Raw genomic sequence first — 116,977 nt, forward strand, 5'->3', positions numbered from 1 at the left:
GTTGCCAGAGGATGGTCTGGAGAGGGGAAATTGAAGTGTGACTGCTAATGAGATTTCTTTTTGAGGGGATGAAATGTGAAATTAGGTAGTGATTATGGTTGCATAACTTTGTAAATCTACTAAAACCACTGAATTGTATGTTTAAATGGAGAACTTATGGCATGTGAATTATATCTTTAAAAATGTATTGGATTTTATCAGTGTTTTTTCCTACATTTATTGAGATTTTTTCTTCAAATTTATTAATGTAGAGAATTATGTATTAGATTTTCTCACTTTTACCACTAAAATTCTTGAAATGAAACCTATAGGAATAACATTGTTTAATTTCCTACTCAAGTATACTAATATATATATATATTTTAATGTGATATTTCTGCATCTGAGTTCATTATGGGACTATGACATGGTTTTCTTTTCTTATGCCATACTCTTCTGGTTTTGATATGGACCTGGTGATAGGTCTTCTAAAATAAAGTAGTTTTCCATTTCTGTTTTCTGCAACATTGTGTTTAGAATGTTAGTAATCTAAAAATGTTCTGTGAACATTTGGTGGAGTTCTTTCATGGAATTCTTTTGGCCTGTAGACTCTTTGGAGGAGGAATCTTTTATTTTACTCTTATCATGTAAGTTTTTTAAAAATGGCTGTTGAGAAATGTGTTCGGAGTTTGTTTTTTTGGCCCGTTTAGAAATTTCATGTTTTCCTAGAAAATTGCCCATTTCATGTGAGGTTTCAGATGTTTTGACTTTTTTTTGTTCATATCTTTTTATAGTTAAAAGCTTCCCAATTGATTCCATTTTATTCTTTATTCCTTTTTATTCCTCTTCTACATAGTTTTTGTTCTTTTATTTCAAATCATAATTGCTAAAGTTTTGTCTTTTGTGTCAGTCTTTTAAATTTAGTCTTACCAATTTTTTTCGTATTTTTCATATTTTCTTTTTTATATTCTGCTTTTAATCTCATCTATTCTTTTATTCCTTGAGGTTTATTTTATTGGCTTGTATCCAGCATCTTAAACTGAAAGCTTCATTTATTTTCATTCTTTCTTATGATCTTACAGGTTTATTTGTGGTTATAAATTTTTCTTTGGTAACTACTTTGGTTGGATCTCACAGGTTGATATGTAGTAGTACTCTGCTTGTCCTTCAATTATAATTACTTTAAAATTTCCATTTCAACTCTCATGTTTATTTTTTAGATTTTCAGTTGAATAAATTTGGGCATTGAGGGGGAGGGTTCTCTTTTAGCTGTTAATTCTTTTCATTGTGCGTGTATGTGCACTCAGCTTGTTTCCTGGTAGACCGAGTAGGAGTACGGGATGTCATCTGCTCTCTGTCTCCATAATTTGGCATTTTCTAGGAATTTCCTGTAGATGGAATCCTACTGTGTGCATTCTCTGGTGGGGGGGCTCCTTTCCCTTAGCCTGTTTTGAACTTCATGCATGTTGTTGCTTGTATCAATATTTTGATCATTGTTATTGCAGAGTATAAGCTCCTTGTGTGGATGTGCCACACATGTTTATAGGTTCACCAGCTGAGGGACATTTGAATTGTTTCCAGTTTTTGGCTGTTATGAACAACTTTGTTAATAATATTCCATATAAGGAATTGTATGGACATTTGTTTTCATTTCTCTTAGGTAGATAATTAGGAATTGAATTGCTGGGTGGTTTAACTTTTTAAGAAACTGCTGAATTCTTTTCCAGAGTGACTGTACCATTTTATACTTCTCCCAATAATTTGAGGGTTCCAGTTTCTTTACATTCTTACCTCTACTTGTGTTGTCCTTTTTGCTTATGGCCATCCTAAGTGTAGCGTGGTATCTCATGTGGTTTTAATATTTATTTCCTTAATGAATAATGATTTTGATTACTTTTTCATGTGCTTATTTGCCATTTATGTATTTCTTTAGGTAAAGTGTCTATCTAAATCTTCAGCCCATTTAAAAAATTGGGTCATTTTCTTACTATTTGCTTGTTAAAAGTTATGGTTAATGGTTTCTTTTGAAGAATTGATTTTAAATTTTAATGAGGTCCTTTTTTTTTTATGAAGTCAGTATTTTCTTTTAGGGATCATGCTTTTGATACATTTTACAAATATTTCCTAATGCAAAGTCACCAGTATTTTTTTATGTCTTCTTCTATATATTTTATGTTTATAACTCTTATGTATAGGTCTTTACTCAGTTTCAGGTTAATTTTCATGTATGGTTGAAGGAAGGGTCTGGGTTCATTTGTTTTTGCATATAGATATCCACTGCTTTCAGTGCCATTTGTTGAAAAGACTATCCCTTTTCTTCAAGGTTACCTTGGTATCTGTGCCGAAAAATTTTGGCGGTTTTTCTTATTTTATAATTGAAACTATTTGCTTTTCATGTAGTTTATGTAATTACATGCTTCAGAATTCCAGAAGCACAGGAGAATATACAATGAAAACCTTTTCTTACACTATTTAGTGTAAGAAAACTATTTAGTTTTCTTCCTCAGAGTCAAAAATAGTTATCAGATTCTTGTGTGCCCTTAGCAGGTATTTTATGCATATATTAAAAATATTAACAAATATGCATATTTCTTTTCCCTACATAGCTCAATTTTTGAAAAAAAAATTTTAAGTAGATTCCACACCAAATGTGGAACCCAAAGGGGGGCTCAAACTCATGACTGTGAGAACAAGACTTGAGCTGAGATCAAGACTTGGACACCTAATCCACTGAGCCACTTAAGCATCCCAAGAATGTTTTAGATCAGTGTTTTTAGTCTGTTTTTTTCATTACTTCCTCCTGAAGATAAAAATTAATTAATTAATTAGGTTTAATTCTTGCCAAGAAATGAAACACTAAGGAATAATATTTTAATTGAATAAGTATAAATTCAATTAATTTCTCCCTAACAAGAGAAAGTAAGCAGTTAAATTTTTTCAGGTAAGGTTGTGCTTGGCAGGGGTAGGAAGAGGCACAAACTATTATGATACCTAAAATTTGTTTTGCTCTTCTAAGAACTAACTTTCATTTCTTAAAGAGTGATAGAATTTCTGTTGAAAGTGCATATATTAGGATAGCTGGCTGGCTCAGTCAGTGAAGCATGATCTTGGGGTTGTGATTTTGAGCCTCATGTTGGGTATAGAGATTACTTAAAAATAAAATCTTCAAAAAAATGAATGCATATTTTAGATGCTTAAAAAGCACAGTTTCTCATTATTGGCTACAAAATTTAATATTTGTTCAAAATGGTGTTTGGGAAAGAAAAGTTCCACAATTAGGGCTTGAGGGGACTGGGGCTGCCACCATTGCAAACTCTAGATTTTTTTTTTTTTCAATTGAAATATACAAAATTAATATTTATTTTTACAATTGAGCTTGTTATTTGTGTTATTTAGCCATCTATATTTTTAGTTTTGTTTACTTAGTCTGTAGTTTCTCTAGTAGACCCAAATTAAACTCCACTACAGTTGTTCTCAGATCTTCCAGATTTTGTTTGTATAATTTGAAGATAGCTGCTAATAACTCCATAGAAATTTGTGGTCATTTCATCTTTCTGGTGAATTGTGTCTTTTAAAAATAAAATACAAACTATCCCTGCTGTATTTAGTGTTATTTTACCTTGAATTCTATTGAATTCTATTTTTTGCTTATATTTTGCTATATTTGCTTTTGTTTTTTGGTAGCATATAGATGGCTGATCTTTTCCTATACCTTTATTTTTTATTTTTCTGAGTTATTTTATTTACATCTAACTTTAAAAATTACTAGTAGCTACTTTAAAAATCTAATATGAAAGCTTTTTTTAATAGGTAAGTTTTAAAGTCAGCAAACTGGCTAGCATGCTTTTTATAATGTGAACAATGTTTTATTTTAAAATTTTTATTTAAATTCAGTTAATTAACATAAAATGTATTACTGATTTCAGAGGTAGAGCTCAGTGATTCATCAGTCTTCTATAATACCCAGTGCTCTTCACATCACATGCCCTCCTTAATGTCCATCACCCAGTTACCCTGCCACTTCCCTCCCCTCTGGCAACCCTCAGTTTGTTTCCAATGATTAAGAGTCTCTTACGGTTTGTCTCCCTCTCTGATTTCATCTTATTTTATATTTTCCCTCTCTTTCCCTATAATCCTCTGTTTTGTTTCTTAAATTCTACTCTAGTGAGATCATATAATTGTCTTTCTCGGGCAGCCCGGGTGGCTCAGCGGATTAGCACCCCCTTCAGCCCAGGGTGTGATCCTGGAGACCTGGGATTGAGTCCCACATCTGGCTCCCTGCATGGAGCCTGCTTCTCCCTCCGCCTGTGTCTTTGCCTCTCTCTTTCCCTGTGTCTCTCATGAATAAATAAATAAAATCTTAAAAAAAAATAATTGTCTTTCTCTGATTGACTTATTTCGCTTATCGTAATATCCTCTAGTTTCATCCACATCATTGCAAATGGCAAGATTTCATTTTTTGATGGCTGAGTAGTATTCCATTGTTTGTGTGTGTGTGTGTGTGTGTGTGTGTGTGTGTACACACCATGTCATCTTTATCCATTCGTCAATGGACATCTGTGTATGTGTGTGTGTGTGTGTGTGTGTGTGTACACACCACATCATATTTATCCATTCGTCAGTGCACATCTGAGCTCCTTCCATCGTAGTTTGGCTATTGTGGATGTTGCTGTTCTAACCATTGGAGTCCAGGTACCCCTTTGGATCATCACTACATTTGCATCTTTCGTGTAAATAGCTGGTAGTGCAATTGCTCATGTATGTTGGCCATTTTGTATGTCTTCTGTGGAGAAATGTCTGTTCATGTCCTCTGCCTGTTTCTTGACTAGATTATTTTTTCTTTGGGTGTTGAGTTTGATAAGTTCTTTACAGATTTTGGATACTAGCCCTTTATCTGATATGTCATTTGCAAATATCTTCTCCCATCCTGTAGGTTCTTTTGGTTTTGTCAGCTGTTTTCTTTGCTGTAGGAAAGCTTTTTATCTTCATGAAGTCCTCATAGTTCCATTTTTGCCTTTGTTTTCCTTGCCTTTGGAGGCGTGTCTTAGCTAGAAGTTGCAAAGGCTGAGGTCAAAGAGGTTGCTTCCTATGTTTTTATCTAGGATATTGATGGATTCCTAGCTCACATTTAGGTCTTTCATCCATTTTGAGGCCATTTTTTTGTATATGGTATGAGGAAATGATCCAGTTTCATTTTTCTGCATGTGGCTGTCCAGTTGTTTCCCAATACCATTTATTGAAGAGACTGTCTTTTTTCCATTGGATACTCTTTATTGCTTTTCAAAGATTAGTTGACCATAGAGTTTAGCGTCCATTTCTGGGTTCCCTATTCTGTCCCATTGATCTATGTGTCTGTTTTTGTGACAGTACCATACTATCTTGATGACTACAGCTTGAAGTCAGGCATTATGATGCCTCCAGCTTTGGTTTTCTTTTTCAACATTCCTTTGGCTCTTTGGAGTCTTGTCTGGTTCCATACAAATTTTAGGTTTGTTTGTTTCAGCTCTGTGAAAAATCCTGATGGTATTTTGGTAGGGATTGCATTGAATGTGTAGATTGTTCTAGGTAGCACAGAATTTTTACAATATTAGTTCTTCCATTTCATGAGGATGGAAAGTTTTTCCATTTATCATATTATCATGCACAGTGTTTTATTTATTTTTATTTCTTATTTTTTTTGTGCACAGTGTTTTAAATATCAATTTAATCAGATGTTATTTCTATGATTTTAGTCCAGTCACCTAATCCCTGTAAGAGCCTCAGTTTATTCATCTGTCAAAGGAAAATAATAATAATTTTCTACCATCTCATGGAATTAATGTGAGTATTCAGTGAAAAATATATGTAGAGCATCTGGCAACATAGAAAGCATTTAAAAAATACTGGCTACTATCACTGTGTCTAAAATAGGTTAAAAAAAATATATATATAGGGCTTTGTCTCTGTGAGTTGTAGAATATCACTGGAGTCTTAACCAAGGAACTGACATTGTAAGATTTGTGTTTTAAGCACAGTTATGGTAGCAGCATGGGAGGTGGATTGGAGGCGTGAAGCAGAGATAAAGAACCCACTTAAACAGTTGTACTATTTTAGGAGAGCTGAGAACCTGCTCTAAGTCAGCAGCTCTTGGAACAGAAAAGAGAAGATGTAAGCAAGAAATACTTGAGTTGTAGACCGACTGCTTATTGCTGGTGAAATAGAAAAAATTTTAGATGTTCAGGAATTACTTAAATTTATTTTACCTCCAGACAACTAAAATTAAACTAAATTTCCTGAAATTGGGAGTTAATGTTTCTCATGGAAAGGGAACAGATTTGGAAGTACTAGACAAAAGATAGAAATAGAACTCTGTGGTGCATCACAATTTCAGAGTTTGTAGTAAAAGAACACAGATATCTAGGAATGATGATTGACCTTTTACCATACAATGAAGTAATAAGCCACCATACAGTGAAGTAATAAGCCACCCTGACATCAAACATATTTTAGGAATATGGTGATTAAAATGATGTAACATTAGTGTAGGTGAAGACAAATAGATCAGTAGAACATAATATAGTCCAAAAATGGGTTCTTGCATGTATGGCAATTTAAAATATGAGGGATCCCTGGGTGGGCCAGCGGTTTGGCGCCTGCCTTTGGCCCAGGGCGCGATCCTGGAGACCCGGGATCGAATCCCACATCAGGCTCCCGGTGCATGGAGCCTGCTTCTCCCTCTGCCTGTGTCTCTGCCTCTTTCTCTCTCTCTCTCTCTCTGTGACTATCATAAATAAATAAAAATTAAAAAAAAATTTAAATTTAAAATATGATAAAGGTGGAATTTTATTTATTTATTCATTTGAGAGAGAGTGTGAGTAAGAGAGCACAAGCAGAGGGAGAGAGACAGAGGGAGAAGCAGGCTCCCCGCTGAGCAGGGAGCCCGATAAGGGACTCAATCCCAGAATCCTGAAATCGTGACCTGAACTAAAGGCAGATGCTTAACCAATTGAGCCACCCAGGCACCCCAAAGGTGGCATTTTAAGTCATGGAAGGAAAAGAAGGACTAACATATTAGGTCCTTGCCTGATACCATTTATAAAAATAAATTCTAGTCTTAAGCATTAAAACAAAGCACAATCATAAATGTAGTAGAAGTTGTATACATATCCTTCAAATCAAGAAAAAAGGGAGTTACAAGCAAATAGAAAAAATAGCCAAAGTATATAAATGGGCAGTTCATGGAAGAGGCAATAGAAATGGCCAATAAACTTGATAACACACTCAGCCTCAGGAAGTGCAAGATAAAATAACAGCTGGTATATCTCACCCATTAGTTAGACAAATAATTTTGTGGTAGCAAATGGTGATGTTGGAAAGTGGATGCCCTCATATGATTTTGGTAACAGTGTAAAATTCCAGAGCAATTTGTTGCTTCTTTTGAAAAATAAAATTGCAGTAATTTCTCCTCCTAGTCCTTTTTTCTTCAGAAGCACAGGGAATTAGGAAGTTATATCAAGGTTGTATATTTAGCATTTCTTCTAATAGCAAAAGTTTGGAAACAACTTAAATGTCCATTTAATTACTTTGTCATTTAGTTGAGTGGCCACCTGTTAAATGGTGGTGCTCTGATTATGTGGCTGGTTGTTGATACGTGACACTCACTTGAATTTGAGAAATAGGATTAGCATAATACATTTTCTACTTGTTTTCTTTGAGGTGTAACCCTGAAAATGGAAAACCTTATTTAAAATAACAATGAAGAGTTTTAATGGGCAATATAAACAACAAAACTGAACTGTGAGATATATTTTTGCTAAAACCTATTTATTGGTATATTCCAGCCTTTATCTAATATGCAGCTATCTCTTACACAATTCTTGTGTGACAACTCATTTAACTTAGAGTAAAAGCCCTTCCAAGGTCTGGCTCTTATTCCTCGTCCTTTTCTTGCAAGTATCTGCTTACAGTTAAGCCCAGGGCTAGCATTAAATTACTCTATCTAATGATCCTTCTGCTCTAAGAGCCCATGTCAGAAGTTAATTTACAATTCCTAAGATTCCCTTTGCCCTAAGGATTTGTGTGTTCTCTCCCTCCAATGAAGAAAAGCAGAGGAATTAAAGCCACTAAAGGCATCTCTACATTTAAAAAAATTTTTATTTATTTGAGAGAATGAGAAAGAGAGAGCAAAAGCAGGGGAGGGGCAGAGGGATAGGGAGAAGCAGGCTCCTGGCTGAGCAGGAAGCCCAATGCAGGGCTCTATTCCAGGACCCTGGGATTATGACCTGAGCCAAAGGCAGACACTTAACCCACTGAGCCACCCAGATGCCCCTCATCTGTGTTCCTGCATGTAGTTAATTTATTTTTATTGGTGAGTAATACTTCATTGTGAGGGTATAGCATATTTTGTTCATCTGTCTTTTTGCCAGTGAATGTTCTTATCTTTTTATGAATGTTCTTTCACTTCTTCTGGTTAAATTCAAAAGAGTGGAAGCGCCAGATTAAAATGTGTATAGGAGTGTGTTTAACTTATAGGAAATGGCCAAACGATTTTTCAAAAGTAGTTGAACCATTTTATATTCTCACTAGTAATATATGAGAGATGTGGCTGCCCAGCATCCTTGTCAGCATTTGTTATTGTATGTCTTTATAATTTTAGCCATTCCTATGGATGTTTAGTGGAATTTCCTTGTGGTTTTTAAATTGTATCCTTGAGACCACTGATACGAGGCATCTTTTAATGTGGTTATTGAATCTTCACCTGCCTTTTTTGAAAGTGTCAGATTCTTTTGCCCATTTTTATTGTTTTCTTCTCTTTATTGTTTTGTATGTGTTCTTATAGATAGTTCCTTGTTGCATAAATGTATTTTATATGTTTTCTCCCAGCTTGTGATTTGCCTTTTCATGTTCTCAACAGTTTGGTGAGTAGCAGTTTTAATTTTGAAGAGGACAGTTTATCATTTTTTTCTCTTTATTTAGTACTTCTTATATTCTGTTTAAGAATTTTTGCTTAAGGGGCACCTGGGTGGCTCAATCATTGAGTGTTTGCCTTTGGCTCAGGTTGTGATCCTGAGGTCCTAGGATGGAGTCCCACATCAGGCTCTCTCCGCAGGGAGCCTGCCTCTCCTCTGCCTGTGTCTCTGCCTCTCTCTTTCTTTCTCTCTCTCATGAATAAATAAATAAAATCTTAAAAAAAAAGAATTTTTGCTCAAGTCACAAAGGTATTTTATACATTTTATTTTAGAGGATATATAATTTTAGGACTTAACATGTAGGTTTGTTTTCCATATTGAGTTAATTATTACATATTGTATGAGTTACTATTTTTTCATACAGATGTCTGATTGATCCAGTATCATTTCTTGCAGATTTTCCTTAATACATTGAATTGCATTTGTATCTTAGTAAAAAGTCATTTGATGGTATATATAGTGGATTTATTTTTAAGATCTCTATTCCTCTCTATTCTATTCCAGCAATCTATATTTTTTCTACCCTTATGCTAGTACCACACTAGCTTTATTTTAAGTTTTTAAAACCACTAAGTCTTTCAACTTTGTACTTCTTTCTCAAGATTACTTTGACTATCTAGGTTCTTTATATTTTCATATGCATATAATATCAGCTTGCTAATTTCTAAAAAAAAATGCCTGATGGGATTTTGATATGGGTTACATTAAATATTTAGATCACTGTGGGGAGATTTGACAGATTTATGATGCTGAGTCTTCCAGTCCAAGACAGCAATGATTTATAGTTTACAATGTAGAAGTTTAAAAATTTTTTTAAGTTTAATATTTTTTATTAAACTTTTTATTAAGTTAATATTAAGAATATTTTGTGATTTCTTTGATGCTATTGTAAATGATACTAATTTTTAGAATTTCATTTTCCAATTGTTTGTTGTCAATATAAAAAAACTTATTTTTATATGCTGACTTTACAATTTAACACATGCTCTACTTCTTGGATTAAGTAGCTTTTTATGGACTTATTTAAATATTCAATGCAATTTGGTCATCTGCAAATAAAGGCAGTTTTACTTTTTTTTTTTTTCAATGTATGTATCTTTTACTTCCTTTTCTTGTCTTATTACATTGGTTAGGACCTCTAGTGTAGTTAGCTAGACATGATGAAAGTGGATATCCTTTCCTTAGTCCCAATCTTAGAAAGTCTTCACTCTTTAATTGTTAAGCACCATATTTTTGCTGTGCTGGTTATTTTATTTTATTTTATTTATTTGAGAGAGAGGACACATGAGTAGGGGAGAGGGGCTGAAGGAGAAGGAGAAGCAAACTCCCTGCTGAGCAGGGAGCTGGATGCTCTCAGGGTCCCAGGACCCTAAGATCATGATCTAAGCTGAAGGCACACACTTATCTGACTGAGCTGTCCAGGTGCCCTTGTGCTGTTTGTTTTTTAAATAGGTGCTCATTATGTAAATTGATAAAGTCCTCTTTTATTGCTAGTTTGCAGAGAATTTTTTAAAATTAACTTATTTTAGAGAGAGAGAGTGAGAGAGCATGAATGAGGGGGAGGAGCAGAGAGAAAGGGAGAAGGAGAATCCTCAAGCACATTCTCCACTGAGCATGGAGCCAGATGTGGGGCTTAATCCCAGGACCCTGAGATCATGACCTGAGCTGAAATCAAGAGATGGCCACTCAACCAACTATACCACCCAAGTGTCCTGAGAGTTTCTCTTTTTTAAATCATGAGTGGGTACTAGATATTGTCAAATCATTTTACTGCATCTGTTGAGATGATCAGATAATGTTCACTTTTATTCTGTGAATATAATGTATTACATTGAGTTTTGAATGTTAAACCAGCTTTGCTAGGCTTCCCATTATTTTATCCTTTGGCTAGAGAGAGTAAGCTTTTTATGGGGATTTTTTTGTGTGCACCTGTTGATGTTTCTGTGTTGTCTTCTTCAACCCCAAGTCTGAGGCATATGATGCAAAAAGAAAACCAGGGAGCATAGCTAGTCGTTCATCTTCTCTCTACCATTCAGAATCTTTCATGATAGTTTTATAAAAAATTTCCTCCAGGGGTTTTTTTAGTTGCACTTAGTGGGAGGAAAAAGCGGGTCAACTCCATTTTCCTGGAAATAGAAGTCTCCTTACTGACTTATTAATTGATTTTATCAATTACTGAGAAAAAGGTACTAAAATATCCTTTGCTTTAGGATTTATTTTGGGGGATGATATATGTAAAATAGATAGCCCAGTGCCTGGCACAGATTAGGTTCTTATTAAGTGATGTGTCCCACAAATATTTCCTGAGCACTTATTACATGGCAGGAAATGTTCTATTCGTTGGACACTCAACAGTGAACAAACATCCTGCACTTGTGGAGCTTATATTTTCATAGAGTGGCAAGATACTAAACAAATAATAGTTAAATGGCAGTTCATTGTATGGATATATTTAAAGTAAATCAAGGGGATAAAAAGTATAATTGGCAGGACAGGGAAAAAGAGTTGTCTTTTGATACTCAGTAGCCAAGGGACTTCTGTGTTAAGGTGTAATAGAACAAAATCCTGCAGATAGGAAGTAGTAAGCTGTATGGATACGTGGGTGAAGAGACCCTTTCTCTCCTATAGTGAAATGATGGATTACTGACCTCCTTCCTAGGGGAAGAATATCCTCAGAATCTTTCACTAGTCAGCTCGAATGGAAGTCCAGGGCAGTACATTACGTTCACAATGAAGAGCTAGAAGATCTCAATCTGGGTCTGTCTCTATCATATATTAGTTATGCAGCTTTTGACAAGCCACAATTCTCTTTGTACCTCGATTTCCAGAAATGTCTGTTTCACATAGTTGTGAGTATCCAGTAACTGACAGATTGTATGTTGAAGCATTTTGCAAATACAAATGTCCTACAAATGTAAGATACTATAGCTATACATTATTACTGACGATGCTGTCCAACTTGGAGTCTAAGGCATTTCAATTGGATTGTAGTGATTATTTAGCTTAATTTTTCATTTTATGGATGAAGAAACTGAGATCCAGAGAGGTTTAGCTGAATTTATAGATATAAATGCAGGGCTATAGATTATCATCTGTATTTCCTTTTTTAAAGATTTGGCGTTAATGTAGAACTGTGGTTTTCAGAGTGTTGTCCTGGACCAGCCACATTAGCATCACCTGGATACCTGTTAGAAATGCAAGTTCTTGAGGCCCAACCTAGATCTACTAAGTTAGAAGCTCAGGAGGTGGGGCCCCCTAATCTTTGTTTTAGCAAGGACTCCGGATAGTTCTGATGCATGCTAAATTTGAGAACCCCTGATGTGGAGGCTCACATAATCCCTAGACTCATGAGGAGAAGGGTTCCAGGCGTCTTGATACCCAGGGTCAGCCCTCAGTGTGGGCAAATGGCTTTTGTAGAAGCATTTTTTACATCTCCTCTTTTCCCTCCCTCAGGCACATCTCAAGAGACTCTTTCTTTAGATGCTTTTCAGTTGATTATCCAGTAATGCTAGAGCTAGAGTGTTAGTGGAAATTAGTGTATTTCCAGTATAATAGGAAGTTAGATAAAGTAAACATCTTTCAGGATGCAAAACATTTCAGTCTCATAGTGGGAGATTTATATATAAAAGAGAAGGGGAGGTAATGTTTCAGAGGAGAGGGATCTTGGGATACTTCTGTTCTTGATAACTGTTTAGTTAGGAATTGAGTAAAAAGACTCATGGTATTTTCAAATATCAATATGTGAATGGTACTGATATTTGCTTTCAGTAACCATGGTGTTGAAGTTCTTAGAAGACGAAGAAGTAAAGAATCTAGCCTTCTTATAGATTCTTAGATTTTATTAGTGTGAGAATGCCTGGCTGGATATCAAAAATACTAGGGCATGGCCATCTCTGCTTAGTTCCTTACTTACAAATATGGAATGCTTTAGGTTTTTTATCTGTAGGTTATCTCAAGGTTGCCCTTTGTGACAGCTCATAGTCTTCTTCACAGTAAGTCTTAGTGTTACTGTCTGGGAGGTGTCAGTGTCAGATGTAAACTGCCTCTTGCTCCCAATTCAGAGTTGTTCCTTGAGACAGTCTCCTGCCGCCTCCCTCCTCCCTACCTGCATCCCATTTGGGTCTTCATATCCAGCATCAGTAGATTACGAACAGTTCCCCAAATCTTAGTAGTCCCTCATTTCAATGAAAGGAAAGACCAAGAGTATGAGAAGCATTTCTGGATTTTCATGTGTGGCTTTGTTGCGAGAGAGATTTATAAGTCTATAAATCATTTAATCTGTGAGGAAGATGAGGAAGAATATTAATCAGAGTTTCTGTAACTCTAGATCCTTTCTGCTTTTAATCAGGGGCCCCAGGATAATCGACCCATACATAATGAAATCCACTCCCAACTCTCTACATAAGCAAGTATTTAAATAGTTAGGAGACAGAATAATAAAGCAATTGCCCTGTGCTTTTGAGGTCAGTAGGTTAACTCTACAGAGTTTAATTAAAATTTGATAATAAATGCCTACCCTAGGCAGGATATTTCATTAATCTTTATCATGGCCTAGGTTAAATATTCCTTATTAATTATTTTTCATCCCTCTTAAATCCTCTTCTCATGAAGCAGGCTTCTCATTACTAATTAGGATTCCCACCCTGGGGAAGGAGATTCCTTGAAGCAGCCACCTTGTTAGGAAGGGATATACACCACTGTAAAAGAATAAATTGGGATCTATGATCTTATTTTTAAAATATCTACACAATGAAATCAAATGGTAAGCTTTAAAAAAAGTTTCAAAGAAAAGACTATTTTCGGCTACCACGGCTGTGGTGTAATCTCAGTCACATTCTTTTTGATATTAGTAAATAAATTTCCTTTCTGATTCCTCCTCCTTTAAGTAGGTATAACAGGTTCCTTGGGCTTGGTAAAGCAGACTTGTATATAGAAATTAGGAATTATCTAAGAAGTTCTGTTCCTTTCCTTGAAGGAATTCAGGGAAAGAGAATTTCCCCCAAAGGAAATAAAACATATAATTACAAGATAACTGGGAGGTTTAAAGGCCATGAAACTGGCTTACTTTTTAGTGGTCTTCCAGTCCTTTCCTTGGACCAGTATTGCAAGCCTGCTTGCAGTCTGCATTCTTGTTCATTGTCATCACTATCACCTCTAATCTGGACTATTTTCATAGCCTCAGCAGTCTCCAGGCTCTGGTCTTTCCTCTTCTGCACCATCCTCCGTGCAACTGACAGAGATGGGTCAACTCTCCTCATGAAATCTCACCAGGCCAATGCATATCCTGATTCCTCAGCACTACACAAGAGGCCCTTCTGTCTCAGGCCTCATCTGAGGACCTCCTTGCTCTTTGAGCCTGTGCTCAAACTACTCTGATACCTTATGCTTGTTTTCTGTTAGAATGACCAATTCCATTTCTCTTTTACCTGATAACTACCTACTCATCTTTTAGGAACTGTTTGAATTGCTGTCTCTCCTGCTGGCTTGAGCTCCTCAAAGGCAGAACGACTGTCATATCCCTGATGCCCACTTAGTATAGACACACACTTGGTTCTCAATAAAATTGGTTGAGTGGATTTGGGGATGCATTAACCACCTTTGTATCCTCTCAGAGAACTGAATTTCCTTTGCCTTCTTTTTCACTGTCCACACTCATTTTTGTCATCATCTGATTGCAAAGTTAGGAGGTTAACAAATGTTGAAGAAATGAGTTAAGTTACTATACCACTGCAGAACGTGTAATTAAGAGAGACATGTATTTTTAGATTGGAAAATTCTCTGCAGATTTTATTGCCTTGATGTTATAATGACATGCTTCATGACAAAGAATTTCACATTTTGCACATTTCTTTGGTCACCTTTCAGCATAATAATGAATTACTCTTCAGTTATGACTTTCGTGTGAACCTCTCGGCTCTTCACCCGCAACTTGTTGACCTGGGACTCAGCAATGTCAGCCCGCTCCTCTGCCTCCTCTAGCTCGTGCTGGATCTTGCGAAACTTGGCAAGGTTGACGTTGGATTGTTCCTCCTGACACAAGAAACGCATTTCAGAGAACATGAATATTTGACATTTTCGGATTCTCACTGCCTTTGTTATGAGAAGCAGCTACTGGATTTACTTCATAAATGAGAAAGCAAAGGTTCTTTTATTTGGTCATGTACTTATTTGGGTGCGAGGCATCTCACACAGTCGCCTCTGTGAACAAGTGGGCTTACAACCCCCCACCCCCACCCCGGTTTTGTCTCTCTCACTTGATTCTCTTCTGGCAAACTTAAGATGCTGGAAGATCAAAGTAGTAGGAATCTGGATCTGTGAGACAAACTTTTAAAAGTAGGCACAGTGGTAGTACTGGGTGAAGAGAAACTTAAGAAGTTTCTGAATTAACAGGACAAGATAGATGATGAGAAAGGAGCCAAATGAAAAATGTTCTGATGGATTTGTTGTGAAGTTCATTTAACAGAGCTTAGACTTCAGAGCCCTCATGCACAGCCCCTGTGAGTGCTAGAGATTCCTGGGAGTAGTGGAGCGTTCCAGATAAGGGAGGGAAGTAGATGGTAACCAAGAAACATTTCTAAACTAACATGGCTGGAAAATTGCTTAAGGAGGTCTCCTAAGGTTCTAGTAATTACTGGTAAACATTTTTCATTCCGAATATTCATTTTCACATCTAATTTTGTACTCTTTTGCCTTAACGAAAGGCTCTTAAATACTATAAACTAAAGACTCCACACAACCTGGGCCTGTTCCTGAACTTTTCTTCCTCATTGTGAAGCTACTCACGGCCTCTTCAGCTTGTCTCTTGTAGGCTTTAACTTTGGTTTGCAATTTGTCCACCAAGTCCTGCAGCCTAAGAACGTTCTTGCGATCTTCCTCAGTCTGAAATGAGAGAGGTAGCAAACAGTGTTGTCACTGAAAATGACTCATCATTTTTATTTTCTTGAGAGTAGTAGGCCTGAGATATATGGAATGGTGGGTCACCTGGTAAGTGAGTTCCTTCACTCTTCTCTCATGTTTACGAAGACCCTTGACAGCCTCAACGTTGCGCTTCTGTTCATTTTCAACCTCATTTTCAAGCTCCCTCACCTGGAAGAGAACAAAAGTGTTTAGCAGGTTGGCTGTAACTAGCTGCATGAGCAGGTGGGGAATTGAATGAAGTGATGGGCACCTACCCTGGCCTCCAGTTTCTGGATCTGTTTCTTCCCGCCCTTCAGGGCCAGCTGCTCAGCCTCATCCAGACGATGCTGCAGGTCCTTCACCGTCTGCTCCAGGTTCTTCTTCATCCGTTCCAGGTGGGCGCTGGTGTCCTGCTCCTTCTTCAGCTCCTCGGCCATCATGGCCGCCTGATCAGCAGTAAAACAAAACCAGTTGAGAAAGGGAAGTGAGCACATCAAGATTCAAGTTTGACGATCACCGTGCTGCCCTCTGCTCACATCGGTGATGGCCTTCTTGGCCTTCTCCTCTGCATTGCGGGCTTCCTGGACGATGTCCTCCATCTCTCCCTGGATCTGGGAAATGTCTGTCTCCAGCTTCTTCTTGGTGTTGATCAGACTGGTGTTCTGGTTAAAATTTATTAAAAAAAGAAAGGGAAGCCCATTAAATTATATTCTGTTTACATTTTCATTTTGACTAGTGTGCTTAGGCAAAAATTCTTGATTCATAAAAATTTCGGGATAAAAACCAAATCAAAAGTGGAGTCTTAAGTTTTTTATCTGTATATCTGTTAATGAATGTTTTCTGAAATTCTTCCAGGTAGAGTTCGATCTTTGATACCAATGGTGTTTGACTATTATCAGTGACTGCTTGTAAGCATGAAGCAGAATCCTGACTCAAGAAAAAATTGAAAGTGCTATACCATGTAGCACCGTGTAGCTCATGGAAAATGGATTACTGATTTTTAGTTGTCCATTCATGTTTGGCTGGCTTTATATTTAAAGGGCATACATAGCATCACTATTGGTACAAAAATGAACCAAACATCTATTATGTTTTGGAAAGTTGATAGTATTTGAAATATTTAATCAATTCAAGGATACTAAGAATGAGTAAGAAAAATGTATTTTAATTTGAATTTAAAATTATTTGTAGTAGTGTGTGATTTTAACATTTCCATGATGGCTATTTCCTTTATTGCAATTTTTAAAAAGTATATCATAATATATGTTTATTATAAAAAGTAGAATATACAAATTAGCAAAATAAGAGGTAAAGAATAAGTATTGTACTCACACTACCCAGAGATAACCATTGATAACACTTTTGTTTATCCTTCTGGATATTTCCTATATATATATATTTTTTAAAAGATTTATTTATTTATTCATTCAGAGAGAGCGAAGAGAGAGGCAGAGACACAGGCAGAGGGAGAAGCAGGCTCCATGCAGGAAGCCCGATGTGGGACTCGATCCTGGGTCTCCAGGATCACACCCCGGGCTGCAGGCGGCGCTAAACCACTGTGCCACCGGGGCTGCCCTCCTATATATTTTTAATAAAAATTACCATCCTTTATATATTATTTTTAAGTTGCTCTTTTCACATTCTATTTTGTGAACTTCTTTGCATGGCAATAGAAATGCATACTATAATGGCTGCTTATTATAAACCTTCTAAGGATATACCACCATTTATTTAGCACATCCATTATAAACAACAAATGCTGAGCACCAGTAACTATGGCCTCTGTGAATTTGGATGAAAAGTTTCTTTTTATATTTCATGTAGTTAGCTTTATGTGCATACAGGATACATACAAATAACTTGGTGGTGTATTCTTTTTCGTCTCTCTTATTTTCTTATCTATTTGCAGCTTAGAGTTGCAAAAGACAAGATGGCCACTAATGTCATATATATGGTTATTATTAGATAGCCTTCTCTGCTTTTTTACAGAAGTTTCTAGAACTCTAAATTTTTTCAAATCAACATGATTATGTGAGCACATAAATATACCTGTGAACTGGCTAGGCCCCTGTATGTCTTAGTAATATACATTTTCCAGAACTTTAGGAAAGGACCCCTACCAAAGTTACTCCTTACTTTACAAGCAAGCTTATCCCCTTAAATTATCTTCAACTTTAGGAAGTACATTTGCTCAACTATTGTCCTGAACCTCACCTGGGTATGCAAGAGTTGCACACGCTCACTAGCATCCAGAAGTTCTTGCTCTGCCACCTTCCTGCTTCTCTCAGTCTGTTCCAGCAATGCCCTTAGCTCTTCAGTCTCAGCCTGCATCAGATTAGCTCTGCGCTCTACCATTGCCAGTTGTTCTTTAAGGTCATCTTGGCCTCTGATGGCATCATCCAAGTGTAGCTGAGTGTCCTACACAGAAAGAGGCAAAGACTGTTACTCATGCTTCAGTTACAAATTTAGAGTCACATACACACTTTGTTCTCAATAACTTAGAGTATGATTAGAGAGGGAAAATCTGTAAGTCTCTTTAATGACAAGTCTTTGTAGCCTAGAGTAGCAGATCTCCTCAAAAGAACAGGGTTGTTCTATTTTAGATATTGAGCCATAAAAGAATAACCATGGCTAAAGCTACAAAATTTCAGATCAAGAAAGCATCCTCAAGATGAGCTACTTTAATGATGTTGTTTTATATGTTAAACAAGTATAAATATATATTTTTAAAATATATGTGTATATATTTATATACATTATACAAGTGAAGTTTATATAAATGAAGTGATTTTGAATTGTCTTCTCTTCAGTCGACAAAGTGAACTTTGTCTAAAGACTTTCCAGATTTCTTTAGGTGTGTTTGTAAAATTTTCAACTGACTACCATATTATTTAGATTTATGTCACATCAATTACACCCAAACTGTATAACACCATACATGTTTATCCCGGCGTACCTTCAGTATTCCTTGCGTGTTTCTAAGATTCCTTATTGCCTCTGCAGCCTGGCGATTGGCATGGTTCAGCTGGATTTCCATTTCATTGAGATCTCCCTCCATCTTCTTCTTGATCCGCAGGGCATCATTCCTGCTCCTGATCTCAGCATCCAGGGTGCTCTGCATTGACTCCACCACTCTGAGATGGTTCCTCTTTAGCTGATCTATCTCTTCATCTTTTTCAGCAATTTTGCGGTCAATCTCAGATTTCACCTGGTTTAACTCAAGCTGGATGCGAAGGATTTTGCCTTCTTCATGCTCAAGAGATCCCTTTATGAAAAGCAAGTTTCAGGTTACTCTTGACTTGTGACCCTCTCAGGAGTAATCTGAGGTGTAATCTGAGACTGGCCCCTATACTTAGAGGGTACAGAAGGACCAAATTAAGAGGCAGGCCACTCCAGCTTGGTAGTGGCAGTTTAATCAGAGCAAAGGGAACTTACATGAGAGGCTTGTCTTGGGTGGCAGGAAGATGATTGGACCCCCGCATCCGCCCACCAAATTCTAAAAGCTTACAAAGGGACCTTAAGTAGATTTAGTCACATATACCACCATATAGGAGTTCTCAACACCACACCACTAGCTCAAGGCTCTGTCTTTAGAGCAACCTCTGGGAGCAGGAGAGGGAAGTGGAACCCACATTCCTGGGATAGTGGGACAGTCCATCAGCAGTCACATCTTTCTGATGGTGTTTTCCTGATTGTTACCTAAAGAGCTGCTTGCTGTTTGTGTTGCACATTATGATGGTTTCTTGAAGAAGGCATTAAAAAAATGTACAAACTTTCATACATCTTAATTTACCCTGTTAGTTCTGCATTCCCAGGGAACAGTACAGTATTTTTCACTGAGTTATCCCCTGCAGCTTTGCAACACGATAACCCTCAGCTGCTATTAATTTTTCAACTTATTTGTAATGCATAAGTGAGTAAATGGAACATGTACCTCTGCTTCTTCCAGGGCAGCCTGTAGTTCACTCTTCTCTTGATCTATTTGTTTCTTTACTTTCTCTAATTCGTGGATATGCTTTCCCCCCTCTGCGATCTGCTCTGTCAGGTCAGAAATCTCCTCTGTGGGTTAATAGTAAAATACCACATTCAATTGAGAGAAATGAAAACTTGTCTCCCTACCATTTTTGAAGTAGAATGGTGACAGAGACTTACGCTGCAAGTTCTTGTTCTCTCGCTTCAGGGTTTCAAGGTGATCCAGGGATTCCTCATAGGCGTTCTTGACCTTGAACAGCTCAGTGCTGAGAGCCCGGGCCTCCTTCTGAGAGGCCTCCAGTTCAGCCTGTGTTTCCTCATACTTCTGTTTCCACTCTGCCAGGACCTGGAAGTACATCAGAACTAAGCCTCTGTAATCAGGAATGAGGCCACTTCCCCCCAGGAAAGCTGGTCATTGTGGGTCACCTTGTCGAAGTTCCTCTGCTTCTTGTCCAAGGCAGCACAGGCCGCATTAGATCTCTCCATGTCAATCATGAGGTCCTCCACCTCACTCTGGAGCCGCTGCTTTGTCTTTTCTAGAGAAGAGCATTTGGAATTCACAGCCTCCACATGTTCCTCAGCTTCCTGCAGACGCTGGGCCAGCTTCTTCCTAAAATGTTGGTCAGTGCAAGTGACCAAGAGCAGGTTTAGAGCTACCACAGTGAACTTTATAAAGCTGCTGACCAGGAAAGCATATTTCCCCCAAGATTCTTTGCTTCTATGTCCATAAATTGTTAAGGTTTTCTAAAATGTCTTCTTAGTACCCATTTTGTCTCTTTAGTTTTCCCTAGTGAATTTTTATCTTCATATCAGGGGTTGTTGAACATATTCATGAGGCCTTTTTCATATGTGTGGTGGTAGTGTGTGCATGCATGTGAGAGTCAGAGAGAGACTGAATGGGCCTATCTGATTATACAGTGGTAGAGACTGCTATCTTCTCTTTACAGACCAGTGCATGTCCACTGAAGAATGGGCCAAGACCACAGCCCTCCCCACGCATGTCAGCTGAGTGAACAATGTGAGGACATGACAGCTGTGAACAAGAGACATATCATCAAAGAATGCTAGGACTAGATAGTGTTCTTAAGTCTTTTTTAACATATTACTGTTCATAAATGAAACTGCAGCCCAGAGTGATGCATGTGAGGTCATAGGATTAATCACTAATTTTTTGGGTCTTGTGCCCCGGCCATTAAATACTGTTCCAGAATTATATTTTCCAAAAGCCCTCCAAACTCTTACTGCTTCCCTCACTAGCTAATACTTCTGTGAAATGCTCCCTCTGCAAATGCCTGCTAGACCCCCTCATTCAGTTTAATTTTAGCAACTACTGAAGATAAATCTAATTTAGAGAAGTTTCCTTCACTGGGAACATAATGATTATTTCCCTTCCATGTGTCATTCCCATGAGTTTTATTCCATAACAAGTGTGTGTTATTAGTAAATCAGTTTATTGATACTGATTGTTAGTTAAATAATGACAGAGTATGATAGTCTTATTCTGAACTTCTAGGTAGGGAAAACTGGTTATTGTTAATTAGAACATTCATAATAATATAGCACTATTTCCATTTTTCCTTATACTGAAAGAAATTCTACTTAATTCTTAAAGGGTGTACTGATAATTTTTTTTTTTCATTTCAGTGGAAAGAAATTTAAGATATTTTTGTAATAGACCAAAATGCAGGGAAAGCTGTGGTCTTGGTCCATTCTTCAGTGGACATGCATGGTCTATAAGGAGAAGATGGTGGATTCCACAACTGTATAATCAGATAAAACTTTACTTTTGTCTTCATGCTTGAAATATTCTTTCTTTTTATTATTTTTCTTTCACTAATTTTAAAATTTTCTTTCTTCCTCTATCATTAGAGCCCGTACTTAGCCTCCTCTAGCTCCTCCGTGCGCTGGATGGCATCTGTCTCATATTTGGTCCTCCACTGGGCGACCTCACTGTTGGCCTTGGACATTGACCTCTGCAGCTCAGCCTTGGCCTCCTGCTCCTCCTCATACTGTTCCCGCAGCAGGTCACAGTCATGGCGGGCTGATTGCAGCGCATGGGCTAAGGCATTCTTGGCCTGGACCAACCAAAAAGTGTGCATTGTACATTTATGTTCTAGTCATTGATACTCTCTAAGGGAAGTTCAAAGGGTGTCATGCTGCAAAGTTAAGTGATTGAAAGTCTTGACTGGAGAATTCTCACCTTAGACTCCTCTTCCAGCTGCCTCTTTAATTCCTCAATCTGTTGTGTAAATGCTTGTTTGCCTCGTGATAGCTGAGACACTAGAGCTTCTTTCTCATCTAGCTGTCGTGAAAATTCACCTGTAAAGACAAAACATGAATAATTTAGTTCTGTTGGCTAGGTGAAGACTAATTTAAAGAATGCTGTAATATTAGAACTCTTACTCCAGTAATGAAAAGAATAACTTAAGAATTTTGATGGGGTTGAGATGGTTATTTCTTGCTTTTTCAAAAATGTGAGCTTTTTTGGATATTTTAGGTCCTTCCTTCCTTCCTTCCTTCCTTTCTTCCTTCCTTCCTTCCTTCCTTCTTTCCTTCCTTCCTTTAGTAATGCTGAGGCAACAAAAATCTCAGTCCAGGGAACTTAATTTTCTTCTAGTTATAGCTTATAATCATTCTTTTTACTGTCTCTCAATGAAAAGAAAAAGGAAATACAAATGAATGATAAATGGACATGTGTGGCTTAAGAAATGATGGCTGTTCAAGTGCATTCACAAATGGAGGCTTGCCTTTGGTTCTCTGGCTCTCTGTGTGCTGGCCGCATGTGCCCACTGACCTGATTCTGTGTGCAAACGAGCCTTCTGGGCTGACAGCTCATTGATAAGGCGTTGTTGTTCCTCTTCCTTTGTTTTCACTTCACTAAGCTGGTCCTCCAGGGTGCGGCATGTTTTTTCAAGGTTTCCCTGTGGTGGGAAGTGAAAAACAGAGAAAGATGATACATTTTTATTTTAAGCCTGGATTTGGGGTAACTGCTTATGAAAAGGAGCTGAGTTGTATTTACTTTTCTATCCACTCCAAAGCTCTGCATGGTACCTTGGATGTAGAGGCACATAATTTGGGCCATAGGAATAAATAAATGGTTGTGAAAAGTAGGTTATTGTCTTTGGAAAACATGAACATCATTTAAATTCTGCATCATGTGGAGTATGATTTTTAGAGAATTTTTTCCCCCCTGAAATTACATTCTTTCATGGTCATAGTGACAAAAGTTAACATGATTTCTGCAAATCAGATAGGAAGATCAAAATGATTCATTTCAATATAGTGATGCCTAATAGGCATAATAGGAATAATTTAAAAATAAAGTAACATTATAGCAACAATGTTGACAATAGCAAACTATGGAAAGAATCCACATGTCCATTGACAGATGAATGAACAAAGAAGATGTGTATTATATATATTATATATATAATACTCAGCCATTAAAAAAATGGAATCTTGCCATTTGCAATGACATGGTTGGAACCGGAGGGTATATGCTAAGTGAAACAGGTCAATCAGAGAAAGACAATTATCATACAATCTCATGGAATTTAAGAAACAAAACAGAGGATCATAGGGAAAGAGAGAAAAAAATGATGAAATCAGAGAGGGAGACAAACCATAAGAGACTCTTAATCATAGGAAGCAAATTGAGGGTTGTGGGAGGGGAGGGGGGAGGGGGATGGGGTAAGTGGGTGATGGACATTAAGGAGGGCACATGATGAAATGAGCACTGGGTGTTATATATAAGGACTGATGATTTGCTGATCTCTATCTCTGAAACTAATAAACTAAAAGTTAATTGCATTTAAATAAAAATGTAAAATGAGATAACATTTAAAGTTTGTACAGTTAGATATATTCATATATAAAGTATCATTTTGAATCTTGCAAATAAAATGGAAAGGGGACAAGTTCATAAAAACCTTGGCTTTGGAGACAGTCTCCATGTTACTGGCAAGGTCATCAATCTCCATCTTCATCTCGCTCTTCTCCTTCTCCAGCTTCTGCTTGACCCTCTGCAGGTTGTCTATCTGCTCCCCGAGCTCGGCCACACTGTCTGCGTGCTTCTTTCTCAGGGTAGCCGCTGTGGCTTCGTGCTGCAGGGTGGCCTCCTCCAGGTCCCTGCGCATCTTCTGGAACTCGGCCTCGCGCTTCTTGTTCATCTCAATCTGGGCAGATGTGGCCCCGCCAGCTTCTTCCAGGCGCTCACTGATCTCCTCCAGTTCCCGGGAGAGGTCAGAGCGCTGCTTCTCTGCTTTGGCCCTGGAGGCGCGCTCTGCCTCGATTTCCTCCTCCAGCTCCTCGATGCGGGCCTGGGAGTGACACATGGACATTAATGCTGACTCACGGCAGCTTTGATTCCTGTAATGCGCAGAAGTGGAGGCTCTTCCTCACCTGTAACTCCTTGATCTTTTTCTGTAGCTGCATTGCTAAAGCCTGCTCATCCTCAATCTTGCTTTGCAGATTGCTCATTTCAAACTCTTTCCTGTTATAGGAGCAACATATAAGCTCTCCATCAATTCTCTTACCAGTTTTCTTTCTCATGAATAGTGGAATGTCTTTATACTGCTGTGTTAAGGATCTGAATACTATATATGTTTTTATAAGTCAATAGTATACCATTTTCATTAAAAAAGTCTAAGGTACCATTTTTTTCCCAGTGTGCCCTGAAGTAATAGTTTAGAGGTCTTTAAAACATATATTTCACTTGAATTGACTCACTTTTTGAGTTTCTCATCGAGTTGCTGCTTATCATTTTCGACATCCATTGTGGATTCTTGGGCCAACTTTAGGTCTCCCTCTAGTTTCCTCTTGGCTCTTTCTAGGTCCATGCGGAGTTTCTTTTCTTGTTCCAGAGATCCTTCAAGCTGAATATATTGTGTATTTTATTTATTTCAGTCCTAAGGCACTGAGCCATATGTTACTAACCATCAAAGGAGAATTTTAAAAGATACACCAAATAGCATGGGAATTTTAATTATTATTTTCAAAGCCACAGTGAAGGGCTTATGAGCATGTCACAACTGTTTATCTTGAGATGAAATACTGTGTTTTTCACACTTACATCATCCACTTGCTGCTCTAGCTTGGTTTTAGCTTTGGTCATGGTGTTGACTTTGTCCTCTTCTGCCTGCAGGTCATCCAGGGTCTGCTGGTGGGCCTCTTGGAGGGCCTTCTTCTCCTTGGTCAGCTTTGCGATGGTTTCATCCAGGCCTGCCATCTCTTCTGTGAGGTTTTTCACCTTAAAAAATTAAAAAAGAAATGATACCTGCTCTAAAGCAGCTTACTAGGGGGGCAGAATCTCTTTGTGGTGGAACAGAATATGTTTCATACCTTGTTCTCTGTGGCATGCTTCTCCTTTTCAACCTTGGCCAGGGTCAGCTCAAGGTCATCAATATCTTTCTTGAGCTCTGAACACTCGTCCTCCAGTTTCCTCTTCTTGGCTGTCAGCTCAGCATTGATCTCCTCCTCATCCTCTGCTCTCTCAGTCACCTCCTTGATCTTGGCCTCCAGCTGGATTTTAGTTTTAATCAGCTGGTCACATCTCTCCTCTGCATCAGCCAAGCCATCTGCTTCCTAATGAGAGAAATGAAATGATATAATTTGAGCTATATCTATAATCACACAGTAATTTATTAAAACATGGATATTTCTGTGACTTAACCAGTTTGATCAAAACAATGCCAACTTTATTTATTTTAATTTTAATTTTTAAAGATTTTATCTATTCATGAGAGACATGGAGAGAGAGGCAGAGGCATAGGCAGAGGGAGAAGCAGGCTCCCTGTGGGGAGTCCAATGTGGGACTCAAATCTCAGGACCCCTGGATCACGACCTAAGTCAAAGGCAGACACTCAACCCCTGAGCCACCCAGGCACCCCCATATGCCAACTTTTAAAAGTCTAATGGACAAAATGTTAGTACTTTTAATGTATTGATTATAATAACAGATTTCCTCCAACTATCCATGTATGGAAGGTCAGATCAGGAAAAACTAGTCTTTTGGGAAAATCTACACCTGTGCTACTTTGGAAACATCACATTAATTCTAGGATTCTGTTTCCTCACATTCAAGGGAGTTAATAATTTAACCTTTCCTTGCCCTGGTAAGAACAACATAGCCTCTATTTATGTACACAAATATCCACTAAGGAAAGAACAGTCTCACCTAAGAGAAGGTTCTGTAAAGAAAGGAAAATGTCCATGGTCATCTTTATGACTTTGCTCATTGGGCAGCCTGGGTGGCTCAGCGGTTTAGTGCCACTTTCAGCCCAAGGCCTGATCCTGGAGACCTGGGATGGAGTTCCACATCAGGCTCCCTGCTTGGAGCCTACTTCTCCCTCTGCCTGTCTCTGCCCACCCCCTCTCTATCTCTATCTCTATCTCTATCTCTATCTCTATCTCTATCTCTATCTCTATCTCTATCTCTCATGAATAAATAAAATCTAAAAAAAAAAAAAAAGAATGACTTTGGTCATTGATGACTGTACTGTGTATGAATGTGCCTATGATCAGATACAGCATAATTGGTGACTTCACATCTATTGCTTCTTTTGGTCTGAGTCTTCGTATTTTTGAATGACAATTGCAGCACTTGAGCTAGTAGAAACCATTGATCAGAAACCTTAAGCTAAAACTTTTTCATATCCACTCCACAGTATATGCGGGTTAAGAAGTGATTGAGCTGTGCAGTGGACACTCACAGATTGAACTTGGAGCTGCAGGTCATTTTTCTCTTGCATCAAAGCTACCATCTTCTCTTCAAGCTCTTTCCTTTTTGCCTCTGACTTAGCCAGCTCTTCCTTGGTCTTCTCAAACTCTTCCTTCATGTTGGCCATCTCCTTTTCTGTCTCTGCACTCTTGAGGAGTGGCTTGATCTTGAAATACAGCTTCATCCAGGGCCAGTGCTTGACATTCATGAAAGCACGGACGTTGTACTGGATGCAGAAAATGGACTCTCTGTAGGAATGATAAAAAATGCAAAAAAGGAATGATTGGATAGTGATTGTCACTCAACAGAAGTAATGACTGTATCATATTCAACTATGAAAATGCAGAGAATGAGGACTTGGATTCAGTCCCTCACCTCCTCTCCATCATCTTCTTGAATTCCACCCTCATCAGATAGCCCCTGCACACGGCTTGGGTGCGTGTGATGAGTTGAGCCAGCTTTTCATCTCGCATCTCCTCTAGAGTTCCCAACAGGCCAGCTTTAAAGAAAACCTTGCCAGAGAACAAGCTAAATATGTTATTTCCACTCATGAGAAAGTCCAAAGGTGATGAAATTATGATAGAGATAGATTTAGGTTGATGGTACCTTGGTATGACCAAATTTGTACTGGGTGTGGTCGATGTCAATAGACCCTAGAAGTTTCTCAGAAGCCTTCTTACTGTCAATGAACTGACCCTCTGGGATAGCACTCGCATTTAGAACCTTGTATCTATCAAAATATAAAGAATGTAAAAGTGTGGTTTTTCTTATTACTAGCTATCATTGAAAATATGTAGAATGAGCTTTGGAGAAAAAAATTTTCATTAAAATAATCAAGCAGTGCTTTAGTTGAACCTTGGGAAAATATGTTTAAAAACTTACGATAATATAAAGCAAGCCTTCACTCTTTTAAGATCACCTTTCAATTAATTGCATTTCAAGGAAGTTAAAAGATGTTTGAATGGTGTGGTGATATTGATCTAGACTAGCACATTGAAAGGGAAAAATAATGAGAAACAAACCTCTGTTTGAAGTCTGCATAAAGAATCCTGCTTGGGAACCCCTTCCTGCAGATGCGGATCCCTTCCAGCACACCGTTACACCGCAGCTGGTGCAGGACAAGTTCATGCTCCATGGCCCCTTAAAAGAAAGAAAGAAAAAAAAAAAGATGTGTTTTCTATTGTAGTAGTCTAATAAGAAGTTACACTGGAGTCTTACTTGGGTATCATGTCTTACCAGGAGTTTTAGTTTCATTGGGAATGAGACAGCGTACAAAGTGGGGATGAGTGCTCCTCAGATTGGTCATCAGCTTATTTAAATTCTCCTGTAAATCATATGAAAAGTTTTGAAGTCCTTTTTTGTTGCATCTACATAAGAGTCCCTGTCAATGATCTGTACTTCATGTGCCCCATTTCATGAATAAAGTAAATATAACTGACTGCAGTGATTGCTTTTAAGAGAGGGTTTGATTTCATGTGAAATTTGCTCAACACTAGATCTTTTAGGTTTGGAGTTTTAAGGGGAACTGATTCATTTATTGTAAGGACTAGAAGCACATTGTGGATTTTTGTTTTGTTAAATTTTTTCCTAACACATTTTTCATTTTACTTTGTATAGCATTGCTTTTTTCAGTTTCACCGTAGATTTCTTTTAAAAAGTTGCTTAAAGTTATGATAATTTTGTTACAGAAATTATCTTCTGGCATTCAAGAATATACTGTACCCTGAAAAGGGCTGACACTGTCTGGAAAGAAGAACCCTTCTTCTTGCCACCTTTTTTTCCACCGCCACTTTCTGAAAAATAAAATAGAAAAATTAAAACTATTTGCAATAGCTTTTTAAGTACTGTCCATAGGTACGAGGACTACCAGAATTCCTCCTGGAATTTAAGTTTGCACTCATTCATTTGTATCATTCCTGTTTTTCTTTCTGTATCTTTCCTCCAACTATAGAATAGGAAAATAGAAGCATTGGCTCACATTATAAGTATTCAGGAAAACAACAACAATAAGAGAACTGTGGATTAAAAGGGCAGAGGTGGGGAAGGGATGGGCCTCCTCTCCTCCAGATCAGCAAAGTGAGTCCCCTGAAGGAAGTGTCCAAGAGATAGAGTAGTAATATCCTCTTCATGCATGCTGGTCCCAGAGAACTGGCAAAGTTGCATACTTGGTACTGGGTGGGTAAGCCTCAACTAACCTGCAGGCAGGTCTTATTTCCTATTTGCTTTTGCTTCTATACTGTCACTTCTCTCTGGTCCTACGGGACTTAGGAGAACAGAACTTCAATTCCTCAAGCACTATTGCCTTGACAAAGGATTTCCTCATCTCCAACTTAGCTGGATCCTTGAAGGAACCAGTACTATTAAAATAGTAGAAATGAGCTATATAATCTTGAGCAAGTCATTTATCCTCTAAGTGTGTCTGCATTGGTGAAATGAAGCCATGAACAAAACGATCCATAGTGTCAGTTTTATCTCTGAAAGCTTATGGTCATGAGACCATACCACACTTATTATAAAGCATCCTTCCTTTCATTAAGTCTATATTGGCCAGTGTTTTTCATGTTTGGTTTTGCTGTAACTATATTGGTCTCTGATAAAGCGTATATTTCTGTTTTGTGACTCTGTGAACATACTAATGATATTAAGAATGACCTGCTTCAGCACTTTGTCCCCCAGCAAAGAGAAGAGCCAGAGTCTTCATTCCAGACTTCTGGTATAGCCCAACCACGGTCTCATTCAGAGGGTCCTTGTTCTTGTCAAGCCAGCCAGCAATGTTGTAGTCCACAGTGCCTGCGTAGTGGACCAGCGAGAAGTGTGCCTCTGCCTTGCCTTTGGCAGGCTTGGGCTTCTGGAAGTTGTTGGACTTGCCCAAGTGCTGTTCATACAGCTTGTTCTTGAAGGAGGTGTCTGTGGCCTTGGGGAACATACACTCTTCTTCCAGGATGGAGAAGATGCCCATAGGCTGAGAGTAGAAAAAAATGGATGATAATAATGAGTTACTCAGAAAAATATGCTCCAATAGTTTATGCATACTTGGTAGAAACCTGAAAATGTTCCAAAAGAAGATTTGGGATGATAAGAAATTAAATAAGCATGATCCTACTTTATTGCCTCTTCTCTGCTACTGAAAGGTGATGAAATAGTCATGTACCAAGGACATATGGGAAGTATGTTTGCTAGAAAGACTCAATTAAAAAAAGAAGAAGCCCATCTGTGCCATTTGGCAAATTTTATGTTCAGAGTATAAAATTAAATTCCAAGACTACCATTTCAAAGCTGAATTCTTTATCCTGTAAATGTATGTATCTAAATGCTTTCTTTCTTCTTGACAATGTAACTTTCTTCACCTTAAATCTAGACATGACAAAAGTATGAAGAGGAGGGCAAGGGAATGGGGTGACTGAGTGACAGGCACTGAAGGGGGCACTTGATGGGATGAGCACTGGGTGTTACACTATATGTTGGCAAATCAAACTCCAATAAAAAATATACAAAAAAAAAAAGTATGAAGAGGAGAGAAATTAAGGATAATGATTAAAAATTACCCATTCCCAGGAGGAGGGTGCATCTCATGTTGTATCATTAGAACTCTTTGTACTCTGAGCAGTGTTCTCTTCTCCACGGTGGAGGTAAGTGATGATAATTTAGTTTTGCTTTGTAAGCAGATTGACTCCTGTTTCAGTGGCAAGTTTGATATAAAAGACTAATAGGAAATCCAATGTTGATGATTTTGCTTCAGTCTTAAATTGTCTCCTTAAACTATTTTGATGTCCCAGGAACTGAGTACTGTGTTGTTTTCATGAATAGCAGAGATATTATGTCACCAAATTAAAATTATTCCTCAAAAAAAAAAAATTATTCCTCAAATTGGGTAGACCTAGTCTGATGTGATACTCTCATCTTTAATATTTTTGTGTTTGCTTTTCCTTTCCCACTGCTTCAGGTAGTGTTGACATATAACTATATACTTTTTTGGTATCTATGAGTTCCCAATACACATTTGAAATTGTTTAATGTTTTCACATATTCAAAACTGATAGACTTATTGCCCTATCTCCTAGACAAAGGAGAATTCAGGGTTCATTTTCCAGGCAAGAACGTAGAGAGGTTTGGTGTTTATTCAGTAGTTGTCAGAGGTGTTAATGCCTGCAGTAAGTGAAGAGCTACCCTTCCAGCCTGGAAGACATCTTGACACATTCTGTCTTGATACCCATGAAGGATGATCCATGCACAACACACCAGCATGGAATCGCCAGGATCAATGATAGTACTCAGAGGCCTAGCTGCAATTTCATTCCTTTCTCCCCTGCATGTGAGATTATGCAGGAACAACAGTGAAGAAGAGTGAAGTTATAAGAGGGAGAAACATGCATCTAGGTGTCTGTGTATATGCCTGTTGCATTGCTGTCATTTTTCTGTGAAAAACTATTCATGAATAGTACATCACTTGCAACACACCAGACAACTGATAAGAGTACACAAGCATGTCATCAAACACCACTGCTTGCTCTTTGAGAATTGGGATTGCAGTTAAGCATAAGGAGGTGGACAGTTTGTTTTTCATATACTGAAGGCTTGAAAAGTCACACAGACCTTCTCAATGAGCTCAATGCAAGCAGCCAGGTCCATCCCGAAGTCGATGAACTCCCACTCGATGCCCTCCTTCTTGTACTCCTCCTGCTCCAGCACGAACATGTGGTGGTTGAAGAACTGTTGTAGCTTCTCATTGGTGAAGTTGATGCACAGCTGCTCCAGGCTGTTGAACTATAGGAGAAGATAAGTATAGGAAATTACAACTTAAGTATTTGTACCTATAGGGGAGCTACTAATACTTTCTTCTGAATTTAAGGGATTTTGGTTTATTAAATTACAAATGTTGTTCACGTTGTTTTCTTAATATATGACATGATTCTAAAGAAGGTGAATTAACTCCTCAAATACTTTACTTTTTGGATGAAATCAATAGGGAAAATACTATTAACTAAGGAGATCTTTAAATATTCTCTTAGAGTAATTTAAGAAAGCATTTCTCTACCTATCTGTTTGGATCCAGGATAAATGTTGAATATTTATTAACTTTTCACAGACCATTCTCTGTGACTTCTAGACTTGAAAGAAATGTTCTCTTTCTTTATACCAATTTACTACTTGTTTTGAATCTCCTTAGAGGCTCTTCTTTTCCACAAATTCCATTTTGTACTTTTTATACAGATAATTTTGAATGCTCTAAGAAAATATCAAATGACTGGGGATTAGCATTTGCTAATTTTCTGTCCGTTCACTACTCACATCAAAGATCTCAAAGCCGGCGATGTCCAGGACCCCGATGAAGTACTGCCTGGGCTGCTTGGTGTCCAGCTGCTGGTTGATGCGGGTGACCATCCACAGGAACATCTTCTCGTAGATGGACTTGGCCAGAGCACCCACAGAGTTGTACACCTTCAAGAACAGTGATGGTTTGGTTTTTTGAGTTGAACACAGTCATGGAGCCTTGGGTTTCCTGTGGCTCAGACAAATCAGGGGGTTCAGTCATGTTTACCTGCTGCACAGTCTGGCCTTTGGTGACATATTCATTGCCAACCTTCACCCTAGGGTAGCAGAGGGCTTTGAGCAGGTCAGCAGAGTTCAGGCTCTGGAGGTAGGCCGCCTTGTCAGCAACTGCAAGAACAAGGCAACAGCGGTGAAACCAAGCACAGCTTACACAGTTTAAGGTGTGAAGGGTAATGACACACACACAAAAAAAGTTTTGCTTGAAGAGGAATATATGCAAATGTGACAAAACCATTTGTCACACTAATTTTAGTCAATTTTTTTTGAGTGGATAATTTAGAATGTAGGGAATTGATGCTCTGTGTGGTATTTAAAATATAGCTAAAGTAGACCACAGATAAAAATAATTTGAGAAATTCGAATCTAGAGGAGTAGTGACAGGAAAATTCTAATCGTTTTTTTTTTTTCTTCCAGTGCATGTGGGTATGGAATTTATTAACTGGAATAGAAAAGGTTTTAATAAGATGGTAAATACTGGCTAACAGTGAGTCAGTGAAAATGGGAATGAGCAGAAGTCACACCTCCACAAACCTCAGTTGTGTAGAACATGCATGTGTTATTTCTGTCATCTAATACTTTTCCCTGCCGTCAGGTCAGGAAAGTGAAAGCTTGGCCCCTGCCCTTGAACTGATGGTGTCGGCTCTGTCAGCTGAATGATGTGAGCAGGGAGTGGTACCTTCCGTGCCATCTGGCTCAGCCTGCTCCTCCCTTTGCTTCTGCTTGAACTTCATGTTCCCGTAATGCATTACAGCCCCCGTGAGCTTGTAGATGGCTGCCTTTTCATCAGGGCTAAAACCCAGGATGTCCACAGCACTCTGTGGAAAGAGTTGAATTTAACTCAGCTCCCAGTTTGCACCACGGCAGACACCTTCAGGACACTGGGGCCTGCCTCCCCACCTTCTCATTATGTCTTGACTAGTACCTTGCTGTTTTCAAAAGGCAATCATATTCTTCAGCACTTTGTTCCACAAAACAGTATCAATAGGTATGCATCAGTTTCTGATTGAGTCATGGGGACAGTGAAGATCTTGTATGACCTGTCCATGCTCACCTGGCCAAGACTCAGAGCCTTGACGTTGGATGCCAAAGCCAACACTCTTCCTGTTTCTCCACACTAACGAGGCCTTGCTCCATAGGTTTCTTATCTCATGGATTTCCTTTGCCTCACAAATCTGTTGCCTCCTTTTCGTCCTGTGATGTCCGAGTCAAATATGGAATCCTAGCCTGTCTCCCTGGATGTTATTATGATGGATGCAGTTGGGAAGAGGATATGAGGAGAAGAGCAGTGGCCCTTGAGTTTTTCCCTGTGTGCATCTCTGATACCAGGTTGCAGCTCAGCTGGCCATGAGATGCCTGGCAGTTCACCTGGTTGTTACTCATACAGGGAAGAGACATTTGTGAAAAGAACTCCTTTATTGGAATATTGTTGTGTCTTTTTTCTCTAGCAGGTTTTGATCACCTTAGTTGGCCATGCTGGGCTTTGCAAAGGCTCATGCACTGGAGACAAGACATCAGACAAGGCAGGGGGAGTTCATTTATATAGTACTCAAGTCTCCTAAGACTCTTTCTCCAGATTATTTTACCTCCAGTTCCAGCTCACTGACTTAAACCATTTAAAACACCTAGAAATTAACAAAGTCTTGGAGCAAGACTATAATGCTTTTTTTTTTTTAAACTTCTGACACTAGAGTTTATTTCTCAACTCCTTAACCCTTTTGGACATAAGAATAATAATGAGGCAAAGCTGGTAAAAGCTGATATTTATGAGATGAAGGCACATAAATAGTTTATAGATTTTTTTGAAAATAATATTTTAAGAGAAGAAGTGTTTTTTTGTAAGCAACTCTCAATCCTATCTTGGGAATTTGGGATACTCCCACTGGTATTAAAGTTAATCAAAGAAGGTTGACTATTAAGAAATGAGAAAGAAAACATGAAATATGTATAAAGTATATGTATAAAGAAAATAAGCCAAAGAGTAATGATCCTTAAAAAAAAGGTGGGGGAGAGAAAGAATCTGTAGTTCCAGAAATGAAAGTAAAGGCTCACAGAGTCCAAAAAGAGAATTTTTGAGGTTAGAGAATTCATTTCTTCAAATGTTGTATAGAGGGGAGAGGGGAATACTGTTAGCCCACAGAGTTACATTTGAAACAAAACTTGTGTTTACATCTGACTATAGAGGAACTGTGGAAATACCATGTTCTATTATTAAAGCTTTCTGATACCTAGGCTGGAGGGCAGGCATTGAAATATCCTATAATTTTATTCCAAGGGTAAGGAAGTCTGGAAGGTAATATTGCCTATATTGCCTTTCCATGGATGGCATTCACTCTGTGGTGAGGAGTGTTGTATAATGCAAGATTAATTTGTTTTTTCTTGTTCTGTACCTATTACTTACATCTGTGGCTATCAACTCTTCCTGATCATCGATGCTGGGCACCGTAATTTCACCTTGACTGACAAAGGCAAAGTCATATGGGTTGGTGGTGATCAGAAGCATTTCTGTACACATGAAGAAGAACAAATGTAGACAGAATTACTTTGGTCATCAAAAACATTTTAGGGGGATTTCTTACAAAAAAAAAAAAGGGCTTTTATTCTCCCTGGTAGAAATAAATCATAGATACTTCTTACCAATAAGCTCTGGTTTCTTGTTGGACATGATTTGGTAAAATATGTGGTAGCTTCTTTCAGCCTTTAGCTGGAAAGTAACTCGAGACTTCTCTAGCAGATCTAGAAAGCCAAGTTGAGCGCACAGAAAAGAAAAGCCACAATGGAAAATTAAGCATACGAAAAGTTCATACAAGATGATAACAAGATTGTCAGTATAGTCCCCCAAAGAAGAATATTGTCGGGCAGCCCCGGTAGCTCAGCGGTTTAGCGCCGCCTTCAGCCCAGACCTGGGATCGAGTTCCATGTTGGGCTCCCTGCATGGAGCCTGTTTCTCCCTCTGCCTGTGTCTCTGTGTCTCTCATGAATAGATAAATAAATAAAATCTTAAAAAAAAAATATTGTCAGTCACTAATCCTCATTAACTTACATGTTTCAATATCTGCAGAAGCCAGTTTGCCTGTTGCACCAAAATGGATCCTGATGAATTTACCCTTAAAAAGGCAAAGAAAGACTTTTTGTACATTTTCAAAGGCAGACAAGTTTTTTTCTTTAGCTACAGACCAAACAGATGGGAAAGATATTGATACCACATATACAGAAGTGTCAGTGCTGATCCTCGCATGATAAGGAAGACCAGGAGACTTACAAAGCGAGAGGAGTTGTCATTCCTTACGGTCTTGGCATTGCCAAAGGCCTCCAGTAGAGGGTTGGCGCTGATGATCTGATCTTCAAGGGTCCCCTTAAGAGAAATGAGTAAGATAGATAAAGAGACCCCACGAAAGATGCAGTCTGCCGAAATGCCTTTCCATTAACTTCCTCCCCTGCTTGGTTCCCCGCTCTCAGGATTCTGTAACTTTTGGGTGAGGCTGGCTGGCTTGCTTCCTTTTTCTTTTTTTTTTTTTTTGCTTCCTTTTTCTTTTTCCCTCTCTCCCTGTCTTTCTTTCCCTCCCTCCCTCCCTTCCTTCCTTCCTTCCTTCCTTCCTTCCTTCCTTCCTTCCTCAAACACATTTCTTTCTTTTTTTAAAGATTATTTGAGAAAGGGAATTTGTGAGCAGGGCTTTTATAAAGTGAATAGAAGGAAGACACATTGGGGGAGGGGGTACTCTAGTGATATGGTCTTAGGCCCATTTTTTCCCCTCCTAATAAATAGTTGTGAGAACTTCTTGTTTTTTATTTTTGTTTGTTTGTTTTGTTTTGTTTTTATGAGAACTTCTATCTATTGTACCTGGCAACACATCTCATTCTCACAGCCCAGCCACCCAAGAGTTATTTTGCAAATTTTGGCATCACCTGGAATTGGTTGCTATGGCTCTGAAGAACCTTGGCCAAATAATTGAAAGCCTAGGATTTCTTCTTCTTCTTCTTCTTCTTCTTCTTCTTCTTCTTCTTCTTCTTCTTCTTCCTTCTTCCTTCTTCCTTCTTCCTTCTTCCTTCTTCCTTCTTCCTTCTTCTTTCTTCCTCTTCTTCTCTTCTTTTCTTCTTCTTCTTCTTCTTCCTTTTTCCCTAGGATTTCTTCTCTTCTGGGATGAATATCGTACCCACCTGCATTTTGCCAGGAGTAGATTCCTCTTTTTTCTTCTCTCCAGTAATGGCAATTGTTGCAAAGTACTGGATGACACGCTTGGTGTTCACAGTCTTCCCTGCACCAGATTCTCCACTGTCAAGTCCGCACAGAGGAAAAAGTGACAATCTAAGTAACCACTACAGTGATCAAAATTCAACAGAAAGAAAGGCATGAAATCTACATACGTAATCAGGATCGACTGGTTCTCACGATCTGTGAATGAGAAATTGGAGATAATATTGAAAAATATACTTAGCACATAAAAGTTTTGTAAACTCAAAATTGTCTTTTAAAGCTCTCTCTCACACACACACGAAAATTGTATCAATAGTTACTTTTATTTTTTCACAATATTCTTTTTTAAATAAGTAGCAAAAGATGTGCTAAATAGTGTGTTGACTCCTGTTAGTGTGATAGAATATGTAATGCACTATTTCACCATACGATCTTTGAGGATAATTTATCAATGTCAGGTGAATACTAGTTCTGTGTTCCATTTACTCACTTGGTTCATAGTTCAAAATCATGTTATGTCAACCCAAAGTTTTGTGTAGTAATTGTGATAACTTGTACTATGAGCTTTCAAAGCTTACTTTTTAAGAGAGATGGTATATTAGCTATAATTAAAATGCTTAGTTCGTATCTAAATTTGGTTAATTTTGATCTGGAATATGCATTAATTAGTTTGGATTTTAGCATAGAAACCTAAGCAGAATTCTCTGTGCTTTTGAAACTAGTCCATTTTATTATTTTTAAAAAACATTTTATTAACTTTAGAGAAAGAGCATGCATGAAGGGGAGATGTGGGAGGATCAGAGGGGGAGGAGTGGGGAGGAGAAAGAATTTCCAGGAGATTCCACACTGAGAGTGGAGTTTGACTCAGGACTCCGTCCCATGACCCTGAGATCACAACCTGAACCAAAACCAAGATGAGCCATCCAGGCACCCCTGGCCCATTTTATTCTAAATATATTTCCCCAATTATATTATACATATTATATTATATTATATTATATTATATTATATTATATTATATACTATAATATACTAATAGTATTAGTATACTATGATTATACTGTTATTACTATTGTGTCTGTGCTGAACATTTTATTCTCCAAGTACTGCCTCTGTGTCATCTTTGTTCTCAGTATATGTACTTTATAGCTTTATAAATGGCTCTATAAATTATAATTATGGACTCACTCACCAGTCAGCATGAACTGATAGGCATTGTCAGAGATGGAGAAGATGTGGGGTGGGGCCTCCTGGCGCTTCTTGCCTCGGTAGGCCGTCACCACCTCGGGGTTGTACACCGGCAGCCACTTGTAGGGGTTGACAGTGACACAGAAGAGGCCCGAGTAGGTCTGTGGGAAATGACAAGGTTGCTGTGTCAGCCGTCACCTCATTAATCTGCCTTGGAAATACTGCTTACTGTGCCAAATGAGAGGGACCTGAGCACTGTGTCAGTTGTCCTAAGACTTGATTGTCTCATTCCCTGGCTGCCTCCTGCCCACACGTGCCCTATACAATATGCTTCCTTTCGTTTGTCCACGAATTCAGCATTAAGTAGATGATTTGTTACATGAACATATTCAGATACTTCAGAATTCACAACACTAGCCAGATGATCAGTCTTAAACTTGTAAACAAATCAGAAAATAAAATCTTTAATTGGTTTTAGCTTAAGTCCATAGTTCACGGTCTTAAGTTAGCGAAAAGTGGAAAGGAAAACGGCAATGCTCACATAGATCATCCAGGCTGCATAACGCTCTTTGAGGTTGTACAGTACAGCGGGCTCATGCAGGTGTGTCATCATAGCCATGTCTTCAATCTTGTCATACTTGGGAGGGTTCATGGAGAAGATTTGATCTTCCTTAACTGTGACAGTCTGTTAAGAAAAGAAGGAGCTGGTGCATATGGTCCAAGCAGAAGAGGACCAGATATGCCTCCCTGTCCCTCCTTATGTTACTTACAGTCCCAGCTTCGGTCTTCACTGTCACCTTTCCCGCTTCCCTGCTCTGCACTGTACTTTTCACATAGGACTCCTTAGCGTCCACCACAAAGACAGAATTCTTGGCATCAAAGGGCCTATTCTGGGCCTCAATCCGCTCCTTTTCAGACTTTCGGAGGTACGGAGCAGCCTCCCCAAAAACAGCCATCTCTGCATCAGAGCTCATGGTTGCAGGTTACTGGTGGCAGCCCAGCACCGATGTAACTAAAGGGTAGAAACAGAGCTGGACAGTGACCCATGGTGAGGGTGAACGTTGTCCTATTGGTGTCACACTCTTGTGTCTCACTGGCCTGGTCTGTTTCCTCAGCCCCTCCTCTAAGGATCATTGCTGCATCCTGTGCAAAGGTGCTGAGGGAATGGATCATGGGTTTGAAAGCCTTATATTGGTAGCTTAATTCTTGTGATGTAATAAGCCTCTGTTCATCCTCTGTGCTGAGAGCCTTTGTAGAGGAATATGGAGGAGTTCCTGTTGTGGTCAGCAGCATTCATGATGCCCCAAGTGTGCTCAGAATCTTTTCTTTTTCTACTTGCTTTGCTTTGTTTTCCTTTTTCTACTCCTCTTCCCCACCTTTTTTTTTTTTCTTTTGACATTGCAGTGATAGAAATGCAAAATAATTGTTTCCAATGACTTAACAACCTGAGCCTATTTTAAAAATTAAAATAGTCAAATTTTTCTCCTGGTCCAAATTATTAAAATCAGATGTATAAATTGGCTCTAAATATTCTTAAAATTGAATAGATGAAAAGGTACATTTGTTCGTTCAGGGGACAGTCCAGATTGAAAACATGTAGTAAGCATGAATAAATGCCTAAGTTAGGAGTAAACTATTTAGGTACAGGTAATAAAGTACAGGTAATAAAGGAAAAGGTAAATGCAACAAAAGTTGAAAATCCAACAAATGATTTGTTCTAAGTCAAAATTAAGTCTCATTCTTAAATTGTGAATGTAGTATTATCAAAACAAAAGATAACTTTAAAAAGTTCTTGGGAACAAACATTTGAATTAAAAACATATCATAGTGTTTATATATTTTTAATTTATAATTTGTTTTTAGCTGGATTTCAGGATATTGGTTGTTTTTAATCTGATTCTTATTATTTCAGATCTCTCTTTCTGCCTCCTTTTTTAAAAAAACACCAATTCTCTAAATATCTCTTTTGAAGTCAATAGCTGGTATAAAATTTCAAACCAAAATGAACTTTAAATTTTTTTCCTACTGACTAATGAATGATGAGAAAATAAGTCCTCTTGCTCTGATGGCAAGGACAGGATGAGTAACCAGTAACAGAAAGGTGACTTTTGTGGAGGGGGACGGGGGCTGGATTGTGGAAAGCAGTGTCTGTGTGAGACAGCACAGTGAGAACAGTGAGAACAGCAGCGTCACCCTTAGGTAGGCTTTTCAGAAGGAGTCTTGGTATTTTGTCATCAGCATTAAACTTCCTCTCGACTGTTAGATATAGAATTTGCCATATATTGTGTCTGTAAAATCAGTCTAGTTCACACCTATGAAAACCTCTTGATGATGAAGTGAAATTTAGACATACATCCAAGGGACAGGTGTTGAATTAGGGTTTTTTCTTCAAAGGAAAAATGCTACCCCTGATACGTTATTTTTTTGTTTCTGTGTTTGTTTTTACACAAGACCATTTTTGCATTAACAACACACTACCATGGACAGATTACTATAATACAGTGCATTCACCAAACAGAAAGGATGCCACCCTTCCCACCTCATGTCTGAGATCCATGGTTTCCCCACCTGTAGGTCACAAGCTCCCAAGGACCCTCAGGATTGTTGCAGGGGTTCCTAAATCCACCAGCATAGGGATAATTGCCTCAAGTTTGAGCAAGGCACATCCTCAAACAAACAGTAAATTTTCTGTTAGGAAGTCTGAATCACTATAGCTTCTTACTAAATATCAACTAGTTAGAAATTTATCAAAATTTATCAAAAAGTGTAGCAGGTTTTCATCATTATATTTTAACATTATACTAAAAATACAGGTCCCAACATACAGAGTTGGGAGGGGGTCTTTGTATGTTTTGATTGTAGGAAGAGTACTTGTAAGCCACTGTCTGAGGTTGTAGATGCAAGAGCTGCAGATACCTTAGCAGTCACCTAGAATGCAGCATCCTCATTTTACTGATAAGAAATCAAGGGCCCAGAGAGGTCATGCAATGTGACAGAAGTGTAAGTGCGACATGAGCCCTGTTCTCCCAAGTCCAGGTTCGGTGCTGATTCCATAGCAGCACACTGTATCTCAAGATCTGTAAAGCAACCTGGCTTCCCTCAGATAGCCAGAGTCTGTGGAAAGCTGGATTGGCACCTGGAAATTTTGACTTCCTGTTCAACATATTGTTGGTTTTACCAAATGGTCTCTACCAGAGATCTTCACTGGTTAAGTTGGACTAGTGGTTCACTAAATATTACATTGTAATTGTTGTATTCTATCTGAAGTGCTAACAACACGTGAAAGAGACAAGTCATTAAATTTTGTGTAAATGGTCTGAAAAGTCAATATTTTATGAGAAGCCATTTTTAAAGAACAGCTGCTCCTTGTATTATCCTGTTCCCATCCCTAGCCCAGGAGATAAGATGGTAGCTCTTTAAAACTTAGCAGTAGGGAGATCCCTTTGTTCTTTAGAGTTTAATAATAAATCACTCTTACCTTTCGTGTTACCAAATGAAGAAGGTGGCAAGCCTGAGGAAGACAACTGTTGAAAAAACAAACAAACAAACAAACAAGAGAACGCAGATTCTTCTTTTTCCCATATAGTTGCAAAATACTAGTAACTATATCATGTACCATGTCATCCTTAGGAATGATGGAAAGAAAAATTAAAATTTGAGAAATAGTAGCCATCTCCCTTGAATGATCATTATCAGCAGAAATGTAAAACTAGCCAAGTATTCATCATTTATACATACCTTGAAGGATTTTGAGGAAGGACAGGATGGAGGCATGTGGGCTCCACTTTTATAGAGACTGTTCTGCAAGCACAGCAGCACCTCAGCTGTCCCAGCTGAAACCTACTTGGCAAAACCTTTTTTGGCAAACTCTTTGCACAATATTCACTGACTGTGTCTGTGAATGGATATAATTAGAAATATTTCTTGTCACCTATAAATAATTTGACAGGATAATCTAGGGTTCTTTATAGGCATTTGATAGGGGATATGGATTCAGGGCTTCTAAGGCTGTTTCACCAGCTTTGCTGTTACATCATTCACCACGGAATTCAAAGCCAGGTTCCCACTTACTCTCCTTCCTGTAAAGTTGGTCTGATGGAATGAGCTGGACCTGAGTTTAGGACTAATTGATGTGTTAGTGCTTAAAGACATTAAGGAGCTGGGATGAATTTTAGATCTGACACCATGATTGGAAGCAGCAAGTGATGGATATTAAGGCAGAAAATTCCTAGTCAGGGCCCAGATTTTATGAATACTGGCAATAGATTCTTCTAAAGTCTGAAAAGCTAAACATGATGGAGAAAGTGAGTTGTCAGGTTAGACAGACACAGTGGTAGTCGACCAGTGAGGGAGTCCTAAGGGATTTAGAACAGATATAAACCCTTCTGTTCCTTTGCTGAAGGACTTGCCATGGATATCTTCAGCTCATTTGTTTTCACTGAGGGAACCCCAGGATGCTGTGTGATGTTCCACGCATGTTTCCTCTTCATAATGCAAGGAGACACAGGCATGCATTCCTAGATTCCTAGTTCATGGACAAATCCTCATGACTAACTGTAGCTCTAATGAGGTGGGTACTACATACTTTTATTTAAGGTGGGAGGAAAGATGTGGTAGCCATAAAACTTGTGGATTGAGAAGAGTGGGGAATCACATATGCCCATGATGCTTGTAAATTGGGTTTTGGTGATTTCATCACATACACAGCTGTTGCTGAATATAATGGGAAATCTGTCTACTCTAAGTGTGTCCCTAAGATCTGACGTGATACTTTTTACTATCATCTGCTAGCTTAATCTACTGATTAATGTGATCACTTCTTGTATGCATCCTATTGACTTAGAATTTTCTCTTTAACACAATAACAAATAGAATCTTTTATACTCTTTTTAATTTCTTTTGATACAATACTGTAGGTAGACATTATTTTTACTTTTTTAAGTCTCTATGGAAATGGCTCTGAGAAGGTTAGTGACTTGTGCAAAATGCTGGGCTCTGAGTCAGAAAGGAAACGTCCTTTGATTTTACTCTATGTTAAGATTTTTACTGCTCATTTATTTTTTACTTCTTTTGGAAATTGATATCTAAATTATAGACACAATAAATACTATCAAACACGTGCACTACTTTTAGAACTGAAAGTTAAAAGAGGGCACTATGGATAAGACCAAGACACGCAGGCTGAGTTACAAAGCTGTAGCTAGTGAGGACCGTACCTAAAACTCAGAGCTTTGACCAGTTGCAGAGCCCGATTGATCATCCAGATCTTGAACAGAACAGCGGTGTTCTGCTGGAGACTGGCATGGACCACTAGGAGTGGGTCAGAGAACCTTGCAGAGCTTGGACAAGGACTGAATCAGAACAGTAGTGCTGATTGAGGGAGAGGCATTTCCTGTAAAACTGCTTCTCTAAGGACTGTCTGAAAAGGAACTGGAGGAAAGCAGTGCCAAACCTTCTTGTATTTGTGTGGTTCTCTTTATGAGTTGGATGCTGTATTTATGTAGTCTGGATAAAAGCCTCTCTCTAGCATTTCCCCCCATTATCCTTGCAGATTTGGAAATGTTACAGGCTTTGGTAATCTTGCACTTCTTTATCTACTAAAAAGATAAATTTAGTGAAAACCCAGTATTTCACCTGGGTGGCTCTGTGGTTGAGCATCTGCCTTCAGCTCAGGGCATGATCCCAGGGTCCTGGGATCGAGTCCCACATCAGGTTCCTTGTAGGGAGCCTGCTTCTCCCTCTGCCTGTGTCTCTGCCTCTCTATGTCTCTCATGAATAAATAAATAAAAATCTTAAAAAAAAACCCCAACAATGTAATATTCCCTTTACCTTATAGGGTTGAATGAATTAAATGAGCCTATACATATAAACTGTAGTAATAAATGCCTTTATAATTAATAGATGTATTATAGATTATTATTGGAGAGTATAATCAACATATGTATAAATATACATATATGTATATATACATAAAATGCTTAGGACAATGTCAACAGGGGCTGCTGAAACACATTTTGTAATTATAGGTAAAGGTCACAAAGGTATACTGACACTCCTGAATATGTGCAGGGTGTCAAAATCATAGTAAAGGCTGCAGAGAGATGGTGGTTAGGAAATGTCAGTGAACAAGATTATTTTTGTTATGTTTAAAAAAATTTTTTTTAAGTAAGCTCTCATGCTCAGCACAGAGCCCACCAGAGGACACAATCTCATGACCCTTAGAGTTGAGATTGAGTTGGACACTTAACCTACTAAGCCACCCAGGCGCCCCTCTTGTTATGTTTTTATTAGATAAACTTTGTTCAGAAAATATAGTTGGAAGCCATTTTGGAGATGTTTGTGTTCTAGCTTATATGGTGTCCAGTGTAGCAATACAACCTCAATAAAACCCCTTGATATGTGGCAAATCAGATTGTTGTCTTTTTAAAAATGTCTCCAGTGGGTCATCACTTTTGAAAAGAAGTTGCATATTCATTTTAAGTCAGTTGTTTATTACAGTCTGCAGAATTCTCATCCCAGTGTGTGGGTATATTCACTCACTCACTTTTCTAGTTTATACATACTTCTTAAATGTCCGCTGTGTGTCAGGCACTGTTGTAGCTCAGGAGTTACTGCCAAAACTGGCCAAGACCATCCTGTGATGGCAATTTCAGTCAGTGGGGATGGACCTACACAAACAAGTCAACATGTGGTGTGCCACATGATACTACATGTTTCAAAGAACAATGAAGCTGAGTAAGGGTGGGGGGGAGATATTGTAGCAAGGTGAGTGATCTTGGAAGACTTCTATAATATGGTGACATTCTTGTAGAAGCTTGAGGGAAGAGAAGAAGCAAGCAATATGAATATCCAGAAGAAGAGTATTTCAGACAGAGGGAACAGAAAGTGTAAAGGTCCCAAGCCTGGAGTACCCCTAAAGTGTTGAAGGAACAGTAAAGAAGCCTGAAACAAGAACAAAATGGACAAGTGGAAGAGGGGCAGGAGATGAGGTGGAGAGGGTCCATTAATGTGGGAGCTTGTAGGACAACGTAGGGACTTTGGTTTTTAATATGAAAGAGATGGAGAGCCAGAGGAGAATTTTAGGAAGGGGAGGAGTGCACTCTGAATGAAGACTTAAAAGAACCAGTCTGGTTCCTGTGTTGAATATAGATTGTAGGGCAGCAGAGAGAGGCCAAGCAGAGGCAGCAGGCCACTGCAACAGTGTAGATGGAACATCATGGTGGCTTGGGCCATGTTCCGGTTAGTCTTCCTGACATAGCATATTGCCCCTGACATAATGGCTTAAAACAACCATCTTATTATACACATGGATTTTGAGGGTCAGGAATATAGAATCTGGAAGGCACACAGTAGTCTCTGTCCTGTAGTACCTGGATCCTCTGAGAACAAAGCTTGGGGTGATTCAAAACAGCTAGGGGTAAGTATTATGTCTCATAATAAATGTCAGAGAATTTTAAAAGGATTTTAAAATTTAAAGGATTGTTGAAAAGGGTAGCTAATAAATGAAGTGGTATCTAGAGGCTGATATGGGGTCAAGGGAAGGTCTGTTAAAAGAAGGGAGAGACTAAGTATATTTGTGTTGATGAGAAGGATTCTGTAGAGTTAAGACAAATTGATGACACAAGAGAAGGAGGGGATTATTGTGGGAGACAAGGCAAGAAGGTGCTGGAGTCCAGAGGCCAAGTGGCAGGTTTGAACTCTAAGGGGAACACTGACACCTCATATATTAGAAGACAGAGAGTGAGGGCAAGATGCAGATTAGTTGATAGATTTGATGGTGGGAAGATGATAGATGATGGTGGGATTGCTTAATTCTGTTTTCTCCATGAAGTATGAGGTGTGAGGTCATTGGCTGAGAGCGAGGGCAGTGAAGGAGTTGTAGTGGGGTATACAGAGAGAAAATGTGAAGTATTCATTTTGGAAAGCAAGAGGCTTGGCCAGAAGTATTGAGTTACAGTCCTATACTTAAAGTGAGACCAGTTTAGCAGATCTGTTTTTCTTCAGCAAGTTTAGTTACTTGGATATAGCCATGGAAAAGCCAAATTTAACCAAAGTGAGAGTTTATCAGACAAGAGAAATGTAGGGACAGGGCCAAAGGAGTTAAACTTTTCAAGTGAGTTAATACAACGTTCGACTATGAAATTTAAGCCTGGACAAGGAAGGAAATGAGAGGACATATCAGAACAATGAAAAAGTGGTAGTCAATGGATTAGAGGTCTTAATCATGTCAAAGAATTACAGGGATGGAATATTTAGAGTAGGTGAGCTGGAAGAAGAGGAGGTATTGGAAAGAGATTGGAATAAATCCCACTTGGCGAGATGTGTCACTATCTTATATGGTTGGATTTGATATGCTAATATCTTGTTGGGGACGTTTGCATCCACGTTCATAAGAGATATTGGTCTGTAGTTTTTCTTTCTTATAATGTCTTAATATTACAGTCACTCTGCTTCATAAAATGAGTAAGAAAATGTTCCCTCTGCTTTTTTCTTGAAGACATTATGGAAAATTCATATTTCTCCTTAAATGTATAGTAGAATTCACCAATAAGAGTATTTGGACCTGATGCTTTCTTTTTTGGAAGCTTATTAATTACTGATTAAATTTATTTAACAGATGTAGGCCAATTCAGATTATTGTCTGTTTATCCTTGCATACTTTGGTCATTTGTTCAGAGATCGAATGGGTTGCTCGAGATCGAGATTTTTGTGAAAGTCAGATCTTGATCATGCTCAGCAACCTCAAACTACTTTCCAGGGGGTGATTTCCTCCACATACAAATAGTACATATAGTGATACTCGTTCATTTAATTGCTATTGATGGAAGGGGGTGGTGGAAACAACTCATAAAAAAAGTTAAAGATGTTTCTTATTCGGGAATCCCTGGGTGGCTCAGCGGTTTAGCTCCTGCCTTTGGCCCAGGGCGTGATTCTAGAGTCCCGGGATCAAGTCCCATGTCGGGCTCCTGGCATGGAGCCTGCTTCTCCCTCTGCCTGTGTCTCTGCCTCTCTCTCTCTCTCTCTCTGTGTGTCTATCATGAATAAATAAATAAATAAATCTTAAAAAAAAAGATGTTTCTTATTCTGTCACATTCTATGGGAAGTACAAGTTAGAGTAACAAGGTAGAGCTTACTGTGGGCAGGAGGCACGTTTGGTATGGCAAGCAGGATAGGCCTCTTTGAACTGAGACTTGAATAATGTGAAATAATGATCTCTGCAGAAATCTGAATGAAGAATATTCTAAGCAGGGAAAATATGGGGATGTGAGTGAGGGAAAAATAGGTCCCTATTTTGAGTGCCTACCAAAAGCCATGTGAATATTCTAAGTATTTGATTTATAGTGCTTCATTTTATCGCCATGCAAAGCTAAAGAGTAGAAAATGTCAGTATTGCTGTATACTGACAAGGAATCGAGCCAGTTTGGTTAAATAAATTGCCCCAGGTCGCATAGCTGGTGTGTGTGATAGAGCTAAGACTCAGTTCAGGCAGGGCCACCTCAGAGGCCATCACCCAGACCCTTGCTGTACAGCCTTTAGTGCCCCTTCCAACTCAGAGATTCTATGTTTATCTGATGATTTTACTGATACCATAAACGCTATGCCAGAAGTAAAAAGCTAACAATAATAAATGACTCCCATCAAATGACCTGCATTTTGTGAAAGCTGCATTTATGAGAATGGCAAGTGGTATTATGGCATCCTGTTGTTGAACATGCCATAATGCTTGCCACCAGAAGCCAGCATATTAAAAACCAGGGTACCATAAGCAAACCACCCCTCTGACACGTAGAACTATGTAAAGTACATGCTGCTAAACATAGAGACATGTAGGGACTTCTATTTTCTGTGCTACAGGAAATAAGTGGAGCCTTAAAAATGTTCTTCAGAAATTCTGTCTTGATAGCATATCCTTAATTTGCCCCTACTCACATGTGGCAGTTTTGTTTACTCATCTCCTGCCCCTTTTAGCTGTCTGTACCTTTCCATTTGAAAAGAGTGAATAGACAAGCATCTGCTAGGTGTTATGATTAACTCAGAGGCATATGGATTTCCTGGTGAAGCAGGTTTAAATGGGAAAAAACTGGCGAGATAGAATTATTCAGCTTTTTCTAGTTAATTCTATTTCATTCTTTAGGGCCTTCCTGATATCTGGGGGTTGGTGTGTAGTTGTTTGGCTCACTCTTATTTTCCCCTCTAGTTGTTATCTGACATTTTACCTCTTAGCTGTGAGAAGTCATATGCTGTCCCCACTACTTGGGCAACATTAATAATTAATAATTGAGAATATAATGTCCCATGGATTGTAGAACTATAACAGTGGGCTAATCACTAAATTAGTGATTAGTGGATTTAGTGGATTTTGTCCACTAAATCAGTGGACAAATTTAATTTTCACTTAAATCTTTAAATTTTTTTTCCCTTATTATTTCCAGTTAGACAATGAGACACACTTTGAGGATCTTTTTCTGGTCAAGTCTTAGGTATGATGCTAAATTCCCTTTATTCCAGAAAAGGAATACCAATAAATTGCTGCCATCCATGTTGACAGCTGATATCTTCAATAGAATTGGAAGTAGAAGTAGGAAGAGAATATATTACATTCCTGAGTGGCAGGATATCAATGAGAGATAACTAGAAAGAAGTAAAAGGCACTTGTGTAGGGAGATGGGAGTAAATATATTAGTATTCCTCTGCTGGTTGTTGGTGGGTATTTTGCATTTCTGTAAAGGTTACTGTGTAAACAGTTGCCTACTGGTTTTAAAGGTGTTGAAAGTAAGAGAAAGGATTTTAAAAACCATTTTTTCCCTTAAATATATGTTGTAGTTGATGACAATTTGGAAGTAAACTGTAAAGAAATAACTATTTTTCTTTAAACAAGTAAAACAGACTAATCTATCTAAAATCTGGATTTTCCTTGAGTACCAGGGGAGGTCAGACAGGATGCATTAACGGAGCAGGAGGCGTAAAGCAGGACAGGATACCTGAACAGAAGAGCTAAGACAAAGTGCAGGAATGAAAAGGGGAGAGGCAGGGGGAAGCATGCAGTAAATGAGAGGAGGAGAGAAGATGTAAGAACTGAGGGGGAAAGATAAGATGGGAAAGAATCATGGAACGGGAGAAGGTATAGGCGATTGCTCTAGAGAGATTCTCCCTCCTACTAGGGAAGGTTGCTTGGAGCCAGTGCCCTTGAAGGATGAGGAGGGTGGACTCACAAAGAGGAGGAAAGAGTATCATGGTCAGAAGCAACAGGAGCAAGGAGACCATGACAGTGATATTAAAATATGAGAAAGGAACATTTAAGTCTACCTGGGTGTCCTAGGACATGTAAGAGTGGATGCTATGACCCCTAAAGAAGGCATTACAGGAAGCCATGTGTAAGGGGAGACTTAAGGAAAGGGTAAACAGTTATCAATTGGGTAAGGGTTGGAGGGCATGAAGGCAGCAAATTCAAAGGTATGAAAACATTCATTCATCAATACTTTCGAATGTAACTATTGAGCATACCCTCTATTCAAGGCCCTGTACCAAGTGGAAGGATATAGGAATGAGCAAATAAGACCCCAATCTGTATATGCTTCATGTAGCTTACATTTTAATGAAGGAGAAAGACATTATTTGCAGTTTTGTAAGTGAGAAGTAAAGAGTACATATAAAAGAGAAATCGGACCTATTCTAGAGGGGTAAAGTCTTTTTCTTAAAGTAGTGAAATTGAAGCTGAGATATAGCGGAAAGAATAGGCCTTAGCAGGTCCAAGTATAGAGATGAGAAATGAGAGTCCTTGAAGCCGTGGCTGCAACAGTGCTAAATCCCTGATATGAGGAGGCTCACTGTTCCTGGAACTGGACAGAGGTCAGTGAGGCCGAGACACACAGAGGGAGAAAGAGAATATTACAAAGTGGAGCTTGCAAGGTGGGCAAGGGCCATGTTCAGGATTTTAATGTTTATGCTGAGAAAGAACAAAAGGGGGGTGATTTTAAGCTGGACAGTGACATGATCAGTTTATTATTCTTAGAACGCTCTCTCTGGCAGCAGTTTAGTTTCTGTCAGAATGGGTTAGACTCAGGATGGAAAAGTAAATGTGTAGGAGTCCAGGCAGTAGGTGATGGCCGTTTGGATGGGGGATATGGTGGAAAAGACAGAAGTTGATGGTTTTGAAGGATATTTAGGAGTAGTAAAGAAAAACAGAATGACTGATTGTATATGGCTGAGTGAGGGTAGATCCATTTCAAGGTTGATTTCCTAGCTATTTAGCTTGAGCAACTCAATGATCCACTGTGATGAGGAACAGTATTGGAATATAAGAGAGGTTTAAGGATTGGAGACTCTGGTCATGAATTAATTTTGACTGTGTTGAGTTTAAAGTTTCTGTTAGTAGAGAAAACAAGCCTGGAGCTCAGAGGAGAGAATTGGAATTGGGATTTAAATTTGGAATTCTCTTTGGTTATGGATGGTAATAGAAATAGACAAGATCCTCTGAGGAGGAAATGTAAACTGAGGGGAGAAGGCGCCCAAGATGGAAATGTGGGCCCCATCACATTGAGCTCACAGAAACATCTGATGGTTGGGCAGAGACAGATGAGCTGATGGAGGAGAAAGAGAGGCTGGAGAGCTGCAGCAATGAGGAACACCAAAGCAGGTCAGAGTTTGAGGAATCAAGGGAAGAAAACACTTTTAATGGGAGAGGAATGGTCAGATGTATAACATGGAGTTGGAAGGTCGAGTTGATTAAAGATTAGGAAGTGTCCATTTGATTTAGCAATGAAGAAATCATTGAGGATCACAGTGAGATCCATTTAGGTGGAATGGAGGGAGCAAAAGCCAGCCTGGAGTGGGTTGAAGAGTAGGTGGGAGGGGAGCAGATGGAGATAGTGTGTATATGCAACACATCTGAGAAATTTTGTTGGAGAAGAAAGTGGAGAAGTGAGAGAGGAGCTCGAGGAAAGAAATAGGGTCAAGAAAGTGTTTTAAGAAAGGATGCAGTAGAGTGGGAGATATTAGGAATAAAGTGGGAGAAAAGGGGTCCACTGTTTAATAATTCTAAGAAGAAGGGAAGGGATGAAATTTAGAACTGGGTTGAGGAGGTGGCCCTGAAATTAAATTGGAGGAGCCACCTCCACATTGGAAGGATGAGTATGGCTTGGCAGTAGGAATGGGAGGCCATTTCCTTCTAATGGCATCTAGTTTTTCTTTTAAGCAGGATTTGAGATCATCTGCTGGAGCCAAAGGTGGGGAATGGAGATTTGAAGGGAGCAGAGAACATTTGAAATAGGAAGAGAGGAAGTGAGCAATTACCCGCATAACTCCAGTGGAGTTTCTGGTTGGGAATTTATAGTGGTACCATCTTCTGGCAGATGTGGAGTAGTGAATTGTTGGATTCATTCAGCTTTAGTTTCTTCCCACTCAAGTGTGACAGGAGATAGAAGATGGCAAAGAAGTTTCGGGTGTTGTGAAGAGAGTGGACAAAAAAGCAGATTATGAATTTTTACTTACTTGGGAGAGAAATCGGGGCTGATGAATATGGAAGAAATAAAAGGTTAGAGTACTGGAGGTCCCATGTGATTAAATAAGAACTGTTAGATTGGGGATATTGCAATATGCAAGCTAGAAGAGCAGAAAGGAGCTGCTTGATTTGATGAGTGTGAAGTTTGGGCATTTTCCTGAGTGAGGCTGTGAACGAGGTGGAGGGGAGAAGGCACTGGAGGGTGGGAGTCAGTATATTGATGGCATCGTCCATGTGGACAGTGAACTCTCCCAAGCATGCAGTAAGAACTGGGTGGACAGAAAAGAGGTGCCAAAATTGTAATGAAGGAAGTCAGTCGAGGACAGCAGCAGGTAAGGGGAATAACAGAATAGGATGAATCGCAAGAAAAGCTTTCTATAAAAGGATAAGCAGCAGTGGGGATGGAGGCAGGATATCATTTCTAGCTCAGGACTCCTCAAGAACTTAAGTTCTGAAAGCCTGCGAGAGTAAAGATCACCTCTTAGAAGAGCTTCCCGGGGAAGCGCTGTGATCAGGAGGGATAGATTTCAATTTAAAGTGCAGGTTGAAATGTCACATTAGAATAATTAGAATTGTCTCCAGGGATCAACACAAAATGAGTGGAGGCACCTAACAACCCAGACGGATCTTTCCCCAGAGCTGAGTCCGGAGGACTGTAGCTGGATAACAACCCACTAGATAGCACACTTTGAGACATGTAGTCTTGTATTCTTTTTAAATAGTTGTACGGTTCCTGTAAGATCTTTGTTACCTTGCTAGTTGACAAGATACTTGTTATTTTACCTGCTCCTTGCCTATTAAAAATGAGGTAAAAGGAAGGCCCAGGCTAGCCTCAGCCATGTTGCTCTGTAATGGTGATACCAATCACAGTCATGATGGTGGTGTTGCTGCAGCTCTGTAGAAAGGCAAAGCATAGCAACCCAGAGATCAAATAATGAGAGCAGGGAACTGATGGGAAAAAATTAATTGGCCTTCCAGTGCTGTCAGAAGCACTCCAAGAAAGCCTTGTAGGAGACACAGAACTTTCCAGAGAGAGCACAGATGCTGCAAATATATTCATTCTTAACTCCCATTTCCCATTCTAATGTGACAGCAAGGGAAGGTGCCCAGGGAAACCACTTAAACATACTGCAGGGAGCAAAACACTAAAAATCTCTCTTATATTTAAAAAGGACTAGAAAATCCACAGAATATATTTCCCTCTCAGGGGATCCTCATCCCAAATTATTAGTTCATGTTGTGATAGTGAAGAGTTGCCTTTTGTGGAGTATTTTTTGAGAGTCCAGTCCAAATGTTTTACATTTTCATTTGTTTTATGTAGGTAATTAGTGTTTTGATTTATTTTTATTCAGTCTTGAGATCAAGAATTTCCTACCATCTTATGAAGGAAATAAATTACTCCATTAACTGATAACTAGCTGATGTTTTACCCCGTGAGATTTATCAGATATTCTATGTTCTGTATGTGTAATGCCCGCTTCAAGACTTCACCTGCTTCCCATAGAGGCAGGTGTGGCTTCGGGCACTTATTAACAGGGATTGGCCTGGCTGCTCCTGTCATGTTTTATTCTTGGTGACTAAATCCTGCTCTATAAGATAAAAGCCAAGATCTTTCTTTCTCTCTTTCTCTTTTCCTCCCTCCCTCCCTTCCTCCCTCCCTCCCTTCCTTCCTCTCTCTCTCTCTCTCTTTCTTTTCTTTTTTTTTTTTTTTTAAATTTTTTTTTAATTTATTTTTTATGATAGTCACAGAGAGACAGAGAGAGTCAGAGACACAGACAGAGGGAGAAGCAGGCTCCATGCACCGGGAGCCTGACGTGGGATTCGATCCCGGGTCTCCAGGATCACGCCCTGGGCCAAAGGCAGGCGCCAAACCACTGCGCCACCCAGGGATCCCCTCTTTCTTTTCTTGATGCAGAAAGAAGATTAATTGACAATGTGGGAGGGAAAAAAGAGACGAGTTATTTGCGGATAAATTTTTTATCTGCAAAATACTGAAGTAGAAAACAGAGTGACAAAGATGTTCACATTTTGTGCATTTCTTTGGTCACTTTTTAGCATTTGGTTGAATCACTCTTCACTTATGATTTTCGTGTGAACCTCCCGGCTCTTCACCCGCAGCTTGTTGACCTGGGATTCGGCAATGTCAGCCCGCTCCTCGGCCTCCTCCAGCTCATGCTGGAGCTTGCGGAATTTGGAGAGGTTGACGTTGGATTGTTCCTCCTGAGAATGAATGGAGATGTGTTTAGGAGGGAAAAAGAGTTCAGAATTTCTAGTTTCTTAGATCAGTGGGTCTCCAGTTTCTTTTACTTAAAAATGCTTCACTCTAGTAAACCTTTTTTTAAAAAAAATGCTCTTGATTTTTTTTGTATTCTTCTCATCCTTCTTGAACTCATGGATAACAAAGGGGTACAGGTAACATTTGCCGACAACATTTCTAAAAGTTCTCCTGTTTAACATGTAAACATCTTAGAGCTACTACTAAATATATCATCTTTCCAGCCTCTTTTTTTAGCCCGGAGTCCAGTGAATGTAACCAAATCTTCTTAAAAAAAAAACAAACCCAAACCTAAAAACCTTCTAAAAAATCTATATCAAGCTAATAGCCTTCCTTGAATATAAATCATTGACCCTTGAGTATAAAATATTGCCACTTAATGCAGTGTAGAAATGGAACAAAACTTGTCTCTGAGAATAGTCCTTCAGTAGTCTTAGATTATGTTCAAACAGATAAGCAGTGAATATGGGACCAGTTGGGGTTTAGTCTTTAGTAATTGTCCTTTTCAAAAAGGCTTATTGACAACTGTCCAAAATATGGCATCAAAATTTAGAAATTAATAAAGCTTAGGATCACTAAATAATAGAGCATGAATAAAACTTCAGATCTTCCTGTTACACATGAGGGAAGTAGGGGCTAGAGACACATTAAGTCTCTCTCTCTCTCTCTCTCTATGTCTTCCTCACTCTTACTCCCTGCCCCAGATCTTAGGGGTCAGCAGAAAAATGAAAACCACTAACCAAGAGAGGAACCACTAATTTGTGATGAGTAGGTATATATATATCCATACTTACATACTTAGAAAATCAGTATTTATTATTTCAAATAAATCATAGGCTGGGGAAATGAGGTGAGGTAGAGTGCCAAGAATCTATTGGTTCAAACATGACCAAGACCATCTGAACTCCCAGCTTAACTGCTTTTAGTTGTCACTTTCACTTATGTAAATTATGGTCTTTCAAACAGTGTTCCCAGAAAAGAATTCTTGTTTCTTTCTTGCCCTGTGACTCTGTTCCTCCCTTAGTTCCCTGTTGTAGTCTTTGTTGCACCATTCATTTAGTCACTCAAACCATGAACTTGATGAATTATCCTTGATCTCCTGTCACCTCCCAAGGCAACCTGTTAGCATATCCTATAGTTTCTCCTTCCAGAATGTATCTTGAATCTCTCCACTCTTCTCTCTCTGCTCCAGTACTGCCCCTAAGGCAAACCATGGGCCCACTGGAAAAGCCTCCTATAATGTCTCCCTGTCCCTGCCTGTGTTAGCAGACAATCCATTCTCCACCAAATAACCAGAATATTCTATTTAAAAAGTATAGACCAGGGCATGACTGAGCAGTTTAGAACCCTCCTGGGGCTTCCCAGTGTCCCCATTGTACTTAGAATGTGATCCAGACTTCTTACCAGAGCCTAGAAGACCCTGTGATCAGCCTTCTCTCTCTCTCTCTCTCTCTCTCTCTCTCTCTCACACACACACACACACACACACACACACACACACACACACATCAGCCACATCTCTACTGCTCTCTCCATTGTTCTTTCTGCTCATTGAACTGGACTCTTGAACACTCAAAAGCATTGGGTTGCTCTTCCCCTTCCCAGGAACAGTTTCCCTGGCTCATCATGTTGTTGGTTGCTTCTCATTCTTCAGAATGTAGTTGACCCTTTTCCTTTGATCCTTCCTCATTGCACCCTCATTTCCTTACCTTTCATCCTTCCAACTAAGCTGGCTTGGCCATACCTAAGACCAGGGGGTTGTGTGGTCACTCCAGGGGCTTCTGAACTCACCGCTTCCTCAGCTTGTCTCTTGTAAGCTTTCACCTTCGCTTGCAGTTTATCCACCAGATCTTGGAGCCTGAGCACGTTCTTGCGGTCTTCCTCAGTCTGAAATAATATTTTGAAGAGTGAGCCCACGAAAGTACAAATGCTATCAACATTTTATTGTACATTAGCTTTTTATCCCACGCAGTGAAAACCTAGATAGGCCATTTTCCTTACCTGGTAAGTTAGTTCTTTCACTCTCCTCTCATGTTTGCGTAGACTCTTGACAGTTTCAACGTTGCGCTTCTGTTCACTTTCAACTTCTCCTTCAAGTTCACGGACCTACAAGAAGGTAAGCATTTTAAAAGTCATTTAATGTGATCTGTTTGCTCAGTGGATTTCTGCTTCTTCCAATGACCTGTAGTGCTTCTTTTACCCTGTTTTATATATAATTTTGATGCACTTGTCTCATTGTCCTTGGGCAACAAGGAACATTTCTCATTTGTCTCTGCATGCCCCACTCATCCAGCAGTACAGGGTACTCAAAATACTGCAATGGGTTGAAATGAGGGGGAAATACACTGATCAGAAGACCCACCCTGGCCTCCAGTTTCTGGATCTGTTTCTTCCCGCCCTTCAGGGCCAGCTGCTCAGCCTCATCCAGACGATGCTGTAGGTCCTTCACCGTCTGCTCCAGGTTCTTCTTCATCCGCTCCAGGTGGGCGCTGGTGTCCTGTTCCTTCTTCAGCTCCTCGGCCATCATGGCCGCCTGATCAGCAATAAAACAAAACCAGTTGAGAAAGGGAAGCAAGCACATCGAGATTCAAGTTTGACCACCACCGTGCTGCCCTCTGCTCACATCGGTGATGGCCTTCTTGGCCTTCTCCTCTGCATTGCGGGCTTCCTGGACGATGTCCTCCATCTCTCCTTGGATCTGGGAAATGTCTGTCTCCAGCTTCTTCTTGGTGTTGATCAGGCTAGTGTTCTGGTTAAAATATCAAATTTAGCAATATTTACTACATGACAACAAAATTAACATACCAGATTTCTAATGAACTCAAAAACTAGTTAAGTTATTAGTGTCCCTCTGTGTTCCATAAATTATCTGAGATGACAGTGTATTTTTAAAAGACAGTCAGGGATGCCTGGATGGCTCAGGGGTTGAGGTCTGCCTTTGGCTCAGGGCATGATCCCAGAGTTCTGGGATCAAGTCCCACATCGGGCTCTCTGCATGGAGCCTGCTTAAGTCAAGTCTGGATGTCAAAGTATAGTATAAGTATTGTTAATACACAAATATTAAATGTTTTAAGTTTTACCATTCATGAAACATTGTGAATATATTTTTAGATAATGCTAAGATATGAGCAGGGATTTCATTTTCATCCTTTTGTGTTTTTCACTATTATGTTATGCTCACCTGAGTGTGGAGGAGCTGGACGCGCTCACTGGCATCCAGGAGCTCCTGTTCTGCGATTTTCCTGCTCCTCTCCGTCTGCTCCAGAGTGGCCCTCAGCTCCTCAATCTCAGCCTGCAGCAGGTTGGCTCTGCGCTCCACCATGGCCAGCTGCTCCTTCAGGTCCTCCTGGCCCCGGAGGGCGTCATCCAGGTGGATCTGGGTGTCCTGGGGAATGAGTCATCATTGAGACACCTCGTTCTCAGGGCTGTGGTCACCCCAGCCACCTTGAGGCCCTCTTTTGAACCCACTTACTTTGAGGATGCCTTGGGTATTTCTGTAGTTCCTCAGGGCCTCTGCAGCCATGCGGTTGGCATGGTTCAGCTGGATTTCCATCTCATTGAGGTCTCCCTCCATCTTCTTCTTGAGCCTGATGGCGTCATTCCTGCTCCTGATCTCGGCATCCAGGGTGCTCTGCATTGACTCCACGACCCTGATGTGGTTTCTCTTCAACTGGTCAATTTCCTCATCCTTTTCTGCGATTTTCCTGTCAATCTCAGACTTGACTTGGTTCAGCTCCAGTTGGATGCGCAGAATCTTTCCCTCTTCATGTTCAAGAGATGCCTTAATGACAGCAAGAGGTGATATTAGTGGGGAATGGAAGTTTATAGTATTCTAGAAATAGGAGTTCTTGCTCTTGTGCTGCCATAACACATCTTTATGCCATTGTTCTGGAGATTTCTACAGTATGTTGTTTATTTTATATATTTTTATGTCCCTGGCTAGATAGTGCCTGTGAGGGTGGGGACCTTAACTTATTCTTTTTATTCATCTTTGGTTTTTCCAGCGTCTAGCACAGTTCCTGACATACAAGTGTGGTAGTTGCACACATGGTCAGTTCTCCATCCTCATACTGAGTACAGAGTCAGAACTACTTTTCTTTTCTCTTAATTCAAGAATTCATCAATTTTTGCATGCAGTGGACTCTAATTCCTCTTGCAATTGTTTTAGAATGCACAATAAAATGCCTACCTCTGCCTCCTCTAAAGCAGCCTGAAGTTCAGTCTTTTCCTGTTCCACTTGTTTCTTTATCTTCTCCAGTTCATGGATGCGTTTCCCTCCTTCTGCAATCTGCTCAGTGAGGTCAGAAATCTCCTCTGTTGGTGAAGAAAAATATAAAAATTTGTTCAGTAGGGGAAAACATTTTTCAAATGCTTTGTTTAAGAAAAGGTGAAGTGTACTCACGTTGCAAGTTCTTATTTTCCCGCTTCAGGGTTTCAAGTTGGTCTAAAGATTCCTCATAAGCATTCTTAATCTTAAACAGCTCTGTGCTAAGGGAACGGGACTCCTTTTGGGAAGCTTCAAGTTCAGCATGAGTTTCTTCATACTTCTGTTTCCATTCTGCCAGGATCTGAGGGGCAAAGAATGGTACAGAAATTTAATAGATAATGCTTGATGGGATGGACACCATCTATTCTGGCACCTGTCAGAGTGGAAATGATCTGAGACTGACAAAAAGTTATGAATGAGAAGAGTAGAAACCACAGGTGTTGTCACCATCCACTGCTGGCCATGGAGCAGGAGTTACTGAGAACAGCCCTTAGGGAGTTTGAATAAGGCACACTGAGGGTAACAGGCTGGCTTTCATTGTGAGCTGAGTACAGAAGCAGAGGCTACTACATGGGTTACCTTGTCGAAGTTCCTCTGCTTTTTGTCCAGGGCGGCACAGGCTGCATTGGTTCTCTCTACGTCAATCATGAGGTCCTCCACCTCATTCTGGAGCCGCTGCTTTGTCTTCTCCAGGGAAGCACATTTGGCATTCACAGCTTCTACATGCTCCTCAGCATCCTGTAGACGCTGGGCCAGCTTCTTTCTAAAAAGTGAAATAAGGACAAGAGAAGTGAACAGCCATTGGCAGAATTGGATGTTTCGAAATAGGTGCCAAAGAGTGATTTCCATAGCCAGACTCCTAATACTACTTTTCCAGGTTGTTTTGTAGGGCCAGGTCTGTATTAACCCATTCCCACTCTTCTACAAACTAAATACTGAAAACAGACCAAATTTTAGCATCACCATACTTCATAGTCTGGTTTCAAGGCCATCTGTGATCAGCCTAAGCCCACATTTTACCCATCACGGTGACTAGTTTATTCTTCCTCTTTAGAATAATAATAATATCTGCCTTGAATTACTGTTGTTTATGTCTTATCTCCACTGAATTTTCATCTCTAGAGGGTAGAGTGTATGTCTTGCTAATCTTTGTTTTCTTGTAGGCTGTCACACAGTGTAAGTGCTCAAACATTGGATGAATTGAATTCAAATTAGTGAATTCAACTTCAAATCAAATATACTTGAGTTTGTCTAATCAAGTCCCATATTTTTTGTGGCTGTTTATTAATCATTTAATAAAAATAAACTTTTCCAAATTGGCATCAACTTTGTTTTGTGAGCTCCACTCAGACTCTCTTCTAAGGCATCTGCCCACCGTGATTCCAACTACATGGTTGTATAGGAGTCACAGGATAAACAACTAGATCTCTCCCAAAATATCCTGTTGAATGAGTAGGTTTCTTCCAGTCCAGATTCTCTGTCTTTATAGTTCTGTCTTGAACTGCTGATAGCACTGAATATTTGGTCCTGTGTGAAACTATGTGTTTCCTTTCTTATTGCAGAATTTATGCTTCTTTTTAGTCTTTAACAATATATGCCTTTGTTTCCCTACAAATAGCCATGTGTTTACATCTCTGAAGGATAAGCTATGTTCTGAAGCCTGATTACTTTTCCCTTACACACCTAATACCTGGGCTGATTTTCCCATTAATGGCTGAGAGGGAAGAGAGGCACAGGAGAGGCACAGGAGAGTACAATTAACCCTTACTCTGTCTACACCTTTGTAGACAGAATGATGTCAAAAGTTCCTCTTTTTAGAAATGGTCCTGTGCAGCCCAGGTGGCTCAGCGGTTTAGCACTGCCTTCGGCCTGGGGTGTGGTCCTGGAGACCCAGGATTGAGTCCCACGTCGGGCTCCCTGCATGGAGCTTGCTTCCCCCTCTGCAGGGAGAAGCCTGTGTCTGTTCCTCTGTGTGTGTGTGTGTGTGTGTCTCTCATGAATAAATAAATAAAATCTTTAAAAAAAAGAAATGGTCCTTCAGCTGCCTCTTGCCTTAGGTGCTTTCTCTTTCTGCCCTCTAGCTTGATTTCTTTAACTGCAGCACCTAGAGTGGTTGCTTGTATTGTATTGGTTTATGTCTGTGCATGTTTTTTCCTTAGTTTTAAAATTTGTTTGGGGGAATAACGGATATTTTCCCATACAGTGCTTATGACAGATGCACTTTGTTTAACAGAGATATTTGAATTTCAGCTAGGACTAGGACATACTTGGCCTCCTCCAGCTCCTCTGTGCGCTGGATGGCGTCCGTCTCATATTTGGTCCTCCACTGGGCCACCTCACTGTTGGCCTTGGACATTGCCCTCTGCAGCTCGGCCTTGCCCTCCTGCTCCTCCTCATACTGTTCCCGCAGCAGGTCACAGTCGTGGCGGGCTGATTGCAGGGCATGAGCCAGAGCACTCTTGGCCTGAAAATATAGAGATCAGAGACTTAATTTGATATCTTTAAAAGAACATTTAGTCCCTATAGGTCATCAGAAGAAAATCTGTAGAAGTAAGCGAAATACAACCTCAAAAATAAGGACAGTGACAAGTAGGGTTTACCTTTATCTCCTCTTCAAGCTGCCTTTTCAGTTCCTCGATCTGCTGTGTGAATGCTTGTTTGCCCCTGGAGAGCTGAGAAACTAATGAGTCCTTTTCATCTAGCTGGCGTGAATATTCACCTGTTAAGACCAAGATAGAGCAAACTCAACCTCACTTTGGAAATCAGAGCTCTGGATTAAAAACTGGAGCAGGGAAAGGGAGTGGAGTTTGAAACACATTGGAGAGTACAGATTACAGGAAGCTACCAACCTCCACTTCAAATCTGATGGGCAGATCTACATAAAAATGAGAAGTATGGAAAGCTTTGAGGCTGATTACATAGTTATGAGTAACACAAAATATTTTGGAGGATATTTAAGATTGTTACAGTAGAAATTGGTCAAGAAGCATATAAAAATGTTAATACTTAACAAGAATCACAGCTTTCTTTTTTCCATACCATTAAATTCTAGAAGGATCTTAGAAAAGAGACTACAAGGAGCAATTCGATTCTTTGAGAATACAGATTTTCTTTTTCCATGAAGTGCATTAACTACCCGTACAACAATAGTAAAAGCCTGACTTTGAACTTTGTCCTAGAAAGAATAATATTTGAATGAATATAAGAGAGTTAAGTGGTTCTCCAACACTTTGATCTGCCTATTACTTTAAAAGCCCAGATGACTCATAAAATAATTTCCATCTTGTTACCGCCTACTTGGGGAGGTAGAACTTTGGTAAAAAATTGAATGGATTGATTAAGGGACAGAGTAAATGCAGAGACTCTCCAATTTGGGTGGTCAAAGCTCCACAAACATCACTTAAGTCTCCTGGGCTGGGTTGTAGTGCTGAATATTTCTCTGCGTGACTGTGCAAGCTAGCAGCAATTGGCCAGACTTCAGGAGGAGAAGTGAAGTAAGCATTCCTGGATAATCATTTCATCACTGACATAGTCTGTCATCTATAAAATGTAGATTACATTACACAGACCGTTGAGGGTAATAAAGTAATAAATATCTTGTGCAGGCATTTTGAAAAGTGCAAAGAAATACTGTGAAGCAACACTTTTAATTTGCTAACTTTGATGGAAAAATCTACTGTAAAATGTGTAAAAACAAAAGAGCCTAGATTTCCTTAATGAAAGTCACAACTAAGAAAAAAAAAAGAAAGTAGTCCATGCCAGCAGTCAGTGATGTATTCATAGTAGTGGTGGCAAGTACCTCCCAGGGGGGCAATAAAATGTGACCTCAATAGGTCAGTGCAGCGTTTTTCAGCAAATTAAGCATCCACAGGAAATTTGTCATTCAAGGTCAACACTGGTAAGTGGCCCACCTGATTCTGTCTGCAGACGTGCTCTTTGAGCTGTCAGGTCATTGATTAGCCGTTGCTGCTCCTCTTCCTTGGTCTTAAGTTCACTCACCTGATCTTCTAGAGTGCGACACATCTTTTCAAGGTTCCCCTACATTAAAAAAGTAGTAGAAGGCATCTCAAGCAAGTATTTGGACCACAGGAATTTTCCATAATCCAAGTATTCCATAGGGGCTGGGACACTTATGTGTTTTGAAAATACACTATCTTTACAAACAAAAACTACAGAGGCCTCAGATTGTGAAGGAAAGAATAACAAATGCCATAGTCTACCCATGCTACCAATATACTGCTTTGTGAATTAAGTCTTCACTCACTTGGCTTATCCTTGATATGAGAATAATGATACTTGCTTCAATTCTTGAGATTTTTTTTTTTGAGAAACAAATTATGTATTTGTGCTTAAGGGGAAAGAAAAACAGAAGCCTCATCAAGGTGAGCAGTTTTTAAAATCCCAAAATGTATAGTTGAGTTGTGTGTGGTTTTTTTGTGTGTGTTTTTGTTTTTGTTTTTGTTTGGAAGAGCTTAACTTTCTGCTGTACTGTTCTGTGTATGTGGCTGTTCTCACAACAAAGAGTGAGCACTTTGCCCATCACACCCGAGGTGCCCCTTGCTCTGGCCTGTCTCCTGCTTGTACTGCTTATAGTCTCCTCCTGCCAGTTACTAAGGAATTGTGAGCAGCTCACTCACACCTGTCTCAGAAATCTCTTTAAGACTTAAACCATGATTATACCTTGGCTTTGGAGACAGTCTCCATGTTACTGGCAAGGTCATCAATCTCCATCTTCATCTCGCTCTTCTCCTTCTCCAGCTTCTGCTTGACCCTCTGCAGGTTGTCTATCTGCTCCCCGAGCTCGGCCACACTGTCCGCGTGCTTCTTTCTCAGGGTAGCCGCTGTGGCTTCGTGCTGCAGGGTGGCCTCCTCCAGGTCCCTGCGCATCTTCTGGAACTCGGCCTCGCGCTTCTTGTTCATCTCAATCTGGGCAGATGTGGCCCCGCCAGCTTCTTCCAGGCGCTCACTGATCTCCTCCAGTTCCCGGGAGAGGTCAGAGCGCTGCTTCTCTGCTTTGGCCCTGGAGGCGCGCTCTGCCTCGATTTCCTCCTCCAGCTCCTCGATGCGGGCCTGGGAGTGACACATGGACATTAATGCTGACTCACGGCAGCTTTGATTCCTGTAATGCGCAGAAGTGGAGGCTCTTCCTCACCTGTAACTCCTTGATCTTTTTCTGTAGCTGCATTGCTAGAGCCTGCTCATCCTCAATTTTGCTTTGCAAATTGCTCATTTCAAACTCTTTCCTGTTAAAAGAGTACTTTATGTCAGTCACAGATATAATAAAAGTAATTTCCCCATGGAAGTTTTGTCCTCACTGCTTACTTTTTGAGTTTCTCATCAAGTTGCTGTTTGTCATTTTCGATATCCATTGTGGATTCTTGAGCCAATTTTAGGTCTCCCTCTAGTTTCCTCTTTGCTCTTTCTAGATCCATTCGGATTTTCTTTTCTTGTTCCAAGGATCCTTCAAGCTGAAAATTAATAAGGCATGAATACAATTCCTAGAACGTTACCATCCTTTACCCCAGGTTGGACTTGTAAACATTTAACTCCTATCTAATCAGCACCTTATATTGATTTTTCTCTGCATTAGACAAATTTGCCCCACGCATTCCATTCTCTTTGCTGCTTACCTAGTCCAAAGAGTCATCATTTAAAATGTGAACCATACCTCATTACCATATGATTACAGTAAACTCCTGGGGAGATGTCATGCCTTCTGAATTTCCCCACTGGAAGCCATGGTGATCATTGCTTCACCACACCATAGCAACATTTCTAAACCATGACTTTTGTCAGTTCCTCCCTTACTGAGACATTTTCAGTGGGTTCTCTATTTGATATTAGATCACATCTAAAGCTGAATTCATCTTCTGCATCCCTTATTCGGAATTCCCTTTCTCCCTGTGACAGGAAACCTTAGGAATATTTACTACTTCTTTGCCCTTGCTGTGCTCCCTGCTTAGAGCACTCTATTTCTTCCCATAGCCATTTGCTTTATGAGCCCAGCCAAGATCCTTTTTGTTTTTGCAGCTTTTCTTGGCAAACACAATAACCTCCCTTTTCCCTAATTCTTTTTACCCATATTATCTGTTACCTACAACTTTCTTTATTGATTTTTTTTTTTTTTTACTCCGTAGGTGTCCATCTTAGACCTTATAACAGGGATGATATCCTACACCACTTACTCATTGAAAGCTCTTGAAAAGTACTCATTACATCAAAAGAATGTAAGCTCAGGCTTACTTAGTTATTAAATTAAAAATTATCTTTTACATGATGTTAGGCTTACATCATCTACTTGTTGTTCAAGCTTGATTTTAGCTTTGGTCAGGGTGTTGACTTTGTCCTCTTCTGCCTGCAGGTCATCCAGGGTCTGCTGGTGGGCCTCTTGGAGGGCCTTCTTCTCCTTGGTCAGCTTTGCGATGGTTTCATCCAGGCCTGCCATCTCTTCTGTGAGGTTTTTCACCTTAAAAAATTAAAAAAGAAATGATACCTGCTCTAAAGCAGCTTACTAGGGGGGGCAGAATCTCTTTGTGGTGGAACAGAATATGTTTCATACCTTGTTCTCTGTGGCATGCTTCTCCTTTTCAACCTTGGCCAGGGTCAGCTCAAGGTCGTCAATATCTTTCTTGAGCTCTGAACACTCATCTTCCAGTTTCCTCTTCTTGGCCGTCAGCTCAGCATTGATCTCCTCCTCATCCTCTGCTCTCTCAGTCACCTCCTTGATCTTGGCCTCCAGCTGGATTTTGGTTTTAATCAGCTGGTCACATCTCTCTTCTGCATCAGCCAAGCTATCTGCTTCCTGAAAAGGGATAATAGATACTTTTAGATTTTAGTTCTCAGGACACTTTAACATTTCACTAATATTTTGAAACCAAACAAGTAAATTATGCTTTAAAGCCTTAGGTTAAGATTTATAAGCTTTTCCTCATCTAACAGATATTTATTGTGCGCTTATTATGGCACTGCAGGTTTTTTTTAAAAGGAATTTAACTCAGGGCTTCTGTTGAAATTATCTTACGGTTCTGTTTGCTAATGATGTAGTTCAGGATATACTGTCCCCAAATATGGCACCTTGGCATATTGTGTACCATAAACTGAAGGACTTTGAGAAAATGGCAGAAACAGGAAGTCCACTCTGACCTCCTCCACTCGCCTTTCTTCCCTGAAACAAGTCATTAAACTCCCATGTGGAAAGTACCCTCCCTGTACTAGGAGGAAAGAAGGAAGACATTCTTATCACCAGAGATGAGAGTTAGGGGCTGAGAAGGCTACATAAACAAACCTTGTTAAACTAACCTTTATCTTTCTTAGTTACTTCTTCAACATTTACTATCCTTAGCTCAAACCCCTTTGTCTTGTCAATTCTTTACAAATCTATTGTTTGTCTAAAAGATATACAAGCTTCCTGCTCTGCTTACTTCTTTGGGACTTCAGTCTCTTGTGAAGGCTCCCTTGTACATGTAAAAATTCAGAAAATATGCATACTTCTTCTGTTAATCAGTTTTTTAATTTTCAAACCCAGTGCCTGGGGGGTTCAACGGTTAGGTGTCTGCCTTCAGCCCAGGGCGTGATTCTGGAGTCCTGGGATCAAGTCCCGCATTGGGCTCCCTGCATGGAGCCTGCTTCTCCCTCTGCCTGTGTCTCTGCCTCTCTCTCTCTCTCTCTCTCTCTCTCTCTCTGTGTGTGTGTCTCTCATGAATAAATAAGTAAAATCTAAAAAAAAACCAAACAAACAAACAAACAAAAAAAACAGAAAAACAGCCAGGGACCTTAAGAGGGCCCAGGAAAACTTTTTCCTCTCATGCATGATGTCATCTATATTTAATGTGTTGGTATATGATATCAGATCAGTCACCTTTCTTTATTTAATATTTATTTCCAAAACCGCTTAGTGTATGAAAAACAAAATGGTTGGCTATCCAGCTGGTTGCTCAGAGGGAGGAATGATACTAGGAAAGTGACTTAAAGGGAAGATGATCCTACAAAGTAGCTAGGAATTACAGGGAACACATGGAAGAAAAAAGGGGAACCAAACATGTTCAAAGGTGGTGTGTAGAAAAGTAGCAAGCACGTTTCTCAGGAGAAGGAACAGGAGTTGGAATAGAAACTCTGCAGGGGCATAGGCCATGTCTCCTGCTTCAGGTTATATCCCTAGTGCTTAGAATGTCCTTATATTGTTATTAAATGTGGATAGTTGAGAGAATGATGCCGAAAAGAAGTCATACTCTTCTCAGAGAGACCAAATTTAGATATACCATACAGTTATCCACTGGTTCTTCAAGGTGTGATGAACCTGTCCTCAATTTGGAAACCCCTGTTGTACATGAACTACAGGGAAAGTCACAATGCCAACCTGGGTATGTACAGATAGTTCATCTGTCTTTAAATTTTCTAGTTGAGTGTCCCAAGCCAATACCCACTGGACCAATATCGATTTGCTTCTGAATTCAGGGGACTGCAAGGTCACTCTCAGGATTTAGGTTATTGGTCTCAGTAGCATACTGAAAGTCTTTTGTCATCTGAGTCACATAAGTGAGTTAGACAGTGGTGGTTAATCGGATATTTCTTTCCCCAATCTTCTGAATGTTTATTGGGATGTCAGAATAAGAATATCAACCCCAACTCATGCTTTGCTTAAAAACTGACACTATCTGTAGAAAGTATTGCCATTATCCTTGCAGTGACTCTATTCTTTCAGGTACTGGAGAGTTTCTAAAGACAGAGTTGAGATGAAGTTGCCAGTTGGTTTCATATTGGCTTCAAGTTGATGTATTTTCATCACAACGTGTCCTCCCTTTTCACTGTGAATATCGTTGTTTTTTCACTGGTCTTATTTGCTTTTTTCAGTAGAGAGAATCTTATGGAACAAAGATCACCTCACTTTTTTGCCTGCATTTTGCTGGGAAAAACAATAGCAGGAAAGGGGAAGTGCTTTTGTTTTTTTCCTTTTCAACAGCAAGAGATCCTGTCACAGTGCTTGGTAGTAATGTTGTGTCTGGGATTGTGTAGAACTTCTGAGGAGTTATGAATTAGGAAATATTTAGGAAAGATTGATAGTCCCTTAGTGAGACCTTTTTCCAGCAGCCACTGAACTGAAATATTAGCATCTGATTACAAAAAAATGGGCTCTGATACTCACAGCTTGGACCTGAAGCTGCAGGTCATTTTTCTCTTGCATGAGAGCAACCATTTTCTCTTCTAGCTCTTTCCTTTTGGCCTCAGCTTTTGCAAGGCTTTCTTTGGTCTTCTCAAACTCTTCCTTCATGTTGGCCATCTCCTTTTCTGTTTCCGCACTCTTGAGGAGTGGCTTGATCTTGAAATACAGCTTCATCCAGGGCCAGTGCTTGACATTCATGAAAGCACGGACGTTGTACTGGATGCAGAAGATGGACTCTCTGTGATAGGAGCAGAAGTGGTCAAAGTCAGGTTCCAACAGGAAGCAGAGTTAGAAGGGCCTAAGCTGAGGGGGCTCAGTAGAGTATCTCTATTAATACCTTCTCTCCACCATCTTCTGGTACTCCACTCTTGCCAAGAACCCTCTGCACCTGGCCTGGGTTCGGGTAATCAGCTGGGCTAGCTTGTCATCTCGCATCTCCTCTAGGAGCCCCAGAAGACCAGCTTTGAAAAAGACCTGTGTGTTGGAAGAGTTGCAGATCAGACTATACATAAACTTCACTGGGACACAGATAGTATCAGACTTTAGAGACTGTTACCTTGGTGTGACCAAATTTATACTGGGTGTGGTCCACATCGATGGACCCAAGGAGCTTCTCAGAAGCTTTCTTGCTGTCAATGAACTGTCCTTCTGGGATAGCACTTGCATTTAATACCTTGTATCTGTTTAGGCCAAACAAATAAATGATAGACCTGTTGTCACCAAGACATCTGCTACCCTTATTAGAGAAACAACATAGCCTTTGGGTAGTCTAGCAAACATAAATAAGAAATCATATCCATATCTTTATTCTCTGTATATTGAAAGGGTGTCAAACTTTGGTATGTCAATACAGTCTGTTAAATGTGTTTCTATTTTCTTCATTTATAATAGAAAGTATAAAGGATTTTTCCATCGAAAACACTAAAATGAGTAAAAGAAGCTCTTAAAATAATTTGCAGTGAGAGAGTCTGACCTCTGTTTGAAGTCTGCATAAAGGATCCTGCTTGGGAACCCCTTCCTGCAGATGCGGATCCCTTCCAGCACACCATTACACCGCAGCTGATGCAGGACAAGTTCATGCTCCATGGCCCCTAAGAGGAAGAGTACACATGCCTTATTTCATGGTCTAAATCAAACATCTTGGAACTTGTTTGGGCATCAGAAGCGTCTTACCTGGTGTTTTGGTTTCATTGGGGATGATGCACCGTACAAAGTGGGGGTGAGTGCTCCTCAGATTGGTCATCAGCTTATTCAAATTCTCCTGTGGAATTTATGAATATTGTTTTAAAACTGCACTGTTTTCATATGTTCATATTTACAGACATAATCATTGTGACATCTGTGACATAGGCTCAATTCTAACAGTATGTAATTATAGTATCCACTAATATCTAATTCATACACTATTTGAGTTGTATCCAGATTTGAAATTGAGAAGAGTTATTTCTGAAATTTTCACATTCCCAAAATGTCCTCTTTCCTGTTTTTTGCGCATTATAAACATATTTTTCTATGAGTCGTTGAAGTGGTTGTTTACTGCTGCTGAATTTCCTAGCATGTGTTGTAGATTGAATATGATATTCTAAATGTGGGGAAATATTCTACCCATATTCTTTTGTCTAGAATGTGATCTGGCTTTATCAGTAATTCAGTGTCTTCTTCCAAATCTCTCATTTCTTCCTTTACCCTGCTTTCAATGGTATCTGCTTCTCTATTGCATTTGTATTCCTTATAGTAACTACAGAGCTTTGTCCTCCTGCTCATTCCACAGAAAGTCGCCTTGTAGTGCCTCCCTCTGGGAACTGGCAAAAAACCAACAGCCATGCTATGAAGTGTGAGAAGTGTTCCAAGTTGTGGAAACCCTTGTTTTTCAGAATAACTAAAGCTCCCATTGTTACAGATGGGATTGTCCAAAGAAAAGTAAATTTTCCTTCAAGAGCTGTTTCTTATCACATCTAGTTTTTTATGTATTTATTTTTTTGTTTAGAATCAGCCTCAGGGCACCTGGGTGGCTCAGCCAGTTAAGTGATTGCCTTCCGCTCAGGTCATGATCCCAGGATACTGGGATTGAGCCCGCATCAGGCTCCCCACTTGACAAGGAATCTGCTTCTCCCTCTCCCTCTGCTGTTCCCCTTGCTTGTGCTGTCAGTCTCTCTCTCTCTCTCTCTCTTCCCCCCCCTCTCTTTCTCTCTCTCTCTCTCTCAAGTAAATAAAAATCTTTTAAAAAAAGAAATCAGCCTCCAATTCCTGACACTGGTCTTCTGTCTTCAGCTTTCAAAATCCACTCATTTCAGTTCTGAACTAGGATACACTTAAGCACATATATCATTTGGAGGCTCCCACACTTCCAGCAAATCCCGTGTTTTGCCTAGTCCTGTCCCGGTAGAACCTTCTAAATGTCAAATGACCTTATTTCCTGGACCCCAGATTTAACTTTACCATCTGATGCTGATTTCTGCAACCCACTTTCATCCCTCTCTCCCAACACCTTGTCTCCTATATACTGAGCTGTTTCTTCCAGACAACCCCAAACTAAGACTGTCCTACCACCACCACCTGACCTGTCTCTTTGAATTATATCCAGTTCTGGAACACTTGCAAGATAACTTCCCTTCCCCAACAAATACAGGAGAATTTAAATTCCCGAATCTAATAAGACAGAGCAAAGGAAGTTTGTACCCTGAAGAGAGCAGACACGGTCTGGAAAGAAGAACCCTTCTTCTTGCCGCCTTTCTTGCCACCACCAGCCTCTAAGGGGGGCAGAGAGAGCACAAACAATCATAGTATAAGCTTTCTCAGTGTATGTTTTATACATCAGGTAATGGATGACTTCTTTTGGAATGTACCTGCTTCAGCAGCTGCTGACCCAGAGAAGAGGTAAGCTAGAGTCTTCATTGCAGACTTCTGGTATAGCCCGACAACAGTCTCGTTCAGGGGGTCCTTGTTCTTGTCAAGCCAGCCAGCAATGTTGTAGTCCACAGTACCCGCGTAGTGGATCAGTGAGAAGTGTGCCTCAACCTTGCCTTTGGCAGGCTTGGGTTTCTGGAAATTGTTGGACTTCCCAAGGTGCTGTTCATATAGCTTGTTCTTGAAGGAGGTGTCTGTGGCCTTGGGGAACATGCACTCCTCTTCCAGGATGGAGAAGATCCCCATGGGCTGAAAGGATGAAAAAAAACAAATGCCTTTGAATTTTGTCTCTTGTAGAAATATGTGACATCATGATCATATTTGAGTAAATTCATCCTTTAATTTCTTAGTTAATGAAAACTCACCCCTTGGGTTAGAAGTCACTAATTAAGGAAATATTTATTGCATGCTTGTTGAAATTCAGGTGCTGTGTCAGGCTCAGTAATGCAGTGGCCAGGGAGAAGAATGAAGGTCATGCTTTCCTGGAGTTTATGTATAGTCCCACAGCTCCACAGCCCTGTTTCTCCAAGTGTGACTTGCAAACTGGTTGCATCAGAAACACTTGGTGGAAATTCAGATTCCAAGGCTCCATCCCATACTTATTAAAAAGTTTTTCTAGCAGTGAGATTTAAATATATGTCCTTGCATTGTGAACTGTTGGGAAATAGAGAGTTCTGGATGCTAGAGAAAATACTCACTCTCCTTTTACCAGAATATCTCCTCAGAGTTAGCAAAAGAAGTTTTCCTGATTTTGTTTACACGTAGAAATCTTTTTTTTTTTCTCTTAAATACTGTTCAGCAGTATAACCTGTGACCTGAAAAAAGCAAACAAACCTTCTCAATGAGCTCGATGCAGGCAGCCAGGTCCATCCCGAAGTCGATGAACTCCCACTCAATGCCCTCCTTCTTGTACTCCTCCTGCTCCAGCACGAACATGTGGTGGTTGAAGAACTGTTGCAGTTTCTCGTTGGTGAAGTTGATGCACAGCTGCTCCAGGCTGTTGAACTAAGTAGAAAATACAAATTAACTTTGATCTTTTAATAAAAAGCTTGTCTTCGAAAAGGGCTTTCCTTAGTTGGTGACCTGATTACCGTCTTAGGATGGTGTGACTCTCTCCACCCGAGGCAGGCCCCTTTCTCCTTCCTGCGTTTTTCATGGCTATAGACAAAGACTTGTCCCCACCCTTGTTGGAAGTATCTCTTAAATGGGAATAATTAGTATCTGCGTGATGCTTTCCTATGCAATAAAACCATTGTTTGGTTTTTACAGTGTCTACTTTTGTTGATCAGAGGTTTCTTAGAAATCTGCCTCTTTATGATGATGTTGTATGGCTAGACAAGTTTCCCGCATCTGAGCCATTGTGGTCTGTATATTATGAATAATCAGGACTAAAAATTCAATAGCTGGCATTTGTTGAACATGTGCCATGTACTAGACACTGTGCTAAGTGCTTTGTATAAATTGTTGCAGTTAATTCTCACAGCCACCTTTCCACTATGGTCCTGTTTGCCCATTTCATGGATGAGAGAACTCTCTTAGTGAGATGAAGTAACTGTGCAAGAGTCTTCTAAGGGGGTGTGGCAGGGCACCAGGCTTTGACATCCAGAGCCAGTGGCTATAGCCACACTCAGAACTTGAGCAGGTCTGCTTTGCTTCACTGTTCACGACACCCAGAAAGAAACAGTTGGGGATGCTCTTGCCTAAGAGCAGTATCACTAGACATGGAAGTCAAGGGGTGCTGCACCATGGAGGAACCTTGCCAACATGCTAAGCGAAGAAAGCCAGGCACAAAGGACTACATACTGTATGATTCCATTTATATGAACTGTCCAGAATAGGCAAATCCACAGACACAGAAAGCAGATGAGTGGTTGCCGGCCGGGGGCTGGGGAAGGTGGAAACAGGATATGACTGCTTAGTGGGAATGGGGTTTCTTGTTGGGGTGATGAATGGGTTCTAAAATCAATTGTCATGATGGTTGCATATATCTGTAAATATACTAAGAACCATTAAATTAAGTACTTAAGTGAATTGGATGTTGCATGAATTATATATCAATAAAGTGATTATTTTAAAAACTCAAATTGGTTGCAAATTTGCACTGTCTTTAGTTTTCTTATTTGAAAATGTGAATTGCTCTTCCTCTTCCTTCTGGGTGCCATAGTATTCCTCTCTGCCCTCATGAGCTTGGGAATTTCTGGAAATGCTCTTGTCCCTCAAAGTCAGAAAATGTCCTTCAGTGTCTGTGAGTTTACTCAGAAAAGTGTAGAAATGTGACCTGTGGATCAGACACATTTGAGATACTATCTCATATCCTCATATCTTTTTTTTTTTTTATCCTCATATCTTCTGTAACCTTGTGTGCTAAGTTATAGGGGAGGTTTTCTTTCATAGGCAGATGATTTGGAGTTACTCTAAAATGCCATCTCCATCCTCTATCCCTGGATATTGAAGAGCAGACAGGAATCCTACAGCTTGTCTTTGAATTTGTCACTGCCTTTCCTACCACCATCTTGGCTGCCATTACCTGTCTCTTCACCTGCTCTATCATTTACTGCATGCCCACTGTGTGCTGAGACTGTGCTCGGGGCTTTCAATTCAGACATCCTGTAACTGGCAGAAAGACCTTGGGAGTGGATATGCTCTCTGAGGTAGTAGGGCTTCACCTACAGGTCTTCATTGAGTGTGAACCCAATGATCAGTAGAACACCATTCCCAATTCTCCACAAAGTCACACAGGGAAGAACTGGACTTCTGTCCCCCTGCAAGGTTCATGCCCTCTCATGGACTTTTGGTCTTCTTTCCTGTGTCAACTTGGTTTGTAGTGCAGCTCTTTTTCATAGACCTTTTCCAATACTGACTGCACCAGCAAGATTTTTAAACTTTTTTGCTACAAAGTTTCTGCTAACTCACATCAAAGATCTCAAAGCCGGCAATGTCCAGGACCCCGATGAAGTACTGCCTGGGCTGTTTGGTGTCCAGCTGCTGGTTGATGCGGGTGACCATCCACAGGAACATCTTCTCGTAGACGGCCTTGGCCAGAGCGCCCACCGCATTGTACACCTTCATGGACAGAATGGTGATTGTTGACGTACCAAAGACATGCTGAGGTGGCCTGGGATGTGTGTCATTCATTGAGGTCGTGCGCTCACCTGCTGCACAGTCTGGCCTTTGGTGACAAACTCGTTGCCGACCTTGACCCTGGGGTAGCAGAGGGCTTTGAGCAGGTCCGCAGAGTTCAGGTTCTGGAGATAGGCCGCCTTGTCAGCGACTGTAAAGACACAATTCAGGCACCCCACATGACCCACTGTGGGCTCCCCAATTCATCCGGGCAGAATGGTGAGTAAACCATTTTATAGAAAGTCTCTGTGGTGGTGAATTTGCATACATTCATCAGAAACTCAACTGTAAAGACGACATGAATTTAGAATGAGCTTTTTATCTATATTACCTTCAGTGCCATCTGGCTCTGCCTGCTCCTCCCGCTGCTTCTGCTTGAATTTCATGTTCCCGTAATGCATCACGGCTCCCGTGAGCTTGTAGATGGAGACTCTTTCATCAGAGGTGAAGCCCAGGATGTCAATGGCACTCTACCAGGAGAGGTGACAGGACAGAGGGCAGAAGATAGTAATTTATTTAGGAAAGTTTATGCCATACCATTAACCATGCCTATAAAGGGCTGTTATTGTCATTCCCATACATAATGGATTTTTAAAAACACTGTATATGTAACTTACATCTGTGGCCATCAGCTCCTCTTGGTCATCAATGCTGGGGACTGTGATCTCCCCTTGACTGACGAAGGCATAGTCATATGGGTTGGTGGTGATCAGGAGCATTTCTGGGTACACACAATTCAGGGTATATGTTTTACATTGGAAATTGTTAATATAACATAACCTTCTAGCTTGCAAATTTAAGCTCCTTCTTACCGATTAGGTCTGGCTTCTTGTTAGACATGATCTGGTAAAAAATGTGGTAGCTTCTTTCCGCTTTCAGCTGGAAAGTAACTCTAGACTTCTCTAGAAGATCTGGAATACAAAGTAGACATGGGTCAGGGGGAAAAAACCATGAAGTTCCTGAAGTGATTTTGGAATTTGGGATGATTAACTAAAAAATCTCACGAGATCCAGCTGAGATTTCAGCTGAATTTTCATATAAGTTACCACATTTTGAGCTCTACAAACACTATTGCAGTTTCTCTTACCACCTCTAGAAAAAAACTGAAGTACGCCTAGCTGGAGACATAGACATTTCTCATGTAGAATGTCCTTGACATTTGTGATATAATTGTTTCTAGCGAACCCGTCCCTCCCCAGGGTCTTTTCTCACTTTATAATAGAGGGACCACTACGAGTAATGTTTATCAGGCTAGGAAGCAATCACATATTCTCAACCAGGAGGCAACTCATTTACCCTAGTGTTAGTGTTTTCTCAGAGAAAGTTGAAATCCATTCTAAAGCTGGAATTCTTCAGACAAGCCCAGTGGCTCCTGGCAGTTCTCACTAAATCATTAGGCTCATGGCTGGGGATAAAGCACACTGTGGGCTATGGATGAGACTGCATTAACCACAGGCATGTTTGGCAGGAGACTGGTGTTTCACAGGCTCCAGGCTCAACAGGAGTTGCAAAATGTTCCTCCAGACCATCATTTGTCATTTTCGGGTTCTGTTACTTACATGTTTCAATATCTGCAGAAGCCAGCTTCCCTGTGGTACCAAAGTGGATTCTAATGAATTTACCCTTGAAAAGAGAAAGATTATTTAGTATTAAAAAGTTGAAGCACACAGAAGGATGCAACTGAAATAATTCAGACATGCTATCTCTGGCATGTAAGGGCTGAGAAGATCCCTCTGTGACCAGGAGACTTACAAAGCGAGAGGAATTGTCATTCCTCACAGTCTTGGCGTTGCCAAAGGCCTCCAGTAGGGGGTTGGCACTGATGATCTGATCTTCAAGGGTCCCCTGCACAGGCAAAGAGCAACCCTCATTTCTGGGGCTCCAGACTCCTGAGAGCCCAAGAGTCTTGAGCCCCTAGAGCCCCAGACCCACCTGTATTTTGCCAGAAGTAACTTCCTCCTTCTTCTTGTCCCCAGTGACTGCAATTGTTGCAAAGTACTGGATGACACGCTTCGTGTTCACGGTCTTCCCCGCACCAGATTCTCCTCTGTCAAAGAGAGACAAAACATACGTGAGGAACTAAGCTATGCAGCAAATTAAAGTACTTCCATCATCAGCGTTTACTACCTTATGCATCTTTCTTTATATGTCTTTGTCAACTTTCTCCTAGCTCTTTCTCTTCAGCCTACTATAGCTCATAATATTTCTGTTGCTTTGCACTGACAAGAAGCAGGGAAGTTGATTCAACACACATTTCTTGAATGCTTAAAATGTGCCAGGCTCTCTTTTAGGTGCTGTGGCCTGGGTGTGAGGGGTCCAAAAGGTAGCCACCCAACAACTATGTGGGAAATGAGATAGTAAAAAAAAAAACAAAAAACAAAAAACAACAACAAAAAAAAAACAAAAACAAAAACAAAAAACAAAAAAAAACACACAATGTATATGTTCTTTAGTTTCCTTAAAGACATGGCTCAAGTGAAGTCTTTGAAGGACTAGACATTTCTCAAGTAGGCCTTAAAAATAGGCCACTGGGGAAATTCCCAAAAAGCTCAATGTTCAGAAGGCTGTATGTTGTTCACTGCCGTGTATTGGGTTCTGGCTATGCACAGATTTTACATCTCTTAACTCTCAGAAAAGTTCTGGACCGCTTTTAAAACTGGACTAGCAAATGACAAATTTGGGGCATTGTTAATTTACATTCAGATGCAGTCTGAGCCCTATAACAGTACAAGCAGTGTCCAGCTCCAGACTGATCAGCCATTGCTTCAGTATGGGAGCATTAATTAATTTCTTTTGGTTTGTCTTTTCCTAGTGTGAATAAAATACTAATATGTCCCAGAATAGTAATACATACGTGATTAAGATGGACTGATTCTCCCGATCTAGAAGAAAAACAGTGGATAATCAACATCACACCAGTTACTCAAACAGAACTTTCTATAGGGAAACACCTTGGGTGTTAAGTATAAATATTGTGTCATTTTAAATGGAGACTGAAATATATTATTGTAAAGTTATATATGATATTATTCTTAAACCTCTTAAGTAGAAGAGAAACATAAAATGTTGTTATATCTTAAATTCCTTAAGTCCCCATAGTACATGTACCCTTCTGGTTTAAAATAGAGCAGTATTTTCTAAAGCCAGACACATTCTTTAGTTGTCAGCCATGGATTTCAGTAGCATACTATCCGCTGATTTCTGCATAGAACTGAAAAATGGAAAATACATGAAGGGTTTGACTGTAGTTTAATAGGTTTAAATAGTGTTCATCAAGCCAAGGTTGATATTTAGGTTTTAAATGAGTCAATTGGCCTCACAAAGAAAAAAAAATCTTATTTCCACAGCTTGCAACCCTAACTCTGATCAGGCTTTCCAAAAGTATACCATCAGGTCAAAGAAAGATCAGATAAGGAAGGTGCCTCAATCAATCAAAATAAAAATCCTTCTAAGAGGGGAGAAAACAGCAACCTTGTTTTCTGTACATGTAGCCCCCAAATATCATCTTCATTCAAAGAGAGAATATCTTCTATGAGATGGTTTCTGATGACTTTAGACCTAACAATACTCCTAAAAGCATCAAATTTGTAGTCAACAAGAAAATTAAGCACAAAGGGACTGAACATATAGTTTTCATGTCTATTCAGACAATGTGAGCCCACTGTTACTTATTCATAACCATTGTTACTTCCATCTATACCAGAAATTACGTATTTCCAAGATGAAAATTATAAGCAACTAAAGATAAATAGGAATGGAGCAGTAGCATGGCCTAGTAAAATCATGGAGGTCGAGTCTGGAGAGCTAAAATTTCATTACAGCTTTGATGGCATGTACACAATGTGTGCTTGTGTGCTTTAGTTACCTCTTCTGTACATCCTGGGGGGTGAGGGGGTAGATTATATTATCTCTGAAGTCCTGTTTAGCTTTAGCACTTTGTGATTATAGGTGATAACATAATTTGTATGACAAACACTTGGGCCACTCACCCGTCAGCATGAACTGATAGGCATTGTCAGAGATGGAGAAGATGTGGGGCGGGGCCTCCTGGCGCTTCTTGCCTCTGTAGGCCGTCACCACCTCTGCGTTGTACACTGGCAGCCACTTGTAGGGGTTGACAGTGACACAGAACAGACCTGAGTAGGTCTAGACCAAAAAGAAAAAGAAGGGAATATAATGATTTCATGAGGATTTTAATAACCTGCTTTTCAAAACTCTTAACCATCTGCATGAGCAGAAGGCCATGAGAGTGAACTCACGTAGATCATCCAGGCTGCATAACGCTCTTTGAGGTTGTACAGCACAGCAGGCTCGTGCAGGTGAGTCATCATGGCCATGTCCTCGATCTTGTCATACTTGGGAGGGTTCATGGGGAAGACTTGGTCATCTTTCACCGTCAGAGTCTGGTAAACAGGGAGGACAACCATTTATGTCAATTGTGAGATCATACAAAAGTACTGATCAAATGTGGCCAGCTCCAGGGACTCTACTCACCGCTCCCGCTTCGGTCTTCACTGTCACTTTCCCTCCTTCTCTGCTCTGGACAGTCCCTTTCACAAAAGATTCTTTGGGCTCCGCCACAAAGACTGATGTCTTGGCATCAAAGGGCCTATTCTGGGCCTCAATGCGCTCCTTTTCAGACTTTCGGAGGTATGGAGCCGCCTCCCCGAAAATGGCCATTTCCTGGTCTGAACTCATGGCTGCTGAACTCACAGGTCCTAGAGGAGATGAAGCATTTCACATTAGAGACTGTGGACTGTCATGTGTATCAGTAAGTCTCCAGATATTGGTGATGATACCTCATGGAAAACCCACTATTTAGCAATGGGCAAGGTAACTTTCCGCAAGTTTTTAAGAGGTTTAAGGAAGTTCTTTCCTAGGTACCTTCTTTTTCTTATTTGTTAGGTATCATGTTTACCAATGATTCTAATAGCAGCATACCTTTTTTAAAATCAAATTTGAGATTTTTAGCAAGAGAATCTTATTGCAGATTTTTCCCCCTACAGAATGTTAATATTCTGTTAACAAGCCAACAAGTCCATTAGCAGTTTTCTTGTGAAGATGTCACCTCGCCAATGCTTGCATCCGGAATGAGTCTATGTGCATTGTTCTGAAGGCAAGCCCTCCTTCCCTGTCTCCCTAGCACCGTTTCCTGAAGTACAGTTATTAGGTATTTACTGAGACCAGCACTTTCTGAAAGGTTGCTAAGTGACACAGATCCATCCCAGAGGCTCTCATATTCTTCTCCAGGGACTGGTTAAGTCCAAATCTTACCTTGTTAGCAAGTGAGAAGATGTAGCCTGGTTCTCTCTAGACAGTTCTGTAAAAGAGAAGGGAAAAGCACTTGAGTAGTTAGCCAAAGGCACCCACAAAATCCCCTCTGTGGCATGGCTGGCTATTGTAAACAGAAGGCAACAAAAGCCATGGATATAAAATGTGCAGTATCCCAAGGAGCAGTACCAGAGCTAGCAGCTGCAGCTGACACGGGGCAGCGTGGCCAGTGTCCCTCTTGAAACCCATTGCCTGGTCCTGCTTACTTTGGAGCTTTTTAAAGCAGGGCGAGTCAGCCTCATTCCAAGGGCTCTTATTCTCATACCATAATTTTGACAGATTTGGCTTTTTCCCTTGTCTTTAGTATTTCTCAAAGACTTACTATAAAATATTATTATGTTTTCTTGCTTTATTACTGAAATTCTCATAGAAATTTCACAAAACTTCCTTTTCAAGATCCATTCATCTCTTGTCACTTTAATATTCATTAATCCTGTCAATAATGTTCATAGGCAGGACCCCTGGGTGGCTCAGTGATTCAGTGTCTATCTTTGACTCAGGTTGTGATCCTGGGGTCCTCGGATCGAGTCCCACATCAGGTTCCCCGAGGGAGCCTGCTTCTCCCTCTGCCTATGTCTCTGCCTCTCTCTGTGTCTTTCATGAATAAATAAATAAAATCTCAAAAAAATGATCATAGGCAATTTATTTAATAATAATAAAGGTATTTTTCCAGAAAAACTCAAAACACTTTTGTGAACCTTTCTACATTTTCCCATCCAAACTATTTGGATAACTCAAAATACTTTGTCTTGCTGAAGATTCTTACAGTCATTTTTCATAGCATTTAAATATTTTTTGCACTTTATGGACTGTGAAAGAACATGCAGATTTAAGCCACTTTTCCAAGGCAAGGACTCAGTTCATTCAGACATCATCTCAGGGTTTTATATGTTATATGATGCAGAGGAAAATCTGTAGTATAGGAAATTTACATTTTCTCTATAAATGAATAATAACACCAAAATGTTGTATTGCATATTGTAACTCAGTTATTTAAAAGACAGACCACAGTGCCAGAAATAGGAAAAATGTGTATAAAACTCCTCAAGACTCTTGAGAAAGCATTTTCATGTATTGCAGAGGACATAAATTAATGAGAATCAGTTTCTAAAGTCCCTCTCAGAATTTTTCAAGGGAAGCATGATCAGCCATGAAATTAAAATGCTTTCATTTTATAACCCCCGAGCACTCTCCAAACACCATAGAAGATTTCTTGCACCCTGTAAAGAATGAGGAAAAAAAATTGGTATCTTACCTTAGAGATGCAACCTGGAAGTGGATTGGAACTGTAGAAAAAAAAAAGCGCAAATTTCTTCTGGTTAAACTCTAGCCATTCTCAATAATACCATAATTCTTAAGTGAGAATCAGGAAATGACTGGGAACACGAAAACATCTAATTAAAATTGCTACGGAATAAGTTGGTGCTTCAGTGGAAGGGCTGCCAGAGGCAGTGGGAGCCAGGATGTGTGACATGCAGGCAGCCAGATATCACTTACTGTCCTCAGACAGAGCCCTGTCCTCACACACACTTACCTTGAAGCTTTATGAGGAAAGACAAGCCATACCCATTCCAAGGGTACTTTTATAGGGTCAAATATGGAAAACATGTAGCCTCCTCCTCTTTCTTAGAACATTTTTGGCAAAACCTGTTTTTGGCAATGAAGGTCTCCAAGCATAATTCCCCTCATATTAAAGATGTTTGGATATAATTAGAAGTATTTCCTCTCACATTTGGTTAAGTATATGAATCAATCTCCTATAAATAATTTGAGAGGTTGGCAATCTGAAAGCAATCTGGCCTTGGAATAATGTAAGGTGTTGTTTCAAAGACAGCTATGTTCTTCAGTCCCCAGAATTTGTTGCTGGCTGTTCTGTATCACAGTCGCCCGTGTGAAGTCTTTTCAATTGCCCGCACCATTGCAGATATTAGACTAGGAAGAGAAGCTGCTGTTGTTTACCAACATGTTAGGAAAAGATTGTTCACTCCTCCCCAGAAGGCATGGATTTCTTTGTTGTTGTTTTTGTTTTTGTTTTTTTTTTTCAACTTATTGTGCTTTGTCGAGGGTGCTTGGAAACGTGATTTTAAAACTTGCTTCATGAAGAGCAGCCAAAGACAGCTGGTTTTGTTTCCTCTAGTCAACTGTCCCTGATTCATTGTTAAATCAGACCACTCCCACCTCAGGCTTGCTCCAGACTGCTTTGCCTCACCAAGTTGAGATGCTCAACTTCTCTCATTTTTAAAAAATGCAAGTTGCTTGTGAAATCCTGTTTCCTCTGTGAAACTCAACATAGGAAAGTATTGGAAAACAGGGCATTTCTCTGTCTAAATATGCAGCATCTAGGGCTTCTCCACCAGCTGCCTATGGTATACATTTCACATTTTGCTTACAAACAATATCGAACATTATTTTCTAATTTTTAATTTTTTTAAAAAATGTGTCTCTCTATGTCAGCATTGTCCATCTGCGACGGAGACCAAACTTGCTTCATATACCCTGTTTTGCAACAATTTCTCTATTATTGTACTTATATTTTGATAGATTTAATGAAATAGATCTCCTCAGGAAACAGATATCTGGAGATACTGTTTGTAATGGTCACATGATATATCACTGTAAGGAAGCATCTAACCCATATTCCCTTATTTGACTGAGAAAACAACTGAGATTCAAAGAATAGAAGAGAGTGACCACAAATCACACAGCAGCCTAGACCCTGGTTGCCTGATTGGCATGGCAGCCCAGCATGCCTGCTGCTAGGACTTCTCTACCTGGAATAGATTAAAGCCATCAGGAAGGGTCTTTCAGGAGACATGCGTCTGATGGAAGCCTTCCTAGCCAACTCCCGACCCGCTTTGTGACCACAGGTATAGCGTTTTACTTTCTTACATATCTGTGGTTTTTTTTTTTCCCCCATATTTGTTTTCTTTAGCAGACATGTGAAAAATGTGGGCAACGATTCTCAGGAAGAGAGGACATTTTTATAATGTTCTCGGTAGGATTTGATAGGAATTTTAAGACTGCCTTTTGACCCATGCTGGATAGATTTTGCAGTAAGCTTCTTATAAGACATTGTTTTTTGCTTATTACTGTCAAGTTATGAAGCACTTTAGCATTTGTAGGTGATGTAGAACAAAGTGGATGCTTCCTAGGGCCAGTATGACTGTGGGAATCCTAATTACCTGCTAAGCTGCTCCCATGTGTCTGATGTAATTCATTCTCCTACAGTGCAGTTTAAACCCATATACTCTTGCTTCCCATTCAGATGGGTAGTTGCCACTTAGCTTTTCCTTTATGCTGTCCAAGAAGGTTATACTTTTGGCTATGCATCTCAATGGAATCCAGTTAAAAAAAAATCTTGATCATCTAGGAAGACTTCTGTGAGTAATTCAGATTGCTACCATTTCTGGATTTTGCACCAAAGTCATGCTGATTATTACATGCATTGAGTATACACCTAAATTATCTATTTTAGGATTTTTATTTTATTGATACGTTTAATCATTCATTTTTGTTCTTCACATGATTATGTAGGAAGCCATCAAGTTGGAAATATAGGCTAATAGCTTATTGACAATACATTATAGCATATAGAATAATATTCTCTTGGCCCCTAGACTTGAGAGCCACCCTGTAGGGAGAAGAGTCACATTTCCATCTCACTCTTTCACATCATGCCCATTACCCGGTGCACATTCTGTGAATATACAGTGTATTGGTAGTCATGAAAATCTAAACAGGCTAATAATACTACTTTGGATTTGTATTCTTGAAAACATCAAGGAGAAGTAATGATACAGGGTAGCCTGAACCTCCTATTTGAGAACATAGCCAGTGTCATTCGTTTGCATAGACTTGGAAAATTAGAGGGGGATCAGGAGCTTTCTAGGATCCTATTATACTCTGGTATTAAGGAAAGGGTAGAAAGAAATGAAAGGTGACTTCTAGATTTCTTCCAGACAGGCTTCCCTGATCGGCGACAACTTTATAGTTAAAGTATTCCTATGGACTTAAGATAAAAGTGAACTGTAATTGTTTAATAGTTTTGTGGCTATTCTAGCTTTGACACCGTTTTAAGAAAGACCAGTCCAAGGATGTTGTTTGCAAAATACCCTATGCTCTTTATTTCCTTTGCAATAGGGTAGAATAGACAATAATTATAGAGGGAAATGACCAAAGACTTCACATTTTGTGCCTCTCTTCAATCATTCCATAGCATCCCGACATGATCACTCTTCACTTATGACTTTCGTGTGAACCTCTCGGCTCTTCACCCGCAACTTGTTGACCTGGGACTCGGCAATGTCAGCCCGCTCCTCGGCCTCCTCCAGCTCGTGCTGGAGCTTGCGGAATTTAGATAGATTTGTGTTGGATTGTTCCTCCTGAGAATAAAAATGGAATTGTAAGGAATCCGTACTGCACATCTTTCTAGACTCTGCAGTCTTAAGTGCAGAAAGGACTTGGCATCTACGGAGAACTTAAAATACACAGCAGGGAATATTGTTGTCTTGCCACCTCCTGGATTTTGGTTGTCATTAAAGTGAACATTATGATTTGTTTGGGGCTCGGTGTCACATAAATAATTGCATCCCTATTTTTGCAATGAAAACATATTAAAAGCTATGCACCACAAGCAAAAAAAATAAAAGAGAAGAGAAGACAAGAGTACTGAAATCATTCTTCTCGTTAATGCTAGCTATAAGATGACTGTAAGCTCAAGTTCTATGTCATGTTAAGGATGACTTTCTTAACAGTCTCTTTATAATGAAATAAATTTTGAATTCTATAATACCATGTTAGAACATTTCCAGCAATCATTTTTCCTTGTGGCTTGGATGTAATGATTCTACCAATAGATTCCCTAGTATTAACTAACCCTTACATTGAAGGAATTAATCTGTTTAATCACTAGTGGACAATCCCCTTAATAAAGGCACTGAAGTTGCTTAATAGTGTCACTGAAACCCTTAATAAAAGGCTTAACACTAAAGGAATCAACCTGTTTAATTACTGGTGGACAATCCCCTCAATTAAGCCACTGAAACCCTTACTCTTTTAAGGGTTTCGGTGACTTAGTTATTTATCTTTCCTGTAATTACTCTCACAAGGAAAACTGTCTTTAGTTTCATCCCCGTCCCTCCTCCCCTGTTCTCTCTTGGACAGGTTTTAGTATGAGGGTTACATGAGCTTCTTAAAATGATTTGGAAAGCTTTCCATCTTTTCCCATGCTCTGGAATGGCTTACATAGCTCAAGGATTATCTGTTACTTGAAATTTTGAAAGACTTTTCTGGACCTGAGTCCATTTTCAGAAATAGTTCTCAAGTTATTCAGCCAACTTAGTAATTAAAATCTTATGAAAATCATTAATTTCTTCAAGATTTCAACTGTGTTGACAGATTTATATTTTACATTAAAAAAATATTTTTCTATTTGTATGGTTTGTCTCCTTTCTCATTTCTTTATTTTTTCTTCTTTTTTAAAGTAGCCTTTACACCCAGTGTGGGGCTTGAACTCATGACCCTGAGATCAAGAGTTGCATCCTTGGGGTGCCTGAGTGGCTCAGTTGATTAAGCATCTGACTCTTGGTTTTGGCTCAGGTCATGATCTCAGGGTTGAGATTAGGGTCCCAGGATTAGCATGGTGTCTGCCAGAGTCTCTTCCTCTCCTTCTCCCCCTCCCCTCTGCTTATCCCCCTGCTCCTGCTCTCTCTCTCTCTCTCAAATAAATAAAATCTTAAAAAAAAAAAATCGCATGCTCTTCTGACTAAGCCTGCCCAGTGCCCTCCCCTTTTTCATTTCTTTCCTTTTTTTTTTTTTTAAGATTTTATTTATTCATGAGAGACACAGAAAAAAAGGCAGAGACATAGGCAGATGGAGAAGCAGGCTCCCTGCATGGAACCTGATGTGGGACTTGATCCCAGGACTCTGGGATCATGACCTAAGCCAAAGGCAGACACTCAACCACTGAGCCACCCAGGTGCCCCCAAACACTTTTTCATTTCTAATGTGAGTTTGTATTTTCTTTCTCTTATAAGTATATTTATTTTATTAACTCCCCAGAAATTAGCAGATATTACTGAAAGTATCATACTAGAAAATAATCTACTCTAATTTATCAATTTCTGCCTTTATCTTTAACAGTACTACTTTCATTATTTATAATTTCTTTATTGGACTGTCAATTTTTAAAAAAATTTGATTCGTAAAGCAATGAATTGTCCTCCAAGGACAGCTTTGACTACATTCTTTAGGTTTGTAAAAGTAGCATCTTCCTTGAAATTTTATTTATAATTAATAATTATTTAGTAGTTTTTTCTAAATGAAACCAAAAATTATTTAGGAAAGTTCATTTTTTAACATATAAGCATTTGGGAATTTGTGTTTATATTTTCTAACCACTTGACAATTTTATCACACTATGGATAGATAATGTGGCCTTCATTATTTCTGCTTTGAAATTTTTTGAGGTTTCTCTGTGGATTGAAACTTTACTTTTAAAATCAAGCCATTAATATTACAAAAATGAGCAAGAAGTACAAAAATGCACAAATGCTTTTAAGAAGCACAGTCTTCTAAAAAGCAAATGGCTTATTTACTTTTAAAAAGAGTGGCAAATCTAATTATTTGTTCGTTAACAAGGGACTTCGCTCTTCCCTTCCATCTTAAGGATACTTACAGCCTCCTCAGCTTGTCTCTTGTAAGATTTCACTTTGGCTTGAAGTTTATCTACCAAATCCTGAAGTCTGAGAATATTTTTCCGATCTTCTTCCGTCTGAAAGATTATGAAAACCATAAGGTCTTACTTCAAAAGCACTTGACTGTGTGTCATTGTATATGAGTGTTTCATATATGTATGGGGAGTGTTTACCTGATAAAAACTATTGCTGTACCTGGTAAGTGAGTTCCTTTACTCGCCTCTCGTGTTTCCGCAGACCTTTCACAGCTTCCGCATTACGCTTTTGCTCACTCTCAACCTCTCCTTCCAGTTCACGCACCTGCAAATAAGTAGGCTCTTAAGAACTTTGAACTAATAAGGCACTGGGAGGAAATGGAAGTAGACAGACATTGAGAGACCCACCCTGGCCTCAAGTTTCTGGATCTGCTTCTTCCCGCCCTTCAGGGCCAGCTGCTCAGCCTCATCCAGACGATGCTGCAGGTCCTTCACCGTCTGCTCCATGTTCTTCTTCATCCGCTCCAGGTGGGCGCTGGTGTCCTGCTCCTTCTTCAGCTCCTCGGCCATCATAGCCGCCTGATCAGCAGTAAAACAAAACCAGTTGAGAAAGGCAAGCAAGTACATCGGGATTTAGGTTTGACCACCACCGTGCTGCCCTCTGCTCACATCGGTGATGGCCTTCTTGGCCTTCTCCTCTGCATTGCGGGCTTCCTGGATAATGTCCTCCATCTCTCCCTGGATCTGGGAAATGTCTGTCTCCAGCTTCTTCTTGGTGTTGATCAGGCTAGTGTTCTGGTTAAAAATAAGTTACATTTTTAAATCATGTTACCAAAGTACTTATTCGTAGCTATTAAAAAATAATCTCGGATAAAAATATACAAGTCAGATGCCCTTCCATATTGTTTGTTTGTTATGTAGTACAACTAAATAAAATAGAAATTTTATAAGATATTCAGTCTCTTCAAGTACATAGTCCATAATTAGACCAAATAGTTCTGTAATTCTATAACTGCCATTTACCATTGAGACCATTCACAGAGACAGAATTATAACAGATGTTCAAATGTTAGAGAATCATTTCTCCAAAATAAAAATGCCAGTATTGATAACAAGGGTCAATAAAGATATGAACACAGGAGAACATAGGAAGCTTTAGAATATTTTAGGAAGTAAATCAATAATTTATGCAAAATAAAACAATAAAAGATTTCCCAATAATTCAGTGAAAACTTAGTAGAAGTATAAAACCTGGCTGTTATATAAAAAATTTAAGCTTATATTGTTTGGGATACATAGCATTTATTGAAGGTAAGTTCTTTGTGCCAAATCCCACCTGGGTATGGAGGAGCTGGACGCGCTCACTGGCATCCAGGAGCTCCTGTTCTGCGATTTTCCTGCTCCTCTCCGTCTGCTCCAGAGTGGCCCTCAGCTCCTCAATCTCAGCCTGCAGCAGGTTGGCTCTGCGCTCCACCATGGCCAGCTGCTCCTTCAGGTCCTCCTGGCCCCGAAGGGCATCATCCAGGTGGATCTGGGTGTCCTGGGGAATGAGTCATCATTGAGATACCTCGTTCCCAGGGCTGTGGTCACCCCAGTCACCTTGAGGCCCTCTTTTGAACCCACTTACTTTGAGGATGCCTTGGGTATTTCTGTAGTTCCTCAGGGCCTCTGCAGCCATGCGGTTGGCATGGTTCAGCTGGATTTCCATCTCATTGAGGTCTCCCTCCATCTTCTTCTTGAGCCTGATGGCATCGTTCCTGCTCCTGATCTCGGCGTCCAGCATGGTCTGCATCGATTCCACGACCCTGATGTGGTTTCTCTTCAGCTGGTCAATTTCCTCATCCTTTTCTGCGATTTTCCTATCAATCTCAGACTTGACTTGGTTCAGCTCCAGCTGGATGCGCAGAATCTTTCCCTCTTCATGTTCAAGAGATGCCTTAACGACAGCAAGAGGTGATATTAGCAGGGAATAGAAGCATTGGGAAGTTATTTTGCATACCTTTCCTTCCATTAATTTTGTGCTGTTTATTTTTTTAATTCAAACTATGTGGATGGACCTAAATATTTTCTGATCTTATATGTTTATAATGCACAATTGAACCTATACCTCCGCTTCCTCCAAGGCAGCCTGAATTTCAGACTTTTCTTGTTCCACTTGTTTCTTTATCTTCTCCAGTTCATGGATACGTTTCCCTCCCTCTGCAATCTGCTCAGTGAGGTCAGAGATCTCCTCTAGTGTTCAGGTAAAAGACAGGGAGAGGTTTGATCAGACAGAGGACCTAAGAGAAAGATCCCCGAGGCGTGAATATTATTGAAAGTGAAAGGGACTCACGCTGCAAGTTTTTGTTCTCTCGTTTCAAAGTTTCTAGCTGATCCAAGGACTCCTCGTAGGCATTCTTCATCTTGAACAGCTCAGTACCGAGAGAACGGGCCTCCTTCTGGGAGGCCTCGAGTTCAGCATGGGTTTCCTCATACTTCTGTTTCCACTCTGCCAGGATCTGAAAAACCGGGAGTGGTCACCGGCTGTAAAGGACAGAGGAACACAGTGGAGAGCAGAGGCTGCTGTGCGAGCTACCTTGTCGAAGTTCCTCTGCTTCTTGTCCAGGGCGGCGCAGGCCGCGTTGGTTCTCTCCACGTCCAGCATGAGGTCCTCCACCTCATTCTGGAGCCGTTGCTTTGTCTTCTCCAGGGAAGCACATTTGGCATTCACAGCTTCTACGTGCTCCTCAGCTGCCTGCAACCGCTGGGCCAGCTTCTTCCTTGAGGATTATATATGTTTGTGGAGAGGAGTGAACCAAAAGTAGAATTAGGAACTATACTGAGAAGTATTGGAAACTTCATATTAAAAATATCCATCCATCCATTCAAGAGACATTGATGAGCTCCTTTTATGAACCAGTCATGGGATACAGCAGTGAGCAAGAGGGAAAAGGGGGCCCTGACTCCTAAGCTTCCAAATGAGTACAAGAGAGAAACAACAGGCAAGTGAGAAAATGCATAATAACATTATTGCAGATGTAAGTGCAATGAAGAAAAGCAAAACAGAGTAAGGGGTGGGCAGCTATTCTAGATATTCAGGGAAGGCCTCTCTGAGGAGGTAGCATTTGAATCAAGATCTGAAAAGTCATAGTGAGCTGCAGGGAGATCTCGGGGAGAGTATTCCAGACGGAGGGACCAGCAAGTGCAGGACCGCTGAATCAGCAATGAGCTTGATGTGCTTGACAAACAGTAATAATACCTGACTATCTGGATAATTATTTGTTACTCACTTCCTTAAGTAGATTTTAGCATAAGAAGGCAAGTACTATGTTTGCTTTACTCATGTCTTATTCTCAGGGCCTGAGAGTGCCTGGCAAAAGGGAGCTAATTAACGAACGTTTGTGGCCAATTTACTAAAGGTCATATCTTTCTTATTCAGCGTGCAGCATTTTCTACACATTCTCTCGTATCTGCACACATACTTTGCCTCCTCCAGCTCCTCCGTGCGCTGGATGGCGTCCGTCTCATATTTGGTCCTCCACTGGGCCACCTCGCTATTGGCCTTGGACAGCGCCCTCTGCAGCTCGGCCTTGGACTCCTGCTCCTCCTCATACTGTTCCCGCAGCAGGTCACAGTCGTGGCGGGAGGACTGCAGGGCGTGGGCCAGGGCGTTCTTGGCCTACAGAGATAGTTACACATTCATTTTACTGGGTGTGTTTAATTAGAGTTTCAAAACCCTTTAAAAGTTGGTGTAAATGGACTCCAGTTAAGGTTAGGTCATACCAAAAAAAGAGAGTCTGACAACATTATTATTTACCTTTATCTCTTCTTCCAGCTGCCTCTTTAATTCCTCAATCTGTTGTGTAAATGCTTGTTTGCCCCTTGATAGCTGAGACACCAGAGCTTCTTTTTCATCTAGCTGTCGTGAAAATTCACCTGATAGACAAAAGAAATGGCACCGTTTTTTTTAAGTGAAGAAACAATTTTGCAAGCCCATATTAGAAATAAATTTTAACTCTTACCCCCCCACAATGAGTGCTCAAAAGATTCAATTCTCTATTGACACCATCATGCTTAATGTCAAATTTCTGATTTTTATGGTGAAACTTACATATGAATCAGAATGAATAAATACAGCTGAAATTCTCTTTGATCTCTCCATAACTAATTCTTTCTGGGTGTATGATATTGTGCAAAACCTGGGGGCCAAGATATTGAATTCTACATGGTCTCAGTTTCATTGGACTTTTGAGAGACAGGATTATCTGCTCTCCCTTTAGGAATTTGAGTTACTTTGATGTATAGAGACAGAAGCTCAGTTTGCTACAGGAGTCCTGGACCCAGGCTAGAGTGACTCCTACTCCCAATCATCCTCTCAGTGTGGCCAACTACTCCAGGCTTTTCTGGAGCAGAGCTTGATCCAGTCCTATCAAAGTCTTTATCTCCAACTCTGTCCCTGAGTGACCTTGTAAGTGAGTTGAAAGTCTGAGCTGTTCAGTAGAACACACATGTTCTCAGCTGCTTTTATTAAGCTCTCACATGACCAAATCAGTTGTTTTCAACCACATCATTTCCATTCTTAGTGCCTAGAAAAGGACAGAGTTACCAGATTCAGTCTGCAAGCGTCCCCTCTGGGTGGTCAGGTCATTGATCAGCCGCTGCTGCTCCTCCTCCTTTGATTTCAGCTCACTCACTTGGTCCTCCAGAGTGCGGCACATTTTCTCTAGATTTCCCTGCGTGGGAAAAAGTAAAAGAAAGAAACAAAGATATTTTAATAAATAAATAAATAACCTTTGGCATAAAATCAAATTCTCTTATATGTAATGTGATACTTAAGAATTTTTTCTTTATATTTGATTGTTGTCCTCAGTTGAAAATATATATTGAGATTTTTAAAGAGTGAACTGTGAAGTTCTGCACCCTATTCATACAAAAAAAAAAGCCTTAAAGACTATGTTTAAAATTTAAGATTTTGTAAGAATTGTATGGTATATTTTCTAAAAGCATGTTTATAAATACTTGATTGCCTTTCTGTACAATGAAACTTGGCTTATCAGATAATTGAGAATATTGGAGTCCTAGTTCTTCAACTGGAGCCTGAGAAAATGCAGGTGACCTTTGTTCAAAAGCTGGTCCTGTCATTTGCTAATGGTGTGATGGAGTGCACTTTACTTTTGAATTTCAGTTTCTTCATATGTTAGTGGAAATAATACAAATGCTAGTATCTTTATTGTTTACCTCCTAGATTACTGTAAAAATCAAATGACATCATGTGTGTAAAGTTCCTGTGTAAGGTATGATGTGTACATAAAGGATCATTGTCACTAATAATAATTTCCTGGACTTCAGTACCTTGGCTTTAGAGACTGTTTCTACGTTACTGGCAAGATCGTCGATCTCCATCTTCATCTCGCTCTTCTCCTTCTCCAGCTTCTGCTTGACCCTCTGCAGGTTGTCTATCTGCTCCCCGAGCTCGGCCACACTGTCCGCGTGCTTCTTTCTCAGGGTAGCCGCTGTGGCTTCGTGCTGCAGGGTGGCCTCCTCCAGGTCCCTGCGCATCTTCTGGAACTCGGCCTCCCGCTTCTTGTTCATCTCAATCTGGGCAGATGTGGCCCCGCCAGCTTCTTCCAGGCGCTCACTGATCTCCTCCAGTTCCCGGGAGAGGTCAGAGCGCTGCTTCTCAGCTTTGGCCCTGGAGGCGCGCTCTGCCTCGATTTCCTCCTCCAGCTCCTCGATGCGGGCCTGGGAGTGGTGAAAAGCACAAACCCTTAATTAGCTTCTCTGTGCCATCACTATGCCTTGTTGCGCCAGACTGATAGAAATCCAAACTTACTTGCAGCTCTTTGATCTTCTTCTGCAGCTGAATGCCAAGTGCTTGTTCATCTTCAATCTTGCTTTGCAGATTGCTCATTTCAAACTCTTTTCTTTTTGGAAAGCAGCAAAATATAACAATTGAGTATATATCCACCACTTGAAAGCAAGCTCATAAGCAATTCTTTCACACTTACTTTTTGAGCTTTTCATCAAGTTGTTGTTTTTCATTCTCAATGTCCATTATGGACTCTTGGGCCAACTTGAGGTCACCTTCAAGTTTTCTCTTAGCCCTTTCTAGATCCATGCGAAGTTTCTTTTCTTGCTCCAAGGACCCTTCAAGCTAAATATAAACTATGTTTAGTCTAAAGGAATGCTTAGTTTCCTTTTGAAGAAAATAATTTTTTTGACAATCCTGGACTTACGTCATCCACTTGCTGCTCTAGCTTGATTTTAGCTTTGGTCAGGGTGTTGACTTTGTCCTCTTCTGCCTGTAGGTCATCCAGGGTCTGCTGGTGGGCCTCTTGTAGGGCTTTCTTCTCCTTTGTCAGCTTTGCAATGGTTTCATCCAGGCCTGCCATCTCTTCAGTGAGGTTTTTCACCTTAGGGAGGAAAAATGCTTTGCATTACATGTTTTATTTTAATGGATTCAGTTTTATGTTTGTACTCCATAATAATAATAAAAACATGACCTTTCTGTGTATATGTTTCATACCTTGTTCTCTGTGGCATGCTTCTCCTTTTCAACCTTGGCCAGGGTCAGCTCAAGGTCATCAATATCTTTCTTGAGCTCTGAACACTCGTCCTCTAGTTTCCTCTTCTTGGCTGTCAGCTCAGCATTGATCTCCTCCTCATCCTCTGCTCTCTCAGTCACCTCCTTGATCTTGGCCTCCAGCTGGATTTTAGTTTTGATCAGCTGGTCACATCTTTCCTCTGCATCAGCCAAGCCTTCAGCTTCCTTGAGTTGGAAACAAAACCAAAATTGGAAAGAAAGAATGAAATATTTCACAATGATAACAATGTCAATCTCTGCTGTTGTTTCTTTGGATTTAGATTTTATGAACTACCTCCTATGTGCAATCCAGGATACACTGTGGGAAAACCAAAATGTATCCAATTCTGTTCTGTTCCTTCAGAAGAGTATATTCTCTAATAGATTAGAAAGCCTACTTCCAAAAAGCCACCATGAATTCAGAAGGCAATTAGTGACAGAAGAGATCAGAGAAGTTATATTACGGATTATTTCCTGGATGAAGTGACATTTGAGGTGGGCAAGATTTGATTTTGTAAAAATCAAGTCTTTGGGGATGGAGAAGGAGGAGAGAAGGCACTCCAGCTGAGAATTCAGGGCGTGGCTGCTAATGAACTGCTTCTCTTTGTAGTACTAGAGGATGATTGTGATTAAGATGTTCTACATTCAAGTTGAGGCATAAAGTAATCAAGAAATTTCTGGCAACCCGCTATATTTCCAATTAAGAAAGTTGGGAGTGGACAAGGTATGAGAGGAGCTGATACATATATTCATTAGCGAGCCTCCATACCAGCCTTTGAATACATAAGAATGAAATGTGCTATGTGTGCTCATGTGGTGAATATGGTGGTTTAGGGAAGAGTCTAAGTAATTCTTTAGGGACAACGGAAGAGCATTCTGGATAGATTTGAAGGGGGTGGAACAGAAAAACAGCTCTTTTTCCTTCTGTAACCTAAAAGAAAGAATTATTACACTGCCCAAACTTGACAGAAGAAATTAATTTTAATCAACAAGAGAAATACATGATTTTGTGATGAGTAAATTATACCAAACCAATTCAGTTCACTCCGACTGAATGACAGTCTTATAAATTACATTTCAGAGTTGATGGAAAATGACTGGTACAGGGGTGAGCAGTGAGTGGGCTGGAAAGAGGAGAGAGCTGGGGGCAGAGAGCATCTGGGGTGCTGAGGCAGCAGTCTGGATGTGATGTGATTGGCACTGACTGTGCACGTGGATTGGGAGGACTGAATCTGGGTTTTGGAGATCAGTGGCATGACAAAAAGCAATTCTGTAAAATGTGATATAGAACGCTGACATCTGTCAGCTATTCATATTGTGATTTAAGACTCCTGGACATGGATCAGTTTAAGGAAGTTGCAGAGATTTAAAAAAATCACTCTCTACATGCTATCCTCCCCCTTAATATTTCATTTGGAATGGTTTTATGTGAAAATCACTTTCAAGGACTGACTTCCAAGGGAAAGGAAGTCTTAACTCCTGTAGTTTGATAGAATTGTGGAGAGAATGAGTGACAATGATTGGTTCTACCTTATTGCCCCAGTCCTGGTTTGGACAACGACGGGATATATGGACTGTACTAGAACCATCAGCTTCTCCCTCCAGTGACTGTCCCTACATTGACTCTCCAGCTCAGTGCTGCTAGTGGCCCGAACCTTAGCACTAGCATCGCAATAAGCAGCACCCAGAATGACACCACCACTTACAGCCTGAACTTGGAGCTGCAGGTCATTTTTCTCTTTTAAGAGAGTGACCATTTTTTCCTCCAGTTCCTTCCTTTTCGCCTCTGACTTGGCAAGCTCATCTTTGGTTTTCTGAAACTCTTCCTTCATGGTGGCCATCTCCTTCTCGGTCTCTGCGCTCTTGAGGAGGGGTTTGATCTTGAAAAATAGCTTCATCCAGGGCCAGTGCTTGACATTCATGAAGGCACGGATGTTGTACTGGATGCAGAAGATAGACTCCCTGAAACATAATTGATGCAGGTTCAATATGTGTGGATGAAGAAATGGGATGAAGTCTTGGCAGTGAGAGCTGGAGGTTCTGCCCCCACCGTGTGCCTCACCTGCCTTCAAAAGCACAGATGGAGGAAATTCTATTTGGGAATGATGGTTAAGGACTCATTAATTACTCATTTCTCTATATCAGTGCCTCTCAAACTTTTGGTGTGCAAAAGAATCATCTGAAGAACTTGTTAAAACACTAATTCCTGAATCTTATCCCCAGAGATTCAGAGTCAGAAGATCTGAGATGGGGTCTAAAAATTTGCATTTGTAACAAGTTGGCAAGAGACACTGATGATGTAGATCTGAGGACCACACTTTGAGAACTGCTGTACATCACTGCTTCTCAGGCTCTCCATCTGGGACACCAAGAGCAGTGATGAGGGCACTAGACTCTGGAGGGATGGGAGCACAGAATAAAGGGACTCATTAAAAACAGCATTACTGTGAAAAATCTCTGGTTTTATATTTTAATGTTATGTAAATTTTGCAGTCTACTCTGTAATATAATCACATTTTTAAAAATCTAATTTATTTAAAAAATTAATTACCCTTCCATATGGGCAATTAACTGCATATATATATATATATATATATATATATATATATATATAGTGGGTTATGACCAAACATAATTTTTAATAAAGTAGAATACAATAAAAATATTAATATAACTACAGGTGATAGGATTAAAACTTATTTCATGTAAATTACATATATTTACATATACACATATGTCTGAATGTGCATGTGCCAATATAAAATGCATCTCTCATCACGGGTCCCTTTCACATGCATTCTGCAGTTTGAGTTACCTGGCTCTTGAGACTTAGAACTCTGTCCCTGCATCAAATCAAATCACCAGAAAGCTACATACCTTGGTGACATTGTATTAACTTACTGAAAAAAATCTTTCACAGATAAATGCCCTTAATATTTTATATCATAATAGTTTGATGATAAAAATGATCAGATAAAAGAAGCTGTTTCTGCATCTTGTATAAAATCTCTGGGGCAGACCGGGTGGTTCAGTGGTTTAGTGCTGCCTTCAGCCCAGGGCCTAATCCTGGAGACCCAGGATTGAGACCCACGTCAGGCTCCCTGCATGGAGCCTGCTTCTCCCTCTGCCTGTGACTCTGCCTCTCTCTCTCTGTCTCATGAATGAATAAAATCTTAAAAAAAAAAAATCTCTTTTGAAACTACTGTCTGCTCTTCAGTTCAATGTATCTAATTTAATGAGCTACCCACTAAATTCACACTGGTGTATTTTTGTATTTTCTCTTGTTAGATAAGAACTGCCCATGCTTTGTGCTCTCTCTCTCTCTCTCTCTCTCTCTCTTTAACCTGAACATTCAGAATATGTTTCATGGTGATGATCCCCACCTTAAGTTTTCAGGTATATGTATATCCCCACTTCAGCATAGGACTCTTTATGTTCATTCTTGCTTACATTTGTGGCCTTATTGTATCTGAGTCTTAAGCCAACTCAAATGTGTTTCTTAAGGCAGAAAGATGGGAATAGATAAACAATTTATGTTTCTACCTTCTCTCCACCATCTTCTGGTACTCCACTCTTGCCAAGAACCCTCTGCACCTGGCCTGGGTTCGGGTAATCAGCTGGGCTAGCTTGTCATCTCGCATCTCCTCTAGGAGCCCCAGAAGACCGGCTTTGAAAAAGACCTGTGCATGGGAGGAGTTGCAGATAAGACACTATACATAAACTTCACTGCGACACAGGTAGCAGCAGATAGGCTTTAGGGATGGTTACCTTGGTGTGACCAAATTTATACTGGGTGTGGTCAATGTCGATGGATGCAAGGAGCTTCTCAGAAGCCTTCTTGCTGTCAATGAACTGTCCTTCTGGGATAGCACTTGCATTTAATACCTTGTATCTGTTTAAGTAAATACAGGTTTTTTTTTTTTTTAACAAAAAGTCAGTTTATGATGACACTAATAGCAGATAAACACTAAATGACCTATTTAGAAAACCAGAGCTTTAAAGAAAAGTATCCTTCATTATTCGCAGGAAGGACTTCTTTGTCAGTCTAGCATCCACTGTCTGTTTTCACTCCATCCCACACTCCTGCACAGTTGCAGACATTCCTTTCTGCCTCATCAGACTTTATTCTCAGGAAAAAATCCTACGATCTCGTTTACATTAAATGTAGATGACCAATAAAATATAACATGTTTTCCTGGCTAGATCCATTTGCTTTTCATGATCCTGAATCCCAGAAAGCAAATTTTTAGTGAGGAGTCTGGTAGAAGGCTCACTTCAGGTAGGAGGAACTGTCCTAATCACCTAAATTCATGCGTAGTGGTGCTTTGGGTTTTGGGGATGGGAACTCGCTGCCAACTCCACCAGACCCAGCCTTAGGAGAGACCAGCTCCCTGGAGCTGCCGCCAACCCCTTGTCCATTTGTCTCCTATTTGGTTCCCAAGATGGACCTGTCTAGGGAAGAGAAAGAGTTGCTGAGGAGCTGGTACTGTGGCATGGTTTTGGAACCCCTGGGAAACCAGTGCATGAGGGAGAAAGGAAGCACCAAAATGACTCACTGGGAGCTCTATACCTGCATGAGAGAGGTCCTAACTCAGCCACCAACACCCATGTGACTTCGGGCAGGTAGCTTAATCTCCTAGAGCCTCAGTTTATTTGTCTATCGAAGGAGGTGTTGATAGTACCTACCTCTACTGAGGTTTTGTGAAGATGGAAGGAGATAATCTAAACATATTACACATGAAAAAATGGTAGTTCTCATAATTACTGAAAGTAACGTATATACCTATGGTTTAAGCCAGGAGCTCAAAAAAGCCCAGAAAAGTCTGGAGTGCAAAATATGTGGTATATCTACATTTTGAAGGTGTTTTGAGGCTTATGATTTTTCACTCTTTTTTGTGGCAAATTAAACACGAATAGAAGCATATTTTTCACAAAATTATTTTGCTTGCAGTAAGTGTATTTATACTAAACTTTAAGATGCACCATAATTCAGAGAGTCTGACCTCTGTTTGAAGTCTGCATAAAGGATTCTGCTTGGGAACCCCTTCCTGCAGATGCGGATCCCTTCCAACACACCATTACACCGCAGCTGGTGCAGGACAAGTTCATGCTCCATGGCCCCTAAAAGTATACATATAGATTACACTGTTTGTTTTTTAAAGGAAGTATGGCGGTCATGCTTTGTGCCTTCACTCTAGGGCTTCTTACCAGGAGTTTTTGTTTCATTGGGGATGATACAGCGCACAAAATGAGGATGGGTACTCCTGAGGTTGGTCATCAGCTTGTTCAGATTCTCCTGTAAAGTCAGGGAAAAGCCTGTTATCTCCAGTTTTAGCCATGGTTATGAGCATTTGGTGATGTCTATAAACTCAATGTCTATGGTTGAATTGAACAACCAGTGTGGACTATTTTCATGTAGGGTAACACCTTCCTATCCTTCTCCTCAGTACCTCTTTCTCCATTTGGGTTGGGTTACACATGAGAAGCAGCCTGACACATCCTACTTCTTCCCTGGTCCATGGCCTCCCACAGGCCATTGCCTTCCTATACTAAATGGCCACACTTTCTTCTAATCAACTCCATGGTTTTCCAATGAGGACACGCAAGCCTGCACCACACTGGGGCTTTTTCTCATGAACATAGCTCCCCTTTCCAACTCAATTAACTTTCAGGGCATAAATGTTATCTAAAGGGGAATAATCCTACCAGTTATAATTGAGGACTGACTGAATTAAGGGCAAGGATACCATATTAAGTTCCTTATAGGCTAGCTGCTGGATCTTCATTAGCATTAGTACTAATTTAGTCTTTCTTAGTACCGTGCCATTGCTTAGTTTCATGACTTGACTAGACTATGAATGGTAGAACATTCAGTTTTAGAAAATTTCCTGTGAAATATTTGGCATTATTTGGCTTGGCATGAAAAATGAGCTAATAATTCCCGTGTAATGTAAATGTCTTCTCTCCAAAGCTAGATTAACAGAAATCATTAATCAGTGTCAGTTTTTTCTCAATGACTTGTGGAAAGAAGACTCTGTACTTCCAAAAACAAATTCCTAAAGTAATTGGGGAGTGTCACAGTTTCTTCCTTACCCTGAAAAGGGCAGACACCGTCTGGAAAGAAGAGCCCTTCTTCTTGCCACCTTTCTTGGCACCACCACTTGCCTCTGGAGAGCAAATGAGAAAAGATGTCATTTAAATATAGTTTTGAACTGACAGGGCTATTTCTTGCTTATTTATTGCCAATTTTTCACACATCTGGTGGAGCAGTTTTTGGACACTACTGGCTTCTCTATTGAAACTCGAATGACTCTTAGCTGTCAACGAGGCTTGTACCCACTTTTCTGTGATTTCTTTCCTCTATTAGAAGATGAAGTGAAGGGCATTCACCTCACTGTATAAAGATGGATCCGTAATGTCAGGACATTTGAGGACACAATAACTTCAAAAATCATCAATAGAAGCTAGTCTAAATAGGGAGAAGTTTGTCACTCTGTAGCCTTAAATATCCCAGATACTCAATATCCAGCAGATGTGGAGGAAGAAGTAGGAGAGAATCATAGAAGCTGAAGCTTTTCATTGGTTGAGGTCCTAATAGTTCAGATTTTTTTAGTATTACCTGCTTCGGCAGTTTGAGCCCCAGAGAAGAGGTAAGCTAGAGTTTTCATTGAAGACTTCTGGTACAGCCCGACCACCGTCTCATTGAGAGGGTCCTTGTTCTTGTCAAGCCAGCCAGTTATATTGTAGTCCACGACTCCGGCGTAGTGGATTAGCGAGAAGTGTGCTTCAGCCTTGCCCTTGACCACCTTGGGCTTCTGGAAGTTAGCAGACTTTCCAAGATGCTGTTCATACAGCTTGTTCTTGAAGGAGGTGTCTGTGGCCTTGGGGAACATGCACTCCTCTTCCAGGATGGAGAAGATGCCCATGGGCTGGATTAAAGCAAAATGCATATAGGGTGAATATGAGCTGCAGGATGAACCACAGAATTTAAGAGAAGTTACTGGCTGGACAGATCAGGCCACCTTCTCAATGAGCTCGATGCAGGCAGCCAGGTCCATCCCGAAGTCAATGAAGGTCCACTCGATGCCCTCCTTCTTGTACTCCTCCTGCTCCAGCACGAACATGTGGTGGTTGAAGAACTGTTGGAGCTTCTCGTTGGTGAAGTTGATACACAGCTGCTCCAGGCTGTTGAACTAAATAAATACATGCATTCATTTTTCTCTTGAGCAAATTTGAGCATTTGTACATACACAACTTCTTAATTTAAACATATATGTTGAATAGCCTTTAGATTACATATATCAAAATCATTGAGGTGGGGGAGCAGCATGAAATCTGTTTCCTCTACTGCCATTTTACACAGAATCCTATATTGCATTAATGCTTGTTCCCTACACTGGCTTAAGTTTACTCAGGGATTTTTCTGAGTTCCTATTTCATCATTTCATGTTTATTCCATTATCCTTTCCATTTTCTGTTGACTCGAGCTAACGGGCAAGCTATAAGGAGCTGGCTGGGAGGGGTCTCTGTTGTATGGAAGTTACCAGGGTCAGCTTTGCCAGTGGACAATAATTGCCACTGCTGTTCTTCAATGTGAAATGAAAACAGAATTAAGATACCAAATATCATATACAGTGTAATAACACACTTGTGTTTAAAAAAAAAAAAAACTCCAAAGCATTAACATTAGCTTGTTATAAATAGTGGAATTATTGGGGAACACTTTCCCTTGATTTTTCATATTTTCTGCAATGTCCAAGTTTCGCTTTTATAATTAGGAAAAGATAAACTTCTTGAAAACTATAAGCAGGAAAAATATAGCTCATCAAATAGGGATTTTTATCTTACAATATCACATCAACGAGAATAAATGCTGACTTTATAAGTCATCTTTGCTCTGCTCTTCTCTTGTCTAAGTGTTTTTGAATGACCTCCCACCATATATTCAGAACATGTGTGTTTCACAGGATTACTTTGAGATGTTTATGTTAACTTCTTTTGGTGCTGTGGAATTTTTAGAGGACATCCCCCCCCCACCCCGGAAACTAAGCTAGCTCCTAACTCCCTTTGGGTCCTGTAGCAAGTCAGAGTGCTCAAGTGCATTATTTCTCATAGAAGGGGGACTGCTACTGCAATAAATGAGTAGCAGTTACCCCATCATTCACTTTTAAGTTTCAGCATAATTTTTTGGGAGTAGTGAGAGAAGGTTATAATTTTCACAGATTTCTTCTTATTCATATTTTCATTGCCTTATTGCAAAATCCCCTTACCAACCAGCTACCAACTCACATCAAAGATCTCAAAGCCAGCGATGTCCAAGACCCCGATGAAGTACTGCCTGGGCTGCTTGGTGTCCAGCTGCTGGTTGATGCGAGTGACCATCCACAGAAACATCTTCTCATAGACAGCCTTGGCCAGGGCGCCCACTGCGTTGGTTACCTTGAAAAACAAAAATGTATCTCTTGAGGTTGTCAGAGGACTATAAAAATGCTTGATTCCTGTCACTGAATTTGAGTTATGTACCTACCTGCTCTACAGTCTGGCCTTTGGTGACATACTCATTGCCGACCTTGACCCTGGGGTAGCAGAGGGCTTTGAGCAGATCAGCAGAGTTCAGGCTCTGGAGATAGGCTGCTTTGTCAGCAACTGAAGGGAAGAAAGGAAGAAGAATGTTATTATGACCCAGAGCAACCCATTTTCTCAGGAAAAAAAAAAAGCTACACATATTTCATGGGGTGTTTTCAGAATATCTTTTTGAGCATTCTTGCCCATTTTTTTTCACTAAGTTTAGGACTTTGATTATGGGTAGTGTGTCCTAAAGGACTTCAGAAATAATAGGAAACATCTATCTAGAGGATCTCTGGGTGGCTCAGCAGTTTAGCGCCTGCCTTCAGCCCAGGGCATGATCCCGGAGTCCCGGGATCCAGTCCTACATCGGACTCCCTGCATGGAGCCTGCTTCTCCGTCTGCCTGTGTCTCTGCCTCTCTCTGTGTGTGCCTCTCATGAATAAATAAATAAAATCTTTAAATAAAATCTTTAAGAAAAAAAATCTATCTAATATGATGCTTCATATAGTATATTATTTGAGTATACTTTAAAATTCAATTCTTAAAAATGAATTTGTCTTCCTAAAAAAACTCAAGGGTAATATGTTAAGAATGTGATTTTCAAACAAAAAAATCAGGGAGATGTCTTAGTTGGTACCTTCAGTGCCATCTGGCTCAGCCTGCTCCTCCCGCTGCTTCTGCTTGAACTTCAAGTTACCATAATGCATTACGGCCCCCGTGAGCTTGTAGATGGAGACTTTCTCTTCATTGGTGAAGCCCAAAATATCAATAGCACTCTGCCAATATAACCAAGAGGATAGCTGTTAGGTTATGATCCACACACTTACTATTCATCGTTCACTTTCTGATTCCTGACATGTTGGTTACACTGAGGAAACTATCGTTGCTAATGGGGGTGCAAGGAACTCTTCAGTGTGGGTGTGCAGGGAGTTGGTCAACCAAAGACCAGCACTGAGCATTAGAATGATAGGTTCAGACCTCCTAAGATTGAAAAAGTAAAGACAGAGAACAAGATAGTAAACTTAAGGAACCTGTTATTTTGAGAAGTGGTACAGGTCTCATTCAAGTAGATTACCAAAAAGTGGTTTGGATAAATTCAGAAATTATAGACCTTTAAAAGACTATTAAGGGAAAATAAAGTGTTGTGGGGCATAGCTTCATCTTTTTGGTTGACTCGAGGTGGCACATCCATGCTCATCTTTGAACCCTCTTTTGCTATTTCTACTAGAAACTGAATATTTATCTGGAGGGGCCATTGCTCTAACCCAACATCATCAGTCTAACTTTCTTGTGTTCTACTTACATCTGTTGCTATCAGCTCTTCTTGATCATCAATGCTAGCCACACTGATCTCCCCTTGACTGACAAATGGGTAGTCATATGGGTTGGTGGTGATCAGAAGCATTTCTGAGTACATGGAACAGAGAAAAGGTAAGCAGAATTACCCCCTTCATTTAGATGTCTAGACGGATTCTAAGACACTGTGAAGCCAAAGAAGTTTATCACATATGGGGAAAAGTTACATCTGTAATAATTATCAGTATAGTGTTGACTATTTAAAATAAAAAATTGGGAACAACCTGAATATCCTTAAGAGTGTATAGTTAAATAAATTATGCTTATCCCTAGAATATAACACCATACAGCCATTAGAAATAATAATGCAGAGCTACAGCTAGTGACATGGAAAAAACCATGATACATTATTGCCCAATGAAAAAAGTACATCACAGAAGAGCACTGAAGTATGGTTCCAGTTATTGTATGTATGAGTATCTATATGTAAAGGTATATATATACAGGAAATGAGTAGGATGATATTTACTCAGTATTCACAGTGGTTATTTCATAGTGATAGAATTTGAAGGCATTATGTTGTTTTCCTTTTTAATTTTTATAATAAGCGTACATAAACTTACAAAGCTACTTTCAAAATCAAGGTGATAAACCTGACAAAATTTGGTCATGGAATGCTAGGATGGACCATTCATGGAGAGGTACTGATGCCATAGTTCTGGAAAGGGATTATGACATTTCTTACCAATTAGTTCTGGTTTCTTGTTTGATGTGATCTGATAAAAAATATGATAGCTTCTTTCAGCCTTAAGCTGGAAAGTAACTCTAGACTTCTCTAACAGATCTGGAAGGAAATAATAAACAGAGCGATGCAAAAATTCACGTGGCTTGCAATTTTTACTTTGTGTTGACTTTATAGATTATAAGAAACAGAAATGACCAAAAAGGAGATCCAAGCACTCACATGTTTCAATATCAGCAGAAGCCAGCTTCCCTGTAGTGCCAAAGTGGATTCTGATGAATTTACCCTTGAACGGAAAACTAATATTACTACTTTGTTTTTATGTCACATCAAATCTTTGAGAAACTCAAAATACTTAGAATGCTAATGTGATAACTGTTAAATCAATCCAGACACTCTTAGGCAGAAGAGGTGTATCTTCTATTTTTTAGGCAAAATAATTTTGTCTTTGATTTTCATATTATGAATAATTGTAGGTAATGACAGATAGGAAAGAACTCAGATATAGGGCCACATATCTTTTTAGATGGAACTCAGATCCATGTTATGACATGCTCAGAGGGAAAGGAGAGAACCTGATGCCAGTATAATGTGAATGAAAAAGATTCAAAGAATGTATTCACAAACATCTCATACACCTCGACCAGTGGGCAGTGTCTGTACTAGTGTCTGAGACTTACAAAGCGGGAAGAGTTGTCATTCCTCACAGTCTTGGCATTGCCAAAGGCCTCCAGTAGGGGGTTGGCACTGATGATCTGATCTTCAAGGGTCCCCTGCAAAGGCAAGAGCAATCCTTACCTCTGGGGCTCCAGACTTTCTGAGAGCCTGAGAGTCTTGAGTCTGGCCCCAGACCCACCTGCATTTTGCCAGAAGTAGGTTCCTCCTTCTTCTTCTCTCCAGTGACTGCAATTGTTGCAAAGTACTGGATGACACGCTTGGTGTTCACGGTCTTCCCGGCACCAGATTCTCCACTATCAAATAAAAAGCTAAGTGAGATGAAGTTCCAAATGTGGCAGCTACTGAAGCCATGAGAAGAAAGCATAAACTTTACTTACGTGATCAGGATTGACTGATTCTCTCGGTCTACAAAAAAGAAATCATAGACATTTAATGTTGTGGGGGGTTTTTGGTTTGTTTGTTCATTTGTTTTTTGTATATTTGTGAACAGTAAGTGAAGTAAAAGGAATAAACTAAGTATTTTTCAGAGTGGCCTTTGCAATCCCTAGGGCTTCATGGACCCTAAGCCTCCAGTCTTTTCCAGTGCCCTTTTCAAGTTCCCCAGTATCTTCCCACATCCCACTCCTGCCTCCAGCACAGGTGCATCCATTTAAACAGAGCACTGCAATGAAGCACTGGACCTTTTCTCTGTAATACTCTGCCCCTAAGGACATCTCAAAAGTGGACCTGAGCCTTTGGTTGGATTTAGATGACAATGCCAATAGTGAATATTTATTGAAGGTGTAAGACGTAATGAAAAATAGGCATTTTAGCATGTGGGATGGGGTAAATATAATGCAGGTGGTAACTTTGGAAGTAATCATGGCTTTAGTCATAGTTTGGGGGAAAGGTTCATTTTACTCTTTTACTCTCTCTGAAGACAGATTCTCTGAGTCCTTTCCCCAAGCAGCTTAGATTGCGCTGGCTGAGGCAATAGTCTAGGAAGAAGATTCATGGCATAACTGTCTTAATGTCAAATATACCTTAAAATCTGGAGTTCATTCAGGTTGGCTTTGGGAAAAGGGCAATAGCTTGGCCCTTGTATAGAAAGGGCATTCATTGGTCATAGTTTCTGATATTGAGGATAAGGCCACAAGGGCAGATCTTACTTTTCTGGTTTTTGGCTCTTGGCAATGGAAGCACAGTTTCTATGTGATTATGTGTGTACATACACCTAAATAATGTTTATAATTTTTGCTCAAGCCTTTTTAGTTTTTGAATCATTCAAGAGTAAATTCTCTAACTATGGTGAGCCCCTGTTGATTTTAAAAGTTGAAGAGATGGGAATGCCTGCCTGGGTGGCTCTGTGGTTGAGTGTCTACCCTTTGGCTTAGGACGTGATCCCAGGGTCCTGGGATAGAGTCTCACATCAGGATCCCTGTGGGGAGCCTGCTTCTCCCTCTGCCTATGTCTCTAACTCTGCGTCTCTCATGAATAAATAAACAAAATCTTTTAAATGAATGAATGAATGAATGAATAAATAAATAAATAAATAAATAAATAAATATCGAAGAGACCAGTAGCAATTGCATGATGGTAGGGATTGCAAGTCAACTTTTACACCCTCTCCTTCCTGGACCACCTTCCTCACAAATATACCATAACCAAAGGACCTAAAGAGTGTGTTGAGATGGTTCGGGTCTCTTTCTCCCACGGTTCTGAAAAGATTATGCACAAAGCATTCAACTCACCAGTCAGCATGAACTGATAGGCATTGTCAGAGATGGAGAAGATGTGGGGCGGGGCCTCCTGGCGCTTCTTGCCTCGGTAGGCCGTCACCACCTCGGGGTTGTACACCGGCAGCCACTTGTAGGGGTTGACAGTGACGCAGAAGAGGCCTGAATAGGTCTATGCAAGGGAATAAGAAAGAGAAGCTGTCCAAAGGCTTCTCCTGTTAGGTGTGCAATTCACTTATTAAATGAATTCTGACTACAGGAACACTTTAAGTAAGTACCCTACATTTCTTGAAGGCATCAGCATGAAAATTAGTTGGAATTTTCAGCAATGAGATAGCAAAATCCTTGAGGGAAAGGCTCACAATTTCGACTTTTAATTGTCCCTCTTGGAACTGATCACAATGATTTTCACATAGTAGGATCTCCAAGGGTTATTTTTTTCTTTAATGTGTAGCATGAGACATTTTTATTGTGTTTTAGAAGATATACATGTTTTTCTTTTGCAGCATTAAGATCATTCAAATTCGTGGAAAGAGGGGCACCTGGGTGGCTCAGTGGTTGAGCATTTACCTTCCGCTCAGGGCGTGATCCTGGGGTCCTGGGATCGAGTCCTGCATCAGGCTCCCCGCAGGAAGCCTGCTTCTCCCTTTGCCTACTCTGCCTCTATCTGTGTCTCTCATGAATAAGTAAATAAATAATCTTAAAAAAAAATTCATGAAAAGAGAAGTTTGGACACAACCAAAGTGCTGAACGAAATGGAAGCAGTTAGGTGAACTGTGGTAAATATTAAGACTAATATGATGTAGGCAGGTAGTCAGGTAAACCTGAAAGTATCCAGTGATACTGGGGCAACATTTGCAAAATACTATTAAGCTCTCAAGATCCAGAACACAAAATGATGTAAATACATTACAGTTAAACAAGGGAGATTTTCAAAATCTTGGGTAACTGTGTAAAACAGGCACTGATTAGTCAGTATAGACTCTAATCACCAGGTACTACTGTGTGGGTGTCATCCGGCTGAGCATCAGCATTGGCTGAACTACACAAAAAATGTCAATGTGACATAATCGGTTCGTTTCTAAGATGTTCACCAGGTGTGTATAACATGCCAGACCCCTGCAGGGCACCTGGAATAAAGCATAAATGAGATGCATTCCTTGGGGAGCTCCCAGTCTACAGTCTACACAGAGGGCAGACGTATGAGTGGATGATGGTGGGCAACAAAGGTCAGTGCTGTAGCCAGGGCAGAGACCGAAGGACACAGCATCCCCCTCTCCCTGGGGAAGATGGGAGCTTTCTTCAAGGAGGTGGTATTCATGGAAAAGGGAACTTCACACAAAGATACAAATTGCTGTCATCTTGAAAGACTGAAAATGAGTGAGATTTCGTCTTTCAAACATTATTTTTATGTGTTAAAGTATAAGTGTATCATTTCCCTATGGATGATTCTCCACTGGCATGAGTGGGGAGCAGGTGGGTAAAAATGTAAGCCCATGACTGAGATATAAACAGTAGCTGTTCCAGTGTTTGTTCAGGGGATATGTGGCAAACCCAGTCCATGTGGACAATGGCCTTGCCTGGCTTTGGATGGGAAGACAGAGGATGAAGTGCTGGCTGTTGTGTTGTGCCTTACAACAGCAACCGTGAACCTTTTAACTAGTTAACTACTAACTAGTTAACTTGTGTGCTGACTAGTCATGCTACTGGTGAAAACGAAATGGGTCTCTGCTTTTGACCCATTTATACGACAGTGGAAGTGGGCTGGCAGGTCCCTGGTGATGACGATAATAAAGACCACTTGGAGGGGGAGGCACTCACGTAGATCATCCAGGCTGCATAACGCTCTTTGAGGTTGTACAGCACAGCAGGCTCGTGCAGGTGAGTCATCATGGCCATGTCCTCGATCTTGTCATACTTGGGAGGGTTCATGGGGAAGACTTGGTCATCTTTCACCGTCAGAGTCTGGTAAACAGGGAGGACAACCATTTATGTCAATTGTGAGATCATACAAAAGTACTGATCAAATGTGGCCAGCTCCAGGGACTCTACTCACCGCTCCCGCTTCGGTCTTCACTGTCACTTTCCCTCCTTCTCTGCTCTGGACAGTCCCTTTCACAAAAGATTCTTTGGGCTCCGCCACAAAGACTGATGTCTTGGCATCAAAGGGCCTATTCTGGGCCTCAATGCGCTCCTTTTCAGACTTTCGGAGGTATGGAGCCGCCTCCCCGAAAATGGCCATTTCCTGGTCTGAACTCATGGCTGCTGAACTCACAGGTCCTAGAGGAGATGAAGCATTTCACATTAGAGACTGTGGACTGTCATGTGTATCAGTAAGTCTCCAGATATTGGTGATGATACCTCATGGAAAACCCACTATTTAGAAAGTTCACCAGCCAGGCCCCCTGTGCACCACACTGTAATTACTGAAACGAACATAATCATAAAGTCTCAAATACATCGAAGGTCACCGTGTAACCAGCACTGTACTCAGGGCTTGACACGCTTTATTTTCTTTCACCCTCTAAGACTAGCATTCTAATCAGGGAACTGAACATAGTCTCTGCAGCTCTGCTGCCGAGGAGGTGGTGACCCTTGAACTTTCTGAGCCACATGTCTCCCTCGTAGAAGAGGGATTACAATATCTCTGCCTTTCTTAATTCAAAGCCTGTGAGATACTGGACAGATACTTTGGAAACACATGATGACTGAGAAAGCAGTCTGAGACAGCCCAGGCTACCATTTAGATGTCAAATACCATTGATTGTAATGTAAGAAAATTCCTTTTCTTGTTCCATACTGCAAGAGAACTTCATTTCCTCCTTCAGCTCTTCAGCCAGAAGTGCTCAAGGTCAGGCCTTTTAGGGATGATAATTTTGTTTACTTCTTTTTCTCTAGTTGTGTGCTGACTAGAGTGTGCCTGACATAGTTTCTTTGCATATTATTATGTATAATTGGCATATTATAATCCAATATTATAATCCATATAATATAATCCATATTATAATCCAAAGTTAATGAGTTTACCTGCTTGAGGATAAAAGCCATAGCAAATGTTATCCTCATTTTATTATTTTTAATTTCATTAATTTGTTTCATCGAAGTTCAGTGGACATGCAGTGTTATATTATCTTCATTCTTCTAACCCTTTGCCCTTCCAGATTTCCCAGTGGAGAATGCAGGCTTGGATTGCTCCATTCTCTGTCATCTGCAGGTTGCCAGCGGCATCAGTAGAATGAAAAGTTTGGCAAAGAATGCTGCTCAATCATTAGGGATCTGGTTACTTGAAAGTTATTTTGATCAGTTACCTACCAATGTCTCCCTCCAGAAACGGGGTGTGTAGTAGTCGGGCATATTACTACGTCTTTGCGTGTAACAAAAGGTTCACAGCATCTTAATTTCATGCAACACTCAGCATTGGGCAAGGTAACTTTCTGCAAATTTTTAAGAGATTTAAGGAAGCTCTTTCCTAGGTACCTTCTTTTTCTTATTTGTTAGGTATCATGTTTACCAATGATTCTAATAGCAGCATACCTTTTTTAAAATCAAATTTGAGATTTTTAGCAAGAGAATCTTGTTGCAGATTTTTCCCCCTACAGAATGTTAATATTCTGTTAACAAGTCCATTAGCAGTTTTCTTGTGAAGATGTCACCTCGCCAATGCTTGCATCCGGAATGAGTCTATGTGCATTGTTCTGAAGGCAAGCCCTCCTTCCCTGTCTCCCTAGCACCGTTTCCTGAAGTACAGTTATTAGGTATTTACTGAGACCAGCACTTCTGAAAGGTTGCTAAGTGACACAGATCCATCCCAGAGGCTCTCATATTCTTCTCCAGGGACTGGTTAAGTCCAAATCTTACCTTGTTAGCAAGTGAGAAGATGTAGCCTGGTTCTCTCTAGACAGTTCTGTGAAAGAGAAGGGAAAAGCACTTGAGTAGTTAGCCAAAGGCACCCACAAAATCCCCTCTGTGGCATGGCTGGCTAAACAGAAGGCAACAAAAGCCATGGATATAAAATGTGCAGTATCCCAAGGAGCAGTACCAGAGCTAGCAGCTGCAGCTGACACGGGGCAGCGTGGCCAGTGTCCCTCTTGAAAGCCCGTTGCCTGGTCCCACTTACCTTGGAGCTTTTTAAAGCAGGGCGAGTCAGCCTCATTCCAAGGGCTCTTTTATATGGATAGCTATGGAAACAATGCAGCTGCCTGTTCTTTCTTAAGTCAAAAGGAATTGTTTGGCAGAAAGAGTCTTGGCAGTCTTGCGTCCCTGCATAATTCTCATTCATATTAAGAATGGTTGGATATAATTAGAAATATTTTTCTTATTGAGTATGTGAATAAATCTCCTATGGATAATTTGAGAAGATGATCTGAAAGGAGGGTTCAGGCTGGTGGATAAAGGCAGTGGCGAGGCCGCCAGAATTACTGGCTTCTCTCATAAATTCTTTCTGGCCTCACTGGGCATGCCGTTCAGGTTTACCTTGCGTCACCTTTCATATTTCACATATTTGACGATAGAAATAAAACACAAACGTTTGTTTTGATTTTGAGAGGGTTAATTTTCACCTGTTGATCTCTTCTTTCCAGCCCTGCAAAATTAAGTTATGTGTCTTTGGCAGTTTAAAAGGAAGGAAGGGGATCCCTGGGTGGCGCAGCGGTTTGGCGCCTGCCTTTGGCCCAGGGCGCGATCCTGGAGACCCGGGATCGAATCCCACATCGGGCTCCCGGTGCATGGAGCCTGCTTCTCCCTCTGCCTGTATCTCTGCCTCTCTCTCTCTCTCTGTGACTATCATAAATAAATAAAAATTAAAAAAAAAAAAAAAGGAAGGAAGGTCCTCTCCTTGTTCCAATATTCTTGTAGTTTTCAGGAATATCCTGACTTTCATGCTGTTTTGCTTTTGCCCAAATTGGTCTTCCATGTAGGACATTATCTCCTGCCCACCTACTTGTGTGGCTTGCATGCAATAAAAAAGGTTGAAGGTTTTCTAGTAGTAAAAAGTACTTTTGGGGACTACTTCCCAACGTTTTCCATATCAGCACTGTCAGAAAGTAACGATATTTTAGTGTAGTTACACTAGAATAACATGGGCATGATCTGGCTCCATGTGTAAAGAGTTTGATAAGAACATTTCTTTATATTTCTTTACATTTCTTCATTTGATATAAATGTAATATACATAGGGTTAAGGAAAATATTAAATACTGAGTGCATCTGAAACTTCCAAATATTTCTTAAACTTTTAAGGAGAAATTTCAGCCAGATTCCATAAATAAAACTTGTTTAATATGTAACTTTATACTTGAAATAATGACACAAATTTCCTATTCTAAAATGATGGCATACAATATTTGCATTCCTGATAATTACCATCGTGGGGAGAGTTTGCTCAAGAAATCAATCAAAATGCAAAACCATCTATTTTATTTTTTTGCAATTACTGAAATTATACTTTAAAATTTCCCCAGCTCTTCTTTTTTCTTTACCGACAATTATCAGATATTTCCAAAGACATTGAAGCTCTAATCTTCAAAAGTCTGTGTGATAAAGGAGTCACGCTACTGCTAGGTTGGTCAGCACGAAAAGGCACAGAAGTGCCTGATATATTCAAAGTGCAAAATCTGGAGCTGCCTCCACCAGGACAACCTACTTGGCCTTCAAGCACTTCTCCTCTGGCTGGCTGCACTCTGGGCTGCATGCCCTGTCCCAGGCATGCTGGAACACCAACCTTCCCAGCATCTCCAGGGGTCTCTTGCCTGTAGCTGGCAGCATCACACCTCAGCTGGCTGTGAAAATAAATGTCCTCCTTGGTTCCACTCAGCAAATGGCAAACACCACCATTGTGTTTGCCTCCTTTGGGGATTATAGGGTACACTGTGAGACTCTAACTCAGCCCAGGCCACCCTTTGAGGAACCCCTGGGTAGGCTTCTCATAGCCAGAGACCACCCCTCAAGGCTCTGGCCTCCCAGCCCATGCAGCCACCTCAAGACTGAACATTTGGGATCAACATTTCATGGCACATCTGTAGCCTTTCTGATGCCAAGACCCACTGGTTGGGCACCTCTGCTTTAAGATGAGCTGTGGTCCTATTTCCCTATCCTAAGCAGCCATTTTTAGTGCCCAAACCAATATCTTGGTATTTTCTTATTCCATTCCTGCTGCCCATGCACAGTATCTTTATGCTCTATTAACTCTTTATTACTTTATGTTCTTTGCAAAATGTCCTTCACTTTTCAGTCCTCTCATGATTATAGATTCTACTTCCTCAATTTGCAAAATCCCTTGGTGAATACCATATTTATAGGTAGAAGCTGTCTCATATATTACATTTCTGATGTAAAAAAAGAAAATGAGAAGCCTCATTCCCAATGGTTGAGAAATATCCCTTAATTGTTCTCTCTGCCTCTTGGCTCCTGATTTGTGACTGCTAAATGTTCTCTGAGAACTAGACCCTAAAGAAAATGTCAGTCAAGATAATCTGCTTTTACCTTCTGTGAATAGGTTAAAGATGAACATTCATGTCAGGTAGTTTTCTCGATTTCACCAATGTTTTGACCACTACCCTAATGAGTCAGGGACTTTCTGCTTTCCATTGCTTGCTTACCCTTTGGGATATCTGTCATGTTAACATCTAGTGATGAGTCAGTAATAGAAGGAATTCAAGAGTGAATACTGGTCTGTGCAAGGCAAGGAAATTCAAAGGGAATAGTAGCCAATGACCCTGTCTTCAAGAAGTTGTAATCTAACTGAGAAACCAAAAAAGCACCGGTGCAGTGGCTCAGGTTGCCTTCAGGATGGTATGATAACAGCTTGAAAAAAAATGCAGTGCACAAGTTCTTTGCAGAGAAAGAGCCATATCTTATGCATCTGTTTGATTCTTACCAATACCTAGAATAATGATGGGAACATATGGAAAGTGTCCCCCAAATACTGGCTTACAAATTTCAGATGCTCCAGATTTCTTTATCCTAATCATTCTGGTCCCTGTCAACTGAAATTGGATCTTGAATTTGACTTTTGACTACACACCAACTGGGTATCCTTAGAAATTCACAAAACTTTCCCAAAGCTCTGTTTCCTGACTGTAAAATAGGTGATGAAGTAATTCCCCGTAAGGGCTTTTTAGGAATAAATAAGATAATAGAATGCTTGGAAGCTTCAAAGAGTATATGGCAGCCATCACTAATTCAATAGCTATTATCATTGTGATTACAATGGCCCCCATCTTTTGTTCATTCTTACTCTAAGTTCAGTTACAATGAAGTATTTTCTCTTCTGATTTCTCTAATAACATGCTTGTTTCATTGATCATTTCAATTACCTGGTAAACATTTGCAGGGCATTACCACACACCAGGCTCTTAGGTAAGCTCCCCACAGCCACCACAGAATGCCCTCCTCTCTTTTGTATCATTTGTATGTCTTATGTATATTGAAATCCAGATCAACCTTTCCAGACGTTTGTGTGTGTGTGTGTGTGTGTGTGTGTGTGTGTGTGTGGTGATTCTACTTGATAGAAGATTGGTAATTTGGCCTAGAAAAAGACAAGTGAGTGTAAGCTGTTACAGTAAGGTAGGTGTGGAGAAATGAGAGCCCGCTCCAGGGTGTTGATGGTTGAAATGAAAAAGGAAGGTGCTCCAGAAATTCGTTAACTGGTGATCTCCAGGGTGAAGTGGTTAGGAGGGTACTGAATGTTTGGTAACAGGGTCAAAGAGAGACCCTGACATTTCATAGTATACCCTTTGTACCTTTTGAATGTTGTGTTGGGTGCATGTATTACTGCCTTAAAAATAAAAGTGATGATTTATCAAAAGAAGATCACTCTAAAGTAGGGAACAAAAGAACAGGTGCAATTGAAAGAAGTATGATCACAGAATTAAAGAGATGAGAGATTAAGTCCCAGAGGAGTCAGAATCCAAGAGATGAGTTTTCCAATGGCCACTCCCTTCTCTTTTCCGTAGACTGGATCTCGCTCACCTGTCGAAAACCATGGGCATTGGTGTTGTTTTCTGGTTCCACTTGATACCATTGCCCCAGCAGCTCCCATGTTTCAAGTTCCCATCAGAAGGAATCTATATTTCCAAGTGTCCAGTTGTAAAATTTTCTGAGAATCTGCTTTATAAAGAAAATGGCAAAATGGCAGGCAAAATGGCCTATGGCTTGTTGTATGCAAAGCATCCAATTTAGCCTCTAGGAACAAGGAAGTATGGACCACACTTGTTGCCTAACATCCAGCAGTTCTAGCACAGAGCACATAGTCTGTAGGTAGATAAGGGACTTTGGTGTGCTTTCATGGTGAAATCTGGGAGAAGCAAAACTGAATCCCTTAAAACTAAACCAATATTTGCTTTTCAAATTACAAAAATAATATAGGTGCATGGATATTCTAGAAATTTGGAAAAAGAACAATAAAAGAATGAAAATCAAGAGAAATTATTTCTTAATGGTGAATGGAGAGAAAAAAGCACACACTTCTGCATATCTCAGCATTCACTTGCCAAGTTGTATCAGGTTAATTATCCAACTGAGAGATATAATCAGTATGTATAAGGTCTCTTTTTCCTCCTGTTTGTGAAATACACGTTAGTTGAATAAATAAGGAATAAATGAGTATTAATTTGCTAATGTCACTCCATACATAACATTCTATAGCTTGTAAACATCTTCTAAGCATTATCTCACCTTTTTCTTTCAAAGCTTTGGGATATGGATAAGGGAAATAAACTCTTCTCATTTTATATTTGAAGAAACCATGATCCAGAGGGCTGTGAAATGACTTGCGAAATCAGAGTGGAACTCAAATAAAAAATTTTCTGCTCTATCTCCATTGTTTTTTTTTTTAAGATTTTATTTATTTATTTATTCATGATAGATAGAGAGAGAGAGAGAGAGGCAGAGACACAGGCAGAGGGAGAAGCAGGCTCCATGCCAGGAGCCCGACGTGGGACTCGATCCCGGGACCCCAGGATTGCCCCCTGGGCCAAAGGCAGGCGCCAAACCTCTGAGCCACCCAGGGATCCCCCCCCCCTTTTTTTTTTTAAAGATTCATCTCCATTGTTTATAATGCCCAACATACGTAGCTCTGACTGTTGCTCATTCCAGAATTACTCTGATTCCTTTAGGTTGACCATTTGGTTGTTAGTTTAACTGCCTGCTAGCCTCAACCTGGCATCCTGCATTATTGTGTAGAAGGTAAGGTGGTGTACCAATATAAATATGGCTATAGCTATTCCAGAATGCAGGAAAGTTTTTAAGTGTAGAGCCCCAGAGGAGATGGGATGGAATAACTGCTCTGGGTTCCCCCACCCCTTTGTGTAGACTGTGACAGTACACACAGATTTCTTTAGTGAGCAGATGGCATCTGATTGGAGGGATCAGAGAAGACCTCATAAAAATGACACCTCTGATGGTTTGTGAAGGAATGGATTGGGTTCGACAGAAAGAAGTTCAGGATGAAAGGAGTTCTAGGTGACAGAATGGACACTGTTCTGTTGAAGTCTGTGTGAGGAAGTGAGAGTTGTCTGGTCTGTCTGGAGTCGACCCCGTGTGTAAGGGACAAGTCCAGAGGGACAAATCGAGGCCTCACGTGTTGGAAGCCATTTCTGTGACTGACTCATTAGGAGCAAAATATCCTGTCCCCAAACTGCAAACGAGGCTGACCAGAGCACCCGCTGTATGAGCTTTTTGCCCTTTTCTCTTGGACCATTTGGCCACCACCCATTTAGCCAGTTTTTCACTCAGTTCTGCGCTCTAATCGGTTCTCCATCTGCCACATTCACTACTGGGCTCCTCCTCTGCCTGGATCTCTCTCCCCTGACCTTACTAGATCATACTGTCAGCATGCCCAACCCTTCACCCTCTTCCTTGATGTTGGTCCTTCCTCCCACTGACCCCTATTGAGACTGAAAACTTCCCCCAGCTCCTACACTGCCTTCCCAAGCACACCCAGAGCATGTGATAGCAAAGGGCCTTGAATGCTGGGCACAGGAGTTTAACTTGGACTGAATGAACATTTAGCTCCCCAAATTTGGGGACTATTAACCAAAACAACACGGCCATGAATTTAGAATGCTATATCATTGAGCACTAATCATCACATACACATTTTTTTAAAAAAAATATTTTATTTTTCTATTCATGAGAGACCCAGAGAGAGAGGCAGGGACACAGGCAGAGGGAGAAGCAGGCTCCCTGTGGGGAGCCTGATGTGGGACTCAATCCCAGGACTCTGGGATCACGCCCTGAGCCAAAGGCAGATGCTCAACCACTGAGCCACCCAGGCATCCCCATGTACATGATTTAACATAAAATCTATCTAATGCTTGTCTCAGAAAATTTTATTTTACTCGATTGTAATGAGTTTAAAGTCAGTTTTAGGTATGAAAAAAGTATTCAGTTGGCCAAATGCCGATCTCTTTATCCTAGCATCAAGAATAAAACTCAGTCAAAATAATTTTTGTTCTATCGTGCCAAGATCATCCCCTCTCAAAAACAAACAAAAAACTCAAAGAAAGAAAAGGGGAGCATGAGTTGGGGTTGGGATTGGAATTCTCATAGCTGCACAAAAAAAGATTTTTCCTATTTCTGGGATCTGGACATTTCAAGGAGACCCAAACATGGATCAGCTTCCTCAAAATTGCTACTGTTTCTCTGTGCTTTTGGCTTGTCCCAGTCAAACAACTGGTCCAGTGCACAGGCGTTGATGAAAACAAGGCTGCACTCCAAGGCTGAGGAGTATTTTTAGGTCTTGAGGAAGAAGACTTTTTTATTTGAAGGAAAGGATGGTAATGTCATCCAAAGTCCTGTGTGGAAGCTGGGACTTGGCAAGACTCAAAAAGCATACTTCAAAAGGAATGCGGTCAAAGGCCAAGCTTTGAGAAACCAAACGCTATGGAGACCCAGTTCTTGTCTTTCTGAAAATCTCGATAGCAGAAGTTTGAGTGGATTTTCTCATTCCTTGTCCCTTTTATAAACTGTTGGTGAACACAGGCATTTGCTCTTTTCGATTGCTTTGTGGGAGGCTCGAGCCTGTATCTTTTTCCCCTTTGAGCAATAAGAACAAAAATAACCCCTGAAACTCTTAAGAGATGTCACAGTCTCATGGGAAAATGTTAGCTGGTCACTCTTGAACAGTCCTCAAAGTAAAACTTAGGTGAAGGAATGATGGTCTGAGGATCAGACGCCTGTACGTATAGGTACATGTGGGTGCGGTGTGTGTTTATGTACCCCCAGCACACATGCCTGTGCTTAATCAAAGGTGCTCTGTGCAGGTGCGCCTGGGTGGCTTAGTTGGTTAAGTGTCTGACTCTTGGTTTCTGCTCAGGTTTTGATCTCAGGGTTGTAAGATTGAGCCCTGCATTGGACTCCCAACTCAGTAGAGAATCTGTTTCTCTCTCTTTCTCCCTCCCTCTCACCCTCCCTCCCTCTGCTCATACAGTTTCTCTCTCTCTCTTTCAAATAAAAAAATCTTTTTTTTTTTTTTAAGTGTCCTGTGCAGATAGGAGAAAGGCTGAGAACGCAGAGCTACCTGTCTTTCATGGACTCCATGGGGTCTGGATGGGGCAGCTGGGTGGTTAGATAGGCCCTCCTCCCTGAGTCGATTCTAAATTCAACAGTGATTCTAAGTTGGCATTTGGAGAAATCAATAATTTAAGTGAAATGAGGCAATTGAACTTCTGGAAAGTATCTTCAGTTGAATCTTGGGATGTTGGTTCAACTACTCAGGACCTGTGGGCAAAGGCTTACAAATAAAAAAGTCTTTATCTGTAGGCTGTTTTTACCCATCCCTGGTATTTACTTCTTAGGGGAGTTTTTCTAGAAACTGGCTTTCCTCCCATCGTGTCCTTTGGACAATCAGTCCCACACCACTGATGATAAAGGGATTTTGTGGTCACATAAACTTGAGACACACTGCATGCTGAGTTTTTCTGCTGGAAAGTGATCACATATACTGACATCATGAAAGGTCTTACCACAAGTCCACCTTCATTGCTCTAAGTTTTTCACATTTATTTAGCCATGAGCCTTCTTTATTTTCTATTTTATACTTGCACCTTACTGCCCAAAGCGAGAAAGTATTAACACAACGTATAGCTATCTCTGAGCTCTATTTTTCTGTGCAAGTTTCTGGGTGGACAGGCTGTGTCAGCATCACATGGGAGCTTATTATAAGTGCAGATGTTGGAGCCCTACCTGAGACCTACTGAATCAGAATCTCTGCAAGGATGGGGGCAGGAATCTCTGTCTTCATAAGCTCTCCATGTGATTCTTTGTCATATTAAAGCTTAAGAAGCCCTGATGTAGCTGTTCAGTCAAAAATGAGGCCAACTATTACATTTCTTAGATGATAATCTACTAAACCTTACGGATTCTCCCCTTGGTTTTTAAGGCCCCACTCACCCAACCAATCCAAACTTACTCTACTTTTATCTCCAACCCCACGCCCTGCTTACTGCATATTCTAATTCACAGGGCCATTGTGCCTTGTTAGTGCTGTCTCTGACTATTTTTGTGCCACAGACCCCTTCTCGGAATAATGTTTTTATTTTATTTATTTATTTATTTATTTATTTATTTATTTATTTATTTTTAAAGATTTTATTTATTTATTTGACAGAGAAAGAGAGGGGGCCACAAGCAGGGGGAGTAGCCTGCAGAGGGAGAGGGAGAAACAGGCTTCCTGAGAAGCAGGAAGCCTGATGCCCACATCAGGCTCAACCCCAAGACTCTGCGATCATGACCTCAGCCAAA

At 40.2% G+C, this 116,977-nt stretch overlaps 3 protein-coding genes across 6 annotated transcripts; all 3 read right to left on the reverse strand.

The window, feature by feature from the left end:
- Positions 1–14,804: 14,804 nt before the first annotated feature.
- LOC121500461 (myosin-4) lies at positions 14,805–38,418 on the reverse strand. 2 transcript variants are annotated; one of them, XM_041772185.1, is made up of 38 exons: positions 38,215–38,418; positions 37,986–38,129; positions 37,449–37,605; positions 36,427–36,454; positions 36,227–36,334; positions 35,324–35,420; positions 35,105–35,168; positions 34,699–34,797; positions 34,463–34,566; positions 32,741–32,879; positions 32,054–32,172; positions 31,804–31,953; positions 31,108–31,278; positions 29,167–29,476; positions 28,237–28,307; positions 27,751–27,838; positions 27,537–27,654; positions 27,121–27,244; positions 26,890–27,026; positions 26,507–26,762; positions 25,137–25,379; positions 24,868–25,044; positions 24,525–24,670; positions 24,198–24,288; positions 23,726–24,115; positions 22,591–22,717; positions 21,997–22,115; positions 21,675–21,871; positions 20,223–20,406; positions 19,977–20,142; positions 19,759–19,883; positions 18,781–19,089; positions 18,039–18,242; positions 16,361–16,486; positions 16,100–16,270; positions 15,909–16,013; positions 15,711–15,806; positions 14,805–14,957 (listed from the first exon to the last, which is right to left on the reverse strand). In XM_041772185.1, exons 1-38 carry the CDS (start codon positions 38,416–38,418, stop codon positions 14,805–14,807), a joined length of 5,817 nt encoding a protein of 1,938 aa, XP_041628119.1. The 2 variants fall into 2 exon arrangements, with proteins under 2 accessions (XP_041628119.1, XP_041628118.1); XM_041772184.1 differs by having other exon boundaries at positions 35,324–35,416; positions 36,220–36,334.
- A 14,488-nt stretch (positions 38,419–52,906) lies between these two features.
- On the reverse strand, positions 52,907–79,558 carry LOC121500460 (myosin-1). Of its 2 annotated transcripts, XM_041772182.1 has the most exons (41): positions 79,540–79,558; positions 79,261–79,291; positions 77,949–77,994; positions 77,169–77,392; positions 76,934–77,077; positions 76,664–76,820; positions 75,529–75,556; positions 74,607–74,721; positions 74,427–74,519; positions 74,234–74,297; positions 73,487–73,585; positions 73,292–73,395; positions 73,006–73,144; positions 72,707–72,825; positions 72,468–72,617; positions 70,389–70,559; positions 69,494–69,803; positions 69,327–69,397; positions 67,821–67,908; positions 67,621–67,738; positions 67,204–67,327; positions 66,985–67,121; positions 66,630–66,885; positions 64,047–64,289; positions 63,777–63,953; positions 62,810–62,955; positions 62,640–62,730; positions 62,168–62,557; positions 61,399–61,525; positions 60,088–60,206; positions 59,755–59,951; positions 58,067–58,250; positions 57,623–57,788; positions 57,410–57,534; positions 56,693–57,001; positions 56,402–56,605; positions 55,844–55,969; positions 55,583–55,753; positions 55,222–55,326; positions 55,012–55,107; positions 52,907–53,165 (listed from the first exon to the last, which is right to left on the reverse strand). In XM_041772182.1, exons 4-41 carry the CDS (start codon positions 77,370–77,372, stop codon positions 53,013–53,015), a joined length of 5,820 nt encoding a protein of 1,939 aa, XP_041628116.1. In that variant the 5' UTR covers positions 77,373–77,392; positions 77,949–77,994; positions 79,261–79,291; positions 79,540–79,558; the 3' UTR covers positions 52,907–53,012. The 2 variants fall into 2 exon arrangements, with proteins under 2 accessions (XP_041628116.1, XP_041628117.1); XM_041772183.1 differs by lacking the exons at positions 79,261–79,291; positions 79,540–79,558 and adding an exon at positions 78,135–78,201.
- Positions 79,559–82,102: 2,544 nt separating this feature from the next.
- On the reverse strand, positions 82,103–108,376 carry LOC121500457 (myosin-2). Of its 2 annotated transcripts, none has more exons than XM_041772181.1 (40): positions 108,354–108,376; positions 108,095–108,140; positions 106,293–106,516; positions 106,058–106,201; positions 104,252–104,408; positions 102,899–102,926; positions 102,700–102,814; positions 102,524–102,616; positions 102,066–102,129; positions 101,847–101,945; positions 101,109–101,212; positions 100,443–100,581; positions 99,765–99,883; positions 99,527–99,676; positions 98,260–98,430; positions 97,857–98,166; positions 97,331–97,404; positions 96,446–96,533; positions 96,241–96,358; positions 95,006–95,129; positions 94,781–94,917; positions 92,944–93,199; positions 91,181–91,423; positions 90,891–91,067; positions 90,663–90,808; positions 90,488–90,578; positions 90,007–90,396; positions 89,261–89,387; positions 88,472–88,590; positions 88,137–88,333; positions 87,251–87,434; positions 87,008–87,173; positions 86,783–86,907; positions 86,303–86,611; positions 86,012–86,215; positions 85,345–85,470; positions 85,084–85,254; positions 84,896–85,000; positions 84,682–84,777; positions 82,103–82,387 (listed from the first exon to the last, which is right to left on the reverse strand). In XM_041772181.1, the coding sequence occupies exons 3-40, from the start codon at positions 106,494–106,496 to the stop codon at positions 82,235–82,237; spliced, it is 5,823 nt and encodes a 1,940-aa protein (XP_041628115.1). In that variant the 5' UTR covers positions 106,497–106,516; positions 108,095–108,140; positions 108,354–108,376; the 3' UTR covers positions 82,103–82,234. The 2 variants fall into 2 exon arrangements, with proteins under 2 accessions (XP_041628115.1, XP_041628114.1); XM_041772180.1 differs by lacking the exon at positions 108,354–108,376 and adding an exon at positions 108,276–108,346.
- Between the last annotated feature and the right edge of the window lie 8,601 nt (positions 108,377–116,977).

Source organism: Vulpes lagopus, chromosome 10 (genome assembly GCF_018345385.1).
Source record: "Vulpes lagopus strain Blue_001 chromosome 10, ASM1834538v1, whole genome shotgun sequence".
Classification (NCBI taxonomy): Eukaryota; Metazoa; Chordata; class Mammalia; order Carnivora; family Canidae; genus Vulpes; species Vulpes lagopus.

What these genes read in the sequence shown, in the direction of transcription:
- LOC121500461 (XM_041772184.1), bottom strand. Translation starts at nt 38,418, where the DNA reads ATGAGCTCTGATGCAGAGATGGCTGTTTTTGGGGAGGCTGCTCCGTAC. An exon ending in CTACTCCTGGCAAAATGCAG is followed by an intron (nt 35,417 to 36,219) that starts GTGGGTACGATA and finishes ATTTCTCTTAAG; the next exon opens with GGGACCCTTGAAGATCAGAT. An exon ending in AAGAGTTGATAGCCACAGAT is followed by an intron (nt 32,880 to 34,462) that starts GTAAGTAATAGG and finishes CTCTTTCCACAG; the next exon opens with AGTGCTGTGGACATCCTGGG.
- LOC121500460 (XM_041772182.1), bottom strand. Translation starts at nt 77,372, where the DNA reads ATGAGTTCAGACCAGGAAATGGCCATTTTCGGGGAGGCGGCTCCATAC. An exon ending in ATGACAATTCCTCTCGCTTT is followed by an intron (nt 74,298 to 74,426) that starts GTAAGTCTCCTG and finishes TCTCTTTTCAAG; the next exon opens with GGTAAATTCATTAGAATCCA. An exon ending in TCCAGAAACTGGAGGCCAGG is followed by an intron (nt 55,327 to 55,582) that starts GTGGGTCTTCTG and finishes ACCTTCTTGTAG; the next exon opens with GTCCGTGAACTTGAAGGAGA.
- LOC121500457 (XM_041772181.1), bottom strand. Translation starts at nt 106,496, where the DNA reads ATGAGTTCAGACCAGGAAATGGCCATTTTCGGGGAGGCGGCTCCATAC. An exon ending in CAGAAGATGGTGGAGAGAAG is followed by an intron (nt 93,200 to 94,780) that starts GTAGAAACATAA and finishes ATTATGTTTCAG; the next exon opens with GGAGTCTATCTTCTGCATCC. An exon ending in TCCAGAAACTTGAGGCCAGG is followed by an intron (nt 85,001 to 85,083) that starts GTGGGTCTCTCA and finishes ACTTATTTGCAG; the next exon opens with GTGCGTGAACTGGAAGGAGA.